Source organism: Bos taurus, chromosome 15, assembly GCF_002263795.3.
Source record: "Bos taurus isolate L1 Dominette 01449 registration number 42190680 breed Hereford chromosome 15, ARS-UCD2.0, whole genome shotgun sequence".
NCBI classification, from domain to species: domain Eukaryota; kingdom Metazoa; phylum Chordata; class Mammalia; order Artiodactyla; family Bovidae; genus Bos; species Bos taurus.
This window is the reverse complement of record NC_037342.1, coordinates 48,304,992-48,423,972: the sequence shown is the minus strand read 5'-3', so window position 1 is coordinate 48,423,972 and position 118,981 is coordinate 48,304,992. Positions and strand designations below refer to the sequence as shown.

Sequence of the window (118,981 nt, the reverse complement as noted above, 5' to 3'; positions counted from 1 at the left end):
CGGACCTTAGAAGACACCTGTAACGATGAACAGACTGGAGCAGGAAACTAATTTTCGGAAGGATATGTTTTCTGGGACATTTTCCCAGGGATGCTGGTGAGATGGTATACCTATAAAATTGAGAGAGAAGATTCTCGAAAGAATTCTTAGTTTTCTCCTTCCAACTCATAAAGCATTTAGAATGAAGAGTACTATAAAGTAGTCACTCTGCACCCATACTTTTCCATTTGTGTTGTTTCCAAGCATATTTTCCTCCAAATAGTGGAAATGTTTCTGTTTTCTCTCACTCTAAATGACATAGCCAGAAATTAGTTTTTCAACCTTAGTGATAAGCCAAGAGGAATATTTATGCATGAAACCTGTGGCAAGAGATTTCCCATGGGAGCTCTTACCCTCTGGGATGTTCAACCCATGTGTGCTCCTGTGACTTGGAGACTCAGGTTGAAGACACTTTGCCTCTGACATCAACCCAGAGTTCTCCACCCACTATTCATTCATGTCATCAGTTGGCTAAGTATTCATTTAATAGGCACTATTGAAAGGATGAGCAATTGTTTTCTCTTCCTTAGAAACTGCTGTTCTAAAGATCAGAAAGCCAATGTTGAAAAACTAAATCTAAAGGCCTCTTTGCAGCAGAATTGATTGGCTTGTTTTTCACATTATTATCCTGACTTGAATTCTGGCCCTGGAAGTCATTACAAAGATTTAATGGCTCGTATCATGTAGGCAGGTGCTTAAAACTTTATATTGACTTTCATATTTGATTATGAAACACGTTGATTATTCCAACACGTTAAAGTAGCTTCGGATTCTGGCTTCCATTTATAGCCTATCCTTCATCTTTATCATACCAGTCTCATCAGGCAGCTTCTTTTAGGAGCCTATCCATTTTTATTTCTTGTTCTGAGCTTCCCCCACAGCTCAATGGGTAAAGAATCCACCTGCAGTTCAGGAAACACAAGAGATGTGGGTTCAGTCCCTGGATTGGGAAGATCCACTGGAGAAGGAAATGGCAACCCACTCCAGTATTCTTGCCTGAAAAATCCCATGGATGTAGGAGCCTGGTGGGCTACAGTCCAAAAGGTTGTAAAGAGTTGTACTAGACTGAGCAACTAGGCATAAGCACAAGCAAGCCCCTCTCAATATTAGATAACTTAGTTCACTATTTGTAGTACATTTTCTTCATTGAGTGCCTGGACTTTCTTTGAACACATTTATTTTTCAAAACCACCACTGCTTTTTTTTCACAAGATTTTTCTCTTGATGTTCTCTCTGCCAAGATGTGTTTCTCCATCTTCTCTCCAACCTCTTTATTCTCTTTTTCAAACAATCTTGCATTTTTCCTCTTCATCTGAAACATCACTTTCCAGGAAGCCCCTTAACTTGGACAGATTTTCTACAAGTACCTATTATTTTGGTAACATACATTCATCTTTATGTAACTCATTCAATTTATATTTTGATATTCATTAGATGACTTATTTCACTAAGGTTTCTGTTACACAGTAAAGTGTAAGTTTCCTGAAAATGAAAAGAGTGTCAGTTTTTACTCACTATAGTAGCCTGAAATTTACAAGGCTAAGTTTTCACCCCTTCTGTGATTTTAAACTCATGGATATAATTGTCTCCTTGATATCTCCACTTCGGTATTTAATCTAAAAATTATAATTATGGCAATTAAGTACTTCATCCTCCCCCTAAATAATTATCTCCTTATTTCCTCCGAATATTACAAAATGACTCCACCAACCACACAATTGTTTACAAAAATTCTAGAACCATTCTTGCTAATCCTCCCCTTTCCATCAAATCCTTTATCAGTTTCTATCATTTCTACCCTAAAACATACCCTGAACCTGCACACTTTTCACCAGTAGACCTGTATATTCCCAGTATCTTGGTTCCTAACATATTTTCCATGGTTATTGTAATAATTTGCTAGCCAGCTTAATTGTTTTTGCACTTGTCTCTAAAAAAGCAAAGGAGCCAGACTGCTTTTCTACAAAACTCTACTAGATAGCATAAGCCTTTGTTTAAAAAAATATTCTGGTGGATTCTTATGCTCTTAAAATAAAATGCAAGTTATTTATCATGGTATCATGATCAGAAAACTTTACATGACCTGGCCCATCCACATCTACTTCTACATCAAGGACCATTGTTGGCTTCACTCCCTAATCTCTAGGCATCTTTCTCTTCCTCAAAGCAAATTAAGAGTATTCCTGTCTCAGTATCTTTGACCTTGATCTTTTATCTGTTTAGAATTATTTAATTCCAGTTTTTTGTGCAAAATCTCCTTTAATCTTTCAGGCTTAAGTTCAATGTTGCTTCTTTAGGGTGATTTTTGTAACCCTGTCATTATTGGTTCTATTTTCTCAAAGAAGTCACTCTCATTGCAATATCCTGCTTGATATTTATACTATTTGCTATACGCTGATTGTCCTTTAGATCTACTGGAAGTTCTAGAAGACCAGGAGTTATGCGTGTTTTGTTTTGTTTTGTTTTCCTGCTGCTCACTGCTATATAAAATGAGATTTAGAATAGAGTGATCATTTATCAAACAAATATTTTATTAGTGAATTTTATCTATGAAATAAGAGCTGCACCTTACAGAGGTATTGAGAACAAGACAAGTTTGCAAATAGTGGCCATGAGACCTAAGCACTCATATCTTAAGGTACTCATATCTGATCCCTGTTGGCCACACATTTTAAATCTTGGGTCATCATATGTAAGATTTATATGATATATAAAACAGATGCCATCCTAGAAATTCTTGCTGATCTTGGTCATAAAATACAAAATTTGAGTATGATTCCTATTGTGCCCAGTGCAATCCAGTCATATAGGCTCGACCCTGGGACTGAAATTGAAGAAAGTAGGGAAAACCACTAGATCATTCAGGTATGACCTAAATCAAATCCCTTATGATTATACAGTGGAAGTGAGAAATAGATTTAAGGGCCTAGATATGATAGATAGAGTGCCTGATGAACTATGAAATGCGGTTCGTGACATTGTACAGGAGACAGGGATCAAGACCATCCCCATGGAAAAGAAATGCAAAAAAGCAAAATGGCTGTCTGAGGAGGCCTTACAAAGAGCTGTGGAAAGAAAAGAAGCAAAAAGCAAAGGAGAAAAGGAAAGATATAAACATCTGAATGCAGAGTTCCAAAGAAGAGCAAGAAGAGATAAGAAAGCCTTCTTCAGCGATCAATGCAAAGAAATAGAGGAAAACAACAGAATGGGAAAGACTAGGGATCTCTTCAAGAAAATCAGAGATATCAAAGGAACATTTCATGCAAAGATGGGCTCGATAAAGGACAGGAATTGTATGGACCTAACAGAAGCAGAAGATATTAAGAAGAAATGGCAAGAATACACAGAAGAACTGTACAAAAAAGATCTTCACGACCCAGATAATCATGATGGTGTGATCACTGACCTAGAGCCAAACATCCTGGGATGTGAAGTCAAGTGGGCCTTAGAAAGCATCACTACGAACAAAGCTAGTGGAGGTGATGGAATTCCAGTTGAGCTATTCCAAATCCTGGAAGATGATGCTGTGAAAGTGCTGCACTCAATATGCCAGCAAATTTGGAAAACTCAGCAGTGGCCACAGGACTGGAAAAGGTCAGTTTTCATTCCAACTCCAAAGAAAGGCAATGCCAAAGAATGCTCACACTACCGCACAACTGCACTCATCTCCCACGCTAGTAAAGTAATGCTCAAAATTCTCCAAGCCAGGCTTCAGCAATATGTGAACCGTGAACTTCTAGATGTTCAAGCTGGATTTAGAAAAGGCAGAGGAACCAGAGATCAAATTGCCAACATCTGCTGGATCATGGAAAAAGCAAGAGAGTTCCAGAAAAGCATCTATTTCTGCTTTATTGACTATGCCAAACCCTTTGACTGTGTGGATCACAATCAACTGTGGAAAATTCTGAAAGAGATGGGAATACCATACCACCTGATCTGCCTCTTGAGAAATTTGTATGCAGGTCAGGAAGCAACAGTTAGAACTGGACATGGAACAACAGACTGGTTCCAAATAGGAAAAGGAGTTCGTCAAGGCTGTATATTGTCACCCTGTTTATTTAACTTCTGTGCAGAGTACATCATGAGAAACGCTGGACTGGAAGAAACACAGGCCGGAATCAAGATTGCCGGGACAAATATCAATAACCTCAGATATGCAGATGACACCACCCTTATGACAGAAAATGAAGAGGAACTCAAAAGCCTCTTGATGAAAGTGAAAGTGGAGAGTGAAAAAGTTGACTTAAAGCTCAACATTCAGAAAATGAAGATCATGGCATCCGGTTCCATCACTTCATGGGAAATAGATGGGGAAACAGTGGAAACAGTGGCAGACTTTATTTTTCTGGGCTCCAAAATCACTACAGATGGTGACTGCAGCCATGAAATTAAAAGATGCTTACTCCTTGGAAGGAAAGTTATGACCAACCTAGATAGCATATTGAAAAGCAGAGACATTACTTTGCCAACAAAGGTTCGTCTAGTCACGGCTATGTTTTTTCCTGTGGTCATGTATGGATGTGAGAGTTGGACTGTGAAGAAGGCTGAGCACCGAAAAATTGATGCTTTTGAACTGTGGTGTTGGAGAAGACTCTTGAGAGTCCCTTGGACTGCAAGGAGATCCAACCAGTCCATTCTGAAGGAGATCAGCCCTGGGATTTCTTTGGAAGGAATGATGCTAAAGCTGAAACTCCAGTACTTTGGCCACCTCATGCGAAGAGTTGACTCATTGGAAAAGACTCTGATGCTGGGAGAGATTGGGGGCAGGAGGAGAAGGGGACGACAGAGGATGAGATGGCTGGATGGCATCACTGACTCGATGGACGTGAGTCTGAGTGAACTCCGGGAGTTGGTGATGGACAGGGAGGCCTGGCGTGCTGCAATTCATGGGGTCGCAAAGAGTCGGACACGACTGAGCGACTGATCTGATCTGATCTGATCTGGGATTGATGCCAAAAGATGCAACTATTCTGTGAATGTAGGCCTGCACTGAAAGAACATACTCTTCTTCAAGCTTCTTCAGAGAAGCCATGAATGTTAATGGTACTGCCAAAGAGAATATCAACATTACAGCAACAGAAAAGTAATAAATGTTGGAATTTTTTTTTTCATTCTGTTTGAGATGTAGGATGGTAGCCAGGAAAGTACAGTGTTAATGAGAATGATAAATGAAGGTTCCACAGGGAAATTATTCAGAGATGTCAGATGCTTCACCTGTACCAAGAAGAAAAAAAGAGACCCATTATTTCCCCAAACATCATGCTGTGTTATGTGACCACCACAAAGTCAGGGTGCAGAATACTTCTTTCTGAATTTTGGGCAACCAGAATACTGTCTGACATAAAATAAACAACTGGAGAGGACAAGCATAGGTGAGTTTCCATCCACTGTAACGATAGGATCATGGTCTTCCTCTGAGCACTTTGTCTGGAATGCTGATTTGGAAGCATATCTGGGACTGATTAAACAGAAACCTTTTTTCAGGGCAGTCTTTTCTTATATTCTACAGTTTAAACTGACTTATGTGTTCAGACACCTATGGTACTTTTTTTCTGTCCTTTGGAAATGATTCCCTATGTGATTACTTCATGACTTTTTTTGGAATAGGTAATGACCAACAATCCTTGACTAACCTAAAGGCATAAGAAGTGTTAGTAGCTCAGTTGTATCTGACTTTTTGCAACCCCATGGACTGTAGCCTGCCAGGCTCCTCTGTCGATGGGATTTTTCAGGCCAGAATATTTAAGTGGGTTGCCATTTCCTACCCCAGGCACAGAGGGAGAGTGTTAAGTCTAAAAATCAGTATCTTTATAATTACATTGAATAAGAACAACTCTGTATTCCAGGACAATCCAGATTTTTGTTCGTACTTCACCATAATTATTCAATGGCACCCACACTGGACCTGCCTCGAAAAATTCATGATAGTGTCACTCTTAAATAGATGATTCTTCACATGATGCCAGCAGGGGGCAGAGCAGGCTGTGAAATTTTCCCTTTCTTCAAAGCATAATGTGCTTAGTAGGTCGGTCCTGTCAAACTCTTTGTGACCCACATGGACTATAGCCCGCCAGGCTTCTCTGTCCATGGGGATTCTCCAGGCAAGAATATTGTACAGGATTTCCATGCTCAACTCCAGGGGCTCTTCCCACATCTTTTCCAGGGGTCGAACCCAGGTCTCCCACTTTGCAGGCAGATTCTTTGCCATCTGAGCCACCAGGGAAGCCTCAAAGATGAATAAAATGCATAAGGCAGATTTGTTCTGAATTGAGTAAATATAGGTCAGGTCAAGTATTTAAGAGTTTTGAAAAGACTGAAAAGATAAGAACACTTTATAAGCCTAGTCTAGAGAACTAGATGTTCAGGGGTTGTAAATACATTTGCATCAGAGACAGCTTATTTGCCACAAATCTAGAATAGTCTTCAAATCACAGTTTATGTGAATGACTATAACTATTCATTTCTTGAATGTTCCCCTTTATTATGTACTATCTTTATGTATGTTTACATATCTATACATATGTATGTTTACATACCTATATGTATATTTACATATATTTATGGTAGTTCCACTGGTAAAGAATCCACCTTTATCCAGGAGACTCGGTTCCATTCCTGGGTTGGGAAGATCCCCTGCAGAAGGACATGGCAAGCCACTCCAGTATTCTTGCCTGGAGAATCGCCATGGACAGAGGTGCCACAGTCCATGGGGACAAAGACTCAGACATGACTGAGTGACTAAGCACAGCATATTATTTTACTTACTATGTATTATATAAGGTATCTATAAATAATATTCTTATAATGAATGAGTATTGAAAAATGACTATCCATTTCTTAGACAGCATAATAAAAATTTATGTTGCAGGGTGGTCATCTGGGTGTTTGAGAAGTTCCCATCAGGATTTGTATGATCTCATTAGACTTAACATAAATGAGCATCCATGCTCTTGTTAGCCGTCCTTGAAAATACTCAGCAACAGCAAAATATAAGAGGGCATTTGATGATCTATGCATCAGCCAACTGATTAACATTTTTATATTATTTGATATCTTTGTCTCTTTTTTGTGCCCTGTGTTATTTCAACTGGACTGTTCTCAAGCTGCTTCCTACCATCACATTTTCATCTCTGATTAGACCCCCTAAAACATTTGTCTTAAAAATAAGAGACTTTTAATTTGTTGATTCCAGACGTACATAGTAATTCAACTTTCTTCTAGACATAGACGCTGCTAGCATGGTTGCCTGTTGTTAAGATCCATTAAAAAAAAAAAAAAAGGCCCCCAAATTCCCTACTCTTCAATATTGCCACCCCGGCCTGAGATCTTTTGCATTTAGGAAGAGATGTTAAATGAGTCAACTTACTCTTTGTAAATTCTCACCTGACATTAACTTTTGTTAAAGGTCAAAGTATGGAATTGTGTTGAGACTTTTATTTTTTTTCATTTTCCTGCAAATCTTAAAGACGACATATTTATATACCAAATTGACAGCAGAATTTTCACAAGGCCAGAGCTAATAAGTAGTAATGTTTTTTCAATCCTTGCTGTCTGATTTCAAAATGATGTTCTAAACTGTTAAACTATCTTACTTTACTTGTCAATTGGCTGTGCAAACATCTTGTGAGTAATGGCTGAATTGTATCCTCTTGTCTGTGAATTTTTAACTTTAAGAATACGCTCCACTGTGTTCACCAAAATTTATAATCTATTCTATTCTATCTCAGGCAGTTTTGCTTCAGTTATCTTTCCTGTTTACCTGAAATTCTCAGAATACACAAACACATTATTCATCAGTGACTTGACCTCCTTTTCTTTTCTGACTTTTGTCTTCTTGTCTTCTGGACAATTGTCTATACTACTTATCTTTACCACCATTTCATACCAAGGGCTTCATCCTCAGATCTCATAAAAGCCTTGTATATTCATTTATTAGATGCGTTATTAGATAGTCACTTGTTAGATGCGTTACTTTCAGAACCTCCCCAACTAGATTCAGAATAGGGAAAGGAATGCGTCAAGGCTGTGTATTGTCACCCTGCTTATTTAACTTCTATGCCAAGTACATTATGCAAAATGTCAGGCTGGATGAAGCACAAGCTGGAATCAAGATTGCCTGGAGAAATATCAATAAGCTCAGATATGCAGGTGTCACCCCCCTTATGGAAGAAAGCAAAGAGGAGCTAAAGAGCCTCTTGGTGAAAGTGAAAGAGGAGAGTGAAAGAGCTGGCGTAAAAGTCAGCATTCAAAAAACTAAGACCATGGCATCTGGTACCATCATTTGATGGCAAATATATGGGGAAGCAATGGAAACAGTGAGACACTTTATTTTGGGGGGCTCCAAAGTCACTGAAGATGGTGACTGCAGCCATGAAATTCAAAGATGCTTGCTTCTTGGAAGAAAAGCTATCACAAATCTAGACAGCATATTAAAAAGCAGAGACACTACTTTATCAACAAATGTCCATCTAGTCAAGGCTATGGTTTTTCCAGTAGTCATGTGTGGATGTGAGAGTTGGACAATGAAGAAAGGTGACCGCTGAAGAATTGATGCTTTTGAACTGTGATGTTGGAGAAGACTCCTGAGAGTCCCTTGGACTGCAAGGAGATCAAACCAATCAAACCTGAAGGATATTAGTCCTGAATATTCATTGGAAGGACTGATACCGAAGCTGAAGCTTCAATACTTTGGACACGTGATGTGAAGAACTGACTCATTGGAAAAGACCCTGATGCTGGGAAAGATTGAAGGCAAGAGAAGGGGATAACAGAGGATGAGATGGTTGAATGGCATCACCAACTCAATGGGCATGAATTTGAGCAAGCTCCAGGAGTTGGTGATGGACAGGGAAGCCTGGCATGCTGCAGTCCATGGGGTTGCAAAGAATTGTACACAACTGAGCCACTGGACTGAACTGAACAGAGATTCAGAATTAGGATGCAAGAGGAAACAAGGATTACTAAAAATTCATACATCATTTCCAGAATCAAGTATCCGGATAAGCGGTTATTGAAGGAGAGGATTAAATTGGCATATGTTGCTTCTGGTAACAGTATGCTAATGACTACAAAGGCAGAGAAGCCATCAGAGACCAGATAAAGAGGGCAGACCTCTAGTCACTTCCGTGTGTAGATGTTAAAGCAACCTGGGGAGAATGGAATTCTGTTTAGTGGAATCCCATGAAAGGATTGCAAGACAGGAGTGACTATCAAGCCACAAAAGTCCCTTTTTACATTCTCATCAATCCAATATTTATCACAATATTATAGTACAAGCAAAGTGAGAGCAAAACTACCTCCCCCTGAAGTCCATGGGATCGCAAAGAATCACACACAACTGAGCCACTGAAGTGAACTGAACTGAGATTCAGAATTAGGATGCAAGAGGGAACAAGGATTACTCAAAATTCATATGTCATTTCCAGAATCCAGGACAGAAGGTTCGGTCCTTCAGGCAGATATTTGTAAGATGGCAGAGAAAACAAGACTAAAAAGAAGTCAGGGGAGAAAGAGCAATGGGACAGTAAAGTGCCTAAAGAAAATTTTAAACAGTGGTGTCCTTAGGCAGAAGAACCTAATGGATTTAAGTGAGGTTCTGGACAATTAAAGAGAGAGAAGTCATTTACAAAAAAGGCTAAATAACATAATTTATTTTAATAAAACTTAGCAATGATCTAACTCACAAATTAAGCTGCAACTTGAATTCTTTAAAGGAAAGTAAGAGTAAGGAGCAGAGCCTGTTTTCCAATAACATCAGCTGTGTACAACCACTCCTGTCATGGGGTCCAAGATACTGATGTATTTTCTCAAAGTCTCAACTTAGGCCTTCATTTCTTTATGTCTTCAGTGCTTTGCCCTCCCGTGTGCCCATCTGAGTAAGAGACAGTGAAATAATTTAAATACACCAGTGCAATGAAAATAAATGTCTTTATTAGGCAGAGGCAAGATGCACAAAACGCTTCATAATTTTTCCATATTCAGTTTTTGGGCTCTGAGGATGAAAAGACCTTTCCTGAAAATCAGGAAGGGGAGCTTAGTGATATCTGTGGGCCAGGGCATTGGCCACACCAGTCACCACCTTCTGAAAGCTAGCCTGCAGCTCCGGGGAGAATTCACTGCCAAAGCGGCGAGCCAGCACAACCACCAGCACGTTGCCCAGGAGCTGTGTGGAAAAGACATTAAGCAAGGGCAGGGTTAGTGCAGGTGCCCAGGTTAGATTCAGAGTACTTCAGATTCATCCCAAGCTGTGCCCCTAGGGTATTAGCACAAAGATGACTGAAGTATAGATGCTACTGCTGATGTGAAGGTACCCATAGCAGGCTGAATTTATATTTAGAAATGTTTCTTTCTTTCTATCTTAATCCAGAACTTGTTATCATTTTTATTATTTTGAATCACTTCGAAAAGCAATACAACATTTTATCCCTTGAAAGGAACAGATAAGGGGAAAATATTAGATATTATGTTTAAAGTAGATGAAGAAATCTTTTTTTCAAATTGAACACTCAAAGAGTATAATTAAAAAGAGAAGACATTGCAGACAACAGAGAACAAGAATGAATCAGAAGAAATGATTATTGTGAGCAAAGAGGTTAAAAGAATCTAAATGGTTCTGAGGAGTCCTTAGCACTTTAACCAGAATACATCTTCTCCATTCTAAACTACGTCCTGCCAGTCAGCCCTCTCCCCATGACACAAGCTTGACCATAAAAAGAGAATATTGAGGATTCCACAAACTCACCCTGAAGTTCTCAGGATCCACGTGCAGCTTATCACAGTGCAGCTCACTCAGCGAAGCAAAGGCACCCTTGAGGTCATCAAGTTGCTTCAGGCCCTCACAGAAGGAGTCCAGCACCTTCTTGCCATGGGCCTTCACCTTAGGGTTTCCCAAAATGGCATCGGCAGAGGACAAGTCCCCAAAGGACTCAAAGAACCTCTGAGTCCAGGGGTAGACAACCAGCAGCCTAGGGGGAGAAAACAGCACAAGGTCAGAGGAAGTCAGCAGCTTTCAGAATCTCAGGGACGGCTTTGTCCTCACACGCCCAGGTGCATTTCACTCTCCTTAAACCTGTCTTGTCGGAGAAGGCAATGGCACCCCACTCCGGTACTCTTGCCTGGAAAATCCCATGGACGGAGGAGCCTGGAAGGCTGCAGTCCATGGGATCGCTGCAGTCCATGGGGACATGACTGAGCGACTTCACTTTCACTTTTCACTTTCATGCATTGGAGAAGGAAATGGCAACCCACTCCAATGTTCTTGCCTGGAGAATCCCAGGGACGGTGAAGCCTGATGGGCTGCCGTCTATGGGGTCGCACAGAGTCGGACACGACTGAAGCGACTTAGCAGCAGCAGCAGCAAACCTGTCTTGTAAGCAGGATACCTACCTGCCCAGGGCCTCACCACCAACTTCATCCACTTTCACCTTGGCAAATAGGGAGGTGACGGCAGCCTTCTCCTCAGCGCTCAGCATGGTGTCTGTTTGTGTAGTTGCTAGTGAACACGGTTGTGTCAGAAGCAAGTGTAAGCAGCAGCTGGACCAGCTCTTCCTTTTATGCTTAGCCCTGCCTCCTGACCTCCCTGCTTCTGTGAGCAGATTGGCTCAGGCCAAGGTGTGGTTCCACAGGGTGAGGCTTGAATGATGACAGTCATACCTCTCCTTAGTCTTCCTGGCACTGACTTTAAACCTTCAGCCCTCTTTCTGGGCATCTCTAGGTCTCAGTCATTCCAGCAATACAAACTGCTACTAAAATCATCTTCCTTAGCAAGTTTGCTTGCAGAGATTTTAGAATCACAACGAAGTAATCTCTTGGAAACCACCTCCTCAATTTTCTTATTATACAAATGAAGAATCCGGGCTCCAGAAAGTGGAAAGGATTTGTCCACTATGATTCAGCTTAAGACGATGTGGATGGATCATCTCCTGTGCCTTCAGAATACACAAAATAATTACAAGGACAGCATGGATAAAACCTCTGTCCCTGTTCTAAATATGCATCTCTTTTGTTTGCTTGTTTGGGATTAAGTTATTCTGGTATGAAAACAAATATTCATTTGCTAATCTACTCATTCAATTTTTTCTTAATTTAATTTATGACCAAATAAATAATGATAGAAAAATAGAATAAGTATGGATCAAGAATTCCTATGAAATAGCTACTCCATTAACCCATAGATGAAAACATAGAGACCCCTCCATGTAGTAAGAAATACAAAGTAAAAAATCAATCAAACTCCCAAAGTTTCAATAACCCTGAGATAGGCAATGTGTTCAAAGACTAAATCGAGGCATATAAATTGTTTCCTCATAAACTGACCTGGGAAAGTGTCTTCAAGAACAGAGAAACTTCTCTGTGATTTAAAAGGAGGGATAAAATTGTGGAAAGGCATTCCAGTTTGAATCAGATTATTTGGTTTTCTCCCCTAAACCTCTAAGAGTACAGTGTGCATAAAAATTTCTTCTATTTCAGTTCATCTTTAATTCTGTTTTCTCTATATACTTTGTTTATACCTTCTTTTACTAAAATGTATCCTTCTTTATCTACAGCTTTTCAAATATTTCTTCTCTATTTGCACCTCCTCCAACCCGTGGTAATAAATCCTCTTAACCTTCTTAGGGAAGAAGAACTTCTGAAGTGTAGAGGTCTGCTTCTTACTACTAGAAGATTTAATGAAAAAGCAAAAGCAGAAAGCATTTCTGAGCTCAGCATTAGATCTCAGAGTTCCCTGAGGTCCCCCTACTTTCTATGATCTCTACTTTCTGCATCTTCCCTTCTTCTTGAATTTCCACTTCCTTTTAGTAAGGAGAGGAGCATATATATTTACTTCCCTTCTCTCACCTTAGAACCTTCTCCTGATTCAGACAACTTGATGTCTAGAATCACCTTTCTCTCACCTTTGCCATCACCGGCAAAACGTGTTTTTAAAAAATCTCTCATTCTTTCAGCTCTATGTCTCTGTAACTCCAACTAATATATTTTTAGGGGAACTAGAATGAAAGGACGTCTGCATTTCTAGTTGTTACAAAGAAATTCATAAATGTCCAGTTTTAATTACTCCAGCCTCCAAAATATTTTTTTTCCATCATTGCTAGGTAAATGAAGATTCCTTACCCCTTTGATCTGGCCCATTCCCATTCAAGTAATTTGTGAACAAATTCATCCTGATATTTTCAGAAATGTAGAAAAGTGTTGGCTCTTGCTTGGCTCTCTGGAAGTTAGGGTAGGATTATATGCCCACAAGATTATAGGGGAAAAAATATAGAGTTTAAACATTTTCAATTTATATTCACTCTTTTCTGCAACCTTCAAAGAAAGAAGCTCTAACTATTGGTCTATACTTAGAAAAAAATTTCCACATGTTGACTTCTGGGAAAAGAAATCTTTAAATATTTTAAATGTTAAAAACAAAAAGCTACATTTGATTTGACCTTGAGTTTTGATTTTCAATCGATTAAACTGAAATCTCCATTAGCTTTATCATTGTTTTATATTTGTACTCTTTAAAAGACCTATTTTATATCTCTGATATCAGAGGTCAGGCATATGTGAGTTAAAGGACTTCTTCTGGAAAACTTTGGACATATCTTTTCAGGAACTCTGTGTTATGGAAAACTCACAGAACTTACTAACTAATAGTATAGTCTATTTCTATATTTTCTTGTAAAGGAGCCAAATTGCCAGGGCTACAATTTTGCCCTCTTGACTGACAGAAATTAGCATGTACTTAAAGACTTCCCCTATCCTTTTCTGTTTTCAGAAATGATTTCCCTAATTCATTTGATTTGAATTAATTATTTTAAAATATTTGATCTATAATATTATATTAGTTTCAGATATACAACATAGTGATTCAGTATTTTTAAGGACTATGCACCATTTAAAGTTGCAATAAATTATTGACTATGTTTTCTGTTCTGTACAATATATCCTTGTTGCTAATCTATTTTGTACACAGTAATTTGTATCTTTTAATCCCCTACCCCTATCCTGACCCTCCCCTCCCCTCTCTCCCCATGGGTAACCAGTAGTTTGTTCTCTATATCTGTGAGTTTGTTTCTGCTTTGTTATATTAATTTGTTTGTTTTGCTTTTTATGTTCCACATATAAGTCACAATAAACAAGATTTTGTCTTTCTTTGTCTGACATTTCACCAAGCATAATATCCCACAGGTTCATCCAAGTTGTTGCAACTGGAAAAATGTCATTCTTTTTTATACCTGAGTAGTATTACAGTATATATATGTGTGTGTGTGTATACACATACACACACACACATATATATATTTACAAATAATTCTACTGTGTCTTCTTTTTTATGTCTTTCTTTGCCATGAATGGTCTATGAGCCCCTCTTTTGTACTGACTGCTGCAGCCACCATCATGCAAGTCTCAGGGCAAGAGTTGTTGTCTTTCACCATTGCTGCTGCTGCTACTGCCTAAGTCGCTTCAGTCTACTTGGTATGATTAAAGAGTGAAACAGGTTTTTCTTTCTATTACCATAACTCTGCAGGGATAAGGCTGCAAGTTGTTATAAGACAATCAAAAGTTCAGGCAAAAAAAAGAAAGCGTGAATAGTTATATAAGTAGGGTTATGTTCAGAGCCTAAAGTGCAAATCCAGGTCACCACTAAAAAAGTTTTGGAATGCTTCTTAGGCCCACTACCATCTTCACCATCATGAGCTTTCTTGTACTCTGTGAAGGGATCCACAGCATGTCTGCTCTACTTTGATTCCAGCCCCACTGGGCACTGAACACACACACACACAAGCACACACTCATACAAGTCCACACAGAGAGAAATAGACAGTTTTGTTTTTTTTTTTTTCCCCTTTATTGCAGTCTGGCAAGGTGACCTAATTCCTAATGTTCTATACCAGGATGGGCCTAATCTGAGTATTATTAAGTGGGTGAATATTGACTTTCTTCAAGAGAATCATGAGATTCATCCAGAGCTGTGTGGTTTCATCATTTGGTTCAAAAATTTCACTCAGCTAGAATTCTTTTGTACATGCTTTGATGTTCAATTTTTAATTACCCAAGTATAATATTTCACCAAACTCATCTGTATTTTTCTGGGTATAGTAGCTATTTATTTGATTATTTTCCATTAAAGTTTATTACAAGATAAAGTGGTTATCACTTAATCTTCTTCCCCAGATGTACAATATCTTAGTTACCTCAGTTTTAGCATTGTTTCAAAAATAAAGCAGAATAAAATAAAACAAAAAATGAAATGAAGTAAATTCTTCTTGAAGAGCAGAACTCATAGAAACAGAGGTCATAAACAGAATAGTTTAGAAATGGTGCGATTTAACTCATGTTTTAAAAGGTCATATTTTTTTTTCTAAAAACAGTCAAGTCAATATAGTAATAACTTTAATAAAATATATCCTAATTATTACAGGACAGTTAATGTCTCAGTTTATCAATTGTATATTAATACTTCCTCCACTGGCCTCAGGTTTTAATTCATTCAGAATTAGCCTTTATTTACCTCAAAAGTGGGCTATGATATTGATTTATCAAGAACAAAGGGGCAGTCTTTCTCAAGTGAAATTTGAAGCTGTATGTCTGGAAAGGCAGAATCATGGATTCAGACTGGGAACCCTTGACAAATATATAAGGCATTAACTCCCAAAGCCAACTTTCAGAGCACTGCTCTGAGGCTTAAGAGATGGAAAATCTAGAATAGCATTCTAAATTCCCATGACATTCAACTGGCTGATTTTAAAATGATTATGGAAATCAATGCACAACATTACTTACTTCTCTCTCTCTCTCCTCTCCTTCCCCCTCCCCCCTCCCCCTTTCTCTCTCTTTGACTCTCTGTGTCTGCCTCCCTGTCGTTGTCCTTCTCTCCTTGCCTCTGGTCTCTTTCCATCTTTCTTTCTTCTATATATATATATACCATTTGCATTAACACATACTAAACATGATCTATGAAGCAACATGATAGGATGGAACTAGAAGTAACTATTGGGTAAATTATCAAATAAAATGAAATATTAAGGAATTAATTTTACTTTTAGACTTTTACAGAAGCTCCGCTTTAACAAAGAATCAAAACATATAACAAGCTGCCAAGTCTCTTTCCATCCTTTGACTCCCTCACTCCTAACAGAGAAACCAACACCAACAATACAGCAACTGTTTGAACTTGATCCAAATCCCACCCCAGTGATGTTCTCTTGAATTCTCCAGCATTGGAATTTTCAGTCCCAACTTTTTATCTAGATTCATTGGCCAGTTCCAAAGGTGAAGGAACAAAAGACAGTACAGTAAGTTCCTCAGATATTCTTTCATTTTTTTATGAACATTTAGAAGGAAGAAGGGTACTTTGCTTTCTCATTCCAAATTGTGAAACACACAGTCTCTCTTACCCTCTTTAAAATCTTTTGAAAATGTCTAATTCTTATGATGACTTTTCTGTGCTCAGGTGTATGAAAGGAAACTTGCTAAGATTTTCCTGAGATGTCTCTGATTCTGGGATGTGACCCTGTGGTTATTAAACATAGTGTTGGGGTGTAAAGGATTCTCATTGCCTACTATGTATAAAAACATGAGAAGAAACAAATAAATATTTAAAAGCTCATTTGCCTTCAGACAGTTCAAAATACAGTGGTGAAACAGTAAACTTTAATGCACTGCCAATAACCTGGCAGTAAGATAAAATTATTCTGAATGCACATTTTATAGAAGGAAGCAACATGATCTGTTTCAGGTAGTCAAGTCTAAATTTAATCAACTGGAGCATGATATAGATTTAAAGAAATGCATGCAAGTTAGAAGGTTCCTGACGTCCTTCCAATTTTACATATGACAAAAATAATTTCACAAGGGATAGTTAGTTAGGAAGTTTGGGATGGACAAGTACACACTGCTATCTTTAAAATGGATAACCAACAAGGTCTTACTGAATAGCACAGGGAAGTCAATCAATGATATGTGCCAGCCTGGATGCGAGGGAGTTTGGGAAAGAATGGAAACATGTATATAAATGGTTTAGTCACTTTGCTGTGCACTTGAAACTATCACAACTGTTTTAATTGGATATACTCCATATTAAATAGTTAAAAATTTTTTAAAGTACTATCTATAATCAGAAAGCAAATATCTAATCAGTGAATTACTTTCCTGTGTGCTTCCTCATTGTATATTGTAGCACTAACACCAAAGAAACACTATGCAATAGCATATTTTTCAGATTGTCCTCTACTCCCAGGAGTTTTGGGACAAGAAATAATTGTTCACTCATTGATTACTACACTTAGTAAACATACACTTACTGTCTATGGAGGATCTGCTATGTAAGACATGGTAATTATGTAGGATAGTACAAAAGGCAGAAACACTTATACAGCACACAGGGTGTGCTAGACAGGAAGTATGCTAGACAGGAAGAAATGTGAAAAGTTTGGAGTGGGAGAGTTTGGAAGAATTTCCTTAGGCAATACTGGAAATTTCACTGATGCCAAGGTCAAAAGATTCAAGCAAGTGTTATGTGAGCACTGAGCTTTACCTGAAATCGGAGGTTGGGGTTAATTTTGGAGGTGTTTTGGGGCAAATGGGAGAGGGAGATTATACATTAGAATAGGAACACCTGGTTTAACATAGCATTGTTGCCTAAAATGTGCAGGCAAGGGAAGTAGGAAAAAAGGAAACATTAATAACAGTTTCTCGAGCAATCATTTTGTCTCTGAGCACATTATTTCTTGATACTTAGTGGATATGGATCAGAGTGTTACCCTGAAGTTTGCGTCTAAATTTGAAGTTTCCCATGAGCCCCTGTAATGCTAGTATCCTCACTATATTTTAAACCTTCTTATAGTTCTTATGCTTTGAGACAGGAATGTCATCCGTTATTGACTGTGTGGTCCCCTTACTTTTCTCATTTCCCTTGTTCTCTCTGTATAAGACACAAAGCCTTTCTATCTGTAGACCTCAGGGACTTTCCCATATCCTTAGCGGAAAGAAAAAAAAAAAAAATGAGTAAAATGAATCAGGAAATTGAGCTGAAAGTTCTTTATTAGGAAGAAGTCATATCATTGAGGGTGGACATTATTTCGCCAAGTTCAGAAGATAAAATCTGGGGAAATACTGGGACTTCCATGACAGTCTAGTGTTTAAGGCTTGGTCTAATGCAGGGGGTGAGAGTTCTATTCTGTTCAGGGAGCTAAGATCTGACATGTCTTGTGGCCTAAAAAACAAGAACATAAAAACAACAGGAACAATATTGTAACTCAAAAATGACTTTAAATTTTTTGAATTGTTAAACAATAGAAGAATGTAGGGAAATAGGATCTTCCAGTTGAGAGAGTTAACTCTTAGGTAGATTGATAAGGAGTCCAGGGCCATCAAGGGGTCTGGAGCTCTCAAGGAGGAGAAAAGGACAAACTATTTTTTTCTGCATTACATTGTCTTAGTCACATAAGAAATTTTTTCTTAAACTTTGAGTTGTTTTGACAACAGTCTGAAGATTAACTTTCTTTAAGCCCAGAGCTAATGATTAAATGATGCTTACTCCTTGGAAGGAAAGCTATGACCAACCTAGATAGCATATTGAAAAGCAGAGACATTACGTTGCCAACAAAGGTCCGTCTAGTCAAGGCTATGGTTTTTCCAGTGGTCATGTACGGATGTGAGAGTTGGACTGTGAAGAAAGCTGAGTGCCGAAGAATTGATGCTTTTGAACTGTGGTGTTGGAGAAGATTCTTGCGAGCCCCTTGGACTGCAGGGAGATCCAACCAGTCCATTCTAAAGGAGATAAGCCCTGGGGTGTTGTTTGGAAGGAATGATGCTAAAACTGAAACTCCAGTACTTTGGCCACCTCATGTGAAGAGTTGACTCACTGGAAAAGACCCTGATGCTGGGAGGGATTGGGGGCAGGAGGAAAAGGGGACGACAGAGGATGAGATGGCTGGATGGCATCACCGACTCGATGGACGTGAGTCTGGGTGAACTCCGGGAGTTGGTGATGGACAGGGAGGCCTGGCGTGCTGTGATTCATGGGGTCGCAAAGAGTCGGACATGACTGAGTGACTGAACTGAACTTAACTAAATGATTAAACAACAAAACAATTCATCTTGCTCAAGATGAATTTAAACTTTATACTAATGATTGAAAGAAAGTGAAAGTGAAAGTGAAGTCGCGCAGTCATTCCCGACTCTTTGCAACCCCATGGACAGTAGCCTGCACCAAGCTCCTCCATCCACGGGATTTTCAAGGCAAGAGTACCGGAGTGGGTTGCTATTTCCTTCTCCAGGGAATCTTCCCAACCCAGGGATCGAACCCAGGTCTCTCGCATTGTAGACAGAGGCTTTACCTTCTGAGCCATCAGGGAAGTCCACTAATGATTATAGAAAAACAATGGATGTTGCTTGAGGACATGGTTCTCCTTCTTAAGAACCTTCTGACTAATCCTGTTATTTTAGGATTTAGGGAGAGGGTTTGATAAGACCTTTCCATTGTTAGTAACCAACTGAAAAATTATATAAGGTCTTGATGAGACTAGCTAGTGGGACAGTCTCCTGTTCCCCTTCTGATGTCTATGTCAGAAGCTTTCTCTGTCCCCTTTTCACTGTAATAAAACTGCCACGCAAAAGCTCTGAGTGATCAAATTTTGTCTCTGGCCCCGGATCGAAACTGTCTGCTCTGGAAGCCAAAAATCTGACACCATTCAACATAAGCTATCACAATGGTCATCAACTCAAGGAATTCGAATGGGAACTCTGTAATAACCTAGAGGGGTGGGAATGGGCCAGAGGTGAGAGGGAGATTCAGCTGGGAGGGGAAATACATACACCTATGGTTAATTCATATTAATGTATGATAGTAATCAAACCAATATTGTAAACCAATCATCAATCAATTAGAAATAAATACTCATTTGAAAATAAAAAATAGGACAGGATCTCAATGGTATTTGTAGGTGAGAGCATTAACCACACCAGCCACCACCTTCTGACAGGCAACCTGAAATTCTGGGGTGAATTCCTTGCCAAAGTTTCAAGCCAGTGTACTCATCAGTATATTGCCCAGGAGCTGTGTGGTAGAGATGAAAAACAAGGACAATGTTAGCAGAGGCACCCAATTTGGACTTAGTATTTCAGTCTCATCTCAAGCTGTGCCCCTAGAATATAAGCAGAAAGATGGCTAAAGTGTAGATGTTACTACTGATGTGAAGCCACCCATATAAGCCTGAGTTTATACTTAGAGATGTTTCTCTCTTTCTATCTTAATTCTGAACTTGCTATCATTTTTTTTATTTTTTTGAACTGTTTCAAGAAGCAATACATCATTTTGTCTTCCTTGCTTAAAAAAGAAGAGATAAGGGAAAATCATGAGACAAAATTTTTAAGTGACATAAAAGAAGAAAGTCTTAATACTCAAACACTTAAACAGTCAAAATGTTTAAATATAAAGAAGATACTGCAGAGAACAAACAGAGAAAAACAAGAATGAATAAGAGGAAACTATGCCTGGAAACAAAGAAGGTAAAACATTGCCCATAAATCAGCAAAGGACAGTCCCCACAATAGTCAAAGAACCTCTGAGTCGAGGGGTAGACGACCAGCAGCCTAGGGGGTGAAAACAGCACAAGGTCAGAGGGAGTCAGTGCCTGCCAGAATCTCAGGCAATGGCTCTGTCCCCACACACCCAACTGACATTCACTCTCCTTCAGCCTGCCTTGTAAGTTGAATACCTGCCTGCCTACAGTATCCGGACCAACTTCAGCCACCCTCATCTTACTCCACAAGTCAATGACAGTAGCCTTCTTCTCAAGAGTCAGATACACCATGATGTGTGTTTGTGCAGCTGCAAGTTGTGTCAAAAGCATGTGTAAGCAGTAGGGGCCCTGGTCTTCCTTGTGAGCCCCACCCAGCCTCCTGCCCTCCCTGCTTCTGAGAGCAGATTAGCCCAGGGCATAATACAAGTTCATTGGTTTGGGGGAATGTAAGATGAACTCTTGTTGCTCAGTGCTCTTCATCTGTGATTGGCTGATTCAGTGTGTCTAAACTCAGAAACTCTACTCTCCCTGTTCTTATCTCTTAGCTTCATTTCCTTCATCCATCCATTCCCTCTATAAATATATTCCCAGTCCCATTTATGCATAAATATTTTAGTTGGATCTTGTGTAATGTATCTTACAGTTTAAACCCATGAATTAAATTTTATCTATGAATTTAAAAAGTTAAATTCATAGATATGAAAACTAAGACTTAGAAAGCAAATATTTTATCAAGTTGACTTTATATGGAGCTTCACTGTGTTTCTGGAAATATTTATAAGAGGTTGAAATGGATAAATATTTTGTCTTAGATTTATTGCTTTCTTTCTCCTTGTATAAATACTTTGGGCCACAAAATTCGATTTTCACCCATCCTGTCATTTAAATAAAGCTCTATCAAGTTAATGAAAAATAATAAATATTGTCTTTCTAGCAGCTACTGAACTAGGTTTATGGAGCATGCATGATAATGGGAACAATTTAATGAGAAACAAAAAAAAATCTGATACTTATGATGTGACTGTAGAGAAAATGCAGAGAAATTTCAAATAAGATTTATATTATTCAGCTTGATAAAGTCTGACAGGATTTCTGGGAAAACAAGAAGTGCAGAAATTTCCAAATCTGTGTCCTCAAGAAAAAAGTGAAAATGGACCCAGGAATGAACATTCAAATCAAACTTCATTCTTCTCAATTCAAATATTACTGCAATGATATACAAATATATACCCACCAGCATACCTGGAAAGAAGGAAAGAAGGATGGAAGAAAAGAAGAAGAAATGGAGGAAGGAAGGATGGATGGAAAAAGGGCCTAGGAGAAGGGAAAAGAATGTAATGAAAGGGAAGGGAAAAGAAAAGAATATAAAGAACAAGAGAGCTTGACAATTCTGAAATTTTGCAAACCAGTAAAGAAAAATGTTCATACTTTGCTAGTGATAATGTAAAACAGTATAAATGATTTTGAAAATATTTGATGATGTCTACTGAAGCAGAGGTATGACCTAAATCAAATCCCTTATGATTGTACAGTGGAAGTGAGAGATAGATTTAAGGGACTAGATCTGATAGACAGAGTGCCTGATGAACTATGGATGGAGGTTCATGACATTGTACAGGAGACAGGGATCAGGACCATCCCCATGGAAAAGAAATGCAAAAAAGCAAAATGGCTGTCTGAGGAGTCCTTACAAATAGCTGTGGAAAGAAGAGAAGCGAAAAGCAAAGGAGAAAAGGAAAGATATAAGCATTTGAATGCAGAGCTCCAAAGAATAGCAAGGAGAGATAAGAAAGCCTTCCTCAGTGACCAATGCAAAGAAATAGAGAAAAACAACAGAATGGTAAAGACTAGAGATCTCTTCAAGAAAATTAGAGATACCAAGGGAACATTTCATGCAAAGATGGGCTTGATAAAGGACAGAAATGGTATGGACCTAACAGAAGCAGAAGATATTAAGAAGAGGTGGCCAGTATACACAGAAGAACTGTACAAAAAAGATCTTTATGACCAAGATAATCACGATGGTGTGATCACTGACCTAGAGCCAGACAACCTGGAATATGAAGTAAAGTGGGCCTTAGAAAGCATCACTATGAAAAAAGCTAGTGGAGGTGATGGAATTCCAGTGGAGCTATTTCTAGTCCTGAAAGATGATGCTATGAAAGTGCTGCACTCAATATACCAGCAAATTTGGAAAACTCAGCAGTGGCCGCAGGGCTTGAAAATGGATAAAAACTCTCCAGAAACCAGGAATAGAAGGAACATACCTCAACATAATAAAAGCTATATATGACAAACCCACAGCAAACATTATCCTCAATGGTGAAAAATTGAAAGCATTTCCTGTAAAATCAGGAACAAGACAAGGGTGCCCACTTTTACCACTACTATTCAACATAGTTTTGGAAGTTTTGGCCACAGCAATCAGAGCAGAAAAATAAATAAAAGGAATCCAAATTGGAAAAGAAGAAGTAAAACTCTCACTGTTTGCAGATGACAAACAGGTCCTATATATAGAAAACCCTAAAGACTCCACCAGAAAATTACTAGAGCTAATCAATGAATGTAGTAAAGTTGCAGGACATAAAATCAACACACAGAAATCCCTTGCATTCCTATACATTAATAATGAGAAAATAGAGAAATTAAGGAAACAATTCCATTCACCATTGCAATGAAAAGAATAAAATACTTAGGAATATATCTACCTAAAGAAACAAAAGACATATAGAGAAAACTATAAAACACTGGTGAAAGAAATCAAAGAGGACACTAATAGATGGAGAAATATACCATGTTCAGGGATCGGAAGAATCAATATAGTGAAAATGAGTATACTACCCAAAGCAATCTATAGATTCAGTGGAACCCTATCAGGCTACCAATGGTATTTTTCATAGAGCTAGAACAAATAATTTCACAATTTGTACGTAAATACAAAAAAACCTCGAATAGCCAAAGCAATCTTGAGAAAGAAGAATGGAACTGGAGGAATCAACCTGCCAGACTTCAGGCTCTACTACAAAGCTACAGTCATCAAGACAGTATGGTACTGGCACAAAGACAGAAATATAAATCAATGGAACAAAATAGAAAGCCCAGAGATAAATCCACACACCTATGGACACCTTATCTTTGACAAAGGAGGCAAGAATATACAATGGATTAAAGACAATCTCTTTAACAAGTGGTGCTGGGAAAACTGGTCAACCACTTGTAAAAGAATGAAACTAGAACACTTTCTAACACCATACACAAAAATAAACTCAAAATAGATTAAAGATCTAAACATAAGACCAGAAACTATTAAACTCCTAGAGGAGAACATAGGCAAAACAGTCTCTGACATAAATCACAGCAGGGTCCTCTATGACCCACCTCCTAGAATATTGGAAATAAAAGCAAAAATAAACAAGTGGGGCCTAATTAAATTTAAATGCTTCTGCACAACAAAGGAAACTATAAACAAGGTGAAAAGACAGCCTTCAGAATGGGAGAAAATAATAGCAAATGAAGCAACGGACAAAGAACTAATCTCAAAAATTTACAAGCAACTCCTACAGCTCAATTCCAGAAAAATAAATGACCCAATCAAAAAATGGGCCAAAGAACTAAACAGACATTTCCCCTAAGAAGACATACAGACGGTTAACAAACATATGAAAAGATGCTCAACATCATTATAAGAGAAATGCAAATCAAAACCACAATGAGGTAACATTTCACACCAGTCAGAATGGCTGTGATCCAAAATTCTACAAGCAATAAATTCTGGAGAGGGTGTGGAGAAAAGGGAACCCTCTTACACTGTTGGTGGGAATGCATACTAGTACAGCCACTATGGAGAACAGTGTGGAGATTCCTTAAAAACTGGAAATAGAACTGCCTTATAACCCAGCAATCCCACTGCTGGGCATACACACCAAAGAAACCAGAATTGAAAGAGACACGTGTACCCCAATGTTCATCACAGCACTGTTTATAATAGCCAGGACATGGAAGCAACCTAGATGTCCATCAGCAGATGAATGGATAAGAAAGCTGTGGTACATATACACAATGGAGTATTACTCAGCCATTAAAAAGAATACATTTGAATCAGTTCTAATGAGGTGGATGAAACTGGAGCCTATTATACAGAGTGAAGAAAGCCAGAAAGAAAACACCAATACAGTTATACTAACACTATGCCAAAGCGTTTGACTGTGTGGATCACAAAAAACTGGAAAATTCTGAAAGAGATGGGCATACCAGACCACCTGACCTGCCTCCTAAGAAACCTATATGCAGGTCAGGAAGCAACAGTTAGAACTGGACATGAACAGTCGTATGGACTCTGTGGGAGAGGGAGAGGGTGGGAAGATTTGGGAGAATGGCATTGAAACATGTAAAATATCATGTATGAAGTGAGATGCCAGTCCAGGTTCAATGTACAATACTGGATGCTTGGGGCTAGTGCACTGGGACGACCCAGAGGGATGGTATGGGGAGGGAGGAGGGAGGAGGGTTCAGGATGGGGAGCACATGTATACCTGTGGTGGATTCATTTTGATATTTGGCAAAACTAATACAATTATGTAAAGTTTAAAAATAAAATAAAATTAAAAAAAAAATAAATTCAGCATAAAAAAAAAAAAAAAAAAAGAACTGGACACGGAACAACAGACTGGTTCCAAACAGGAAAAGGAGTACGTCAAGGCTGTATATTGTCACCCTGCTTATTTAACTTATATGCAGAGTACATCATGAGAAACGCTGGGCTGGAAGAAGCACAAGCTGGAATCAAGATTGCCGGGAGAAAGATCAATAACCTCAGATATGCAGATGACACCACCCTTATGGCAGAAAGCTAAGAGGAACTAAAAAGCCTCTTGATGAAAGTGAAAGATGAGAGTGAAAAAGTTGGCTTAAAGCTCAACATTCAGAAAATGAAGATCATGGCATCTGGTCCCACCACTTCATGGGAAATAGATGGGGAAACAGTGGAAACAGGGTCACACTTTATTTTGGGGGGCTCCAAAATCACTGCAGATGGTGACTGCAGCCATGAAATTAAAAGATGCTTACTCCTTGGAAGGAAAGTTATGACCAACCTAGATAGTATATTGAAAAGCAGAGATATTACTTTGCCAACGAAGGTCCATCTAGTGAAGGCTATGGTTTTTCTAGTGGTCATGTATGGCTGTGGGACCATGAAGGAAGCTAAGTGCCAAGGAATTGATGCTTTTGAACTGTGGTGTTGGAGAAGACTCTTGAGAGTCCCTTGGACTGCAAGGAGATCCAACCAGTCCATTCTAAAGGAGATCAGTCCTGTGTGTTCATTGGAAGGAATGATGCTGAAGCTGAAACTCCAGTACTTTGGCCACCGCATGCGAAGAGTTGACTCATTGGAAAAGAATCTGATGCTGGGAGGGCTTGGGGGCAGGAGGACAAGGGGACGACAGAGGATGAGATGGCTGGATTGCATCACCGTCTCAATGGACGTGAGTTTGAGTGAACTCCGGGAGTTGATGATGGACAGGGAGGCCTGGTGTGCTGCGATTCATGGGGCCACAAGGAGTCGGACACGACGGGGCGACTGAACTGAAACTGAACTGAAACTGAAGCAGAGGGGTTTCCCGGTTATCTCAGCTGGTAAAGAATCCTCCCGCAATGCAGGAGACCCCAGTTCGATTCCTGCATCGGGAAGATCCCCTGGAGAAGGGAAAGGCTACCCACTTCAGTATTCTGGCCTGGAGAATTCCATGGACTGTATAGCCCATGGGATCGCAAAGACTGGGACACAGCTGAGTGACCTTCACTCACTAAGGATTGCAAGACAGCAGTGACTGTCAAGCAACAAAAGTCTCTTTTTGCATTCTTGTCAGTCCTATGTACATCACAATATTATCATACAAGCAAAGAGGGAGCAAAGCTATCTCTCCCTTGTTTCTTTCCTTCATATAGATCTGTATAAGATGACAGAGAAAACCAGGATAAAAAGAGGTTAGGGAAGGTGGAGCAATCGGGACAGTAAAATGCATAATCTTAGAACAGTGGTGTCCTTAGGCAGAAGAACTTAATGGATTTAAGTGAGGTTCTGGACAATTAAAGAGACAGAAGACATTTACAAGATAGGCTAAATAACAATTGATTTAAATAAAACATACCAATGATCTAACTCTCAAATCAAGCTGCAACTTGAATTCTTTAAGAGAAAGTAAGACTAAGGAGCAGAGTCTGTTCTCCACTAACATCAACTCTTTACAGCCATTACTGTCATGGGGTCAAAGATGCTGATATATTTTCCCAAGGTCTCAAGTAGCCCTTCATTTCTTTTCGTCTTCAATACTTTGCCCTCCCATGTCCCCATCAGAGTGAGAGACAGTGAAATAATTTAAGTACACCAATGCAATGAAAATAAATCTTTGTATTGGGCAGAGACCAAATGCTCAATATTCTTCATAATTTTTCCATATTTGGTTTTTGGGCTCTGAGGATGAAAGGACCTTTCCTGGAAATCAGTTAGAAGCACTTAGTGGTATCTGTGGGCCAAGGCATTTGCCACACCAGCCACCACCTTCTGAAAGGCAGCCTGAATTTCTAGGATGAATAACTTGCCAAAGTAATAAGCCAGCACATTTATCAGTAGGTAGCCCAGGAGCTATGTGGAAAACATGAGAAGCAAGGGCATGGTTAGTGCAGGTATCCGGATTCAGTCTCATCCCAAGCTGTGCCCCTAGGATATAAGCACAAAGATGGTTGAAGCGTAGATGTTACTACTGGTGTAAAGCCACCCATATCAGCCTGACTTTATATTTTAAAATGTTACTCTCTTTCTACCTTAATCCAGAATTTGTTATCATTTTTATTCTTTTGGTTTATTTCAAGAAGTGATACAACATTTTTTCCTTTGAAAGGAACAGATAAGGGGAAAATATTAGATAACAACTTTTAAAGTGAATAGGGAAAGGTTTTTTTTTTTTTTGCATACTCAAAAAAAGTATAATTTAAAAAAAAAGAAGACATTGCAGAGAACAATAATGAACAAGAGGAAATGATAGTTGTGAGCAAAGAGGTAAAAAGAAACTAAATGATCCTGAAGAGTCAGCCCCTAGTACTGTAATCAGAATATCTATTTTCCATTCTAAACTGTGTTGTGCCATTTGTCCCTCTCGCCATGAGAAGAGTCTGGCCAAGAAATAGAAGAACATTGAGGGTCCCATAAACTTATCCTGAAGTACTCAGAATCTACATGCAGCTTATCACAGTGCATCTCACTCAGCACAGTAAAGGTGCCCTTGAGGTCGTTGAGATGTTTTATGCCCTCACCAAAGAAGTCTAGCATCTTCTTGCCATGTGCCTTCACCTTAGGGTCGCTCATAATAGCATCAGCAGAGGACAAGTCCCCAGAGGACTCAAAGAGCTTCTGAGTCCAGGGGTAGACAACCAGCAGCCTAAGGGGTGAAAATAGCACAAGGTTAGAGGGAGTCACCACCTCCTAGAATTTCAGGGGATGACTCTGTCCCCACACTCCCAGCCGTCATTCACTCTCCTTAAACCTACGTTGTAAGCTGAATACCTGCTTGCCTAGGGTTTCAACACCAACTTCATCCAACCTCATCTTGCTCCACAAGAACATGAAAGAAAACTTCTCCTTAAAAGTCAGTTTAACCATAATGTCTGTTTGTATAGTTGCAAGTTGTGTCAGAAGCAAGTATAAGCATCAGGGACCTGCTCTTTCTTTAAGCCCTGCCCAGCTTCCTGCCCTCCCTACTTCTGAAAGCAGATTAGCCCAGGGCATAACACAAGATCATTAGTTTGGGGGAAAGTAAGATGCAGTCTTGTTCCTCAGTTCCCTTCATCTGTGACTGGCTGATCCAGTGTGTCTAGACTCAGAAACTCTGCTCTCACTGTTCTTATCTCCCAAACTGATTTCCTTCATCAGTTGCTTCTACAAATTTATCCTCAGTATTATTTATATGTCAATATTTTAGTATGATATTGTACAATGTGTCTCTTATAATTTAAATCTATGAATTATAGTTTAAACCTATGAATTACAGAATTACTTACATAAAGTAAGATGTAGAAAGCAAAAATTTTATCAAGCAGTTTCTAGAGGGAGCTACACTTTGTTTCTAGAGATATTTGTAAGAGGTTGGAATCAATAACTATTTTGTCATAGATTTAACTTGCTTTCTTTCTTGTATAGATACTTTGGGTCACAAAATTCTATTTTTCTCCATCCTTTATTTGAAATAAACGTCCATTAAGTAAGTGAAAAAGAAGAAATAATGTCTTTCTACCAACTACTGAAGTAGACTTAATGGATTTTATAGGGAAAAATTAAATGAGAAATAAAGAAAAATACAACTATGATATGACTATAGAGAGAATGTAGAGGAATTACAAACAAGATTTATCTTATTCAGCCTGATAAAGTCTGAGAGGGTTTCTGGGAAAACAAAAAGTGAAGAAATTTCTATAGTGTTGTCCTCAGGGGGAAAAAAAAAAAAAGGTGGATTGGACCCAGGAATGAAGATTAAAAGTAAATGTCACTGTCCTCAATTCAAAATAATACTACAATTATATACAAATATATTCCAGTGTAGCTGGAAGGAAGGAAGGAAGAGAGGGAGGAGGAGGGAAGGATGGAAGAAGGGAAGGAGGATCTAAGAGAAGAGAAAATAATGGAATGAAAGGGAAGGGGAAGGGAAATAACATGAAGAAGAGACTGACAATTTCAAAGTATTGCAAGGCTGTAGATAAACAAAAAATTTTATACTTTGCTAGTGATAAAGTGTGGCAGCTGTGAAGCTCTGGAGCTGTGCCTGCTTGACACTGCTTGTGGAACGACTGTGAGGACATACGCCACATCCAAGGGCAAAGGAGAAGCCCCAGCAAGACTGTAGGAGGGGTGAAATCACATTTAGAATCAACCCCATACCCGCCAGAGATGCTCAGAGGACTCAAACATACCTTGTGTGCACCAAGACCCAGATTCCCCATAGAGACTGAGACAGAACTGTGTTTGAGCATCTCCTGTGGAGGTACTGGTTAGCAGCAGACTGCTACAGGGGCAGGGGCTCTGGGTGCTGTAGACCTGGCTATGGCATAGCCCTTTTGGAGGAGGTCAACATTAACCCCACCATAGAACCACCATAACTTACATAGGACTGGGGAAAGACTCTTGGAGGGCATTAAAAAAAAATGCACCAGGACTCAGTAGAAAGGAGCAGTGACCCCACAAGAGACTGCCCCAGACTCGCAGTGAGTGTCTGGGAGTCTCCAGAGGAGGTGTGGGTCATTGGTGGCCTGCTGCAGGGTTTGCGGGCACTGAGTGTAGTAGTGTGTGCAGGGGACATTTTGAAGGAGGTCGCCATTATCTTCATTGAGGTCGCCATTCATGGATGTCGCCAAACCTCCACCATAGTTTGGGCTCAGGTCAAATAACAGGAAGGGAACATTGCCCCGCCCATCAACAGAAAATTGGATTAAAGGTTTACTGAACATGGCTGAGAGGAGCTATTCCATGTTCAAGGTCAGGAGGGGCAACCGTGAGGAGATACCCCTCGTCCAAAGAAAGGAGCAGAGGCTGCATTTTGCTGGGCGGGTCATGGTGGAGAGGTCTGACAGAATGTGGTCCACTGGAGAAGGGAATGGCAAACCACTTCAGTATTCTTGCCTTGAAAACCCTATGAACAGTGTGAAAAGGCAAAATGATAGGATACTGAAAGAGGAAATCCCCAGGTCTGTAGGTGCCCAATATGCTACTGGAGATCAGTGGAGAAATAACTCCAGAAAGAATGAAAGGATGGAGACAAAGCAAAAACAATGCCCAGTTGTGGGTGTGACTGGTGATAGAAGCAAGGTCCGATGCCATAAAGAGCAATATTGCTTGGGAACCTGGAATGTTAGGTCCATGAGTCAGGCGCAAATAGGAAGTGGTCAGATAGGAGATGGCAAGAGTGAATTTCAACATTCTAGGAATCAGAGAACTAAAATGGCCTGGAATGGGTGAATTTAACTCAGGTGACCATTATATCTACTACTGTGGGCAAGAATCCCTTAGAAGAAATGGAGTAGCCATCATGGTCAACAAAAGAGTCCAAAATGCAGTACTTGGATGCAATCTCAAAAATGACAGAATTACCTCTGTTCATTTCCAAGGCAAACCATTCAATATCACAGTAATCCAAGTCTATGCCCCAACCAGTAACACTGAAGAAGCTGAAGTTGAATGGTTCTATGAAGACTTACAAGACCTTTTAGAACTAACACCCAAAAAAGATGTCCTTTTCATTATAGGGGACTGGAATGCAAAAGTAGGAAGTCAAGAAACACCTGGGGTAACAGGCAAATTTGGTCTTGGAATACAGAATGAAGCAGGGCAAAGGCTAATAGAGTTCTGCGACAAGAATGCACTGGTCATAGCAAACACCCTCTTCCAACAACACAAGAGAAGACTCTACACATGGACATTACCAGATGGTCAATATTGAAATCAGATTGATTATATTTTTTGAACTCAAACATGGAAGCCCTATACAGTCAACAAAAACAAGACAGGGAGCTGACTGTGGCACAGATCATGAACTCCTTATTGGCAAATTCAAACTTAAATTGAAGAAAGTAGGGAAATCACTAGACGATTCAGGTATGACCTACATTAAATCCCATATGATTATACAGTGGAAGTGAGAAATAGATTTAAGGGACTAGATCTGATAGAGTGCCTGATGAACTATGGATGGAGACAGGGTGATATTGTACAGGAGACAGGGATCAAGACCATCCCCATGGAAAAGAAATGCAAAAAAGCAAAATGGCTGTCTGAGGAGGCCTTACAAATAGCTGTGGAAAGAAGAAAAGCAAAAAGCAAAGGAGAAAAGGAAAGATATAAGCATCTGAATGCAGAGTTCCAAAGAATAGCAAGGAGAGATAAGAAAGCCTTCCTCAGCCATCAATGCAAAGAAATAGAGGAAAACAACAGAATGGTAAAGACTAGAGATCTCTTCAAGAAAATTAGAGATACCAAGGGAACATTTCATGCAAAGATGGGCTTGATAAAGGACAGAAATGGTATGAACCTAACAGAAGCAGAAGATATTAAGAAGAGGTGGCCAGAATACACAGAAGAACTGTACAAAAAAGATCTTTATGACCAAGATAATCACGATGGTGTGATCACTCACCTAGAGCCAAACATCCTGGAATGTGAAGTCAAGTGGGCCTTAGAAAGCATCACTACAAACAAAGCTAGTGGAGGTGATGGAATTCCAGTTCAGCTGTTTCAAATCCTGGAAGATGATGCTGTGAAAGTGCTGCACTCAATATGCCAGCAAATTTGGAAAACTCAGCAGTGACCACAGGACTGGAAGATGTTAGTTTTCATTCCAATCCCAAAGAAAGGCAATGCCAAAGAATGCTCAAACTACTGCATAATTGCACTCATCTCACACACTAGTAAAGTAATGCTCAAAATTCTCCAAGCCAGCCTTTGACAGCACATGACCCATGAACTTCCAGATGTTCAAGCTGTATTTAGAAAAGGCAGGGGAACCAGAGATCAAATTGCCAACATCCGCTGGATCTTCAAAAAAGGCAAAGAGTTCAAAAAAGCATCTATGTCTGCTTTATTGACTATGTCAAAGCCTTTGACTGTGTGGATCACAACAAACTGGATAATTCTAAAGAAGATAAGAATACCAGATCACCTGACCTGCCTCTTGAGAGACCTGTATGCAGGTCAAGAAGCAACAGTTAGAACTGGACATGGAACAATAGACTGATTCCAAATAAGGAAAGGAGTACGTCAAGGCTGTATATTGCCACCCTGCTTATTTAACTTCTATGCAGAGTACACCATGAGAAATGCTGGACTGGATGAAGCACAAGCTGGAATCGAGATTGCCAGAAGAAATATCAATAACCTCAGATGTGCAGATGACACCACCCTTATGGCAGAAAGCAAAGAGGAACTAAAGAGCCTCTTGATGACAGTGAAAAAGAAGAGTGAAAAAGTTGGCTTAAAACTCAATATTAAGAAAACCAAAATCATGGAATCTGGTCCCATTAATTCATGGCAAATAGATGGAGAAACAGTAAAAACTGTGACAGATTTTATTTTGGGGGGCTCCAAAATCACTCCTGATGGTGACTGCAGCCATCAAATTGAAAGATGCTTATTCCTTGGAAGAAAAGCTATGACCAACCTAGACAGCGTATTAAAAAGCAAAGACATTACCTTGCCAACAAAGGTCCCTCTAGTCAAAGCTATGGTTTTTCTGACTCTTTGCAACCCCATGGACTGCAGCCTGTCAGGCCCCTCTGTCCATGGGATTCTCCAGGCAAGAACACTAGAGTGGGTTGCCATTTCCTTCTCATCTGGACCCTCTAGCAGATTCTATAATTTTATACTACCCCACTGTTATTAATTTATCTTCTTTGAATTGGATATGACATGATGGATCTTGAATTTGTCATTTTTCCTCATAAATGGCCTTTATCTCTACCAAAGGCTTGATAGAATTAAAAATGTGTTCCAGGTTGCAGAGCTCCAAAGTAATATAGCATTAGTACCATGGCATGGCAAACCCTTCAGTATCTTTGCCCAGAGAATCCCATGGACAGGTTATGTAACCTGGCAGGTTACAGTCCATGAGGTGGCAAAGAGTCAGACATGACTGAAGGGACTAAGCATGCCCCATTGAAGATGCAAAGAAAAAATTGAGAGCAGAGTGCTTGACTGGGTGTCTAAAATACCATCTTCATTGCACTTATCAGATCAGATCAGATCAGTCGCTCAGTCGTTTCCGACTCTTTGTGACCCCATGAATCGCAACACACCAGGCCTCCCTGTCCATCACCAACTCCCGGAGTTCACTCAGACTCACGTCCATCGAGTCAGTGATGCCATCCAGCCATCTCATCCTCTGTCGTCCCCTTCTCCTCTTGCCCCCAATCCCTCCCAGCATCACAGTCTTTTCCAATGAGTCAACTCTTCGCATGAAGTGGCCAAAGTACTGGAGTTTCAGCTTTAGCATCATTCCTTCCAGAGAAATCCCAGGACTGATCTCCATTGCACTTATAGCTGCTAAAAGTATGACTCATATTAAATAAAAGTAGTCCAGAAAGAGCTCTATCCAGCATTTATACAAATAACAGACTATACAGGTCCCTTACTTTGCATCCTAACAGCTCACTATTAACAATCATTTTGCATCTCTCAGGAGTAACTCCATTTCTTTCCTTTTTCTAAAGACCTTCCCTGTTTCAGGAGTCTAACTCCCCCTCCTAGGATTAACTACCCACTGAAGTCACTTTTACAGAATCTTATTAGGGTTCCTTCTATAACCTCCCCAAACTGTCAATCTCCAATATTCCCAGTTCCAATAGTAAAGCTTTTTTTTTTTTTTTGGCTGAATCAACTTAGAAAAGATAAAAACAAAGAGAAAATACAAAGATATTCATTATAGACCCTGACTTTTATTTCATTTGTATTATATTGGAGTTATGTCTGGAATTAGAGCTCTCTCGCTCTGTCTTCAGGAGATGAACTGCTGGGACACTGGGCCTTCAGATAGGCAAAAACATGGTTGGCCAGGCATCTAGTGGTACTTGTGGGTCAGAGCATTAGCCACAGCATTTGTCAGCTTTTGCCAGGCAGCCTGCATCTGTGGGGTAAATTCCTTGCTGAAGTGGGTTGCCAAGACAATCAATATCATGTTGCCTAGGAGCTGGGAATAAAAAGAAGATAGTACATAATGAAGAGAAGGTCTCAGGCTGCCCTTCCAGTAAATAGATGCCACATCCATTTCCTTCTTCATAAGAGGTTGAGCGACTTTCATGGCCATGTTCCCACAAAAGTGCATAATTATAGATCTGGCATTGGCTTCAGTGACTCCCAGTCTGAACCCCCACTGTGTTATATCATTCTCCCATTTTCTCTGTCAACTTCCAACCCCAGAGCATTGCTATGTGTACCTTCTCTCCTTTTTTTTAAAAGTAAAATTATAGTGCTGAAAGGGGACTTCATACGCATATTGTATCTTCAGATATTACATACATTCAGATTGTTTGGACATCCATTTGACAAGGAATCCAGCACCTTGTATACAAAAACATTTCATCTTTGCTAGAGACTAGAGAAGGAGGCACAAATCATGAAAAGTTGCTCTTATTTTGCCCTGTTTAGTTCTGGTTCAAAACTCAAAAATCATAAAGAAATGTATTCATCAATTTTCATAGAAAATTTCAGTTATCAAGGCAAGATTTCTTCTGCATGGCTCAGTTTGTATTCTCCAGGCCAAAACATACAGCTCAAGTTTGTTTAGTTTTCTTCACAACATGTTTTCTTTTTTCAGAATTATCAGATGACCAGTGACCTCCACTAGCCATAGAATAATTACTTGGTCTTATCTTTGACCTCTGGAACAACCTATCAAAATCAAGCCTTTCTCTGAAATATTACCTCCAAAAAATATATTTCTATAGCATAAGACTTGAGTCAGTGTTCTCATTATAACCACAGCACAGAAACCTGGATGAAAGAACAAAGCACAGGCTTGCCCAGAACTCACCCTGAAGTTCTCGGGATCCACGTGCAACTTGTCACAGTGCAGCTCACTTAGATCTGCAAAGGTGCCCTTGAGGTCATCCATGTGCTTAATGGCATTTCCAAAGGAGTTCAGCACTTTCCTGCCGTAGACCTTGACCTTGGGGTTGCCCATTATTGCAGACTCAGAGTATAAGTTACCAAAACTGTCAAAGAACCTCTGGGTCCATGGGCAGACGATCAGGAGCCTATGGGATGATTATAGTCACAGAACAGATGAGAAGTCAGAGTATGTAAGAAACCTAACCAGTCCCTCTTTTATGGAACACTTTCAGCCTTTCTACATCCTCTCCTACCTGTGTCCAGTGCTTACCTTGCCAGGCTCTCACCGCCGACCACCTCCACATTCACTTTGGCCCACAGACTAGCAACAGCAACATTCTCCTCAGTAGTAAAATGCACCATGGTGTCTGGGAGCTTACTGGTGATCCTAATGGGCCAGAAGCAAGTCTGTGCTGCCTCTTCACTGTGTGGCCTTTTATTCCTCATCTCCTGTCCCAAGGTCCTTCTTTCCCCCAATAAAATGAGACTATTGGTCAAAGGTAGGGGGCCACCACCAGGGGTGGGACTTGGGCAAGGGTGGGTCAGCAAGATGGACATTTGTGTCTCTGATAGTGTTACTGGCTCTATCAGGGATACTCTGCTGTTTTCCCCCCTACCCTCTACTGTGCAATTCATATCTCAAGCTCCCCACCACCCCTCCTGAAGTGACCAGCAGGCTGACCATGAAGCATAGCTAGAGTTAGGAAGAGCAACATTTAGAACTCTGTTGAGCACTGTGTCAGGTGTTTATAAGACACTGTTCTGCTGTTCAGCCAGGGTATATTAATAGATGAAGCCACAGCTCTTCTTGGGTTACCAACGCTTCTAAAGCTTATATGGGCTCATACTTTTATAATTCTCATAAACAAGCAAAAATGATCCCAATCCAGCATCAATTTAGAAACAAGATAGGTAAGAACTTGGTAATTTAGAGAATTGAACATCACCCCTTTGTTACTGAGTTCTATCAGTAATATGTGTACTTGTCTGAATAATTTTTTTCACTCTGATTATATGGAAAGTGTCTCTAGCCAGGACATGTATCTATGCATTCATATCAGAGAATACATTATTAAATGTTGGGAAATAGGTGCTTCTATGTTTAATGAAGAGAGTATATGAATTCCTCTTGGCAATGGTACTGGATGAACTGAGTTGTCTCATGTGCTGGGTCCACACTCCTGGCCGAGTGTGACTTTTCTTCATATCTAATCAGTCAGAGGCAATCATCAATGACAGTACTCCACACACCACTGCCACTGTGATCTAAGGTACTTTGTTCTCATGCATCCAAATAAGCATTTACAAGATTGTCAAAGGCACATTTCTAGTGGGAGAGGGAATGATTCATTTTATTTCAGAATTTATTGCTCCCACATTTTGACCTCCAGAAAGCTGGTTTGTTTCTCCCTGAGATCACTCTTACAAGTATATGTATATATAATAAGAAAATAATTTTCATATGTATTTACAGAGGGACTCTAAAATTTAGAGTTCAACCCTATATATTATATTAATAGCAAAATTTCTACTATTAGAAAATAAATCCTATTTGATATAGTGAGACACTTTTATGGATTCAGCCTTGAAAAGACTTAAATGTAAAATGTGGATAAAAATTTCTGTTTCTGGAAGCTTGTTTACCATGACAGAGTGGATAATCTGTGAGCACTGTTTTATGTGAGCACTTTGGTACAGAGATTAATTTGGATTAATCTCAAAAGAATTTTCTTCAAGAAAATAAGTCAGAGAAATAAAAGAAAAAAGCGGAAACTATGACCACAGCCAGGAACCTCACTTACACTCAGCTGGGGTCTGGCCTGCAGGGTTGGATCTGGGTACTTTCTATCTCTAGCTCTAATGTCCATCTTCATCAGAGTATGTGCCCCTGCAAGGCCCCAGACTCAGGGACTTCTGCAGCTCTGAATGTTGGGGAATACTTCCATCCTTTCAGCAAAGCAGGCAATGATTCTTGAAGTTACCTCTAACTCCTGATTTTCTCTCTCACTTTTTTAGACAGTCCCGCTCTCTGAGCAGTTTACAATGGTCTCTCCTTCTTGAAATGCTGTAGCCAGCCTGCTCACATAGGTCTCCTCATGGCAACAATTAATTTAAAATTCCCTCCCTGGTGGTCTGGTGGCTAAGATTCTGAACAACCAATGCAGGGCCCCACGTTCCAACCCTGGTCAGGGAACTAGATCCCACATACCACATTTAAAGATCCTGCATGGTGCAAAGATTAAAGATCCTGCATGGTGCAAAGACTGAAGATCCTGCATGGTGCAAAGATTGAAGATCCTGCCTGCCACAGCTAAGACGTGGCACAACCAAATAAATAAATACAAATAAATATTTAAAAGAAAAAAAAAAAAAAAAAACAGTCCTGAAAAAAAAAAAAATTAACCTTCTCAGGCAGCTCTCTTCACTTTAACCAGATAGTTCTTTAGTAAAGCCCATGGGCAGTTCTTTGGAGTTGACTTTGAAAAGAGGTATCCCCTGCTCTGACCTCCAACCTCTCCCATCCCGAGTCTCTCTTTACAAGGGCTGGGACAAGCCAGCTGCTTTTAGAAAATATGTTCTTAGAATGGAATGACATCCATGCCTGGACATGGCCATCTTCAGACCTGAGCTAATTTTCCTATAAAGAATCTCCACTTAGGTACTCTACCTCAGAACCTTTGCCTTCACTGAAGTCTCTTTTCAGACCCACTTAAGTGTGTGGTCCTAAGGAGCTCCTGTCCCCTGATACCCTTCCCCTCCCACCTGAATGCCCCTATATCTTTAACTGGAAAAACTCACGTGTATATATTTCTCCCAAGTGTATGTCCCAACCACATCCCTTAGGTGCTCTGTTTTTAATTTTCCTGCAGAAATTTGTACTTCATGCAAAATCTGAATGGTGACCCCCCCAAAATACAGCTCGACATAGAATTTCTAATGTTTCCAAATATGTAAAAGCACATGAGAAAAGCAGACCTGAGGACAAATACTGAGAAGAGCTCTTAGCAGAGCATTACTGCTACTGCTATTCTTGTTGTTGTTGTTATTATTATTATTATTAGAACAATAAAACTTTTCGTTGGTGACACTCTATTACTGGGCAGGACCCTCAGTGATACTTGAGGGCCAGGGTGTTCACCAGTCCAGTCACTGTCGTCTTCAAGGCAGCCCACACTGGAAGGGTTAATTCTGTATCAAAATGGCTTGCCAGACAATCACTAGCACAATTTCCAGGAGCTGTAGAGGTGAAGAGAGATTACAGATGTGCACAGTGAGCAGAGAGTTCTGGGCTGGCCTCTCTGCTCCCATTTTGAACTGAGTGATATCAACTTCCTGCAAAGCCTGGGGCCTTGCCTTGTCTCTAAGCACAGCTAGTTTGTTCCCCTTGCTAGACTGGGGCTTGACCATGATTTCCCTCCTATATTCCTAGCACAAACAACTTCACCTTTTGCAGGCATAAAAATAAACACTCATAGCTTTATTATTGTACTCACTCCAGCATACATGTTCTAGCTGTTTTCCTCCCCCAGAGACACTTCATCCTACTTCTGGATTTATAGGATGCAAACTTGAAATGGCTATCTAGAAACAATTCTGTACAAATGCTCAGCCAATGTATGAATGTGCTGTATGCTTAGTCAGTCATGTCTGATCTCATGGACTGCAGTCTGCCAGGCTCCTCCCTCCATGGGGATTCTCCAGGCAAGAATACTGAAGTGGGTTGCCAGGCCATCCTTCAACGGGAGCTTCCCAATCCAGGGATGGAACCCAGGTCTCCCACATTGAGGGCGGATTTTTTACCATCTGAGCTACCAGGGAAGCCCTAATGTATAAATAGCCTTAGCAATATATTTGTGATCTCTAAGTTCTTTCCTTATACAGAACCAGCATATGTTGTATAGACATTTCTCCTTGGCAAGTTTTTTTTCCGCCTCCAGGAGAGGAAAAGTGAAAAATAACAAAGGCACAGTTCCTTTCATACAATTATACTTTCCAGTAGACACTTTCCTCATCCCTATATAGGTTTCTTCTAAAAGGAAACAAAGTCCAAACAAACCCCTCTGGCCTTCTGAAAGCAGTCTTTAGTCCCTATTGCGTTACCTCTTGGTCTTAGTTCAGTCTTCTGGAGTTTCTTTCCTTTCAACCTCGATACTGCCAAACGTTTCACCTCCCACAGCTATCCTTGTTTCCTTACCATCCCTCTGTTTTGGGACTCATCTCTTCTCTTTCCTCTAAACCTGTCTTGCTGATTTCTCAATTCCAGGCTTTGAATTTTCCATTTCCTCACAAAATGACCTTTTATTTCCACTGAAGCTCAATTTCAATAATGATAATATTTGAAATTATCATTTGATATATGATATCAAATATCATATAGCTTCAGTTTCAATTGAAGCTCAGTTTCAATAATGAAAACTATACTTATAGCTAAATTTTTTTAAAAAGCATTATTATTGAAGACAAAAGATAACATATATTTATGAATACATATACACATATAGTGCAGATAGATAGAGCTTATAGATAACATAAATACTATTGCTAAAAGATAGAAGTTATAGATGCAGTCAATTATTTTTAGAGGAAGAGATAAAGAGAGCTTATGTTCCAATTAGTGAACTAAAGATGTGAGATATATTAATGTATTTAATTCTCTAAAAAATAAACTTAGATAAACATGATCGGTGAATGAGAGCTTAAGGTATTAAGTGATGCATCTCAAATTGCAGAGCTAGCAGGATGCTCAAATTCAAACCAAAGCAGCAGGTTCTAAGGTCTTAGAGCTGGCTCCCCATTAGTACAAATGACAACACAGGGGAAAGGCCAGGCAAGGGTCCTTGATTGTACTCTGAGAAACACATTCCATCTCGGGACAGCTGATCAAACATTATGTTTTTTACATTAAATAAAATTATAATGTTTTTTCAAACTTTCATTCCCATGGATCCTTAAATGTACATTCAATAACTATTTGTTGCATGACTTTGTGTTATAATTGTTCTATGTACTGGAGATTTAAGATAGACAAAGAATCTAATTTGGGGGTGGAAGATACAGAAAATGAATAAGTAAACCCATCAACAAATAATTTCAGCTATTATCATTTGTTATGAAGGAAATTAATATCTGGACATAATGAGCTGCTGCTGCTGCTAAGTTGCATCAGTTGTGTCCAACTCTGTGAAACCCCAGAGATGGCAGCCCACCAGGCTCCCCCATCCCTGGGATTCTCCAGCCAAGAACACTGGAGTGGGTTGCCATTTCCTTCTCCAATGCATGAAAGTGAAAAGTGAAACTGAAGTCACTCAGTTGTGTCCAACTCTTAGCGACCCCATGGACTGCAGCCCACCAGGCTCCTCCATCCATGGGATTTTCCAGGCAAGAGTACTGAAGTGGGTCGCCAGTGCCTTTTCCAGGACATAATGAGAGAGGGACACAATCACATCAGAAAAAAGTCTAAGAAGGTCATAGTTGAGGCAGCCCAGAATGAAAAGAAGGAATCTGTCAGTTGAGAGTATTAAGATAGAGGTCCTGAAAGTTGAGATAGTGGCACAAATCTCTAAGTAAAGTAAAACAAACATCTGTTATGCTAGAGATATGAGTGATGGGCTGGTTGATATGTAAATAGTAAAAGTGAGAATGGCAGAAAATACTGTTGTAGAGAAAGCATAAACCTAATAACTTAGAACTTCTCCTCAGTGATAGGGAATAAGAAGTCATTATAGGATTTTAAACCTGGTAATGACAATCTCTAAACCCTCTGGCTCTTAGTTAGGTTAATATTCCCAGATAATTGTGTTATCACATTATTTTTCTCAGCTGACTTTTATGGTCTATCAACAATAATTAGACACCTTTTCATCTATTAAAAAATTGAGCCCTCTAGACCTGAATATATGCATATGTGTGTGTGTGTGTAAATTGTGTTTTTGTTTTCAGTTCAATTGTCCTGAACTGGAAAAATCCAGATCTAAACCTAGATCATTAAGGGAAGAAGAATATATCTTGTTTGCTCCTTCACCATCATCATGCCTGCTGCTGCTGCTGCTAAGTCACTTCAGTCGTGTCCGACTCTGTGTGACCCCATAGACGGCAGCCCACCAGGCTCCCGCGTCCTTGGGATTCTCCAGGTGAGAACACTGGAGTGGATTGCCATTTCCTTCTCCAATGCATGAAAGTGAAAAGTGAAAGTGATATTCAGAGTAAGAATAATAGTTGAGAGGCAAGAAGGATGAAAAAGAGATCAACTGATTTAAAAAAGTACTTTGCTCTCATTCGTTGACTGACTGGATGAGAAGGTTTCATGCCACAGAGAGCCTTTCTTTACTCTATTTAGGGCCATATTAAGAGGTAGTGGGGGACTTTCTTAGTGGTCCTGTGGATAGAAATTCTCCTTACAATGCAGGGGACATGGATTTAATCTCTAGTTGGGCAACAAGGATCCCACCCAGAGACGTAACTACTGAGCTCAAATGATGCAACAAAGATCTCCCAACCATTACTAAGATCCAATGCACTCAAATAAATAAATAGGTAAGGGAGCACAGACAGACCAGTGTGTTGACAGTCTGCAAAAAGGTAATCACTGGTCTTTTAGCCAAATTGTGAAGACAAAAGGCCAAATTCAAAAGTAATTCACAGGACATATTGACTCATTTGAAAAGACCCGGATGCCGGGAAAGATTGAAGGCAGGAGGAGAAGGGGACCAGAGAGGATGAGATGGTCAGATGGCATCACCGACTCAATGCACATGAGTAAGTAAACTCCAGGACTTGGTGATGAACAGGGAGTCCTGGCATGCTGCAGTCCATGGGGTCGCAAAGAGGCAGACACAACTGAGCGACTGAACTGAACTGAACTGAACTGACTGTAGTTAATGTATGGAAATAATGAAATGAATGCCTCATACAGTTAAATTTGCCAGTCCTCAAGAGGACAGTTTGACTCAAAGCCTGGAGCTCATGATTCCCTGAGCAATCTGGCAGTGACATTCTCAAGAATAATTCAGTTAATGCTTCTCTTGTATGACGTCTCCAGGTCATTGCAGGCCTCTTCTTGGTAGAGCCAGGCTGTGAGTTTTCTCAACTGCTGCCACCCCCTTCCCTCTCATCCACCCCAGTCAATCAGAAAATATGTCCTATTCACTCTCCCCTTCTTCATCCTTCACTTTTTGCAGACCTCCTTGATCTTTCAGGGCTTCCCCAGAGGTCAGCGGTAAAGAATCTGCCTGCCAAGAAGGAGATGCAAGTTCCAGCAGTGGATCAGGAAGATCTTCTGGAGAGGAAATGGCAACGAGCTCCAGCATTCTTGCCAGGAAAATCCCATGGATAGAAGAGCCTAGTGGGCTATAGTCCAAACAGTCACAAAAAGTCAGACACAAATAAACACACCGCTCTTCTTGGATTGAGTCCATTATATCTCTTCTCCTCAATTAGCATCCATGTCTAGTCTGCAATTTTCAATTCATTTTGTGTGAATTAAGCAGATTATTTGCCTCTCCAAATCCTACTCCTTGAGTCATTTAAAGTTAAGAATATTTATTGCTTATTCTTACTACTATCAAGGTAATAACATATTTTTATCTTCAAAACCTTATATTATCTAGTCTTTCCTAATCCTCCACCTATGTCTTACTTTCTCTTCCACCTCCAGAGAGCCATTTTCATGCACATTGCCAAGTTCTGGCTGGCTAATTTTAAACTATGAGACTTAGTTATTATCTTATCTCCTACACGAAGTCTTGGTCATCCCCCTGCTTGTCCGAATTCATACACTACCCTAGCTCTAATTTTACTTTAGTACACATTACATTCAATGAGAATATGATGTACAATGATTTCAAGTGTCTTAGCCTTGGCTTTGTAAGGAGACAGTGGAATCCTTCAGAAAAGGGTAAGCTATTGCTGGTTCATGGAGATTTTTTGAAAATTCTCAGCCACCCTTCAACTGATCTTCTTATCTCCAATTCAGTCTCATAAGATATATGATAACTTAGTTGACTCAAAATGTATGTTGGAGCAAACTGAAAAAGTAACCGGAGTCTAGATGATAAATCCCTACAAAGCTTTTGTTTTTTCCTGCAAACTCTGTGGCATGCACTATAAATCTATTTTGTTTTCTCTCAGACACCACTTAGTACATCTGCCTTCCTGCTACAGGAAGTTTTTGCCCCACTGCCCTGTGGCAGTCAGACCGCAACCACTAAAATAAACATTTTCAACCACAGAAAACTTTCTCCACCTTAACTTTCTCCCAATAACCCTAAATCCTACCAGAATGTCTGTCTTCCACTGATGAGTTTCCCAATGCTTTTCAAAGGACTGTTACTTCTTCCTATGTCTCTCCCCATCCTTCAGCTAATGAACTGTTTCTCCTTTAGCACAAAATGAAATGATAGAGAAGATACAATGTTAATTTTTGATCCCTGAATAGAATGTACTTTGTTAGACAGAAGCTGGGCTCTCAAGGTCAAACCCCAGTCCCCAAGGGCAGAAGGAAGGCACTGGGGACACAAAATGGTGAATTGAAAAGAGGATTCAGTGGTATTTGTGGGCCAGAGCAGTGGCAACACCAGAAGCAACACCAGCTTCTGCCAGGCAGCCTGCATGTCAGGGGTGAATTCTCTGCCAGAGTGAGTAGCCAGAACAATGACAATCACATCGCCCAGGAGCTATTGGATGAGAGACAGAATGACAATTATGTATGCCAAGTAGAAGTTTCCTAAAAGAGTTGCAGAAAATAATGGCTTAGTACCTACACTCACTCCCAAGTCCACATCTTAAACTGCTCCATAAGTTGTACCTATACAATAAACTCGTATGAGCTTGTCCTTCAATTTAATTTAAATTCTATGAGCCCTCCATTCAATATTTTTCTACCTACAGGCCCTGCCTCTCTCCTATTTCACTATTTTTATTTGCCTCTCTCCCTCCCTCTAATTTTTATATTCATAGGATTTCAGGGTTTCATAGGTTCCTAGAATGAGTTTAGTAAAGCCTCCAACCAATGCAACAATATGCCTCCACTTAGTCACAACACTGTGGGTAATTTAATAGAGAATTGATCTATTTTTCTTTGAGATGAATGGTCTAAAAATTATTCTCCCAAATATTTTCCTAACTTCAGTCATCAAGAATCACATAAGATACTTCTCCTTCCTTGAGATTGGACTTCATCTATCAAAAGTCAGATTTTATTTCTCCTTGAGCAAATATGCTACTCTTTGATATTTTCTGGGGGTAGATACATCCACTTCTGACAGAAGTTTCTGAAAATTTTTAAACAAACTTAAGGCTGTTCACTGTGACACTAAAGGTAAAGAACCTGCCTGCCAATGCAGGAGATGTAAGAAATACAGATTTGATCCCTGGGTTGGGAAGATCCCCTAGAAAAAGAAATGGCAACACATTTCTGTATTCTTGCCTGGAGAATCCCACGGACAGAGGAGCCTGGTGGGTTACAGCCATGGGGTCACAAAGAATCTGACACCTGAAGCAACTTAGCATGCATGCACAGTAAGGCTGCTCATAGCTCTTTATGTCACTAGTCCCGAATCAAGGTGGGTTCGGTATGCCCACTGGAAGTCTGTCCTCCTAACACCTAGTTTGATCTACGATTTCTGAGATCTTTGCTAGTCTTTCCAATCAAACACTCAACTTCCATTATTACTGCAAAGTAAAAAGCCACAGGGAACACACGAACACTTCCTAAACTCACCCTGAAGTTCTCAGGATCCCCGTGCAACTTGTCACAGTGTAACTCACTTAGCTTAGCAAAGGCACCTTTGAGGTTGTCCGAATTCTTCATAGCTTCTCCAAAGGAGGTCAGCACCTTCTTGCCGTGGGCCTTGACCTTGGGGTTTCCCATTATGGCAGAGGCAGAAGACAGGTTGCCAAAGCTGTCAAAGAATCTCTGGGTCCAGGGGTAGAAGACCAGTAGCCTATGAGATGGAAATAGCAGATGGAAAATCAGTGACTTGAAAATTTTTTCAGAATTTGCTGATCAATTTGCCAGGCTCATATTCACCATTGTCCCCCATGAAGGCCACTTCCTACCTGCCCAGAGCCTCGCCTCCAGCCTCTTCCATATTCATTTTGCCCCACAGGTCAGTGATAGCAGCCTTCTCCTCGCCAGTAAAATGCACCATGATGTCAAGTCGTGGAGCTTACAGGTGATCACAGAAGCATCAAAAGCAAGTCTGTGCTGCTGTTGGATGCTGTTGCCTTTATTCTTTACTGCTGAACTTCTGCCCCCTTGCTCTTGCTTGTCCTTTCAGTCATTGGTCAAGGTTAGGCTGTGTCCCTCAGGCATGGAGTAAGAACAGCTGATGGTCAGCAAGGAAGATGTATATTGAGTGTATGATAACGTGTTGGTTCCTGAGACACCTTCCTTTGTTATGTCCTCCTCCATATTTTCCACTCACTCCCCATTTTCGCTCTCAGCTCTTCCCATGTCATCCTCCACGATGGCATCCATCTCTCCCATTCTCCTTCTCCCAGAATGACTCATGGAGTGTAGCTAAGCACCAGACAAGGAAGGAGTTCTATTCAAACCATTTTAGTATTGGTTAAAGATGGTGAGATGGTGAAAAAGACAAAAACATGCTCAAGATAAAAAATACAATCATAGACAAGAAACTCAAATCAGTTCTAGCTCTCTTGAGGAGTGAATTATAAACAAGCTCTGGATTTTAGTTTTCCAAGGGAGAATAAAAAATAAAAAAAAAACAAAACACATATTTATGGTTACTTCAGGAAGCTGAGTTGAAATGCAAGGAATCTACAATAGAACTAAGAGCTCAATCCCAAATTAAAATATCCAAAGGTTATTTCATAGAGAGAACAGGCAGAATAAGCTTACATCCTGTGCTTCCAGGGAACTCTGTTAATTGCTCTGTGACAACAAGAGAAATTGTCCACTCTGGAGATATTGCCCTGAGTTTTCTTCTTGATTTTCTCTTCTTATTGATACCAGTGAGGCAGCTAAGAAGTCTGAAATTATTTAATACTAGGACTTGTGATCACAATGAGGAATAAATGAATTGATATGAGAGGCTAGGTGTTGGAGTATGTTCAATGTTTTTTGAAGCCATCAGTGATGGAGACTTCAAATTTCTCTAGTGTCTTTGTTTTGTTTTGTATTTTGATGTCCCTGTTGTCTGTAGGCTCCCCTAAGAACATATCATCATCAAATAGAGTCTGTACCTTACAACTTTTTCATCTGCAACCCACTGTTATTTTACTGGAGTCCTGTTGATATGATGGTAAGGAATGGGTCGGGGTGGAGAAGCAGCCCATAACTGTGTAATTAAAAATCAGCCTTTGGTGGATCAGTTTTCCTGGGCTGTGACCTTTACAAGTATTTCTAAGGTTCCCCCTCCCTTAAGAAAAATTAAAAAGACACCCTAGGATAGACTACTTAACCTCAGTTAGCTCAGTTGCTCAGGCATGTCCTACTCTTTGCAACCCCATGGCCTGCAGGATGCCAGGCTTCCTTGACCATCACCAACTCCTGGAGCATACTCAAACTCATATCCATCTGTCAGTGATGCCATCCAACCATCTCATCCTCTGTTGTCCCCTTCTCCTCCTGCCTTCAATCTTTCCCAGCATCAGGGTCTTTTCCAATGAGTTGACTCTTTGCATCAAGTGGTCGAAGTATTGGAGTTTAAGCTTCAGCATCAGTCCTTCCAATGAATATTCAGGACTGATTTTCTTTATGATTGACCGGTTTGATCTCCTTGCAGCCCAAGGGACTTTCAAGAGTCTTCTCCAACACCACAATTCAAAGCATCAGTTCTTAATACTCAGCTTTTTTTATAGTCCAACTCTCACATCCATACATGACTACTACAAAAACCATAGCTTTGACTAGATGGATCCTTGTTAGTAAAGTAATGTCTCTACTTTTTAACATGCTGTCTAGGTTCATCATAGCTTTTCTTCCAAGGAGCAAGGGTCTTTTAATTTCATGGCTGCTGTCACCATTGGCAGTGATTTTGGAGCCCAACAAAACAAAGTCTCACACTGTTTCCATTTTTTCCCCGTCTATTTGCCATGAAATGATGGGACCGGATGCCATGATCTTAGTTTTCTGAATATTGAGTTTTAAGCCAACTTTTTCACTCTCCTCTTTCACTTTCAGCAAGAGGCTCTTTAGTTCTTTACTTTCTGTCATAAGGGTGGTGTCATCTTCATATCTGAGGTTATTGATATTTCTTCCAGCAGCCTTGATTCTAGCTTGTGCTTCATCCAGCCTGGCAGTTCACATGATGTACTCTGCATAAGTTAAATAAGCAGAGAGAGTATACAGCCTTGATGTACTCCTTTCCTGATTTGGAACCAGTCAGCTGTTCCATGTCCAGTTCTAACTGTTGCTTCTTGACCTGCATACAGATTTCTCAGGAGGCAGGTCAGGTGGCCTTTTATTCCCATCTCTTGAATAATATTCCACAGTTTGTTGTGACCCACACAGTCAAAGGCTTTGGTGTAGTCAATAAAGCAAAATAGATACTCTTCTGGAACTTTCTTGCTTTTTCGATGATCCAGCGGATGTTGGCAATTTAATCTCTGGTTCCTCTGCCTTTTCTAAATCCAACTTAAATATCTGGGAGCTCACAGTTCATGCACTGTTGAAGCCTGGCTTGGAGAATTTTAGTTTGCTAACATGTGAGAGAGTGTAACTGAGCGGTAGTTTGAACATTCTTTGGCATTGCCTTTCTTTGGGATTGGAAGGAAAACTGACCTTTTCCAGTCCTGTGGCCACTGCTGAGTTTTCCACATTTCCTGTCATACTGAGTGCAGCACTGTCGCAACATCATGTTTTAGGATTTGAAATAGCTCAAACCTAGGATGACACAATTCTAGGTAAAGAGAGTAGATATTTTATCACTGAAATAGAAGCCCAATGAAAGGACAAGAAATGTCTGTCTACATTGTGAAGAATAGCCCTTGTGTGAATAAGAGTATTTTTTTTTCTATATTTGGTTTGCAATGTTATGCTAGTTTCAGGTGTTCCGCAAAGTGATTCAGTTACAGTAAACCCCTATATATGAACCTTCAAGTTGCAAACTTTCAAAGATGTGGCCATGTGTTCCATCAACTTCAGGTGTGAGTGAAATTGCAGCTTGCTCTCCATCTCCTATTGCTGATGCTTCTCCAGCTCTACCATCTCCCACCTCTTCTCCCTCCTCCAGCCAGTAACTCTTCTTGCCTGTTCACTCAATGCCAGCCCCTGTATGCCAGCTGCTGTGCTGTACTACGGTAGTTTTCAAGATGGTATACTTTAAGATCAAAAATGTTGTCTTTATTTTTTGTATTTGTTTTTTATGTTATTTGTGTAAAAAATATTGTAAACACATTACGTACTGTACTATATGTCTGCTTATATTAGCTGATGATGTCAATTGACTGAGTGCATGCTCAGTCATGCCCAACTCCTTACAACCCTATGGACTGTAACCTGCCAAGTTCCTCTGTCCATGAGATTTTCCAGGCAAGAATATTGGAGTGGGGTGCTGTTTCCTTTTCCAGGGGATCTTTCTAACCCAGGGATTGAACCCATGTCTCTTTCATCTCCTGGATTGCATGTGGATTCTTTACAGCTTGAGCCACCAGGAAAGCCTTGTTAGTTTTGTACCTAGGCTAACTTTGTTGGACCTAGGATTGCACCTTCAGAATTGAACTCATTCAGACAGAGGGGACTTAATGTTTATATATATATATATATTTCAGATTATTTTCCCTTATGGTCTATTACAAAATATTGCATATAGTTCCCTGTGCTATGCAGTAAGTTCATCTATTTAATATATAGTAGTGTGTTTATGTTAATCCCAAGCTTCTAATTTATCCCTTGCTCACTTTTCCCCTTTGGTAACCAAAAGTTTATTGTCTGCAGGTCTATTACTCTTTTGTATATAAGTTCATTTGTATCATCTTTTGTTGGGGGGCTTCCCTGGTGGCACAGTGGTAAAGAATCTACCTGCCAGTGCAGGAGATGTAAGTTTGATCCCTCGGGCAGGAAGAGCTCCTGGAGAAGGAAATGACAACCCACACTTGCCTGGGGAATCCCAAGGACAGGAGAGTCTGGCGGGCTACAGTCCATAGTAGTAGTGAAGTTACTCAGTCATGTCCTGACTCTTTGCGACCCCATGGACTGAAGCCTACAAGGCTCCTCCATGCATAGTATTTTCCAGGCCAGAGTACTGGAGTGGGTTGAAGAATCAGACACAACTTAATGAGTAAAGGACAACAATAGTACACACACACACACACACACACACACACATATCTTCTTTATCCATTCATCTGTTGATAGACATTTAGATTACTTGTCTATTATTGTAAATAATGCTACTTCAAACATAGCGGTGCATGTAACTTTTTGAATTACATTTGATATATTAATTAGTAGACTTAAGGCTCTAGGATTCCAAGGCAAATTTCTATAGATCCACAGTATGAGGACAGTGATTCTTTCCTTAGACCTTGGATATGAGGATCAGACATTGTCAAAGTCCAGGGAATAAGAATCAGATTCTATAAGACCAAGAGTTGAGGAAAGAAACCCCACCTGAAGCAGACAGTTTGAGTACATCCCATTCTCTTTCCAGAGTGTGGACACCAGTCTTCTCTTAAATTCAGGATGTGAGGCGGGTCCCTTTCCTTCTCCCTCATACCCACACCAGGGCTCTATATCCTTCTCTGGAAACTGCCTTTGGGAACAGAACTGGCTTGTCTCCAGGGATCTAATCCATTTCTTGCTTTCTTATTACTAAAGGTTGTGGAAAAGGGCTTTAAGAAAGGTTATAGGGTTGAAATATCTATAGCTTGGTAAAGGCTTATGCATTCTGATTCTGAAGTCACATAGCCTGAATAGAGTTTCATTTTTACTTAGGTGCTTGCTGATTCAAGTTATTATCTCAGCTGCCCATTTTGAAATATTTTACTTATGTCTCCTATGAAATACCATCATTATTGTCTCTTTTTCCCAGATGAAAAACCCAAAGTTTAGAGAGATAAGTGATATGATTATCCATGATACATCAGAAAGATTAAATGGTCAGAAAAAACTGAGATTATTCATTTATTGCCTATAAGTTAAAATAAATAAAATAAAAATATTATATCTAAAGGTATTTAAATAAAAAGGACTTTTAAAATGAAATATCAATAACTTCAGATATGTAGATGACACCACCCTTATGGCAGAAAGTGAAGAAGAACTAAAGAGCCTCTTGATGAAAATGAAAAAGGAGAGTGAAAAAGTTGGCTTAGAGCTCAACACACATCCAGAAAACTAAGATCATGGCACCTGGTCCCATCACTTCATGGGAAATAGATGGGGAAACAGTGGCTGACTTTATTTTTCTGGGCTCCAAAATCACTGCGGATGGTGATTGCAGCCATGAAATTAAAACATACTTGCTCCTTGGAAGGAAAGTTATGACTAACCTAGACAGCATAGTAAAAAGCAGAGACAATACTTTGCCAACAAAGGTCTGTCTAGTCAAGGCAATGGTTTTTCCAGTGGTCATGTATGGATGTGAGAGTTGGACTATAAAGAAAGCTGAGCACCAAAGAATTGATGCTTTTGAACTGTGGTGTTGGAGAAGACTCTTGAGAGTCCCTTGGACTGCAAGGAGATCCAACCAGTCCATCCTAAAGGAGATCAGTCCTGGGTGTTCACTGGAGGGAATGATGTTGAAGCTGAAGCTCCAATACTTTGGCCACCTGATGCAAAGAGCTGACTCATTTGAAAAGACCCTGATGCTGGGAAAGACTGAGGGCAGGAGGAGAAGGGGACGACAGAGAATGAGATGGTTGGATGGCATCACCAACACAATGGACATGGGTTTGGGTGGACTCCAGGAGTTGGTGATGGACAGGGAGGCCTGGCGTGCTTTGATTCATGGGGTCGCAAAGAGTCAGACATGACTGAGCAACTGAACTGAACTGAACGGCCTGTAAGTTAAAATTGATAAAATAAAAATATTATATCTGCTGCTGCTGCTGCTAAGTCGCTTCAGTCATGTCCAACTCTGTTGAACCCCACAGACAAGAGCCCACCAGGCTTCCCTGTCCTTGGGATTCTTCAGGCAAGAACACTGGAGTGGGTTGCCATTTCCTTCTCCAATGCATGAAAGTGAAAAGTGAAAGTGAAGTCGCTCAGTTGTGTCTGACTCTTAGGGACCCCCTGGACTGCAGCCTACCTGGCTCCTCCGCCCATGGGATTTTCCAGGCAACAGTACTGGAGTGGATTGCCATTGCCTTCTCTGATATTATATCTAAAGATATTTAAATAAAAAGGACTTTTTAAAAGAAATTTTAAAATTTGACAAAGATTGTTCTTGCCTCTTTTGCCTCTTTTGTACTTTGGTAAACTCTCTTCAGGATTCTAAGAAATATAAGATGCCTCTTTTTAGCAAGGAAAAGTAAAATATTTTATTAAACCTTGCTAGCTAAATATGACATATACTAATCCTTTACGTCAAGTAATGTATTATCCTTAGGTGCTATTAGCATGGAGAATGATATACATTATAAAGTGTTAAGAGATAAAAATAGATCTTTGATTCTACTACATTTTTTCATACTATTAGCTGAGAAAAAAAGTACTTTAGAAGTTACTCTTCATCACAAATATGTTTTTTTATTTTCAATTTTAAAATTGGAAAATTATGAACAGGGTTTATAAACCACTGAAGATACAAAAAAGGCTACTTAGTATTCTTGATTACAGAGGCTATAAATTAGCCTGCTTTCATTATAATCTGAATTTATCTTTTTAATCGTAGAAATAGGTGGAAGGTGAAGTCACTCAGTCATGTCTGACTCTTTGCGACCCCGTGGACTGTAGCCTACCAAGTTCCTCAGTCCATAGGATTCTCCAGGCAAGAATACTGGAGTGGGTTGCCATTTCCTTCTCCAGGGGATCTTCCCGACCCAGGGATCAAACCCAGGTCTCCCGAATTGGAGGCAGACGCTTTAACCTCTGAGCCACCAGGGAAGCTAGACAAGATCAAAATTCCTATTAAGTATTACATTAGCCTAGAAAAAACTGGATACCACTGTGCTTAATCTCTCAGTCCCGTTCGACTGTTTGCAATCCCATGGACTGCAGCCTACCAGGGTCCTCCATCCATGGGGATTCTCCAGGCAAGAATACTGGTGTGGATTGCCATTTCCTTCTCCAGAGGATCTCCCCAACCCATGGATTGAACCCAGGTCTCCTGCATTGTAGGCGGATTCTTTACTGTTTGAGCTACCAGGGAAGCCCCTGGGTACACTAGTGGCTGGAAATTGTAATGGCTGCCAGGCGGGAAGCCAATGAATATCTTTTGCTGTATTAATAATTCCAATGAACTAGAGAATAGGCACAACTACTAGCCGGGCAACAATCCTGCTTTGTAAACACAGGGCCTCTGCATCAGCTCTCACAAAGATTGAAGGTGACTCTGAACCCCAGCTGGGTCCATTCCTAGAGGGATTTCTTTATGTTGTTGGCTGAGAGTACAGACATCGATTGTTTGAAGGACCTCTGGGCCCACTGTGACTTAGGCATAGCCTGAGAATGTTAATTAAGCAAGAGGAATCTTTACTAGGAAGAGGGAATGGAAAATCAAAACCAGCCAGTCATTGCACACTTGTCTACGTAATGAACTTTGAAGGTTAAAGCTGGAATGTGGCAACTTAGAAAAGTCATAAACTTCTCATTTTCCCATTTTATAACTTTACTTTCTTGGCTTCATTGATTTTTTTTTTTTTTTTACATTAGGCAAAAGTGAAAGAAAGTGAAAGTCGCTCAGTTGTGTCCAAATCTTTGAGTCCCCATGGACTCTTGGCATCCATGAATTTCTCCAGGCCTGAATACCGGAGTGGGTAGCCTTTCCCTTCTCCAGGGAATCTTCCCAACCCAGGGATTAAACCCAGGTCTCCTGCACTGCAGGCAGTCTTTACCAATTGAGCTATGAGGCAAGCCTGTTGCTTTCATTTATTTTTATGATTAAATTTTTGAGAAATTCCAGGGGTTTTATGTCCAGTTTAAATACTATTACCTAATGTAGTCTATGAACTAAGACATAGCATGGCACTTGAAAAAAAAATCTATACATAACTGAAACAGGATAGATTTGAAGTTTAGTAACTAAGCAGGGCTTTAATGGAAGCAGTGATGCTTATATTTAGATCTTACCCATTAATAAGATCTTCTACTATGAGAAATTATGAGAAACAAAGAGCCTTTGTATTATATGGTCTAGTGAGGGCAGTTAGCAATTGCTCCTCTCCCAAGCCCCTTTCCATGCCGTGCCATGCTATGCCACTTTAGTCATGTCTAGCTCTGTGGGACCTTATGGACTGTAGCCTGCCAGGCTCCTCTGTCCATGGGGTTCTCCAAGCAAGAATACTGGAGTGAGTCCCATGCCCTCCTCCAGGGGATCTTCCGACCCAGGGATCAAACCTGTACCTCTTAAGTCTCCTTCATTGGCAGGAGGGTTCTTTACCACTAGCACCACAGGGGAAGGCCCAACCCCCTTTCAAACTTTGCTAATTCTAGCCCCAGAAAGACTCTTTCTGAAACCAAATTTTCACAGACCCTATCTTACTGAGTCTGAGGTATCTCTGAGGGAAAGGCAAGTTTCTTAGTTTCCTAGACCAACAAGCTACTGTAGCCCTGCTTTCTCCTCTAGCCCATTCAGGCCTTAGTGCCACCAATTATTTCCTGTACCTGTTTCATTTAGTTTTTTTTTTTCTTTCCCTTTCCTTTATTCTTCTCCTTCTTCTTTTTCCTCCTCCTAACCCTCCCCTTCTCCTTCTTTTTTTTGTCTTATTCTTCTCCTCCATCTCCTATTTCTTCTATGTGTTCACATGCTTTCTGGGGCTCATAAGGGGGTGGGGCATTTATTTTATTTTGGTGTGTTTTTAATTAACAGAGACAGACAGATCCAGTGGTTTTCTTCTTCTGTGTACCTGGGCTGGAGATAGCTTAGTGGATCAGGAAGTGTGAACCTAGATAAGGGTTCAGGAGTACACAGAGCTGTGGCAAAGGAGAGGACTAGCTCAAGACAATGAAAGCCAGGGTACTTCTCCTACTGCTTTCAAAGACTCTGTCCTTAGTCTCCATGCAAGTAGATAAGTGAAAGAGATTATGGGTTTGTGCTTGGGGGTCTTGCATGGTTAACTGTTGAGAAATGCCTGGTCAATATGTCCTGTGTAAAATATGTGTGTGTGTGTGTATGTTTATAAATATGTGAGTACTGTCAAAATATGAAGGCTACAGTGGCTAGATAACATGCAAGACCTTGAAAGCCAGAGGAACAAATTTCACTCTAATTTTAATTGCAATTAAAAATAAACTTAGTTTAAAATTTTATGAAAACTAATTTAAATACCAAAAAAAAAAAACAGACACAAAATCACCTGAAAGAAAAAGAATGCTTCCCAGGCCAGAAACTCTTAACTATAATCTTTGGAATGTTCCAATGTGTAAAAAGTGTGTTAATCATTAGAGAATTGAACAACAAAGGAAATTTAGGAAAAAGAAGGTTGCTCTGTTGACTTAGAATCTAGAGACGTTGAAACTCACATAATATTTATGTTTAGGCTATATCTATCTTTCCCATGAAGAGGATGAATAAGCCATGTCTGAACTTACTGCTAAGATGCTTTCTTGGCATGATTGAATCCAGCTACCTGCCTTGTAAGTTTTCTTCCTCTACTTTTACTTGATTGATATAAGGAAATCATGAAAATTCAAGTTATAAATTCCAATGTAAATTAATAAATAATTACATTTGATTTCTGATTTTAGGCTTGTGGGCCTTTTATTTTGACCAAAATAAGTCTTCAAGAGTCAACTTCAACCTACAAATAAATGGGCTACATTCTGAAACTAACTAATTTCATCAAGGCCCATAGCATTGAGCTTACTCCTTGGAAGGAAAGTTATGACCAACCTAGACAGCATATTAAAGAGCAGAGACATTACTCTGCCAACAAAGGTCCATCTAGTCAAGGCTATGGTTTTTCCAGTGGTCATGTATAGATGTGAGAGTTGGATTGTGAAGAAAGCTGAGCACCGAAGAATTGATGCTTTTAAACTGTGGTGTTGGAGAAGACTCTTGAGAGTCCCTTGGACTGCAAGGAGGTCCAACCAGTCCATTCTGAAGGAGATCAGTCCTTGGTGTTCATTGGAAGGACTGGTGCTAAAGCTGAAACTCCAGTACTTTGGCCACCTCATGTGAAGAGTTGGCTCATTGGAAAAGACCCTGATGCTGGGAGGGATTGGAGGCAGGATAAGAAGGGGATGGCAGAGGATGAGATGGCTGGATGGCATCATTGACTCGATGGACATGAGTGTGAGTGAACTCCAGGAGTTGGTGATGGACAGGGAGGCCTGGTTGCTGCAATTCATGGGGTCACAAAGAGTCGGACACGACTGAGCAACTGAACTGAACTGAACTGAAATAGCGTTGATTGGCATTACCTCTTTTGGCATTACTCCACTGATGTTTTTGTATGCATGTAGTGGTGGGTGTTTATGTATGTGTTCACACATGCTAAGTTGTTTCAGTCGTGTCCGACTCTTTGCAACCTGGACTGTAGCCGCCAGCTCCTCTGTCCGTGAGATTCTCCAGACAAGAATACTGGAGTGTGTTGCCATGCCCTCCTCCAGGGGATCTTCCCAACCCAGGGACTGAAGCTATGTCTCCTGTATTGGCAGGTGTGTTCTTTACCACCAGTGCCATCAGGGAAGCCTTTTTAAATTTATAGGTGCCAACATGCATGCATGCGTGCTAAGTCACTTCAGTTTCATCCTGCTGTATGATCCTATGGACTGTAGCCCATCAGGCTTCTCTGTCCATAGGGTTTTCCAGGCAAGAATACTGGAATGAGTCACCATGCCTTCCTCCAGGGGATCTTCCCAACCCAGAGATCAATCCTGAGTCTCCTGTGACTTCTGGGTTGCAGGTGGATCCTTTACCACTGAGCCACAGAGGAAGTCTGTAGGTGCCAATATAAATATTAGCAATTATTATTGTAGGAAATTTGGCTTTATTATGAGTGATGAAGGAAAATACCAGAGAACTTTGGACAAAGAGATTATCATACACAATTTCCATTTCTACCAGTGTGCTTTGACTACCATATTGGGAAGACATTGTGAGGAGCAGCGGTAGAAAGATCAGTTAGGAGTCTGCAGTAAGCTCCAGGTGGAGATTACATTGCCTTACACCAGGGAGGTGGTAGCAAGGGGTCAACCTGTAAATAAATGTTTAACACCAAGTGGATTTTCCAACAGGATGTGGAATTTGTGAGCTGTTGGTGTGTGTATGAGCGTGCATGCATGCACATGCTCTTGTACATGCTGATTTCTAAATGTGAGTATCTGTGTGGAAGGATGTGAAAGCCAGACAAGGAGAGTCTTTATGTTGAGTTTTGTCAATTCCTTTGTTCATCACACTAACTGCTTCAGAATTCTTGCTTTTAAATGAGGATAGTGGTACTTCCCTGGTGGTCCTGTGGTTAAAAAATCACCTGCCAAAGTTTAATCCCTGATAAGTCCAGAAAGATTCCATGCCACTGAGCAATTAAGCCCGTGGGCCACAACTGCTGAGCCTAAGCACTGCAGCTGCTGAAGTCTATGTACCCTAGAGTCGGTGCTCCACAGCAAGAGAAATCACAGTGAGAAGCCTAAGCACCACGACTGGAAAGTAGCCCTCGCTTGCCACTACTAGAGAAAGCCTACATGCATCAGTGAAGGACTAGGGCAGCCAAAATTAAATAAAATAAGATGAAGATGGTGGATGGGTAGGTAGGAAACTCAGAAAGTATCTCTGGAGCATGTTCACACATTCAACTTTTAGCCAAAGTGACATGAACAGTGACAGCACTTCTTGGGTACTGATCAGAGGCCTAGAATGTAAGACATTTTCCCCTGAGAGCAGTAGCACCAAGATGGGCCTGAGATGGTTCCTTAAATTGAGCGTTGCTTGGTGTCATTCCCAGTCAGATCTGCCCAGCATGTCACGGGCCCTTTGTCAGCAGATGTCGGTAGTACCCTACAATGGTGAACAATGTTTCCCTGTTCCTGTTTCATGCCCCCCTCTTTCATCCTCATATCTCAGTCCATAACCACAGAACCCTGCAAACAGGATGTACACTATGTGGAATCTTAAAAACGTGAGACCTAGAACTTGCCTGGTGTACAGTAGATAAGAATTTGTCTGCCAAAGGACGGGATATGCTTTAATTCCTGGTCTGGGAATATTCCACATGCTGCAAAGCAACTAAACCTGAGCTCCGTGGCTACTGAGCCTGCACCAGACTACTGAAGCCCACACACTGTTACTGCTGAAGCCTGTGCACCCGAAAGCGTGTGCTCACCAAGACAAGATACTGCAATGAGAAGTCCACACACTACATGAAAAGTACGATTTCATCTCTGATTTGACCCCCTAAAGCCTTTGACTTAAAAATGAGAGACTTTTATTTAACTTGTTGATTCCAGACGTACATACCAATTCAACTTTCTTTTAAGCATGGATGCAGCTAGCATGGTTGCTTTGTTGTTAAGATCCATTAAAAAGAAGGCTCCAAAATTCCCTACTCTTCAATATTGCCATTTCAGCCTAAGATCTTTTGCATTTAGGAAGAGATGTTTAATGAGTCAACTTACTCTTTGTAAATTCTCACCTGACATTAACTTTTGTTAAAAGTCAAAGTAAGGAATTGTGTCGAGACTTTTTTGTTTTTCATTTCCCTGCAATGTTTAAAGATGACATTATATACCAAATTGACAATGGTAGCTCATTTTTCACAAGGTCAGAGTAGTAATTTTTTTTTTTTTAGTCCTGGCTCTCTGACTTCAAAATCATGTTCTAAACTGTTAAACCACCTTACTTTACTTTTTGATTACCAGTGCAAATATCTTGTGAGTAATGTCTAGATGGAATCTTCTTGGTGAATTTTTAACTTTAAGAATGTGTCCACAGTGTACACCAAAATATAGTATCTATTCTATTCTATCCCAGGCAGTTTTGCTTCATTTGTTTTTCTGTTTACCTGAAATTCTCAGAATACACAAACACATTATTCATCAGTGATTTGGCCTATGCTATCCTTTGCTTTTCTGACTTTTGTCTTCTTGTCTTTTGGACAATTGTCTGTACTACTTATCTTTACTACCCATTTCATACCAAGGGCTTCATTATCTGATCTCATAAAAACCTTGAATACACTCATTTACAGTCACTTGTTAGATGTGTTACTTTCAGCATCTCCCCAACTGGATTCAGAACAGGGAAAGAAATAGGTCAAAGCTGCGTATTGTCACCTCGATTATTTAACTTCTATGCAGAGTACATCATGAGAAATGCAGGGCTGGATGAAGCACAAGCTGGAATCAAGGTTGCCAGGAGAAATATCAATAACTTCATATATACAGATGACACCCACCCTTATGGCAGACACCAAAGAGGAACTAAACAGCCTCTTCATGAAAGTGAAAGAAGAGAATTAAAAAGCTGTCTTAAAACTCAACAGTCAAAAAATGAAGACCATGGCATCCGGTCCCATCACTTGATTGCAAAGAGATGGAAGCAGTGGAAATAGTGACAGACTTTATTTTCCTGGCCTCCAAAGTCACTGCATATGGTGACTGCAGACATGAAATTAAAAGATGCTTGCTCCTTGGAAGAAAAGCTATAACAAGCTATAATAAGCTGTCTATAAAAAGCTAGACAGCTTATTAAAAAGCAGAGACATTGCTTGGCCGACAAAGTTCCATCTAGTCAAAGCTATGGTTTTTCCAGTAGCCATGTATGGATGTGAGAGTTGGATCATAAAGAAAGCTGACTGCCAAAGAATTGATGCCATCGGATTGCGATGTTGGAGAAGACTCTCGAGAGTACCTTGGGGTGCAAGGAGATGAAACCAGTCAAACCTAAAGGAAATAAGTCCTGAATATTTATTGGAAGGACCGATGCTGAAGCTGAAACTTCAACACTTTGGCCACTTGATGTGAAGAACGGACTCACTGGAAAAGACCCTGATGCTGGGAAAGATTGAAAGCAGAGGAAGGGGACGACAGAGGATGAAATGGTTGAATGGCATCACCAACTCGATGGACATGAATTTAAGCAAGCTCCAGGAGTTGGTGATGGACAGGGGAGCCTGGTATGCTGCAGTCCATGGGATTGCAAAGAATCGTACATAACTGAGAGACTGAAGTGAACTGAACTGAGATTCAGAATTAGGATGCAAGAAGGAACAAGGATTACTCATAATTCATATGTCATTTTCCGAATCCAGCACAGAAGGTTCTGTCTTTCTTGTAGTTCTTTTAAGATGGCAGAGAAAACTAGGATAAAAAGAGAACAGGGGAGAAAGAGAAATGGGGACAGTAAAATGCAAAAAGAAAATCTTAAAACAGTGGTGTAATTAGGCAGAAGAACTTAATGAATCTAAGTGATATTCTGGATAATTAAAGAGAAAGAAGACATTTACAAGAAAGGGTAAATAACATAATTTATTTAAATAAAATTTAGCAATATCTAACTCCCAAATCAAGCTGCAACTTGAATTCTTTAAGGGAGAGTAAGGCTAAGGAGCAAAGCCTGTTTTCCATAACATCAGCTATTTACAACCACTGCTGTCATGGGGTCCAAGATACTGATATATTTTCTCAAGGTCTCGACTAGCCCTTCATTTCTTTATGTCTTCAGTGTTTTGCCCTCCCATGTGCCCATCTGAGTAAGAGACAGTGAAATAATTTAAATACACCAGTGCAATGAAAATAAATGTCTTTATTAGGCAGAGGCCAGATGCTCAAAACACTTCATAATTTTTCCATATTCAATCTTTGGGCTCTGAGGATGAAAAAACCTTTCCTGGAAAGCAGGAAAGGGAGCTTAATGATATCTGTGGGCCAGGGCATTGGCCACACCAGCCACCACCTTCTGAAAGTCAGCCTGCAGCACCGGGGTGAATTCCTTGCCAAAATTGCGAGCCAGCACAACCACTAGCACGTTGCCCAGGAGCTGTGTGGAAAAGACATTAAGCAAGGGCAGGGTTAGTGCAGGTGAGTGAAGTGAGAGTCTCTCAATCGTGTCTGATTCTTTGCAACCCCATGGACTCTACAGTCCATAGATTTCTCCAGGCCAGAATACTGGAGTGGGTAGCCTTTCCCTTCTCCAGGGGATCTTCCAAACTCAGGGATAGAAGCTGGGTCTCCCACATTGCAGGCAGATTCTTTACCAGCTGAGCCACAAGGGAAACCCAAGAATACTGGAGTGGGTGCCTATCCCTTCTCCAGCCATCCTTCCCGACCCAGGAATCGAACTGGGATCTCTTGCATTGCAGGCAGATGCTTAACCAACTGAGCTATGAGGGAAATCCAAGGTTAGATTCAGGGTATTTCAGTCTTATCCCAAGCTGTGACCGTAGGATATAAGCACAAAGATGACTGAAGTGAAGTTGTTACTACTGATGTGAATCTACCTATATCTTCCCGAATATATATTTAGAAATGTTTCTCTCTTTCTAACTTAATCCAGAACTTGTTATTATTTTTATTATTTTGAATCATTTCAAAAAGCAATAGAACATTTTATTCCTTGAAAGAAACAGATAAGGGGGAAATATTAGATACAATTTTTAAAGTTGATATATAATTTTTTTTTCAAATTAAACCCTCAAAATAAAAAATATAATTAAAAAGAGGACATTGCAGACAACAGAGAACAAGAATGAATCAGAGGAAATACTGGTTGTGAACAAAGAGGTTAAAAGAGTCTAAACGGTTCTGAGGAGTCCTTAGTAATCTAACCAGAATACCTCTTCTCCATTCTAAACTGTGTCCTGCCATTCAGCTTTCTCCTCATGACATGAGCTTGACCATAAAAAGAAGAAGGAGAACACTGAGGATTCCACAAACTCACCTTGAAGTTCTCAGGATCCACATGCAGCTTATCACAGTGCAGCTCACTCAGCGCAGCAAAGGTGCCCTTGAGGTCATCGAGATGCTTCATGCCATTACTAAAGGAATCTAGCACCTTCTTGCCATGGGCCTTCACCTTAGGGTTGTTCATAACAGCATCAGCAGTGGACAAGTCCCCAAAGGACTCAAAGAACCTCTGAGTCCAGGGGTAGACAACCAGCAGCCTAGGGGGAGAAAACAGCACAAGGTCAGAGGAAGCCAGCAGCTCTCTGAATCTCAGGGACGGCTCTGTCCTCACACGCCCAGGTGCATTTCACTCTCCTTAAACCTGCCTTGTAAGTGGGATACCTACCTGCCCAGGGCCTCACCACCAACTTCATCCACTTTCACCTTGCCCCAAAAGGCGGTGACGGCAGCCTTCTCCTCAGCAGTCAGCATGGTGTCTGTTTGTGTAGTTGCTAGTGAACACGGTTGTGTCAGAAGCAAGTGTAAGCAGCAGCTGGCCCAGCTCTTCCTTTTATGCCCAGCCCTGCCTCCTGCCCTCCCTGCTTCTGTGAGCAGATTGGCTCATGCCAAGTTGTGGTTCCACAGGGTGAGGCTTGAACGATGATAGTCATAGCTCTCCTTGGTCTTCCTGGCACTGACTTTAGACCATCAGCCCTCTTTCTGGGCATCTCTAGATCTCAGTCATTCCAGCAATACAAATTGCTATTAAAGTCATCTTCCTTAGGAAGTTTGCTTGTAGAGATTTTAGAATCACAACGAAGGTAACCTCTTGGAAACCACCTCCTCAATTTTCTTATTACACAAATGAAGACTCCGGGCTCCAGAAAATGGAAAGGATTTGTCCACTATGATTCGACTTAAGACTATGTGGATGGATCATCTCCTGTGCCTTCAGAATATGCAAAAGAATTACAAGTACAACCTGGATACAACCTCTGCCCTTGTTCTAAATACGCATCTCTTTTGTTTGCTTGTTTGGGATTAAATCGTTCTGGTATGAAAACAAATATTCATTTGCTTATCTACTCATTTAATTTTTTCTTAATTTAATTTATGGCCAAATAAATAATGATAGAAAAATAGAATAAGTATGGATCGAGAGGTCCTGTGAAGTACTTACTCCATTAATCCATATGTGAAAACATAGAGACCTCTCCATGTAGTAAGAAATACAAATAAATGAAAAATCAATCATAACCCCAAGGTTTCAATAACCCCGAGAGAGGTAATGTGTTCAAAGACTAGTAGAGGCATATAACTTGTTTCTTCATGGACTGACCTGGGAAAGTGTCTGGAAGAACAGAGAAGCTTCTCCATGATTTAAAAGGAGGGATAAAATTGTGGAAAGACAGTCCAGCTTGAATCGGATTATTTGTTTTCTTTCTCTAAGCCTCTAAGAATACTGTGTTCATAAGAATTACTTCTATTTTATTCATCCATAATTTTGTTTTCTCTATATACTTTATTTATACCTTCTTTCTCTAAAATTTATTCTTCATTATCTACAGCTTTTCAAATATTTCTTCTCTCTTTGCCCCTCCTCCCACCCACATAATAAATCCTCTTACCTTCTTAGGCAAGAAAAAAACTTCTGAGGTATAGAGGTCTGTTTCTTACTACTAGAAGATTCAATGAAAAAAGCAAAAGCAGCAAGCATTTCTGAGCTCAGCAGAACTTCAGAGTTCCCTGAGGTTCCCCTACTTTCTACCATCTGTACTTTCTGCATCTTCCCTTCTTCAATTTCTACTTCCTTTCAGTAAAGAACATATATATTTACTTTCCATGATCTCTCTCCTTAGAACCTTCTCCTGATTCAGACAACTTGATGTCTAGAATCACCTCTCTCTCACCTTTGCCATCACTGGCAAAACATGTTTAAAAAAATCTCTCATTCTTTCAGCTCTATGTCTCTGTAACTCAACTAATATATTTTTAGGTGAACTAGAAGGAAAGAACTTCTGCATTTCTAGTTGTTACAAAGAAATTCATAAATGTCCAGCTTTCGTTACTCCATCCTCCAAAATATTTTTTTCCATCATTGCTAGGTAAATGAAGATTCTTCACCCCTTTAACCTGGCCCATTCCCATTCAAGTACTTGTGAACAAATTCATTCTGATATTTTCAGACATGTAGAAAAGTCTTGGCTCTTGCCTAGCTTTCTGGAAGTTAGGGCAGAATTATATGCCCACAAAAGATTATAGGGGTAAAAAATATAGAATTTAAACATTTTCAATTTATATACACTCTTTTCTGCAACCCTCAAACAAAGAGGCTCTAACTATTGGTCTATACTTAGAAAAAAATTTCCATATGTTGACTTCTGGGAAAAGAAATCTTTCAAGTGTTTTAAATGTTAAAAACAAAAAGCTACTTTTGGTTGGACCTTTAGGTTTTGCATTTCAATGGATTAAATTGAAATCTCCATTGGCTTTATCATTGTTTTATATTTGTACTCTTTTAAACACCCTAATTCACATCCCTGATATCAGAGGTCAGGCATATGTGAGTGAAAGGACTTCTTCTGGGAAACTTTGGACATGCCTCTTCAGGATGTTTGTGTTATGGAAAACTCACAGAATTTACTAAATAGTAGTATAGTCTATTCCTATATTTTCTTGTAAAAGGAGTCAAATTGTCAGGGCTACAATTTTGCTGTCTTGACTGACAGAAATTTGCATGTACTTGAAGACTTCCCCTATCCTTTTCTGCTTTCAGAGATGATTTCCCTAATTCATTTGCTTTAAATTAATTATTTTTAAATATTTAATCTAGAATATTATATTAGTTTCAGGTGCACAGCATAGTGATTCAGTGTTTTTAAGGACTATGCACCATTTAAAGTTGCAATAAATTACTGACTATGTTTTCTGTTCTGTACAATATATCCTTGTTGCTAATCTACTTTATACACAATAGTTTGTATTTCTGAATCCCCTACCCTTATCCTGACCCTCCCCTCTCCCCATGGGTAAATACTAGTTTGTTCTCTATACCTGTGAGTTTGTTTCTGCTTTGTTATATTAATTTGTTTATTTTGCTTTTTGTGTTCCACGTAAAAGTTGCAACATACAAGATTTTGTCTTTCTTTGTGTGACATTTCACCAAGCATAATATCCTTCAGGTTCATCCAAGTTGTTGCAACTGGCAAAATTTCATTCTTTTTTATACCTGAGTCATATGTAATATTCCAGTATACGTGTGTGTGTGTGTGTGTGTGTGTGTGTGTGTATACATGTACAAATTCTTCTACTGGGTCTTCTTTTTTATATCTTCCTTTGCTATGAATGGTCTATGAGTCCCTCTTTTGTACTGATTGCTGCTGCAGCCACCATCATGCAAGTCTCAGAGCAAGAGTTGTTGCTATCTTTCACGCTTGCTACTTGGTATGATTAAAGAGTGAAATGGGTTTTTCCTTCTAACTCTGCAGGGACAAGTCTGAAAGTTGTTATCAGACATCAAAAGTTCAGGCAAAAATAAGGAAGAGTGAATAGTTATATAAATGGGGTTATGTTCAGACCCTAAAGTGCAAATCCAGGTCGCCACTAAAAAGTTCTGGAATGCTTCTTAGGCCCACTACCATCTTCACCACCGTGAGCTTTCTTGGACTCTGTGAAGGGATCTACCGCATGTCTGCTCTACTTTGATTAAAGCCCTGTTGAGCATACACACACATGCACAAACTCACACAAGTCCGCAGAGAGAGAGATAGACTTTTTTTTTTTTCTTTTCCTTTATTGCAGTCTGGCAAGGTGACCTAATTCCTAATGTTCTATACCAGGCTGGGCCTATTCTGAGTATAATTAAGAGGATGAATATTGACTTTCTTCAGGAGAATCATGACATTTCATCCAGAGATGTGTGGTTTCATCATTTGGTTCAAAAATTTCATTCAGCTAGAATTCTTTTGTACATGCTCTGCTGTTCAAGTTTTAATTATCCAAGTAGAATATTTCAGCAATCTAATCTATATTTTTCTGGGTAAAGTAGCTATTTTCTTTGGTTATTTTCCATTCGCATTTATTACAAGATAAAGCAGTTATTATTTACTCTTCTTCCCCAGATGTACAATATCTTAGTTACCTCAGTTTTAGCACTGTTTCAAAAATAAACTAAAATAAAATAAAACAACAAAAAAATAAGTAAATGCTTCATGAAGAGCAGAACTCATAGAAACAGATGTCATAAACAGAATAGTTTAGGAATGTTATAGTCTAATTCATGTTTAAAAAGGTCAAATTTCTTTCTAAAAACAGTGAAATCAACATAGCCATAATTTTGAAAAAATATATCCTAATTATTACAGACCAGTTAGTGTCTGTTTATCAATTCCATATTAATATTTCCCCCACTGGGCTCAGATTTTAATTCATTCAGAATTAGCTTTTATTTACCTCAAAAATGGGCAATGGTCTTGATTTATCAAGAACAAAGGGGCAGTCTTTCTTAAGTAAAATTTGAAGCTGTATGTCTGGAAAGGCAGAACCGTGGCTTCAGACTGGTCACCCTTGACAAATACATAAGGCATTAATTCCCAAAGCCAACATTGGCCTCTCTGAGGCTTAAGAGATAGAAAATCTAGAATAGCATCCTAAATTCCCATGACATTCAACTGGCTGATTTTAAAATGATTATGGAAATCAATGCACAACATTACTTACTTCTCTCTCTCTCCTCTCCTTTCTCCCCTCTCCTCTTCTTCCCTCCCTTTCTCTGTCTCTGACTCTCTGTGTCTCCCTCCCTGCCTCTGTTCTTCTCTCTTGCCTCTGGTCTCTTTCCATCTTTCTTTCTTCCACACATACCCCATCTGCATTAACACATATTGAACATGATCTAGAAAGCAACATGATAGGGAGGAACTAGAAGTAACTATTGGATAAATTATCAAATAAAATCAAATATTAAGGAATTAATTTTACTCTTAGACTTTTACAGATCCTCCAGTTTAACAAGGAATGAAAACATATAACAAGCTTCCAAGTCTCTTTCCGTCCCTTGACTTCCTCACTCCCAACGTGGAGACACCACACCAGCAATACAGCAACTGTTTGAACTTCATCCAAGTCCCACCCCAGTGATGTTCTCTTGAATTCTCCAGTATTGGGATTTTCAGTCCCAACTTCTTGCCTAGACTGATTGGCAGTTCCAAAGGTGAAAGAACAAAAGAGAATACAGTAAGTTCTTCAGATATTTTTTAAACTTTTATGAACATTTAGAAGGAAGAAGTGTACTTTGTTTTCTCATTTGAGATTGTGAAACTCACAGTCTCCCCTTACGCTCTTTCAAACATTTTGAAAATCTCTTTGTCTCCTAATGTCTAATTTTATCATGACGTTTCTGTGCTCAAGAATGTGAAAGGAAACTTCCCAAAATTTTCCTGAAATGTCTCTGATTCTGTGATGTGACCCTGTGGTTTTTAAACATAGTGTTGGGGTGTAAAGGATTCTCAGTGCCTATTATGTATAATGACATGAGAAAAAAATAAATATTTAAAAGCTCATCTGCCTTCAGATAATTCAAAATATAGTTGTGAAAAAGTGAACTGTAATGCATTGTCTATAACCTGGGAAGCAACTTGTTCTGTTTCAGGTAGTCAAACTTAAATTTAATCAACAGGAACATGATATAGATTTAAAGAAATGCATGCAAATGGCAACCCACTCCAGTATTCTTGCCTGAAAAATCCCATGGATGGAGTAGCCTGGTGCAGGCTACTCCGTCCATGGGGTCACAAAAAGTTGGACACGACTGAGCAACTTCACTTCAGTTTATTTAAGTTAGAAGGTTCTAGAAGTCCTTCCAATTTTACATATGACAAAAATAATTTCACAAGGGATAGTTAGGGAGTTTGGGATGGACATATACACATTGCTATCTTTAAAATGGATAACTAACAAGGTCTTACTGTATAGCACAGGGAAGTCGATCAATGATATGTGCCAGCTTGGATGGGAGGGAGTTTGGGGGAGAATGGAAACATGTATATAAATGGTTTAGTCACTTTGCTGTGCACTTGAAACTATCACAACAGTTTTAATTGGAATGGAGAAGGCAATGGTACCCCACTCCAGTACTCTTGCCTGGAAAATCTCATGGATTGAGGAGCCTGGTAGGCTGCAGTCCATGGGGTGGCTAAGAGTCGGACATGACTGAGCGACTTGACTTTCACTTTTCACTTTCATGAATTGGAGAAGGAAATGGCAACCCACTCCAGTGTTCTTGCCTGGAGAATCCCAGGGAAAGAGGAGCCTGGTGGGCTGCCATCTCTGGGGTCGCACAGAGTCGGACACGACTGAAGCGACTTAGCAGCAGCAGCCAGCATAAAATAAAAAGTTAAAAATTTTCTAAAGATATTGTACTACCTATAAGCAGAAAGCAAATATCTAATCAGTGATTTACTTTCCTGTGTGCTTCCTCATTGTATATTGTAGCACTAAACCAAAGAAACACTGTACAATAGCCTATTTTTAAAATTGTCCTCTACTCCCAGGAGTTTTGACACAAGAAATAATTGTTCATTCATTGATTATTTCATTTAATAAACGTACACTTACTGTCTATGGTGGATTTGCTGTATAAGACATGGTAATCATGTAGGATAGTATAAAAGGCAGAAACCCTTATACAGCACACAGGGTGAGTATGCTAGACAGGAAGAAATGTGCAAAGTTTGGAGTGGGAGGGTTTGGAAGAATTTCCTTAGGCAATACTGGAAATTTCACTGATGACAAGGTCAAAAGATTCAAGCAAGTGTTATGCAAGCACTGAGCTTTACCTGAAATGGGAGGTTGGGGTTAATTTTGGAGGCTATTTGGGGCAAGTGGGAGAGGGAGATTATGCATTAGATTGGGAATATCGGATGTAATGTAGCATCGTTGCCTACAATGTGCAGGCAAGGGAAGTATGAAAAAGGGAAACGTTAATAATGGTTTCTTGAGTAATCATTATGTCTCTGATTGAGCACACTATTTCTTGAGTAATTAGTGGATATGGATCAGAATTAGCCTGAAGTTTCTGCCTAGGTTTGAAGTTTTCCATGATTCCCTGCAATGCCAGTATCCTGTCTATATTTTAAACCTTCTTAATAGTTCTTGTGCTTTGAGACAGAAGCTTCATCCATTATTGACTATGTGAGGTACCTTCCTTTTCTCATTCCCCTTGTCCTCTCATATTAGACACAAAGCCTCCCTATCAATAGACCCTTAGGGACTTTCCCATATCCTTAGGGGGGAAAATGAGTAAACTGAATCAGGAAATTGAGCTGAAATTTATTTATCAGGCAGAAGCCATACCTTTGAGGGTGGATTTTATTTCCCCAAGTTCAGAAGATAACATCTGGGGAAATACTGGGGCCTTCCTGACAGTCTAGTGTTTAAGGCTTAGTGTAATGCAGGGCGTGAGGGTTCTATTTCTGTTCAGGGGACTAAGATCTGACATGCCTTGTGGCCTGAAAACAGGAACATAAAAAACAACAGAAGCAATATCACAACTGAAAAATGACTTAAAAATTAAACTGTAAAAAATAGAAGAATCTAGGGAAATCAAGTCTTCCAATTGGAGAGTCAATTCTTAGATAGACTGATAAGGAATCCAGGGTGCTCAAGGGATCTGGAGCTCTCAAGGAGGAGAAAAGGAAAAATGTTTTGTTCTACATTGCTTTGTCTTAGTCACATAAGACATTTTTTCTTCAACTCTGAGTTGTGACAACAATCTTTAAGACTAACTTTCTTTAAGCCCAGAGCTCTTTAAACCCATGCATAACCTAGGTGGTTAAAGTAAAGGTAAAGGGCTTCCTTGCTGGCTCAGACAGTAAAGAATCTATCAGCAATGTAGGAAACCTGGCTTCGATGCCTGGGTTGGGAAGATCCCCTGAAGGAGGGAATGGCAACCCACTCCAGTATTCTTGCCTGGAGAATCCCATGGACGAAGAAACCAGACAGACTCCATGGGGTTGCCAAGAATGGGACACTGACTGAGCAACTAACACAGACACAAAGAGGCCTATTTACTAGATGAAGGACAAAGAAGGAAGTGGCATCAAGTCCTGTTTCCAAGCCTATTCTTAATGATGGTGCCAGTACAGGATATATTCATGGTTTAGGTATTCTCCTTTGTGGTGGATGTATTATCAGTGGCCAAGTCTCTTAGAGAAAGACTGATTGATCTTTACCAAACCTCTTATGTAACTCAAGTGATTAGATCTTACTCTCCAAATAGGAAGAGCATGAGAGGCCAACAGAAACCTACAAGACTCAAGTCGTTTTAAAACATAATGCTTTCCTACCTCCCATCGTTTGTCTTCTCTGAAAAAGTAGATGATCCCTTTCAATAGTCCATTTTCCTCCATTTTAGTTACACCAGAGACAGAAGCCTTACGTGGACTCGTTTGCTCCTAAGATTTGCTTGGAGAAATGAGTGAAGCTGCTTTTTTACAGATGGAATTTGGGAACCAGACAGTGCAGTGTTCAGGACCTGCAGACCAGTACAGGGTTATCTATGCTGTCTTGCCATAGTAATGCTGTTCATAAACATGTCAATCCTTATTTTTACCTCATCAAAGTGTTAAGAAATTCCTTTTCTGTTTGGCAACAAACCTCCTATTTTTAAAGTTAGGCTCAAAATATACTCTAATTGCTGAAAAAGTCAGTCCAAGGAATAAGGCTGACCTTCTACCATGGCTTCCCTGGTAGCTCAGATGGTAAATTGTCTGCATGCAATGTGGGATACCCAGGTTAGATCCCTGGGTGGGGAAGATCCCCTGGAGAAGGAAATGGCAACCCACTCCAGTACTCTTGCCTGGAAAATTCCATGGACAGGGGAGCCTTGTAAGCTACAGTCCATGGGGTCGAAAAGAGTTGGACATGGCTGAGCAACTTCACTTCACTTCAATGATTAAACAACAAAACAATTCATCTTGCTCAAAGGTATGTTTTTCCTTAACTTTGTACTAATGATTATATAACAACAATGCATCTTACTTGAGGACCTGGTTCTCCTTCTTAAGATTCTTCTGACTAATCCTGTTCTCTTAAAATGTATGTTGTGAGAGAGGGTTCAATAAGACCTTTCTATTGTTAGTAACCAAAGGAAAAAGTATATAAGGTCTTGATAAGACTAGCAAGTAGGGCACTCTACAGTTCCCCTTCTGATGTCTATCTCAGAAGCTTCCTCTGTCCGTTTTTCACTGTAATAAAATTTCTGCCATGCAAAAGCTCTGAGTGATCAAGCCTCTTCTCTGGCCCCAGATCGAAATTGTCTCCTCTGGAGGCCACAAATCTGACACTGTTCACTGTAAGCTATCACAATGTTCATCCACTCAAGGAATTCAAATAGGGCTCTGTAATAACCTAGAGGAGTGTGAATTGGTGGGAGATGGGAGGGAGATTCAAATGGGAGGGGATATATGTACACCTATGATTAATTCCTGTTAATATGTGATAGTGATCAAACCAGTATTGTAAACCAATCATCAATCAATTAAAAATAAATTTTCTCCTTTTTTAAAGAAAATGGCCAGGATCCCAGTGGTATTTTTAGGTGAGGGCATTAGCCACACCAGCCACCACCTTCTGATAGGCAGCCAGGAACTCCGGGGTGAATTCCTTGCCAAAGTTTTGAGCCAGTGTAATTACCAGTATGTTGCCAAGGAGCTGTGTGGAAGGAATAAAAAAACAAGGACATGGTTAGCAGAGGCACCCAATTCAGACTAAAGAGTATTTCAGTCTCATCCCAAGCTGTGCCCCTAGAATATAAGTAGAAAGATGGCTGAAGTATAGATGTTACTTCTAATATGAACCCACCCATATCAGCCAGTCCATTCTGAAGGAGATCAGCCCTGGGATTTCTTTGGAAGGAATGATGCTAAAGCTGAAACTCCAATACTTTGGCCACCTCATGCGAAGAGTTGACTCATTGGAAAAGACTCTGATGCTGGGAGGGATTGGGGGCAGGAGGAGAAGGGGATGACAGAGGATGAGATGGCTGGATGGCATCACTGACTCAATGGACGTGAGTCTGAGTGAACTCCGGGAGTTGGTGATGGACAGGGAGGCTTGGCGCACTATGATTCATGGGGTTGCAAAGAGTTGGACACGACTGAGTGACTGAACTGAATTGATAGCAGCCTGAACTTGTTCTTAGAAATGTTTCTGCCTTTCTGTCTTAGTCCATAGCCTGTTATCATTTTTTATTCTTTTGAACCATTTCAAGACACAATGCATCATTTTGTCTCCCTTGCTTTGAAAGGAAGAGGTAAGGGGAAAATATGAGATAAAATTTTAAGTGACTTAAAATATAAAAGTGTTTTTAAATACTCAAAATGTTTGAATAAAAAGAAGATACTGTAAAGAACAAACAGAAAAAAACAAGATTGGGTAAGAGGAAATGATGGCTGGGAACAAAGAAAGTAAAGGAAACTAAATGTTCCTGAGGAATCCATAGTGATGTAACCAGAATATCTCTTTTCCATTCTGAACTGTATCCTGCTGCTTAACTCTCTCCTCATGATAGGAACTTAACCACCAAAAAAAAAAAATAGATGGAGAATATTAAGCATCCCGTAGACTCACACTGATGTTCTCAGGACTGACATGCAGATTCTTACAGTGCAACTCACTTAGCAAAGCAAAGACACCCTTGAGGTGGTCAACATGCTTCAGGCCTTTGGTAAAGGAGTCTAGCACCTTCTTGTCATGGGCCTTCACCTTAGCGTTGCCCATAATAGCATCAGCAGAGGGCAAGTTCCCAAAGGACTCAAAGAACCTCTGAGTCCAGGGGTAGACAACCAGAAGCCTACAGGGTGAAAACAGCATAAGGAAGGAGGGAGTCAATGCCTGCCAGAATCCCAGGCAATGGCTCTGTCCCCACACACCCAGCTGACATTCACTCTCCTTGCCTTGTAAGCTGAATACCTGCCTGCCTAAGGTTTCAACACCAACTTCAGCCACCCTCATTTTGCTCTGCAGGGCAGTGACAAGTAGCCTTCCCCTCAAGAGTCAGATGCACCATGATGTGTGTTTGTGCAGTTGCAAGTTGTGTTAGAAGCAAGTGTAAGCAGTAGGGGCCCTGGTCTTGCTTGTGAGCCCCACCCAGCCCCCTGCCCTCTCTGCTCTGAGAGCAGATTAGCCCAGGGCATAATACAAGTTCATTGGTTTGGGGGAATGTAAGATGCACTCCTGTTCCTCAGTGCCCTTCATCTGTGATTGGCTGATCCAGTGTGTCTAGACTCAGAAACTTTATTCTCCCTGTTCTTATCTCTTAGCTTCATTTCCTTCATCCATCCATTGCCTCTATAAATATATTCCCAGTCTCATTTATGCTTAAATATTTCAGTCTGATGTTGTGTAATGTATCTTACAGTTTAAGCCTATGAAGTACAGTTTATCTATGAATTTAAAAAGTTGAATTAATAGGTAAGAAAACTAAGACCTAGTAAGGAAATATTTTATCAAGTTGACTTTGTATGGAGCTTCACTCTGTTTCTGAAAATATTTGTAAGAGGTTGAAATGGATAAATATTTTGTCATAGATTTAACTTGTTTTCTTTCTGCTTGTAAAAATACTCTGTGCCACAAAAGTCAATTTTCACCCATTCCCTTCATTGAACTAAATTGCCATCAAGTTAATGAAAAATCATAAATATTGTCTTTCTAGCAGCTACTGAACTAGGTTTATGGAACATGGAGCAGCTACTGAACTAGGTTTATGGATAATGGAAACAATTTAATGAGAAATAAAGAAAAATATCTGATATTTATGATATGACTGTAGAGAAAATTCAGAGGACTTGCAAACAAGATTCATCTTATCCAGCTTGATAAAGTCTGACAGGATTTCTGGGAAAACACTAAGTACAGAAATTTCCACATCTGCATCCTCAGGAAAAAAGTGAAAATGGACCCAGGAATGAAGATTCAAGTCAAATTTCATTCTTCTCAATTCAAAATAATACTACAATGATATACAAATATAAACCCACCAGCATACCTGGAAAGAAGGAAGAAAGGAAGAAAAGAAGAAGAAAGGGAGGAAGGGAGGAAGGACGGATGGAAAAAGGGCCTAGGAGAAGGGAAAATAATGTAACAAAAGGGAAAGAAGAGGGAAAAGAATATATAGAAGATGAGAGGTTGACAATTCCAACATTTTGCAAGGCTGTATATAAAGAAAAGTGTTCATACTTTGCTAATGATAATGTAAAACAGTACAATTGATTTTGAAAATATTTGTTGGTATCTACTGAAGCAGTGGGGCTTCCCTGTTAGCTCAGCTGGTAAAGAATCCACCTGCAGTGCAGGAGACCCCAGTTCAATTCCTGGGTCAGGAAGACCCTCTGGAGAAGGGATAGGCTACCCACTCCAGTATTCTTGGGCTTCCATGTAGGCTCAACTGGTAAAGAATCTGCCTACAATGTGGGAGACCTGGGTTCAATCCCTGGGTTGGTAAGATCCCCTGAAGAAGGGAAAGGCTACCCAGTATTCTGGCCTGGGGAATTCCATGGACTGTGTAGTTCATGGGGTTGCAAAGAGTCAGACACGACTGAGTGACTTTCGCTTTCACTTACTGAAGCAGAGGATGTGCAATGCCTATGACCTGGCAATTGAAAAGCATGTTTGTGTGCATCCAAAGATATGTAGAGGAATGCTTATAGCATCAATATTCATCAGAATCTCAATTCAGTAGCAATTTTAATGTTCCTAAATTATGGTACAGTAAAATGATGAAATATTTACAGCAATGGAAAGAATCTGCATCACATGCTGTAATACAGATTCATTATATAACATAATGCTGTTTAAAAATTACCAGGGACAATAATTCAAATAATGTGATTTGTATATAGAAAGATATACAGTGTGACTGTGATTCAGATGACAGGGAAATATTTTGTGATAGGAAGATGCTATGAATGATCTTTATACTATGTTACAGATTTTTTTTCCTTTAACCTGAAAGTCAAGTAGAACTATTGAGAAATTCAAGAAATGGAGTGACATGATTGATTTGTATTTTTCAAAAATTATTGTGCTTTCAGTGTATAAATGAATATAGGAATAGAATAAATGAGAGACATATAGAATGATACTGTAGTAGGAAGGAAAATATAATTGTCATCTCTGTTTCCAGTCTTGAGCAACTGATGATGTCATAATCATTAAGATGTTATGGGCTTCCCTGGTGGCTCAGATACAAAAGAATCTTCCTACAATATGAGAGACAGAAGTTCAATCCCTGGGCCAGGAAGATCTGGAGAGGGGAATGGCAACTCATTCCAGTATTCCTGCTTGGAGAACTCCAACAGAAGAAACACCATCTCTATTTTCAGACTTCAGCAGTTGATGATGTCATAGTCATTAAGATGGGGAACACAAAAAGAAGGTTCAGTTAGCAGAAATAAATTAGGAAATGATCAGGAGTTCAGTTTTGGACATACTGTATTTGAGTCACCTTTGAGCAATCCAATATGGGATATTAAGCAGTTAGATAGCTAGATATGAAGCTCAGAAACAATGGAATCAATTCAAGAATCTACAATGAAACAGGGCACAGAAAACTAGATCATAGAACATCAGATAAACCACTACCACTACCTTGGCAAAATGACAGACAACACACTTTTCAAACATCTCCTTGGAACTTCAGAAGTGAGGGTGGTAGGGATCATTTGTGAGGCAGAGATAGAGATAATTATCTCACTTCACAAACAAGGAAACTAATTCTAAAAAAATATTAACTAAATGTTTCGAGGCAATGGAGCAATACTTTGACCTTGTCTGTTAATTCCAAGGCTTTGGCTTTTCACTTTATGCCAGTGGCTTGAGTACAGAAATTTGAAAAGATTTTTACAAGGGTGGCTATGCCCATTACCAGCTCCAAGCAAGAGATGTCTAGGTTTTTTCCTTCTTCTGTCAAGAAATCTCCTCTGCTCATTCACCAGATAGGGAACGTGGCTGTCATCCATGACTATTGCACTCTCATTTCACTGTGTTTCATGTCTTCAGGCTTCTTTGCCACAATGGTCCAATATTTGATTTTTTAGTCTTACTTCCCTTGCTTCTGTCAAGTTGAGTCCTTTACCTATAGCTTTATTATAATCATAGCCAATTCCTAATCCCAGATTCAGGGTAGATTCTGCCTTGTCTGGTCTATACACACACGTGGATCAATTTCCCTACAATATCCTATTCATTATGTCACTCTCCTGTTCAAGAATCTTCTTTTTGCATGAAACAATAGCTTTATTTCCTGATTTTTCTGGTCTCTCTAGCAAATTTTCTAATTTTATACTACCACTGCTATTAAAGGGCCAATTTATCTTCTGTCCATTAGACCTGAAAGGATGAATTGTGAATTTATCATTTTCCCTAATAAATGGCCTTTACCTCTAGTGAAGGTTTAATAGAATTAGTAATGTGTTCCAGGACACAGAGCTCCCAAGTCATATAACATTAGTACCATTGAAGATGCAAGGAAACAACTGAGAGCACAGTCCTTGACTGGGTGCCTAAAAAGTACCATCTTCACTGCACTTACAACTATAAAATATATGACTTCTATATTAAATTAAAGTAGACCAAAAAGAGCTCTATCCTGCATTTATACAAATAACAGACTATACAGGGTCCCCTACTTTGTGTCCTAACAGCTCACTTTTAACAATCATTTTGCATTTCTCTAGAGTAACTCCATTTCTTTCCTTTTTCTAAAGACCTTGCCAATCTCAGGAGTTTACATTCCCCTCATAAAATTAACTGCACACTAAAGTCATTCTTATAGAATCTTATTAGGGTTCCTTCTATAACCTCCCCAAAATTTCAATCTCCAATATTCCCAGTTCCAATAGTAAAGCTTTTTTTTTTTTTTCCTGAATCAACTTATAAAAGATAAAAACAAAGAGAAAATACAAGGACAGTCGTTATAGACCATGACTTTTATTTCATTTGAATTATATTGGAGTTACGTCTGGAGTCAGAGCTCTCTCCCTCTGTCTTCAAGACAGGAACTGAAGGGAGACTGGGCCCTCAGATAGGCACCAACATGGTTGGCCAGGCATCTAGTGGTACTTGTGGGCCAGAGCATTAGCCACAGCATTTGTCAGCTTCTGCCAGGAAGCCTGCATCTGCGGGGTAAATTCCTTGCTGAAGTGGGTTGCCAAGACAATCAATATCATGTTGCCTAGGAGCTGGGAATAAAAAGAAGATAGTACGTAATGAAGAGAAGGTCTCAGGCTGCCCTTCCAGCAAATAGATACAACATCTGTTTCCTTCTTCATAAGAGGTTGAGCAGCTTTCATGGCCATGTTCCCACAAAAGTGCATCATTATAGACCTGACATTGGCTTCAGTGACTCCCAGTCTGAACCCCCACTGTGTTATATCATTCTCCCATTTTCTCTGTCAACTTCCAACCCCAGAGCATTGCTATGGATTGCTTCTCTCCTTTATTTTAAAAGTAAACTTATAGTGCTGAAAGGGGACTAGATATGCATATTTTGTCTCAAGATATTACGCACATCAGATTGTTTGGACATCCATTTGATGAGGAATCCAGCACCTTGTATACAAAAACATTTCATCTTTGCTAGAGACTAGAGAAGGAGGCACAAATCATGAAAAGTTGCTCTTATTTTGCCCTGTTTAGTTCTGGTTCAAAACTCAAAAATCATAAAGAAATGTATTCATCAATTTTCATAGAAAATTTCAGTTATCAAAGGCAAGATTTCTTCTGCATGGCTCAGTTTGTATTCTCCAGGCCAAAACATATAGCTCAAGTTTGGTTAGTGTTCTTCATAACACTTTTTTCTTTCTTCAGGATTATCAGATGACCAGTGACCTCCACTAGCCATAGAATAATTACTTGGTCTTACCTTTGACCTCTGGAACAACCTATCAAGATCAAGCCTTTCTCTGAAATATTACCTCCAAAAAATACTTCTATAGCATAAGACTTAAGTCAGTGTTCTCATTATAACCACAGCACAGAAACCTGGATGAAAGAACAAAGCACAGGCATGCCCAGACTCACCCTGAAGTTCTCGGGATCCACGTGCAACTTGTCACAGTGCAGCTCACTTAGATCTGCAAAGGTGCCCTTGAGGTCATCCATGTGCTCAATGGCATTTCCAAAGGAGTTCAGCACCTTCCTGCCATGGGCTTTGACCTTGGGGTTGCCCATTATTGCAGACTCAGAGTATAAGTTACCAAAACTGTCAAAGAACCTTTGGGTCCATGGGTAGACGATCAGGAGCCTATGGGATGATCATAGACACAGAACAGATGAGAAGTCAGAGTATGTAAGAAACCTAACCAGTCCCTCTTTTATGGAACACTTTCAGCCTTTCTACATCCTCTCCTACCTGTGTCCAGTGCTTACCTTGCCAGGCTCTCACCGCCGACCACCTCCACATTCACTTTGGCCCACAGACTAGCAACAGCAGCCTTCTCCTCGGTAGTAAAATGCACCATGGTGTCTGGGAGCTTACTGGTGATCCTAATGGGCCAGAAGCAAGTCTGTGCTGCCTCTTCACTGTGTGGCCTTTTATTCCTCATCTCCTGTCCCAAGGTCCTTCCTTCCCCCAATAAAATGAGACTATTGGTCAAAGGTAGGGGGCCACCACCAGGGGTGGGACTTGGGCAAGGGTGGGTCAGCAAGATGGACATTTGTGTCTCTGATAGTGTTACCGGCTCTATCAGGGATACTCCGCTGTTTTCCCCCCTACCCTCTACTGTGCAATTCATATCTCAAGCTCCCCACCACGGCTCCTGAAATGACCAGCAGGCTGACCATGAAGCATAGCTAGAGTTAGGAAGAGCAACATTTAGAACTCTGTTGAGCACTGTGTCAGGTATTTACAAGACACTATTCTGCTGTTCAGCCAGGGTATATTAATAGAAGCCACAGCTCTTCTTGGGTTACCAAGGCTTCTAAAGCTTATATGGGGCTCATAACTTTTATAGTTCTCGTAGCCAAGTATAAATGATCCCAATCCAGCATCAATTTATAAACAGGATAGGCAAGAACTCAGTAATTTAGAGAAGAAATGAACATCAGCCCTTTGTTACTGAGTTCTATCAGTAATATGTGTTCTTGTCTGAATAATTGTTTTCACTCTGGTTACATGGAAACTCTCTCTGGCCAGGACATGTATCTATGCATTCATATCAGAGAATACACTATTGAATGTTAAATAATAGGTGTTTCTGTGTTTAATGAAGAAAGTATAAGAATTCATCTTGGCAATGGCTCTGGATGAACTGAGTTGTCTCATGTGCTGGGTCCTCACTCCTGGCCGAGTGTGACTTTTCTTCACATCTAATCAGTCAGAGGCAACCTTCACTGACAGTACTCCACACACCACTGCCACTGTGATCTAAAGTGCTTTGTTCTCATGCATCCAAATAAGCATTTACAAGACTGGAAAAGACACATTTCTAGTGGGAGAGGGAATGATTCATTTTATCTCAGAATTTGTTGCTCCCACATTTTGACCTCCAGAAAGCTGGTTTGCTTCTCCCTGAGATCACTCTTACAAATATATATACATATAATAAAAATAATTTTCATGTGTATTTACAGAGAGACTCTAAAATTTAGAGTTCAACCCAATGTGTTTATATTAATAGCCAAATTTCTACTATTAGAAAATAAATCTTTTCTGTCTATTTGATATAGTGAGACATTTTTATCTATTCAGCCTGGAAAAGACTTAAACGTAAAATGTGGATAAAAATTTCTGTTTCTGGAAGCTGGTTTACCATGACAGAGTGGATAATCTGTGGGTACTGATTTATGTGAGCACTTTGGTACAGAGATATAAAGAAAATAGTTTGGATTAATCTCAAAAGGATTTGCTTCAAGAAAAGAGGTCAGAGAAATGAAAGAAAAAAACGGAAACTATGACCACAACCAGGAACCTCACTCACACTCAGCTGGGGTCTGGCTTGCAGGGTTGGCTCTGGGTACTTTCTATCTCTAGCCCTGATGCCCATCTTCATTGGAGTATGTGCCCCTGCAAGGCCTCAGACTCAGGGGCTTCTGCAGCTCTGAATGTTGGGGAATAACTGCCCATCTTTTCAGCAAAGCAGGCAATGATTCTGGAAGTTACCTCTAACTCTGGATTTTCTCTCACACTTTTTTAGACAGTCCCTCTTTCTGGGCATTTTACAAAGGTCTCTCTTCCTTGAAATGCTGTAGCCAGCCTGCTCACGTATATCTCCTAATGCAACAATCAATTTAACATTCCCTTCCTGGTGGTCCAGCGACTAAGATTCCAGTCTCCCAATGCAGGGTCCCCAGGTTCCATCCCTGGTCAGGGAACTAGATCTTACATGCCATATTTAAATATCCTGTGTGCTGCAAAGATCGAAGATCTTGCCTCCTACAACTAAGACCTGACACATCCAAATAAATAAATACAAATAAATATTTAAAAGAAAAAAGAAAATAAGTTCTGAAAAAAAATATATATCTTTCCTAGCCAGCTCTCTTCACTTTACCTAGACAGTTCCTTAGTAAAGCCCATGGGCAGTTCTTTGAGTTGACTTTGAAAAGAGGTATCTCCTGCTCTGACCTCAAACCCTTCCCATCCCAATCTGTCTTCACAAGGGTTATGACAAACCAGTTACTTTTAGAAAATATGTTCTTAGAATGGAATGACATCCTTGCCTGGATAGTGCCATCTTAAGACCTGGGCTAATTTTCCTGTAAAGAATCTCCACTTTGGTACTCCTCCTCCATCCAGAACTTTTGTCTTGACTGAAGTCTTTTTTTCCAGACCCACTTAAGACCCACTTGTTGATCTGGTCCTATGGAGTTTTCTTGTCCCCTGACACCTTTTCCCTCCTGCCAGAACACTCCCATATCTTTAACTGGAATAACTCACAAGTATGTGATTCTCCCAAGTGTATGTCCCAACCATATCCCTTTGGTGCTCTGTTTTTAATTTTCCTCCAGAAATCTCTACTTCATGAAATAAGTGAATGGTGAGCCCCCCTCACCCCCTCAAACACAGTTCAGCATAGAATCCCTAAGGATTGAACATATTTAAAAGCACGTGAGAAAGCAGACCTGAGGACAATACAGAGAACTCTTAGTAGAGCATTACTGCTACTGCTACTATAAAGCTGCTCCTTGGTGACACTACTACTGCACAGGATCCTCAGTGAATCTTGTAGGCCAGGGTGTTCACCAGTCCAGTCACCAGCTTCCTTCAGGCAGCCTGCACTGGGGCTTAATTCTGTGTCAAAATGGTTTGTCAAGACAATCACTAACACAATTTCCAGGAGCTGTGGAGGTGGAGAGAGATAACAGATGTGTACAGTGAGCAGAGAGTTGCAGGCTGGCCTTTCCACTCCCACTTAGAAAGAAGTGATATCAACTTCCCACAAAGCCTGGGGCATTGCCTTGTCTCTAAGCACAGTTAGTTTGTTCCCCTTGCTAGACTAGGAACTTGCCCATGATTTCCCTCTTCCTATCTTCCTTCATATTTTGTGGGCTTAAAAATAAACGCTCATAGCTTTTTATCATACTCACTCCAACCCACGTGTTCTAGCTGTTTCCCTCCCTCAGAGACATTTATCCCACTCCTGGATTTATAGGATGCAAACTTGAAATGGCTGTCTAGAAACAATTCTGTACAAATGCTCAACCAATGTATGAATGTGCTGTGTGGTTAGGTGTTCAGTCATGTACGAATCTTTGTGACCCCATGGTCTGCAGCCTGTCAGTCTCCTCTGTCCATAGGGATTCTCCAGGCAAGAATACTGGAGTGGTTGCCATGTCCTTCTCCAAGGTATTTTCCCAATCCAGGGATTGAACCCAGGTCTCCTGCATTGCAGACAGATTCTTTACTGTCTGAGCCACCAGAGAAGCCCTAATGTAAGAATAGCCTTAGCAATATATTTGTGAACTCTAGCTTCTTTTGTTGTACAGAGTCTGCATATGCTGCATAGACATTCTCCTTGGTAATTTTTTTTTTTTTTCTGCCTCCTGGAGAGGAAAAGAGAAAAATAACAAGTAAAGGCAAAGTTCCTTTCATACAGTAGACAATATCCTCATCTCTACATAGGCTTCTTTTTTTAATTTATTTATTTTAATTGGACGCTAGTTACTTTACAATATTGTATTGGTTTTGCCATACATTGACATGAATCCACCAGGGGTGTACGTGTGTATATAGGTTTCTTTTAAAAGTCAATAGAGTCCAAACAAACCCCTCTAGACTTCAGAAAGCAGTTTTTAGGCCCTAACACATTACATCTTGGTCTTAGTTCAGGTCCCTGGAGCTTCTTTCCTTTCAAACTCAATATTTCCAAATGTTTCACCTCCTATATCCATCCTTGTTTCCTTATAACCTCTCGGTTTTTGGACTCATCTCTTCTCTTTCCTCTAGACCTGTCTTGCTGATTCCTCAAATTCAGGCTTTGAATTTATTTTCTATTTCCTCACAAAATGATCTTTTTTTCTCCAAAGCTCAATCAGGTTCAATAATGATAACTATTCTTATAGCCAAATTTTTAAAAAAGCATTATTATTTAGAATAAAAATCACATATATTTATGAATACATATATACTAGATGGTGCTTATAGATAACATAAATACTGCCTCTAAAAGATAGAAGTTACAGATAAAGTTAATTATTTTTAGAGAAAGAGCTAAAGAAAGCTTATGTTCCAAGTTGTGAATTAAAAATGTGAGATATATTAGTGTATTTAATTCTGACAAAATAGACTTTGATAAGCATGATCAGTGAATGAGAACTTAAAGTATTAAGTGATGCTTCTCAAATTGTAGAGCTAGCAGGATGCTCAAATTCAAACCAAAGCAGCAAGCTCTTAGGTTTAGAGCTGGCTCCCCATTAGTACAAATGACAACACTAGGGAGAGACTAGGCAAGGGTCCCTTGATGGTACTCTGAGAAACACATTCCATCTCAAGAGAGCTGATCAAAACTATGTTTCTTACATTAAGTAAAATTAACTATAATGTTTTTTTCAAACTTTCATTCCCATGGGTTCTCAAATGTTCATTCAATAACTATTTGTTGGATGACTCTGTGTTATGATTTTTCTATGTACTGGAGATTTAATATAGACAAAAAAGAAAGCTTTCCTCTTTATCTAATTTTGTGGTGGAAGATACAGAAAATGAATAAGTAAACCCATCAACAAATAATTTCAGCTATTATCATTTGCTGTGAAGGAAATTAATATCTGGACATAATGAGAGAGGGACACAATTAGATCAGGAATAAATCTAAGAAGGTCATAGCTGAGGAGGCGCAGAATGAAAAGACTCTGTAGTGGAGAGTATTGGGATAGACATCCTGAAAGTTGGGACACTGGATCCAAATCTCTAAGGAAGATAAAACAAATGTCTGCTATGCTAAAAATATGAGTGATGGGTTGGTGTGGTTGATATGTAAATAATAAAAGTAAGAATGGCAGAAAATATTGTTTCAGAGAAAGCAAAAACCTAATAACTCAGAACTTCTCTTCTAGGATAGGGAATACAAAGCCATTCTAGTATTTTAAACCTGGTAATGACAATTTCTAAACCCTCTGACTCTTAAATTAATATTCCCAGATAATTGTGTTATCACATTATTTTTCTCAGCTGCCTTTTATGGTCTATCAACAATAATTAGACATCTTTTCATCTATTAAAGATTTGAGTCCTCTAGACCTGAATATATGCATATGAGTGTAAATTATATGTTTTTGTTTTCAGGTAAATTGTCCTGAACTGGCAAATTTTAGAACTAAACCTAGATCATTAAGGGAGGAAGAAAGTATCTTCTGCTTGCTCCTTCATCATCGCCATCCAGGAACCTTTGATATTCAGAATCGGAGTAATAGTTGAGAGGCAAGAAGGATGAAAAAGAGATCGATAGATTAAAAAGAGTACTTTGCTCTCATTTGTTGACTGACTGGGTGGAACGGTCTTGGTGCCACACAGAGCCTCTCTTTACTCTGTTTAGGGGCATAATAAAGGCTAATGGTGGACTTCCTTCGTGGTCCCATGTACAGGAATCCTCCTCACAACCCAGGGGACATGGATTCACTCTTTAGTTGGGAAACTAGGATCTCACATGTTGCAGGGCAACTCTACCCACCAGATGTAGCTACTGAGCTCACATGATGCGACAAAGATCTCCCATCCATTGAACACATCCCAATGTGTTCAAATCAATACATAGGCAATGGAACACAGAGAGACCAATGTGTTGACAGCCTGCAACAATGTAATCACTGGTCTTTTATTCCCATTGTGAAGACACAAGGCCAAAGTAGAAGGTAATTTACACGATGTACTATAATTAATGTGTGGGAGCAATGAAGTGAATGCCTCATAGAGTTAAATTTGCCAGTCCTCAAGAGGAAAGTTTGACTCAAAGCCTGGAGCTCATGATTCCCTGAGCAATCTGGCAATTATGCCCTCAAGAATAATTCAGTTAATGTTTCTCTTACATGAACTCCCCAGGTCACTGTAGGCCTCTTCTTTTTTTTTTTTTTTTTTTCTTTTTTTTATTATTATTTTATTATTATTATTATTATTATTTTTTACTTTACAATATTGTATTGGTTTTGCCATACACCAACATGCATCCACCACGGGTGTACACGTGTTTCTTTTTAGAACCACGCTGTGAGTTTTCTCATCTGCTGCCACCCCCTTCCTCCCCATTCACCCTAGCCAATCAGAAAATATGTCCTCTTCACTCTCCTCTTCTTCATCCTTCACTTTTTGCAGACCTCCTTGATCTTCTTTCAGGGCTTCCCCGGAGGCTTAGCAGTAAAGAATCTGCCTGCCAAGCAGAAGATGCAAGTTCCATCACTGGGTCAGGAAAATCCCATGGAGGAGGAAATGGCAATCAGCTCCAGCATTCTTGCCAGGAAAATTTCATGGATAAGGAGCCTGGTGGGCTACAGTCCGTAAGGTCACAAAAAGTCAAACATGGCTGAACACACGGCTTTTCTTGGATTGAGGCCATTATATCTGTTCTCCTCAATTAGAATCCATGTCTGGTCTCTGCAATTTTCAATTCATTTTGTGTGAATTAAGCAGATTACTTGCCCCCTCTAAATCCTACTCCTTGAGTCATTTAAAGTTCTAAGAATACCTATTGCTTACTCATGCTACTATCACAGTAATAACTTTTATTTTTATGTTCAAAGACTTATATTATCTAGTCTTTCCTAATTGTATATGTCTTAATATCTCTTCCACTTCCAGAGAGCCACATTCATGCACATTACTGAGCACTGGCTGGCTAATTTTAGACTATGAGACTTTGTTAGTATCTTATCTCCTACATGAAATCTTGGTCATCCTCCTGTCTCCCCAATTTATATACTATCATAACTCTAATTTTATTTTAGTGCACACTACATTTAACCAGAATATGATGCAGAATGATTTCAAGTGTATTAGCCTTGGCTTTGTAAGGAGACAGTGGAATCCTTTAGAAAGGGTAGGCTATTGTTGATTCATGGAGATTTTTTTGAAAATTCTCAGCCATCCTTCAACTGATCTTCTATCTTCAATTCAATCTCATAAGATATATGACAACTTAGTTGAGCTAAAATGTACATTAGAACAAATTGAAAAAGTAACCAGAGTCTAGATGATGAATCCCTACAAAACTTTTACTTTTTTCTGCAAACTCTCTGACGTGTACCATAAATATATCTTGCTTTTTCTCAGACACCACTTACTACTTCTGCCTTCCTGATGCAGTAAGTCATGCCACCGTGAACTGTGACATTCAGTCCCCAACCACTAAAATAAATATTTCCCACCCTGGAAAACTTCTTTCCCCACCTTAGCTTTCTCTCAATCATCCTTCCATAATGTCTATATTCTATTCATGAGCTGCCCAAATGCTTCTCTAAGGACTCTTACTTCTTCCTATGTCTCTCCCCATTCTTCAGATAATGAACTGTTTCTCCTTTAGTACAAGATGAAATGATGGAGAAGATACAATGTTAATTTTTGATCACTGAATAGAATGTACTTTATTAAACAGAAGCTGGGCTCTCAAGGCCAAACCCCAGTCCCCAAGGGCAGAAGGGAGGCACTGGGGACACAAAATGGTGAATTGAAAAGAGGATTCAGTGGTATTTGTGGGCCAGAGCAGTGGCAACACCAGACACCAGCTTCTGCCAGGCAGCCTGCACGTCAGGGGTGAATTCTCTGCCAAAGTGAGTAGCCAGAATAATCACAATCACATTGCCCAGGAGCTGTTGGGTGAGAGACAGAATGAGAATTAGGTATGCCAAGTTGAAGTTTGCTGAAAGAGTTGCAGAAAATAATGGCTTAGTACCTAAACCCACTCCCAAGTCCACATCTTAAACTTCTCCATGGGTTGTACCTGTACAATAAACTCAGATGAGCTTGTCCTTCAATTTAGTTTAAATTCTATGAGCCCTCCATACAATATTTTGTCTACCTATATCCCTTGGCTCTCTCCTATTTCATTATTTTTATTTGCCTCCTTCCCTCCCTCTAGTTTTTATATTCATAGGATTTCAGGACTGCATGGGTTGTTAGAATGAGCTTAGTAAAGCCTCGATTCAATGCAGCAATAAGCTTCCACTTAGTCACAATACTGATGGGTAATTTAATTGAGAATTGATCAATTTTTCTTTAAGATGATCTGGCTAAAAATTATTCTCCCAAGTATCTTCCTAAACTTCAGTCATCAAGAATCACATAGGATAATTCTCCTTTCTTGAGATTGGACTTCTTCTATCAAAAGCCAGATTTCATTTCTCCTTGAACAAATATGCTATTCTTTGATATTCTCTGGGGTAAATACATCCAGTTCTGACAGAAGTTCCAGAAAATTTTTAAGCAAACTTAAGGATGCTCATCATGGTGCTAATGATAAAGAACCTGCCTGCTATTGAAGGAGATGTAAGGGATACAGATATGATCCCTGGGCTGGGCAGATCCCCTGGAAAAAGAAATGGCAACACATTCCTGTATTCTTGCCTGGAGCTCTTTTTTAATGCTCTTAACATCCTTTTATTTTTTTAATTTATTTATTTTAATTAGAGGTTAATTACTTTACAATATTGTATTGGTTTTCCCATACATCAACATGAATCCTCTGCAGGTATACACGTGTTCCCCATCCTGAACCCCACTATGTCACTAGTCCTGAATCAACGTGGTCTCAGTATGCCCACTGGAAGTCTGCCCTCTTAACACCTAGTTTGATCTACGATTTCTGAGATTTTTTCTAGTCTTTTCAATAAAACACTCAACTTCCATTATTATTGCAAAGTAAAAAGCCACAGGGAACACATGAACACTTCCTAAACTCACCCTGAAGTTCTCAGGATCCACATGCAACTTGTCACAGTGCAGCTCACTCAGCTTAGCGAAGGCACCTTTGAGGTTGTCCAAATTCTTAATAGCTTCTCCGAAGGAGGTCAGCACCTTCTTGCCATGGGCCTTGACCTTGGGGTTTCCCATTATGGCAGAGGCAGAGGACAGGTTGCCAAAGCTGTCAAAGAATCTCTGGGTCCAGGGGTAGACGACCAGGAGCCTATGACATGGAAACATAGCAGATGGAAAATCAGCGACTGAGAAATTTTTGAAGAATTTTTTGGCCAATTTTCCAGGCTCATATTCACCATCCTCCCCCATGAAGTCCACTTCCTACCTGCCCAGAGCCTCGCCTCCAGCCTCTTCCACATTGACTTTGCCCCACAGGCCAGTGATAGCAGCCTTCTCCTCGGCAGTAAAATGCACCATGATGTCAAGTTGTGGAGCTTACAGGTGATCACAGAAGCATCAGAAGCAAGTCTGTGCTGCTGCTGGATGCTGTGGCCTTTTATTCTTAACTGCTGAACTTCTGCCCCCTTGCTCCCCCTTGTCCTTTGAAGTCATTGGTCAAGGTTAGGCTGTGTCCCTCAGGGGTGGAGTCAGGTCAGCTGATGGTCAGCAAGGAAGATGTATATTGAGTGTATGATAACCTATTGGTTCCTGAGACATCTTTCGTTTGTTAGATCCTCCTCTATCCCCAACACTATTTTCCACTCATTCCCCATTTTCACCCTCTGTTCTTCCCCTGTCATCCTCCACAATTGTATCCATCCCTCCTATTCTCCTTCTTCCAGAATGATCCATTGAGTGTAGCTAAGCACCAGACAAGGAAGGAGTTCTATTCAAACCATTTTAGTATCGGTTAAAGATGGTGAGATGGTAACAAGGACAAAAACATGCTCAAGATAAAAAATACTACTGTAGACAAGAAACTCAATCAGTTCTAGCTCTCTTGAGGAGTGAATTATAGACAAGCTCTGGATTTTAGTTTTCCAAGGGAGAAGAAAACCAAACAAAACAGACACTCATGGTTACTTCATGAAGCTGAATGGAATGCAAGAGATCTATAATAGAACTAAGAGCTCAATCCCAAATTAAAATATCCAAAGGTTATTTCATAGAACAGGCAGAATAAGCTTACATCCTGTGCTTCCAGGGAACTCTGTTCATTTCTCTGTGACAAGGGAAACTGTCTATTCTGGAGATATTGCCCTGAGTGTTCTTCTTAATTTTCTCTTCTTATTTATACCAGCTAGGCAGCTAAGAAATCTTAAATTATTTAAAACCAGGACTTGTGATCACACTGAGGAAACATGAATTGATATGAGAGTCTAGGTATTGGAGTATGTTCAATGTTTGTTGAAGCCATCAGTGATGGAGACTTCAAAATTCTCTAGTGCCTTGTTTTGTTTTGAATTTTGATGTCCCTGTTGTCTGTAGGCTTCCCTAAGAACATGTCATCATGAAATAGAGTATGCAATTTTTTCAGCTGTGATCCATCGTTATTATACAGGAGTTGATATGATGGTAAGGAATGATGGAGGCAAACCAGCATATAATTCTATAATTAAAAAATTAACCTTTAGTGGATCAATTTTCCTGGGCTGTGACCTTCACAAATATTCCTTTCTTCCCCCACTCCCTTAAGAAAATAAGAAAGACACTCTGGGTTAGACTACATAACCTAGGATGACACACTTCTAGGTCAAGAGAGCAGATATTTTATCACTAATATAGAAGACCAATGAAAGGACAAGAGACATCGGGTTAAACTGTGAAGAATAGCCCCTGTGTGAATAAGAGCAATTTTTTTTCCCTGTATTTGGTTTGTAGGTGCTCAGCAAATTCTATATTTCTATATTTAGTTTCTATAGTTCTAGATATAGTTTCAGGTGTTCAGTAAGTTGATTCAGTTATACAGTAATCCCCCTATATATGAACTTGCAAGTTGCAAACTTTCAAAGATGTGAATTTGTGTTCCATCAACTTCAGGTGTGAGTGAAATTGCAGCTTGCTCTCCATCTCCTATTGCTGATGATCCTCCAGCTCTACCATCTCCCACCTCTTCTCCCTCCTCCAGCCAGTAACTCTTCTTGCCTGTTCACTCGATGCCAGCCCCTGTATGCCAGCTGCTGTGCTGTACTACAGTAGTTTTCAAGATAGTATACTTTAAGATCAAAAATGTTGTCTTTATTTTTTGTATTTGTTTTTTGTGTTATTTGTGTAACAAGTATTGTAAACACATCACAGTACAGTACTTTATAGCTGCTTATGTTAGTTGACAGAGAAGGCAACGGCAACCCACTCCAGTACTCCTGCCTGGAAAACCCCATAGATGGAGGAGCCTGGTGGGCTGCAGTCCATGGGGTCACTAAGAGTCGGACATGACTGAGCGACTTCACTTTCACTTTTCACTTTCCTGCATTGGAGAAGGAAATGGCAACCCACTCCAGTGTTCTTGCCTGGAGAATCCCAGGGACGGGGCAGCCTGGTGGGCTGCCGTCTATGGGGTTGCACAGAGTTGGACACGACTGAAGCAACTTAGCAGCAGCAGCATGTTAGTTGATTTTTAGTTGACTGAGTGCATGCTCAGTCATGTCCAACTCTGTAACCCTAAGGACTGTAACCTGCCAGGTTAATATGTCCATGAGATTTTTCCAAGCAAGAATACTGGAGTGGGTTGCCATTTCCTTCTCCAGGGTATCTTCCTAACCCACAAACTGAGCCCATGCCTCTTGTATCTCTTGCATTGCAGTTGAATTCTTTACTGCTTGAGCCATCAGGGAAGCCTCATTAGTTGGGTACCTAGCTAACTTTGTTGGATCTAGGAACAAATTGGATTTATGAACACACTGTCAGAATTGAACTCATTCATATACATGGAACTTAATGTTTATATATAATATATATTTTCAAATTGTCTTCCCTTGTAGTCTATTACAAAACATTGAGAATAGTTCCCTGTGCTATACAGTAAGTATATCTATTTAATATATAGTAGTGTGTTTATCAGAGAAGGTGACGGCACCCCACTCCAGTACTCTTGCCTGGAAAATTCCATGGATGGAGGAGCCTGGTAGGCTGCAGTCCATGGGATCACTGAGAGCTGGACACAACTGAGTGACTTCACTTTCACTTTTCATTTTCATGCATTGGAGAAGGAAATGGCAACCCACTCCAGTGTTCTTGCCTGGAGAATCCCAGGGACAGAGGAGCCTTGTGGGCTGCCGCCTATGGGGTCACACAGAGTCGGACATGACTGAAGCGACTTAGCAGCAGCAGCAGTAGCAGTGTGTTTATGCTAATCCCAACCTTCTAATTATTCTTCCCCCACTTTTCCCCTTTGATAACCATAAGTTTATTATATCTGTGGGTCTATTACTGTTTTTTTGTATAAATTAATTTGTATCATCTTTTGGGAGGCTTCCCTGGTGCCTCAGTAATAAAGAATCCAACTGCCAGTGCAGGAGAAACGGCTGGGTTGGAAAGATCCCCTAGACAAGGAGATGGCTACCCACTCCAGTGTTCTTGCCTGGGAAATCCCATGGACAGAGGAGCCTGACGGGCTACAGTCCATAGTGTTGCAAAAGAGTCGGAAAACTTAGTGACTAAACAACAACAATACACACACACACATAAACACACACACACACACACATCTTCTTTATCCATTCATCTGTTGATGGACATTTAGATTGCTTACATGTCTTGTCCATTGTAAATAGTGCTACTTCAAACATAAGGGTGCATGTATCTTTTTGAATTATGTTTGATATATTAATCAGTAGACTTAGGGTTCTTGGTTTCCAAGGCAAATTTCTATAGATACACACTATGAGGATAGTGACTCTTTCCTTAAACTTTGGGTATGAGGATCAGATATTGTCAAAGCCCAGGGAATAAGAACCAGGCCCCATAAGACCAAGAGTTTGGGAAATAAATCCCATCTGCAGCAGACAGTATGAGTACTTCCCATTCTCCTTCCAGAGTGTGGACACCAGTCTTCTCAATTTCAGAATGTAGAGTCGGGCCCTCTCCTTCTCCCTCATACCCACTTCAGGTACATCCTTCTCTAGAAACGCTTTGGGGAACAGACCTGGCTTCCCTCCAGGGATCTGGCCCATCTCTTGCCTTCTTATTATTAAACATTTTTGAAAAGTTTCTAGGAAAGGTTATAGGGTTGAAAGACAACATGTCTGTAGCTTAGCACAAGGTTTATGAATTCTGATTCTGAAGTCAGGTAGTCTAATAGAGTTTCATTTTTACTTAAATGCTTGTTCATTCAAACTCAATTATCTTAGCTGCCCATTTTAAAATAATTTACTTTTTTCTCCTATGAAATACCATGATAACTGTCTCTTATTCCCTTATTTGAAAAACCCAAAGTTTAAAGGGATAAGTGATATGATTATCCATGATACATCAGAAAGATTAAATGGTCAGAAAAAATCTAAGATTATTCATTTATTGGATATTAATTAAAATTAATAAAATAAAAATGTTACTTCTAAAGGTATTTACATAAAAAGGACTTTTTAAAAGAAATGTCAAAATTTGATAAAGACTAGCTCTTGTATCTTAGGGAATTCTGTAGCATTTGTACTTTGGTAAACTCTACAGGATGCTAAGAAATATAAGACACTGCTTTTTAGCAAGGAAAAGTAAAATATTTTATTAAAACTTTCTAGCTAAATATGACATCTATACTAATCCTGTAAGACAAATAATGTATTATCTTTAGGTGCTATTAGTATGGAACTTATATAAATTATTAATAGATAAAAATAGATATTTGATTCCACTATAATTTTTCATAGTATTAGCTGAGAAAAAAAAAATACTGCAGAAGTTACTCTTCATCACAAAAGTGTTTTTATGAATACAGTTTATAAACCACTGAAGATACAAAAAGAGCTGCTTAGTATTCTTGATTACAGAGAGGCTATACATTATAATCTTAATTTATCTTGTTATAGTAGAAATAGATAGGATCAAAGTTCCTATTAAGTGTTGAATTAGCCTAGAATAAATTGGGTACCACTAGTAGCTGGAAAATCTAATGGCTACCAGGCAGCAGGCCAATGCATATCTTCTGTTATAGTAATAGTTGCAATGAAGGAGAGAATTGGCACAACGACTAGCCAGGCAACACTCCTGCTTTGTAAACACAAGACCTCTGCATCAGCTCCCACAAAGACTGAGGGTGACTCTGAACCCCAGCTGGGTCCATTCCTAGAGTGAATCCTTTATGTTGGTGGCAGACAGCACAGGCATCAATGGTTTGATGAACCTCTGGGAGCACTGTGACTAAGGCATAGCCAGAGATGCCTGTGTATGTTACTTAAGCAAAAGGAAACTTCACTAGGAAGAGGGAAAGGAAGGCCAGAACCAGCAAGTTATTGCACTTGTCTACACAATGAACTTCGAAGGTAAAGAGCTGGAATCTGACAACTTAGAAAAATCACAAACTTCTCATTTTCCCATTTTATAACATTACTTTCTTGTCTCCATTGATGATTTTTGACCTCATAAAAAATTGCTTTCATTTACATTATGATTAAATTTTTGAGAAATTACAGAGGTTTTATGTCCAATTTAAATATTATTACCTAGTGTATTTGATGAATTAAAGCAACTCTGAATAGTTAGAAGGAATGAGACCATCACTGGAGCCAATGAGCTGTAGCTTTCTAGGCTCCTCTGTCCATGTAATTCTCCAGGCAAGAATAATGGAGTGGGTAGGCATTCCTTTCTTCAGGGTATCTTCCCAACCCAGAAATTGAACCCTGGTCTCCTGCATTGCAGGCAGATTCTTTACCATCTGAACCACAAGGGAAGCCCACATTGGAGCCAGTACTTGCTAATCTTCCTCCTCACTACTACACTACCATGGCTCACTGGCCCATATCTCATGGATATGACTCGGGCTTTAGTCAAGTAGTAATTTTCCAGCTTTGTTCAAATGTATTGTTAGTAGCTCTGAAGCATACATAAAATCAATATTTAGATTTCTACCTAGAGTTGATTCATATGGGATTCTTCTAGGTATAGGGTTTAGATTTCTGTGTCCTAAGATTGGGAAGTCCTTGACTTGGTGACTTTGAATTCTAAAAGATTAATGACTAAAGTTTTTTCCTAGTCATATTATCTTCAATATTTCAGATACTTGGTACTGAATCTATAACACAGCATGTCTCTTGAATAAGAAATCCACATATATCTGAAACAGGATAGATTTGAAGTTTTGAAACTTAGCAAGGCTTAAATGGGAGCAGTGTTGATTATGGTTATATCCCACCCATTAACAAGATCATCTACTATGAGGAATTGTGAGAAAGTAGGATCCTGTGTATTATATGGTCTAGTGAGGGCCAGTAGTGATTGCTCCTCTCCAAAGTCCCTTTCCATACTGTGCTGTGCCTTGCTAAGTCACTTTAGTCCTGTCTGAGTCTATGAGACTCTATGGACTGTAGCCTGCCAGGCTCCTCTGTCCATGGGATTCTCCAGACAAGAATACTTGAGTGAGTTGCCATGCCCTCCTCCGGGGGAATCTTCCCAACCCAGGGACAGAATGCATATCTCTTAAGTCTCCTGCATTGAAGGTGGGTTCTTTTACCTCTAGTGCCACATGGGAAGCCCCAAGCCCCTTTCAACCTTTGCTAATTCTAGCCCCAGAAGGGCTCTGTCTGAAACCAAATTATCACAACCCCTGTCTTACTGAGTCTGAGGTGTCTCTGAGGGAAAGGAAAACTTCTTAGGTCCCTAGACCAATGAGCTGCTGCAGCCCCTCACTCTACTCTAGCCCCATTCATGCATTAATGTCACCAATTATTTCCCTGCACCTGTTTTGTCTTTTTGTTTTTCTTTCCCTTCCCATTCTTCTCCTTCTTTTTCCTCCTCTACCCCTCTCCTTCTCCTCCTTCTTCTCCTTCTCTTCTATCTCATTCTCCTCCTCCATCTCCTTCTTATTCTATGTGTTCACAAGTTTTCTGGGACTTTGGAGGGGTGGCATTTATTTTATTATTTTATTTTGTTTTCAATTAACAAAGGGAAGCAGATCCAGTGTTTTTCTCTTTCTTGGGTCTTGGGCTGGTGATAGCTGGATGGGTCAGAAACTGTGAACATAGATAAGGGCTCAGGAGTACACAAAGAGGGGAGTGGCAAAGAGAGGACCAGCTAAAGACAATGAAAGCCAGGGTGCTTCTTTTACTGCTTTCAAAGACTCTGTCTTTCGTTTCCATACAAGTAGATAAGTGAAAGAGATTATGGGTTTGTGCTTGGGGTCTTGCATGGTTAACTGTTCAGAAATGCCCGGTAAATATGCCCTGTGTAAAATATATATGTGTGTGTGTATGTTTATAAATATGTGAGTACTTCAAAATATGAAGGCTACAGTGACTGGATAGCATGAAAATACCTTGAAAGCCAGGGGTCTAATTTTAATTGCAATTAAAAATAAATTTAGTTTAAAAAGCTTTGAAAACTAATTTAAATACAAAAGACAGACGCAAAATCACCTGAAAGAAAAAAGCATATTTCCCAGGCCAGAGACTCTTAACTATAATCTATGGAATGTTCTGATGTGTTAATCATTAGAGTATTAATCATTAGAGAATTGACCAACAAGGGAAGTCTAGGAAATAGAAGGTTGCTCTGTTGGCTTAGAATCTAGAGATGTTGAACCTCACATAACATTTATGTTCAAGCCATATCTATCTTTCACATGAAGAGGATGAATAAGCCATGTCTGAATTTACTATCAAGATGCTTCCTTGGCATGACTGAATCCAGCTACTTGCCTTGTAACAGTTTGCTTCCTCTATTTACTTGATTAATATAAGGAAAGCATGTATTACTCACAAAGACATGAAAATTCAAGTTATAAATCCCAATGTAAATTAATAAAAAATTACATTGATTTCTATTTTTAGGGTTGTGTGCCTTTTATTTTGACAAGAATAAGTCTTCAAGAATAAATCTCAACCTAAAAACAAATGGGCCACATTCTGAAATTAACTAATATAATCAAGGCCCTGTTTGCTGGAATCTAAATTGCACTGGTTGGCATTACCTCTCTTGGCGTTACTCCACTGATGTTGTGGTATGCAGGTTGTGGTGGGTTGGGTGCACATATATGCATTCATGCATGCTAAGTTGCCTCAGTCATGTCCAACTCTTTGCAACCTGGACTGTAGCCCTGCCAAGCTTCTCTGTCCATGAGATTCTCCAGAAAAGAATACTGGAGTGGGTTGCCATGCCCTCCTCCAGGGAATCTTCCCAACCCAGGGACTGAACCTGTGTCTCCTGCATTGGCAGGTGTGTTCTTTACCACTAGCAAAATCAGGGAAGCCCATTTATATGTACAGGTGCCAACATGCATGCATGTATGCTAAGTCACTTCAGTCTCATCCTACTCTGTGACCCTATGGGCTGTAGCCCACCAGGCTCCTCTGTCCCTGGGATTCTCCAGGCAAGAATACTGGACTGGGTTGCCATTTCTTTTTCCAGGGGATCTTCCCGACCCAGGGATTGAAACTGAGTCTCCTGTGACTCCTGCATTGCAGGTTGATTCTTTACCAATGAGCCACAGAGAAAGTCTGTAGGTCCCAATATAAATATTAGCAATTGTTATTGTAGGAAATTAGGCTTTATTATGAGTGATGCAGGAAAATACCAGAGAACTTTGGACAAAGAGATTGCCATACACAATTTGCATTTTTACCAGTGTGCTTTGACTGCCATATTGGGAAAACACTGTCAGGAGCAGTGGTAGAAAGATCAATTAGAAGTCTGCAGTAAGCATCCAGGTGGAGATTATATTGCCTTACACCAGGGAGGCGGTAGCAGGGGGTCAAACTGTAAATAAATATTTAACACTAAGTAGATTTTCTAATAGGATGTGGAATTTGTGATCTGTTGGTGTGTGTATGAGTGTGCATGCATGCACATGCTCTTGTACATGCTGATTTCTGAATGCGAGTATCTGTGTGGGAGCATGTGAAAGTCAGAGAAAGAGAGTCTTTACATTGAGTTTCATCAATTTCTTTGTTGATCACGTTAACTGCCCCAGATTTCTTGCTTTTAAATGAGGATAGTGGTACTTCCTTGGTGGTCCTGTGGTTAAGAAAGCACCTGCCAATGTAGGGGATACAGGTTTAATCCCTGATAAGTCCAGAAAGATTCCATGCCACTGAGCAATTAAGCCCGTGGGCCACAACTGCTGAGCCTAAGCACTGCAGCTGCTGAAGTCTATGTACCCTAGAGTCTGTGCTCCACAGCAAGAGAAATCACAGTGAGAAGCCTAAGCACCACAACTGGAAAGTAGCCCTCGCTTGCCACTACTAGAGAAAGCCTACATGCATCAGTGAAGGACTAGAGCAGCCAAAATTAAATAAATAAAATAAAATGAAGATGGTGGCTGGGTAGGTAGGAAACTCAGAAAATATCTCTGGAGTATGTTCACACATTCAACTTTTAGCCAAAGTGACATGGAGAATGACAGCACTTCTTGGGTACTGATCAGGGGCCTAGAATGTAAGACATTTTCCTGTGAGGCAGTAGCGCCAAGATGGGCCTGAGATGGTTCCTTAAGTCGAGTGTTGCCTGGTGTTATCCCCAATCAGATCTGCCCAGCATGTCACGGGCCCTTTGTCAGCTGATGTTGGGGTTAACATTGTTTTCCTCTTCCTGTTTCATGCCCCCCTCTTTCATCCTCATATCTCAGTCATAACCACAGAACCCTGCAAAGTGGATGTGCAGTATGTGGAATCTTAAAAACGTGAGACCTAGGACTCCCCTGGTGATACAGTGGACAAAAATTCATCTTCCAATGCAGAGGACATGGGTTTGATCCCTGGTCTGGGAAGATTCCACATGCTGCAAAGTAACTAAGCCTGTGCTCCGCAGCTACTGAGCCTACACCGCAACTAACAAAGCCCACACACTGCTACTACTGAGCCTGCACGCTGCTGCTACTGAAACCCGTGTACCTAGAGTATGCGCTCCACCAACAAGAGAGGACACTGCAGTGAGAAGCCCGCACACTGCAATGAAGAGTAGCCCCACTCACTGCAACAGAGAAAACCCCCAGGCAGCAAGAAGATCCTAGTGCAACCACAAGAAAAAAATTAAGAAAATTTTTAAAAGGTGAGATCTGGAAAAATTATTTAGTCATCCAGCCCTGACACATCTTTATATACTGGAGGCAACGGTTTATAAGGGCTCTGTCCTGGGTTATACAGGACATGAGAAAGAATCAGGACTTCTCTAGCAAAGGTTTCATGCTTTAAATTACTCTGATCACATTTGATTTATTTTGTAAATTAAAAGTTCATATGCATGTACTCTAAGGTTTTTCTTTCTTTTTTTTTTTTTCTTTTTCTTCTTCTGGCTGTGGGAGACTACCTGCAAGATGAATATTTGATGAACAATGACTGATCATTCAATGGCATCTATGGGACAACCAGAAATACACTTTAAATCCAAAGGGAACATATTCCAGGATATGTCACATTCTGCCTCAGTATCCCTCTTTCCTCCTGATGCTGTCTCAGATGGAGTTACAGTCAGGCAGTGTACTTCTCCTTTTTTGTCATCTGTCCTGTAAGCCTCCTCCTGGGAACACAGATAGCAGTCAACATGCGGGGCTGAGAACGTCTGGCCACACACCCTAAGCCTCAGCATGACTCAGCATGATTCAGCATGGTTGTGTTGGAGGTGGGGGCAGACCCTTGTCCCTAAGGCTAAGCAGACCTAGAAGATAGGGAGCAGGGCACTGACTCAGATCTGGGGGTGGCCCCGAACATGAATGCCTATGGGAAGGCAGCAGTGGAGGTTTAGACAAAAATGAATTATGAATTAAAGGGAAATTGGAGCTTATTTATTTGGAGATGAGATGGTTGTAGGGGATAGAGGGGCCCGGGCTTGTAGGCAGGAGAGTCATCCAGTAAATGTTTTCAGAGCAGCTGCTATGTGGTAGAAACTAATGTCAGTGCTTGAATCATAAATAAGACATGTATCTTGCTGTCCAGGAGTCAGAAACAATAGTTAATAATGTATAATATATACAATATTATAATATTTTACATACTTAATAGAGATATATGTGTTAGGGGAAAATTATGACTCTCTAATTTTCTTCTCTGCAAAGCAGGGTATTAGTTAACTAACTTGGCTGTTGTAATCATTTTGCTATGCATATGTATGGGCTTCCCTGATGGCTCAGTGGTAAAAGAATCTGCCTGCAGTGCTGGAGGAATGGGTTTGATCACAGGGTTGGAAAGATCTGCTGAAGTAAGAAATGACAACCCACTCCAGTATTCTTGCCTGGGAAATCCCATGGACAGAGGAGCTGGGTTGTCTACAGTCTATGGGGTCTCAAGAGTCAACTAAACCATCACCATCACCATGTATATATACTATATATATATATATGATATATATCAAATCATCATGTTGTATACTTAACACAGATATTATTTTTATTTAAAAAGGAAAGCAAAAAAAAAAAAAGACTTAAAATATCTATATCTCCAATCATCCTTTGGATGTAAGTTGTGACTGTAATGGATAATACTTAGTGAACATATATTGTGTCCCTATCTCTTTACACAATAAATTAATTCTCATGATTTACCCTATAAGTCATATTATCATCCTATATTTCAGACACATGGAGACATTAAGAATCTTGCCCAAGGTTATATAAGGGATCACTGAACCGCTTCCAGTTCCTCAAGGTAACATTTGACTAAAGCATTGTCATCCTTATTTGATTAGGAATGGTCTTGTAGTCACTGAAGACCCTGATACCCTATCTACCTTTACGTAATTTTCCTGGCCCCAATAGACTTATGAAACCTCTGATGTAGGAAAGAAGAAGAAGCGAGAGTTTACTGTGGTGAGTGAAAAAGTCTCAGTCTGTGACTAAGGGGTTCCTTACTAAGGCTCAATTATTCTGCCTCACAGTATTGTGGCTTCCTTGGTGGCTCAGCAGTAATGCCTGCCAATGCAAGAAATGTGAGTTTGATCCCTGGGTCGGGAAGATCCCCTGGAGAAGGAAATGACAACCCACTCCAGTATTCTTGCTTGGAAAATTCCATGGACAGAGGAGCCTGGCAGTCTACAGTCATTGGGGTCACACAGAGTGGGACATGACTTAGTGACTAAACAACCTTGCATGGCAGCTAGTTCTATGTATCTTGCATGAAGGATGATGCACAATGGGTATTCTCTATTATGAGAAACCCATTCATCTCTCAAGGCTCACCTTACGTTATTTACTCCCCCAAAATAAAGACAGCATGAGGCCCAAACTGACCTTGGAGAAGTTAACATATAAAGCAGGGTCCTACACTGGTAACATTTGTGAGGACTCACTGTCAAAGCTCTGCAAAGGGAGTTTCAGAGAACTTGCAGACCTTCTCATTTTTTGTGCTCTTAACTCATCATCACAGCACTGCCCCTGGTGTGGTTTAGTGTCCTGAATGCTTGGCACAAATTAAGATGTCACAAAGACCTAAATAAATAGATATGCCTATCTTTTAGGTTCATTGACTTTAATACACTCTCATCCTTAACCAAACTTGCTGCTTGGCCAAGGGGTCAAGAGGTCATTTGTGCCAGTATGGACTTAACCTACAATCTAACAAACTCTGTAGTCCAAGCTAGAGCCTCTTTTTAACCTGAATTTGTTTCCAATTCTTTTTTATTTATTTCTCTTTCAAACTTTCCTACAGAGAGATACACCCATGTAGAGAAGGTATGGTCTGCAACCATGGCTTGAACCCTAATCTTTAATCTCTATGGTAAAAAAAAAGTAGGGAATAGGGGCAGTTTAACCTGCTTCTATTTCTTGGGTCCACAGTGGATGTCCACATTGATGTTTTGTTGTAGAAAGAGCAGAGTCTTTAGCAGCAAGAGAACCGGGCCTGCATCTTAACCTCACTACTTACCAGCTTTGTGAACTTGGACAGATTATTTCATCTCTTTGATCTTCAAGTCACCCACACTATAAAAAAGACAGTGTCATATGGACAATAGGTGAGTTCAGAACACCTGGATTCAGATTAAAAATTGACTACTTATTCAAGACATTTTCTTACATTTTCTGTGCCTTGGTTTCCTCATCACCTGAGAAACATTAATGGACTTCTGAATATTGGTAGAGGATTAACTAAGTTAATTCATATAATGAACTTAAATTATATCTTAGCATATATGAAAAACTCAAGAAATATCCTTATCATTAGCATGAATTATGGGGTTGTGAAGAGTCAGACATGACTTAGCAACTAAACAGCAATAACATATTTCAGGATATATACTTCACAGAACTACCATATTAAAGGAGACTATTTAAATACCTAGAATGGTACCTGACATGTAGAAAGATTTAAGTAAGTGTTAACTCCCACCCTCTTTTAATTTTCCCCTAGTCTAAACCTCTTCTGTTTCTTCAAGTGTCTTTCCTGTGGTCTCTAGTTCCTTAATCATCCTGTTTCCTGTTCAACTTCTGGTCAGATTCTTAGTGGACCTCTTATGCTTCAAGATCTAGGGTTGTACATGCTCCATGTGAAGTGAGAGTTTCTAAAAGAGCAAAGTTGCTGTCAGCTGCCTTCATCTGCACCTATGCCTTCAGGGGTTTCAGTCCAAAAGCTAAGCTCTTGACTTTCACCACAGTAACTGGGAAGATGGCCCAACTAGGGGAGGGGAAGGCTCTGCTTATACAGCATCTCAGGCCATTGTTCAATGATGTATTGGGCTTTGAGACAGTCTGTAGATCTTCAAGAGTGGTTGGTGTTATTTTCTAGAACTTACCTGTTGTTTTGAGACATCTGGTCTCTAGTGAGCCCATAGCTCTAGCCTGAATTGCTGTTACTGGTCCTGACGGTGTCTATATCTTTTTGTATTCAATAACCCCAAAGATAGATGTAATTATTATCCTTATTTTACAGATGTCAAGACTGTGTTCAGAGGATCAAGCCCCCCTAGTTGGGTTGGGGAGTCTTACGTGGTAGTAAAAAGTAAAATGCTGCTGTACTTGGCCTCACTTCTGTTCTCATAGTCTATCTGCCCTGAGACTCGTGACTCCACCCGGAGCCGCCAACCTGACCTGACCACCTATCTGACCCAACAGACCTGTAGCCCTTCTGGGCTCTGATAGCCAGCAACTAGTCTTGGCCCTGCCCTCTCTGTGACCTCTGATAGACACATCTTGCACCCCAGCTCCCAGAGTCCCTGTGGAGACCTCAGGTTTGCTGAGTCAAAGTTCGCTGAAGTTCAAGCCCAAAGAAATGCCTGCTTGCAGAGTTACAGTCCCAGACCTCTCCAGGCCTGCCTCCTACACACAGAGCCCCATTCCTCTGCTCTCCTAGGCCTATCCATCTCATGCTCCTCAGCAGTGCAGCAAAGGGCTTGTGAGCTGTGGATTCAGAGTCTGATTTGGGTCCAAGAACTAGCGATGTCTCTTACATGTCTGACCTTAGGCAACATGCCTTGACTCCTCTAAGCTTAATCTTCATCCCCTCATCTCAAAATAAGGATGATGATCTTATCCAATTTTTTAGAGTTTATGTGGGGTTAGAAGAAAATATGACACACTCTGAAGTAGCAGCTTATTTAATTAGAGTTTAGAATATAGAAAAAAGGCAAGGAAAAGAAAGTGAACTCGCTCGGTTGTGTCCAACTCTTTGTGACCTCATGTACTGTAGCCTACCAGGCTCCTCTTTCCATGGGATTTTCCAGGCAAGAATACTGGGGTGGGTTGCCATTTCCTTCTTGGGGAGATCTTCCTGATCCAAGATTCGAACCTGGGTCTCCCACACTTCATGCAGACTCTTTACCATATGAGCTACCAGGGAAGCCCTTAGAATATAAAAGTTCTCAATAAATAGTAGATTTTATCATCCATTAATCCTATACATCTTTTCCACAATTCTCCTACTCACTCCACATATCCATATTCCCCCACATTCCTCTTCATTCTGACTTTTTTATAGTGATTTCAGATGTTTAGAATGGAATTTGGGGGATAAGCCATTCAGTTCAGTTCAGTTCAGTCACTCAGTCATGTCAGACTCTTTGCGACCCCATGAATCGCAGCACAGTAGGCCTCCCTGTCCATCACCAACTCCCGGAGTTCATTCAGACTCACATCCATCAAGTCAGTGATGCCATCCAGCCATCTCATCCTCTGTCGTCCCCTTCGGCTCCTGCCCTTCAATCCCTCCCAGCATCAGAGTCTTTTCCAATGAGTCAACTCTTCACATGAGGTGGCCAAAGTACTGGAGTTTCAGCTTCAGCATCAGTCCTTCCACAGAAATCCCAGGGCTGATCTCCTTCAGAATGGACTGGTTGGATCTCCTTGCAGTCCAAGGGACTCTCGAGAGTCTTCTCCAACACCACAGTTCAAAAGCATCAATTATTTGGTGCTCAGCTTTCTTCACAGTCCAATTCTCACATCCACACATGACCACTGGAAAAATTATAGCCTTGACTAGACAGACTTTTGTTGGCAAAGTAATGTCTCTGCTTTTTAATATGCTATCTAGGTTGGTCATAACTTTCCTTCCAAGGAGTAAGCGTCTTTTAACTTCATGGCTGTAGTCACCATCTGCAGTGATTTTGGAGCCCCCAAAAATAAAGTCTGACACAGTCTGACGCTGTTTCCACTGTTTCCCCATCTATTTCCCATGAAATGATGCCATTAACAAGTGAATTATTTCTTGAAGGAGCCATACTCATCAGATGGATCATCTCAGCAGCATTCAAGGGGAGGAGAGGGGATGAAAGCCAACAGTGGGAGCCCAGGAAGGAACCCGAGGCAGCTGTACTCAAGGAAGTGAGAGTAGGAAGCTGGGGGCCAGTCTCTGGATGCTGGGCTCCTAGGGAACAGCTTCAACGAAATTGGACACAGACTGGGAAAAACAGTTTCAGACTTTAGGTAAAGACATTTTAATAGGACAGATTGAAGAGAGGGGCTCTGGAGGTTTGGAGCAAAGGGATCCCTGTCACACTAAGAAAACCTGCCCCTTGTGGGCACTGGTCTCTTTCCTGTGCATATCCTATGGGGCTCCTGATTTTAGGACAGGCTTCACAAAGCCCTAACTGCCCACCAGGTGAACCCCTGAATGGGGAGAAAATATTGTGGTTTTCACTTGGAACTCTCTTTTCGCTCTACTTCCCTTTTTTCCTCAGCTCAGCACATCCACTTGATAATTTGATTCATCCAATGAAGAAGTGAGGGGGAGAGCCTTTTCTCGTGTGTGTCCATCACTGTGTGTATGATAGGGAAGAAGAGACTGAAATGTAACAGCACAGACCTTCATAGAGCTACGTGACTCTAACAATTCATCAAGGACAATCTTCAGCTTACCCTGTTTCATACAGTCACACTGAAGCTCTTCCTCTCACAGGGAGGCACTCATGGCTTTTCCACTGAGCCCTTGCTTTTGTTAAACAACATAATATTTGCAAAGTTCTTACGCAAATGAAAATTTTTTAATCCTGCGTCACATAATAATCCCTGTTTCAGAAGATAACCTTCCCATATTGGAATAGTCACATACATATTTGTTAAACCCAAATTGCATACATTGTAACATGGTGACATACCAGTGACCCAGAGAATCACAGTCCTTGACTTCACAAAGCCAACTACTTAAATGAAGACAATAATCATAACCACCACCCTTTTTCTACTTAGTATATTCTTCTTGCTAGTATACTCTTCTTTCTTTCCTAGTATACTCAGGGAAATAAGTTAAATGATATGTTATGCAAAATCCTTGCTGAAATGTCTGGCACATTAGTAAGCTTTCAATAAATGCCAGTTGTCTTATTATTACTGTTACAAATGCACTGGTGGAAAGTGCAGAATAAAATAGTCAACAAAAATGGCAAAAGACTCTGGAGCACTTAGCATATATAAGACACAAATTTTGCATATATTTACTTTCTCAGTGTCAGAACAGTCTTATGAGTATGTTAAAACCCCATTTTATAGGTGAGAGGATTGGGTCATACAGCTAGTAACGTGCTGAGTTCAGCCACTCAGACCATCTGACTCCATAGTCCATGCTCTTGACCATGGCTCTCTACTCCACTAAGACTTCTTTGAAGTAAATGGTTCAATCTCTGAAGTGAGTTAGTGGAGGCAGCTAAGTGGTGAGAGTGTCAAGCTCTTTCCTAGAGGTGTGAGAAGAGAGGGGAGAAGAGTATGCTCTCTTCTCCACTCAGGAGCCAGCACACGCACATTACTACCAGTTGGTCTGCTTAGGAGAATGTCCTAGGTGAATGAGAAGACCTCAGGATGTCTTGCTGGTTAAGAAGAATAGGGTTCAATAACACTCCTGGTTTAAGTGTTGAGGGAACTTACGAATTTAATCAACAGAAATTCTCTGTCAGTAGAAAGACCATTTTATCTGCACGGTGCGCTAAGTCACTCTAGTCACATCCAAAAGAGAAATCTGAAGCTCAGGGAAAGATGAGGACTTTCTCAATGTGATGTAATTTGTCATGAAAATGCCCAAGATAGGACTCAAAGCTCCTGACTTGCTCTCCAGGGCACTTTCCCTAAGGCCCTTTGGCCTTGAACTGTGCTCTTTCTGAGAGAAGGAATAGATGGAACCTAAAATATCTTAGGGTAGTTTCCCTGCTACAGCCAGGCTGGGTGGGATCCTGGTTAGTTCTTTAAAAATAAATATGTCATTTGAATACAGAAATAGGCAAACCCTGCTCAGGGGCTGGGAGGGAAAAGCTGCTGTTTCCAGGTCCTGGTCCTACAGATAATGCTATCAGGGCCCTGGCAGGGCCCCTCCCATGACTGGGCCTTGACATGAGTCAGCCTAGTCTGGGACAGGAACAAACCTATCATTCAGACCTGGAGGCTGGCGGGGAGAGAGGGGAAAGGGCTTATAGTCCACAAACTCAGTTATGACTCTTCTCTCCCTAAGAAAAGGAAGGACGCACAGAGGTCTATGTAGAGCCTGCTTCCCTTTTTGTGTGCTTCAGCCGTAAAGAGGTAAAGAGCTCACTGCTCTCAAAATGATGGTGAGGTCTTTGCACTGTATGCCATCTCATACAAACCCTTGTCTCAGCCCACACCTGACATGGATCATATCTCTCTTCCCAGGCCCACATGCTTGTCTTTGCATAATAGTTAAGGCATCATTGAAAAATTTACTTTTTTCAACTTTTTTTCTTGTTTCTTTTTCTTCAGTGACTTAATGGGAAAGTGCATACATTTTCCCTCTATAAATTGGCAATAGATTTAATTTCACAACAACTTTCTTGTGCTTATATATATTCACAATAGCTTTCATTTGTTACTGTTGGAAAAAGTTACAATACATTGTGGTAAACCAAAGAGAAAGCCATACAAAGTCAGAAAATAAAAACTAGGCCTCAGTTTTTTATCAACAATATAAATATTATGAAACTAACACAATTATGTGATAATTAATATATAGCATCTAGTTGTATGCCTGACATGTCATAGAAAATCCAGGAAAGGCGTTACAAGGTATTTCAATGACAACATGCTGACCCTGACTTAGGATAGTAAATATAGACAATACATAGTTAATTTTCCCTGGTGACTCAGATGGTAAAGAATCTGCCATCAGTGCAGGAGACCCAGATTTGACCCCTGAGTGGAGAAGGTCCCCTGGAGAAGGGAATGGCTACCACTCCAGTATTCTTGCCTGGGACAGTCCATGGACAGAGGAGCCTGGCAGGCTACAGACCATGAGTTCACAAAGAGTCAGATATGACTAACAGTTCCAACCCAAAAAACGTGACTAGGGCAGCATTAGGATGAAGGTTAGAATTTAATTTTTAATAATAAAAAAGACAGATTTTATTTTCTCAGTCTCCAAAATCACTGCCAATGGTGACTGCAGTCATGAAATTTAAAGAGGCTTGCTTCTTGGAAGAACAACTATGACAAACCTAGACAGCATATTAAAAAGCAGAGACATTACTTTGCCAAGAAAGGTCCACGTAGTCAAAGCTCTGATTTGATTTTTCCAGTAGTCATGTATGGATATGAAAGTTGGACCATAAAGAAGGATGAGCAATGAAGAATTGATCCTTTTGAACTGTGATGTTGGATCAGACTCTTGAGAATCCCCCGGACAGCAAGAAGATCAAACCAGTCAATCCTAAAGGAGATCAATCCTGAATATTCATTGGAAGGACTGATGCTGAAGCTGAAACTCCAATACTCTGGCCACCTGATGCAAAGAGCTGACCCATTAGAAAAGACCCTGATAGTAGGAAAGATTGAAGGCAGGAGGAGAACGGGATGACAGAGGATCAGGTGGTTGGATGGCATCACCAACTCAATGGACATGAGTTTGAGCAAGCTCTAGGAGATTGTGAGGAACAGGGAAGCCTGGTGTGCTGCAGTCCATGGGGTCACAAAGAGTCAAACATGACTGAGTGGTTGAATAATAACAACAAATCAAAAAGAACTTGAATAAAACTTTGAGTTTTCAATAAGTTTTGAGATGGTACTGGACTAGAATGAATAATCTGAGGACCTGTAGTTTCTATTTAACTGCCTTCAGGTAGAAATCTCTGCAAAGAATTAGTGGTCCCCCAAACCAGTGCCCTGAGAAAATATTTTTTTCTTATGCAAAAAGTCCAAGCAAGTCCTTGTCTTATTCCCTGAAGTCAGCAGAGAATGACTCTGGCCCACCTTCAGGGTGAGGGAAGACTTGGGGAGTTTGGGACAGTGACTTTGAGGGTTCACAGTCTTCTTTGTCCATCAAGTTTAACATTCCTGTCTACTTCCACAGCTAACACAGTAGGATAGAGACTGAAACTGCTGAGAACCTGGGATCTCAGATACAGGGAAAGAGGAGATATTAGTATTCATTTCCTATTTTTTTCTTTTTTTATTGAACTCTAATTGATTTACAGTATTATATCTGAAATACAGTATTTACAGTATTATATCTGTACTATGCTGTACACTTTCAGGTGTACAGCATAGTGATTCAGTATTTTTACAGGTTATATTCTATTCAGAATCATTACAAGAGAGTGGCTATATTTCCTTGTGCTGTACTATATGTCCTTGTTGCTTATCTATTTTATACACAATAGTTTGTATTCGGTTGACCAAAAAGTTTGTTCAGGTTTTTCTATAACATTTAACGGAAAAACCCAAAGGAAGTTTCTGCTAACACGGGTTATCTGATAATCCTATTTCCTTAATTCGTCCCTCCCTTCCCTCTTCCCTTTGGTAACCACTGGTTTGCTTTCTATATCTGTGAGTCTGTTTCGTTCTTGCATATGCACTCATTTGTATTATTTTTTATATTTAACATATAAGTGATCTTATTCATTCCCTATTAACATTACTAACATGTTCCTGAAACTTTTTAGTCCAATCATCTAGGAAATATGATTTGCCAGTCAGAATTGTTTTTTAATTGAAGCGTAATTGCTTTGCAGAATTTTGTGGTTTTTCTGTCATACATCAACAAGAATCAACCCAGACCTTCCTCCCATCTCCCTCCCCATCCCACCCTTCAGTTTGTCACAGAGCCCCTGTTTGAGTTCCCTGAGTCATACAGCAAATCAATTTTTAAGAAAAAAATATTTTGGCTTCCTTTGACATCAGAATTAAACGTAGGCACTAATGAATTAAACAAGGCCAGATATCTCATATCTGAGACCTACTGTTTCTGCCCCCTCCCCTCATCCCTATCCTCAATACCACAAATTATACAGTTGAGTTTCCCACATTGCATCCAGAGTGCAATGGATAAGCCTTGCCCTTGGAAAAACCACCTTAGGGATCATGTGTCTCTCCTGCCAGGTAAATATGAGACCTGGATTTTTCAAACAGGGTAAGGAGACAATCATGAAGGGAAGATTTAATTCATCTATCTATTCATCTGTTCACCACCTATCTATCTATAATATTCATTCATTCATAAATGTAAGCAAAAAGCTCACAGATAGTATGAAAGTGCTCAGGTCCCTCTGTGTGTGTGTTTCTGTCTGGGTTGAATTTAAGTGGAAGTACGACTCTGCTGCCTCCACGTGGTCTCCAGACTACCCTGCAAGTCTCTGTCAATTGCTTAGTTTTGATTTTGAGATGCTGTGTAAACACTGCCCTCTCTTGTGTTTGAATTTCCTCTGGATAATAATTTTCAAAATAGAATAATTGTGTCATATGTAGGACATCATTTTTGAAAATTAGACAAACTGAAGTCTGAGTTCAGCCCTTGAAACATATATATGGCATTGAGAAATTTAATTAACTTGTATAAGTCCAGAAGTCTTCAGCACGAAATTTGTATCATAAGGTCTCCTATTTGGGAGACATATTATAGGTCTATAAATGGTCTCCTATTTATAGACCCCAGACTATACAAATTAGATCTTAATTTCTAATGTATCTACATACTTACTATAGTTCCTAGCATAAAGTAAAACCCTTATGAATATTATCTTTTAATATATATATTTTAAGTACCTTCAGCATACTATTTGGGCTTCACTCATGGCTCAAATGGTAAAGAACCTACCTGCAATGCAGAAGATCCAGGTTTGTCCCCTAGGTCAAGAGGATCCCCTTGAGAAGGACATGGCTACACACTCTAGTATTCTTGCCTGGAGAATTCCGTGGACAGAGGAGCTTGGCAGGCTACAGTCCACGGGATTGCAAACAGTCAGACACAACTGCGTATGTTCTTTGAATGATTTGAGTTTTGCATGTAATATTTCTCTTAGTCATTAATACACTATGCATAAATCACTTATTCCCCTTTCCAAGTGAGTCACGTATAAATCAAAATATGTAAGAAAATATTTAAGCATTATATAGCTAGAAATAATTTTATTTATAGAATACTCCAACAATATAAACACTCATAAACTGAAAATTGATAGTTCTTATCCTACAGTCCTACTCTCATTCCTCTTCCTATAGGAAACCAGACTTAGCAGTCTGGTGCGAATCCTTCCAGAATGTATTTCTGATTCATGGGGATGGGTGTGGGAGAGAGGAAGAGAGAGAGAGAAAGAGGAACAGAGGGGTGAGGAAAGAGATTCAATATTTGTTTATCCCTTGAAAAAGCTCTTCCTATTATGTTAAATTGAAGGTAATATTTCCTTTTTGAAATCTGGGATAAATAAAGACAGATTAATATTTAAAATCATGTGAAGGTCTGTGACATTGTGAAAATATAAGTTGATATTTTACTATCCTTTGCTTTACTATTAGAAATGGGAAAGAGGGTGTAGCCATTTTCTCAGGAGACATTACTGGGGAAAAGGAAGCTGAAAGAGGTACCCAAATACCTTGTCTCTGCAAGATGGGGGCACCTACCTTCAGTCAAGAGACCTCTTCAGCACTCCCTTCATAGGAGGCTCCACCCATCTTAACCTGTTGACTACATCAGTTATCTCCTTCCCTCTGATGGCCATAGCAACAGCAGCAGCCTACTTTTCTAAACAAATCTTCCAGGTATATATCGGAGAGTATTAACACCCTGATAAGATAAAAATATATAGTTTGTCATTTTTTATCATTATGATTACCACTGACTATCTCAGCCTTTCACGTGATCACTCTGATTACACTGATGGTCATCGGCTGTGAAACATTAAATCAGAGAAAAGGTAACCTCATGCTTACAGGTTTAAACTTAAACAGTTAAGCAGAGTGAATTAGAAAGCTTACAAATATTTTCCAGAAAGTGTGAAATGAGTCTTCTCCAAATTAGTGCATAGAGAAGAATAGTGGACAATAGACCCCATATTAGAATGAGCAACTCTAGCTTAAATCTTCACCAATTTTTAGTTCAGACGCAAAGACAGGCTATGTGGATCATGCCACGGAGGCAAGAGGGGAGAATCGATGGCAAGAAACAAAGAGCCGTTTGATCTGGGAAAGTAGAAAAGAACATAACAACAGCTGATTGTGATGCTAACAGTGCAAAAGAGATCCTGGTAAAGAGATGGAGGCATAAAGCAGGGAGTAGCAGACAACCACGTGGTAGTCAAAGGATTTGGCCATCAGGAAAAGGATCCCACAAAGAGTAATCTAAGGATGGAGCAATATTAGACTTAGGTGTAAAAGATAAGCTCTGAGGCATTAAAACACAGGATTCCAAGATTGTGGGGAGGATGGTGAAGGTTAAATTATTTTTCAGTCACTAAGTCATGTCCTACTCTTTGCAACCCCATAGACTAAAGCACACCAAGCTTACCTGTCCTTCACTATCTCCCAAAGTTTGCTCAAATTCATGTCCATTGAATTGGTGGTGCTATCCAACCCTCTCATCTTCTGCAACCCTCTTCTCCTTTTGCCTTCAATCTTTCCCAGAATCAGGATCTTTTCCAATGGGTTGAATCTTCACATCATGTGGCCAAAGTATTGGAGCTTCAGCTTCAGTATCAGTCCTTCCAATGAATATTCAGGGCTGATTTCCTTTAAGACTTAGTAGTTTGATCTCCTTGCAGTCCCAGGGATTCACAAGAGCCTTCTCCAGCATCACAATTCAAAAGCATCAAGTCTTCAACGCTCAACATTCTTTATGGTCCAACTCTCACATCCCTACATGACCAGTGGAAAAATCATAGCTTTGACTATATGCACCTTTGTTGGCTAAGTGATGTCTCTGCTTTTTAATACACTATCTAGGTGTGTCATAGCTTTCCTTCCAAGAGGTAAGCATCTTTTAACCTCATGGCTGCAGTCACCATCCACAATAATTCTGGAGAAAATAAAATCTATCACTGCTTCTACTTTTCCCACTTCTATTTGCCATGAACTGATGGGACTGGATGCCATGATATTAGTTTTTTGAATGTTGAGTTTTAAGCTAGCTTTTTCACTCTCTTCTTTCACCCTCTTTAGTTCCTCATCATTTTCTGTCATTAGATTGGTATCATCTGCATATCTGAAGTTGCAGATATTTCTCCCAGCAATCTTGATTCCGGCTTGTGATTCATCTGGCCTGGCATTTTACATGATGTACTCTGCATATACGTTTGTTTAACAGGCAGGGTGACAATATATAGCCTTGTCGTACTCCTTTCCCAGTCCTGCGCCATTCAGTTGTTCCATATAAGGTTCTAATGGTTGATTCTTGAGCCACATACAATTTTCTCAGGTGAAGATAATGACCAGATGCATCTATCTCACATGGAGAAGAACATAGGCTCACCAAAAAAGGATTCTTTTCTGATGTTGGCCAGAACCACAGCACTGCCCACTGGGACATGTAGAGCTAACAGAATGAAATATTTCCAGGAACACACTATTACCTTCATATTCCTTTATCCAAACCAGTCACATGGCCCTGTTAATCACAAGGGCTGATGGATCTGATAGAGAGCACATAGATTTCAGGACCCTGCACTGTCTCTGTAATACTGGTCACTAGCGTTTAGCATTATCTCAAAATCTTCTTTGTTCCAGAAAGAACAAAGTCACTAAAGAGAAGTTCCCAGTAATGTACACAGATTTCTGATTGGGGTACACCATATGCTAATATATAAAAACATTGTAAGTTAAGTAATGAACCGTTGAGTGAGTGAGTGAAGTTGCTCAGTCGTGTCCGACTCTTTGCCACCCCATGGACTGTAGCCCACCAGGCTCCTCCACCCGTGGAATTTTCTAGGCAAGAGTACTGGAATGGGTTGCCATTTCCTTCTCCGGGGGATCTTCCCAACCTGAGGATCAAACCTGGGTCTCCCGCATTACAGGCAGATGCTTTACCATCTGAGCCACCAGGGAATCTTAAAGTTCATAGAACATTTAGAGGCTTTGTACAGTCATCTACATTTTACCTGGATATTTAAAATGCTAGTAAATAAATGTGTTGCTTTTATTCAGATATTTATAGTAGTGGGCAATCTTTAAGATAGTCTATTCCATTTGTGTACAGCTCTGATTATTGAAACATCTTCCCCATATAGATCTAAAGATGTGCCTTCTTGCATCTTCCCACAGTAGATTTTAATTATTTTATATAAAGAAACTCAGAATATGGAATATTAGTTTTGCTCAAAATGCCACTCTACAGATACGTTACTACCCATCTTATTTCTTTACGTAATGTTCAGTTTTAATCTCTTCTCAGTTTCTATCTACGATTGGATCTTCATCACTCTTATTTTGCTTTTCCCTCTCCAATTCTTTCATATGTATAGAATGTTAACCTCAATTCATACTTAATAATAGGTTACTAGGTGCGTTTTCAGTGCTCAAAGACAGATTTAGGCTAAAACGTCTAACCAGTATAAATATTACCTTTTAAAACGTATCTGTTGTATTCATCTGTTTCATTACAACAACATGATAAGGAGATAAGGAAAGGGAATTTTTGATACATTTTCTCTTTTAAAGTCACTTCATATTAGTTAACTCTTTCTTATCTACCCCTGGCAGTGTGAGCTGACCCTCCGTTCTATGATCCCAGAAGCTTTTGATAAATAAGCTGGATTTCTTATATTCTCATTTCAACATATTTCGAATCTGTATTTCTTGTATATCTCCCTAGTTAGGCTAAACTGCCCTTTAAATTAGGGATTGTATTTTATTCGCCTTTGTTAATCCAGTACCTACTGTAGGATCTGAGGCAGTTTAGACACTTAATGAGTTTTGGTGAATGGATAAATTTTAAATGATCCCTCAGGTATCTATTAGATATACACTATGATACAAACTTTCCACTGAGACTCAGGGAAGGAGAGACTCTATACCCAGGCATAGAGATATTGCAGAGGAATAGGCATCTGTATGCTGAAAGTAGTTGATAACTCTAGGCACACCAGGAGATTTAGGAGCAAGCAGGCACACCTTCACAAACACACTATTCATAAATATAGCCTCTTCACACAGACAAGCATCGTGTGAATCTTACGAATACCCTCACAAACTTTGCCTTACCAATCTTCTTCTCCTTTATAGGCTCACCCTCTCATATATATTTAGGATATGATATCTTGAGTCATGCAACCCTCACCCAAGACTTCAGCAGATATGTAAGGTCCTTTTTAAAGTGTGATGAATGAGTATATAACTTCATTGTCAACACTAGCAAGCGGGTACTCTTTCTACCCCCTTCTGATGCCTATGTCAGAAGCTTTCTCTATCTCCTTTATACTTTAATAAAACTTTATTACACAAAAAAAAAAATAAAATAAAAAAATAAAGTGTGATGAATGGATTCAATATTCTACTTATTTTTATCTGCCCAGAACCCCAGAGAGAAACACTCCCTTCACTTGAACCACAAACTCTCTTTGTATCATTATATCTTCTTAAGTTTCACAATATATGATTTGGGATAAAATACTTAACCTAAAGAAATCAACCCAGAATATTCATTGGAGGAATGCTGGTGAAGCTGAAGTTCCAATACTTGGCCACATGATGCTGAGAACTGACTCAGAAAAGACCACGATGCTGGGAAAGATTGAAGGCGGGAGAAGGGGATGATAGAGGATGAGATGGCTGGATAGCATCACTGATTCAGTGAATGTGAATCTGAGCAAACTCTGGAAGATAGTGAAGGACAGGGAAGCCTGGTGTGCTGCAGTCCATGGAGTTGCAAAAAATTGGACATAACTTAGCAACTGAACAACAAAACCTTAAGTAGCCCACCTAAGTCTCAGTTCCTTCATCGGTATATTGGGAATTACAATGAAAAGTAATTCAATTTTCATGCTGCTTAATTAGATAAAAGTTTGAAGCTCTCAGGACATTAGCAACAGGAAGATCTGACCACAGAATTGACTTTATCCCATTAATATTAGTACCTCCTGAAATCATGTTAGAATCTAGGTTTATACCTAAGCTTTTCTTTTTTTTTTTTTTCTCTAATTTTATTTTATTTTTAAACTTTACATAATTGTATTAGTTTTGCCAAATATCAAAATGAATCCGTATACCTAAGCTTTTCAAACAACCTTAAAAATACCTGTATTTTCCACTTATAAGTTACAGAGTTGAGTCTTAATCTTAAATGCAGTACCTATGCTTATCCCTATTACAATTCATTTTGCTAGTTTTGTTCCCTTCCCTATCTGTCAACAATATTTTTGAATACAGCTGTTCAACAGTGATAACACTTGATAATCATGCTAAGAGGCTTGGGTGGGCTATCAGAGCAGTCAAGGCTACTGAAGGCTACAAGGGAAATCAGTAAGAAGTCAGATAAAGGAAGTGGTTGGGGAAGATTGTCATGGAGGAGTATACAAAAGATGGACAGAAAATAAAGGAAATTATATATGTAATATAGAGACACCAAGGTACCTGTGATTTCTATAAGGTGTGTAAGGGAGGTACCAAGATAGGAGGATCTAGCCCTTAAGATTTGGATCTAGGAGATTTCTGGCTGAGAGAAAATGACAGATGAGGTTTTTCCATGTTGAAGTTGCTGGAATATTTTTAGAGAGCTCACTGTCTGGATAAGCATCAGTATGGAGAGTCTCTGAGGTGAGGCAGAGAGAACCTAGACTGGACTTGCTATATCCTGGGCTTTGTATATAAGATCTAATCAGAAAATAGGATGTGGGGAGGAGGTCCAAGTAGAAAAACCAACTTAGAAATACAAATAAGGACAATCCTCAGAGAGCAATGAGCGCTAACTGTTTAGATCACATGCTCAGGACTAGCCTAGCTCCATATAGTAGCACAGAAACAACAGCAGATGAATGTTAATTAGCATAACATAACAGTAGCAACAGACTGTAAGCTGTATTTCTTTGTTTAATTTTTATTGAAGTGTAGTTGATTTGCAATGTTGTTTTCATTTCAAGTGTATAGCAAGGTAATCCAGACATATAAGTATGTTCTTTTTTAGATTCTTTTCTATAATAGTTTATTACAAGATACTGAGTATAGTTCCCTGTGTTATATAGTAAGTCCTTATTGGTTACCTATTTTATATATAGTACTGTGTATATTTTAATCCCAACTCCTAATTTATCCCTGCCCCACTTTACATGTTTCTTTCCAGATTGATGAAAGCTTTTGTATTTTTGTTGACTATTTCAACCAAAATAAACAGCATAAACACAAAGATTTTGAAGAAAGATGAAGGAAAAACCTATTCAATCAGCACACAGCATTACTACTGACAGGTTTTCTGTCTTCATCAGCAGAAAAATTTCGTAAAGTAAAAATGCTCTGAGTTCTTCACTGTCAGAAGGAAGTGAGCAGAGACGGAAACAGGAAGTGAAACATCAGGAAGCCAATTAGAAAACTGGAAAGAAGAAAATTAGTATATTGATGTTTACTGGGAAAAAGGAAAGGTGTGCTAGGGGATCTGACTTCAAAACTAGGTGATAGGAAATTGGTTGGTTGCTATTTAATTTTTAATTGTATCAATTTCCCTTTAATAATATAAAACATATGGATTTGCTAACGGAAACTGAAGTTTCAGGAGTAAGTTTCTAGAGCTGTAGACATTTGCTAGTTTTCCTTACTTATGAAACAACATAATTTCTAAGAAAGATTCAAAACATAGATAAGGGAAGATGATATCATTATAATTCTATTTTATAGAGCACACAGAATGTACTTTCAATTGCACATATATTTTTCAGACCATCCAAGTTTGAACCAGGCTGTGTTGTTGTTCAGTCACCAGGCTGTGTCCAACTCTCATTATACCATGGACTGCAGAAGACCAGGTTCCCTGTCCCTCACCATCTCCCAGAGTTTGCCCAAGTTCATGGTCATTGAATTATTGATGCCATCCAACCATCTCATCCTCTCTCTCTTCATCTATTTATCTTGATACTTATTGTTCCTTTACATTCATGATCTAGAATGTCCCATCTCACTATTTCCTGTATCCCTTTCCCCAAGATCACTGACATTATATTCATTATTAGAATATTTTATGTATTTATTCTAATATATACTCTATAGCCAAATAGTAAATAAGTAGTATATATAACCTGCTCAAGTCAACTTACAGCTGTATGTAATAATTTAAATCTCATCTATCTTGGAAAAGAACGAGTGAGCATAAAACCAAGTTTCTCTTCCAATAATGAGAAAGGCCAAAGTATCCTAGAGATCTCAAGGTCCTGAAACAAGGCTAAAGCAAGCCTATTGCTCACAGAAAATAGACAAACAATGCTTCTCTGAATCTGCTTGGTCTTGATGCTGTATATAAGGGGATTCATGAATGGAGGAAAGAGAAATTAGACATAGCTCATGGTAATGTGGCACATGCGTCCCAAACCTGTGGATGAAAAGTCAGGCCAATCACAGTGATGTAAGAGACCAGGACACAGCTGATATGGGAGACACATGTGTTGAGAGCCTTAGCTCGCTCCTCTCCAGAGGCAATGCCCATCACTGTCTTAAAGATTAGATGAGACAAGAAGAGACGAGAATCATCAGTGCATCATCAGAGCATCTAGGAAGAAAGTTGAAGCAACCAGAATAACTGGGTACACATGATTAAATGTAATATCAGCACAGGTGAGTTTCATGCCATCCTGGTGGAGGCAAAAGGCATGAGAAAGAACATGGGGATGGCGGTATGGGAACAAATAGAGTGGCAGAATTGAGGGTACAATGAACACAAAGTCACTCACTAATGCCCACAGTCCTATTTTCATCACCCAGGAAATGGTGATAACGGAGCTGTACCTCAGAGGGCTACGGATGTCAATGAAACGGTCATAGGCCCTGGCAGGCAAGATACCTGATTCTACGATAGCCAGTGTGTGAATGAAGTAGGATTGAGTGAAACAAGCACTCTGGGCAATTTCCCTCTGATCCAGCAACAGGACACCCCGGACTATGGGCATTGTAGTTAGCATCATCCCAAGATCTGTACCTGCCAGCATAGCCTGGAAGTAGTACATGGGCTCATGAAGACTGTCTTCATCCAAATAAGGATGAGCAGCATGCCATTGCCAGAAAGGATGGAGAGGTATATGATAAAGAAAGGAAGAGGGATCCAGCGGTGAACTGCTTTTAAGCCCAGGAAACCAGTCAGCAAGAAGGGAGCTGCTCTGTTGCTGGACCACAGGGTAGGTTTTGCGGGTGAAGTGCCTTGTTCAAGGCACGCTTATTATACGGTATTTGTTCTTTCTCTCCATCCTCTTAACAGCATATTATCAAGCCATTGTACACTTCCCTTAAATGTACAAGAATGTATGTATTGTCTCAGTCTTAATTAATTATAAATCTCTATCCGCAAAGCCTTTTCCTGGAATAATAAACATAATACTAACCAATCTCAACAATTTACTCTTCAGCATCCAACTTTTATTCTATCAATCACACATCTATGTTTCTAGCCTTTATGGTTAGTTACCCAAATGATTCTGTGGCTCTATTTCATACTCTTCACTCCTTTATTCCTCTTCATATAATCTTTCACATTTAGGCATTTTTCCAATATGAACCAATTAACATTTTCTCTCTTGAAATCAATCAGATATTTGTGTCACTGGTTAATCACTGAAGAAAATGATTAATCCATAGAATTGGGTCCCTCACCAAGAAATATTTGAGAAATATCAATAGTGATATCTTAAGAGGAATTTGAATAAGGAGATGACTTGTGAAAGTCTAGAGAAATCAGAATAAGTGGGCATGCATGCATGCATGTTAAGTCACTTCAGTCGTGTCCAGCTGTTTGGAACCCTATGGACTGTAGCCTCCCAGACTCCTCTGTCCATGGGACTCTTCAGGCAAGAATACTGGAGCTGGTTGCCATTCCCTTCTCCAGGGGATCTTCCCCAGCTGAGAATTGAACCCACATCTCCTCTCCTACATTGGCAGGCGGGTTCTTTACCACTAGCGCCCCCCAGTGGGAAGAGTTGGTAAACTCGTTTTGGCAAGGTATATGGAGCCCCACTCCGTAGACTCGGGGGCTCAGGACATTTTCTGTACTGCAGAAGACCTGAGGCCTGAAACACCAGGACACAAACTGTAAAACAGGAAAAGAGATGGTAGTTGAGAGCTCTCACAGGAAACATTTTGAGGAAGACAACTCCTGGAACAAATGTCTCAGAAGCCTTGAGTCATAGATTTTAAAAAATCGTGAGTATCTGAATGACAAAAGCAATATCAGAAATTCATAACTGAATGCATAAATTTTACACAGCCATCTCTATGGAAAAGATGAGGCTCCCAGAGTGAAAAAGATGGCTGCTATATTGCTAATGGAGGCATCATATAAAACTTCTTGTATTTATGAATTTAGAAAGCTCATAACCGGAAAAAATTAAGAATAGGCTTCTATAGAAAATTTTGAAATATGAAATATTTATTAAGTATACTCTTATCAAATCAAGTTAGCTTTGATTGCCTATAACCAAGAAATTTCACAGCAAGCTGATCGCAGTAACTTAGTGACTCAAATGGGTAAAGAATCTGTCTGCAATGCAGGAGACCTGGGTTGGGAAGACCCCTGTTGATCCCTGAGTTGGGAAGATAGCCTAGCAAATGGAATGGAAACCCACTCCAGTATTCTTGCCTGGAAAGCTCCATGGACAAAGGAGCCTGGCGGGCTGTAGTCCATGGGGTTGCAAAGAGTCAGATATGACTGAGCAAGTAACATTTAACATAAGAGAAACATTGCTGCTACTGCTGCTAAGTCATTTCAGTCGTATCCGACTCTGTGTGACCCCATGGACGGCAGCCCACCAGGCTCCCCCGTCCCTGGGATTCTCCAGGCATGAACACTGGAGTGGGTTGCCATTTCCTTCTCCAATGCATGAAAGTGAAAAGTGAAAGTGAAGTCGCTCAGTCATGTCTGACTCTCAGCGACCCCATGGACTGCAGCCTACCAGGCTCCTCTGTCCATGGGATTTTCCAGGCAAGAGTACTGGGGTGGGATGCCATTGCCTTCTCCGAAGAGAAACATTAGTTTCTTCCAAATTCAACTGAACCTATATGTACCCAGGGTCTTTTTTTTTTTAATTTTTATTTAACACCAAAAGCACTTCAATTGGAGTCTAGCTGATTAGCACAATGTTGTGGCCGTTTCAGGTGAACAGAGAAGAGACTCAGCCGTAAATATACATGTATTCATTCTCCCCCAAGTCCTCCTCCAATCCAGGCTGGCACATAATATTGAGCAGAGTTCCATGTACTGTACAATAGGTCCTTTTTGGTTATCCATTTTAAATATCTCAGTGTGTACATGACTTTCCCGAAGTCCCTAAGTATCACTTCCTCCTAGTAACCTACCCAGAGTCTTGTTAAATATTTGTTTTCTCTTATCATCATTACTGATATCTCTGAAGAGGAATTTAGAAAGAATGAAATGACAACAATCTTTGTACCACTTCCATTTCATAAAAATATAAAAATAAGAATAGATTTTTGAGGATTTTGCATATAGTAACATATCTAATAAAGAGCAGTGGGTGGTGAGTGGAGATGGACAAAGGAAATATGAATGTTCTGTGGAAATGACCACCACTTCAGGGAATACTGTCAATGACAAAAAGATCAGTCTGGACATTGAAGTGGCAGGTACTTTGTTGATGTGGGTACTGATGAGATTGCC

General features: G+C 39.9%; 7 protein-coding genes and 3 pseudogenes across 8 annotated transcripts; all 10 read right to left on the bottom strand.

The window, feature by feature from the left end:
- Positions 1 to 9,933: 9,933 nt before the first annotated feature.
- On the bottom strand, positions 9,934 to 11,565 carry HBG (hemoglobin, gamma). Its single transcript, NM_001014902.4, has 3 exons — positions 11,425 to 11,565; positions 10,781 to 11,003; positions 9,934 to 10,201 (listed from the first exon to the last, which is right to left on the bottom strand). Exons 1-3 carry the CDS (start codon positions 11,508 to 11,510, stop codon positions 10,073 to 10,075), a joined length of 438 nt encoding a protein of 145 aa, NP_001014902.1. The 5' UTR covers positions 11,511 to 11,565; the 3' UTR covers positions 9,934 to 10,072.
- On the bottom strand, positions 19,952 to 20,837 carry LOC100124405 (globin psi 2 pseudogene; annotated as a pseudogene).
- Positions 27,061 to 28,203, bottom strand: LOC787671 (hemoglobin subunit beta). Its single transcript, XM_002707693.2, has 3 exons — positions 28,112 to 28,203; positions 27,761 to 27,982; positions 27,061 to 27,190 (listed from the first exon to the last, which is right to left on the bottom strand). Exons 1-3 carry the CDS (start codon positions 28,201 to 28,203, stop codon positions 27,061 to 27,063), a joined length of 444 nt encoding a protein of 147 aa, XP_002707739.2.
- Positions 28,204 to 34,138: 5,935 nt separating this feature from the next.
- HBE2 (globin, beta, epsilon 2) lies at positions 34,139 to 35,550 on the bottom strand. The gene is made up of 3 exons (NM_001014913.1): positions 35,459 to 35,550; positions 35,111 to 35,333; positions 34,139 to 34,267 (listed from the first exon to the last, which is right to left on the bottom strand). The coding sequence occupies exons 1-3, from the start codon at positions 35,548 to 35,550 to the stop codon at positions 34,139 to 34,141; spliced, it is 444 nt and encodes a 147-aa protein (NP_001014913.1).
- An 8,175-nt stretch (positions 35,551 to 43,725) lies between these two features.
- LOC513241 (hemoglobin subunit epsilon-1-like) lies at positions 43,726 to 45,454 on the bottom strand (annotated as a pseudogene).
- A 14,522-nt stretch (positions 45,455 to 59,976) lies between these two features.
- On the bottom strand, positions 59,977 to 61,619 carry HBB (hemoglobin, beta). The gene is made up of 3 exons (NM_173917.2): positions 61,482 to 61,619; positions 61,131 to 61,353; positions 59,977 to 60,230 (listed from the first exon to the last, which is right to left on the bottom strand). Exons 1-3 carry the CDS (start codon positions 61,565 to 61,567, stop codon positions 60,102 to 60,104), a joined length of 438 nt encoding a protein of 145 aa, NP_776342.1. The 5' UTR covers positions 61,568 to 61,619; the 3' UTR covers positions 59,977 to 60,101.
- Positions 61,620 to 70,534: 8,915 nt separating this feature from the next.
- LOC528470 (hemoglobin subunit beta-like) lies at positions 70,535 to 72,373 on the bottom strand. Its single transcript, XM_015474738.3, is given in 4 exon segments — positions 70,535 to 70,783; positions 71,702 to 71,924; positions 72,048 to 72,106; positions 72,108 to 72,373. Coding segments are annotated over 4 exon segments (432 nt in total). The 5' UTR covers positions 72,141 to 72,373; the 3' UTR covers positions 70,535 to 70,666.
- A 3,671-nt stretch (positions 72,374 to 76,044) lies between these two features.
- On the bottom strand, positions 76,045 to 77,599 carry HBE4 (hemoglobin, beta, epsilon 4). Its single transcript, NM_001014910.2, has 3 exons — positions 77,501 to 77,599; positions 77,153 to 77,375; positions 76,045 to 76,311 (listed from the first exon to the last, which is right to left on the bottom strand). The coding sequence occupies exons 1-3, from the start codon at positions 77,590 to 77,592 to the stop codon at positions 76,183 to 76,185; spliced, it is 444 nt and encodes a 147-aa protein (NP_001014910.1). The 5' UTR covers positions 77,593 to 77,599; the 3' UTR covers positions 76,045 to 76,182.
- A 7,515-nt stretch (positions 77,600 to 85,114) lies between these two features.
- Positions 85,115 to 86,971, bottom strand: HBE1 (hemoglobin, epsilon 1). 2 transcript variants are annotated; one of them, NM_001110507.1, is made up of 3 exons: positions 86,800 to 86,971; positions 86,460 to 86,682; positions 85,115 to 85,369 (listed from the first exon to the last, which is right to left on the bottom strand). In NM_001110507.1, exons 1-3 carry the CDS (start codon positions 86,889 to 86,891, stop codon positions 85,241 to 85,243), a joined length of 444 nt encoding a protein of 147 aa, NP_001103977.1. In that variant the 5' UTR covers positions 86,892 to 86,971; the 3' UTR covers positions 85,115 to 85,240. The 2 variants fall into 2 exon arrangements, with proteins under 2 accessions (NP_001103977.1, XP_059730899.1); XM_059874916.1 differs by having other exon boundaries at positions 86,460 to 86,858.
- OR51B20P (olfactory receptor family 51 subfamily B member 20, pseudogene) lies at positions 115,557 to 116,461 on the bottom strand (annotated as a pseudogene).

What these genes read in the sequence shown, in the direction of transcription:
- HBG (NM_001014902.4), bottom strand. Translation starts at nt 11,510, where the DNA reads ATGCTGAGCGCTGAGGAGAAGGCTGCCGTCACCTCCCTATTTGCCAAG. An exon ending in GGTGGTGAGGCCCTGGGCAG is followed by an intron (nt 11,004 to 11,424) that starts GTAGGTATCCTG and finishes TTCTCCCCCTAG; the next exon opens with GCTGCTGGTTGTCTACCCCT. An exon ending in TGGATCCTGAGAACTTCAGG is followed by an intron (nt 10,202 to 10,780) that starts GTGAGTTTGTGG and finishes TTTTCCACACAG; the next exon opens with CTCCTGGGCAACGTGCTGGT.
- LOC787671 (XM_002707693.2), bottom strand. Translation starts at nt 28,203, where the DNA reads ATGGTTAAACTGACTTTTAAGGAGAAGTTTTCTTTCATGTTCTTGTGG. An exon ending in GGTGTTGAAACCCTAGGCAA is followed by an intron (nt 27,983 to 28,111) that starts GCAGGTATTCAG and finishes TTCACCCCTTAG; the next exon opens with GCTGCTGGTTGTCTACCCCT. An exon ending in GTAGATTCTGAGTACTTCAG is followed by an intron (nt 27,191 to 27,760) that starts GATAAGTTTATG and finishes GTTTTCCACATA; the next exon opens with GCTCCTGGGCTACCTACTGA.
- HBE2 (NM_001014913.1), bottom strand. Translation starts at nt 35,550, where the DNA reads ATGGTGCATTTTACTACTGAGGAGAATGTTGCTGTTGCTAGTCTGTGG. An exon ending in GGCGGTGAGAGCCTGGCAAG is followed by an intron (nt 35,334 to 35,458) that starts GTAAGCACTGGA and finishes ATCATCCCATAG; the next exon opens with GCTCCTGATCGTCTGCCCAT. An exon ending in TGGATCCCGAGAACTTCAGG is followed by an intron (nt 34,268 to 35,110) that starts GTGAGTTCTGGG and finishes TTTTATTCCCAG; the next exon opens with CTCCTAGGCAACATGATATT.
- HBB (NM_173917.2), bottom strand. Translation starts at nt 61,567, where the DNA reads ATGCTGACTGCTGAGGAGAAGGCTGCCGTCACCGCCTTTTGGGGCAAG. An exon ending in GGTGGTGAGGCCCTGGGCAG is followed by an intron (nt 61,354 to 61,481) that starts GTAGGTATCCCA and finishes TTCTCCCCCTAG; the next exon opens with GCTGCTGGTTGTCTACCCCT. An exon ending in TGGATCCTGAGAACTTCAAG is followed by an intron (nt 60,231 to 61,130) that starts GTGAGTTTGTGG and finishes TTTTCCACACAG; the next exon opens with CTCCTGGGCAACGTGCTAGT.
- HBE4 (NM_001014910.2), bottom strand. Translation starts at nt 77,592, where the DNA reads ATGGTGCATTTTACTACCGAGGAGAAGGCTGCTGTTGCTAGTCTGTGG. An exon ending in GGCGGTGAGAGCCTGGCAAG is followed by an intron (nt 77,376 to 77,500) that starts GTAAGCACTGGA and finishes ATCATCCCATAG; the next exon opens with GCTCCTGATCGTCTACCCAT. An exon ending in TGGATCCCGAGAACTTCAGG is followed by an intron (nt 76,312 to 77,152) that starts GTGAGTCTGGGC and finishes TTTTATTCCCAG; the next exon opens with CTCCTAGGCAACATGATATT.
- HBE1 (XM_059874916.1), bottom strand. Translation starts at nt 86,783, where the DNA reads ATGGGGGAGGATGGTGAATATGAGCCTGGAAAATTGGCCAAAAAATTC. An exon ending in TGGATCCTGAGAACTTCAGG is followed by an intron (nt 85,370 to 86,459) that starts GTGAGTTTAGGA and finishes CTCACCCAACAG; the next exon opens with CTCCTGGGCAATGTGATTGT.